The sequence below is a fragment of the Haliotis cracherodii genome, unplaced genomic scaffold, assembly GCF_022045235.1.
Source record: "Haliotis cracherodii isolate W230 unplaced genomic scaffold, xgHalCrac1.p SCAF_6, whole genome shotgun sequence".
Classification (NCBI taxonomy): Eukaryota; Metazoa; Mollusca; class Gastropoda; order Lepetellida; family Haliotidae; genus Haliotis; species Haliotis cracherodii.
In genome coordinates, this window is record NW_027266319.1 from 51204362 (window position 1) to 51348540 (window position 144179).

General features: G+C 40.3%; 3 protein-coding genes and 1 pseudogene across 3 annotated transcripts; 3 read left to right on the top strand and 1 right to left on the bottom strand.

Moving 5' to 3' along the window:
• Window positions 1-8033: 8033 nt before the first annotated feature.
• On the top strand, window positions 8034-17021 carry LOC139444979 (ankyrin repeat and KH domain-containing protein 1-like; annotated as a pseudogene).
• A 19634-nt stretch (window positions 17022-36655) lies between these two features.
• LOC139445790 (zinc finger protein 37-like) lies at window positions 36656-45419 on the top strand. The gene is made up of 5 exons (XM_071227014.1): window positions 36656-36772; window positions 38657-39791; window positions 41951-42155; window positions 43460-43662; window positions 44345-45419. Exons 1-5 carry the CDS (start codon window positions 36719-36721, stop codon window positions 44875-44877), a joined length of 2130 nt encoding a protein of 709 aa, XP_071083115.1. The 5' UTR covers window positions 36656-36718; the 3' UTR covers window positions 44878-45419.
• Window positions 45420-60228: 14809 nt separating this feature from the next.
• LOC139444604 (F-box and leucine-rich repeat protein 13-like) lies at window positions 60229-109258 on the bottom strand. Its single transcript, XM_071225509.1, has 23 exons — window positions 109099-109258; window positions 106876-106979; window positions 104677-104770; window positions 103842-103909; window positions 102428-102548; window positions 101666-101699; window positions 100430-100539; window positions 88118-88222; window positions 86190-86285; window positions 83501-83526; window positions 74575-74737; window positions 73899-73999; window positions 73425-73554; window positions 71740-71838; window positions 70306-70426; window positions 69524-69686; window positions 68413-68532; window positions 66757-66883; window positions 64778-64915; window positions 62957-63037; window positions 62355-62437; window positions 61446-61526; window positions 60229-60581 (listed from the first exon to the last, which is right to left on the bottom strand). The coding sequence occupies exons 1-23, from the start codon at window positions 109174-109176 to the stop codon at window positions 60500-60502; spliced, it is 2325 nt and encodes a 774-aa protein (XP_071081610.1). The 5' UTR covers window positions 109177-109258; the 3' UTR covers window positions 60229-60499.
• Window positions 109259-109405: 147 nt separating this feature from the next.
• Window positions 109406-119408, top strand: LOC139444603 (ADP-ribosylation factor 4-like). Its single transcript, XM_071225508.1, has 6 exons — window positions 109406-109643; window positions 112419-112499; window positions 112694-112803; window positions 114751-114822; window positions 116343-116465; window positions 117052-119408. The coding sequence occupies exons 1-6, from the start codon at window positions 109577-109579 to the stop codon at window positions 117136-117138; spliced, it is 540 nt and encodes a 179-aa protein (XP_071081609.1). The 5' UTR covers window positions 109406-109576; the 3' UTR covers window positions 117139-119408.
• The last annotated feature ends 24771 nt before the right edge of the window (window positions 119409-144179 follow it).

Here is a 144179-nt window from a genome sequence, read left to right on the forward strand (position 1 = left end):
ACTAGAAAACTTCAAGGCCTTAGGCGTAACTAATAAAACGCCCCTTAAAACACAATAACCGTATCACATAAACAAACAAACATCCACCATACCCAGCTCCCTTAGTTCTCCTCCCTAACCCCATCGGCATCTATTCCAAATCTCAAAATTCCCAAATTCTATATAAGCAACCCCTAAACCCCCCTCTTGGGTTGCACAGACCACTTTCGCCCCTTTCGGAAACGCATTAAATGGCCTGGCCGGGCCCGTGTGCGAAATACGCATCAGTCAGAAAGCGCACGTTAAATCTCCAAAGTAAGTAAGTAAGTAAGTACCGAACGTAACGGTTGTCACAAGCATCATGATCAAGTCAAGTATACATAAGCGATGGTCCTGAAGCGATAATTCAAATACGAATGTTCATATGTTGCTCTTTCTAAATAAGCACATTAACATTTATAAGCAAACATAATTTGACACAGTGTCATGATATTGCTGAATGGTTGCTTGGCCACCCATAGCAGGTGTTGGGTGGTCTGCAGGGCGTTATCAGGCGCCCTATTTTTTCTTCTTAGGTGTCAGGCGACCCCCGGCATTCAGCTGCATGATCAGGGTTTCTGTAGCTTTTTGTTCCGTCTATAAATGCGTGTCTGGTCGGACCCCGCTTACTTTTATTAGAATGCCAGCCTTCGACCTGGTTGGTTGTTTGGGATCATGTGGAGCTGAAACCTCTGCTCACCATCTTGAGGCTCGCTCACTTGCCTGTGAGACGGCCCCTATAATCCTCTATTGTTTTACCAATCAACACGCTTCATTGGCTATCGTTTTACAAAAACGCTTTTCGCAATAGAGTGATTTGGTTTTCTTATGACACTGTTTCTGGTAAATATTCCCTGGATAGAGAAGATATTGGCGACATGGGTTCCAAGCATCGTTTGATATTTGTAAACAATTCAATTCATTAATTTGAGCTCGAACATGTGTTTAAGAAAGTAAGAGAGGTTCTGATTACTCGCAAGTGTGTTATCGGATATGTCGACAGATGGATTCAAACTTCAAATGGTATATTTCGAAATTCAAGCGTCTATACTGACTGCACTAACACCCGCCAACAATGTTAGTGAAATATTTAAAATGCTACAGTTTCATAATAAAAGCGACACAATCCTTTCCATATTCAAAAGAAAATCTCTGCTAAGAGCATTCCGACTGTATCGTGAGCATGTGTTTATAAATCACTATCAAATAGTGATGGTATCGGGCGTTCGTGAAACGTTAATTCCATGTTAGTGGAAAATAATACAACACAATCGTCTTGCCTCCTACCATCCCAGATAATATTTCCACCGGGCCCCTTTCAAGGATGTTCTTTTAAACACATACATGCGTATCTAAAGAAAGAAGTCTGTGTATTGCTTTAATAATAAATATTGCATATATTTAAGGCAAAGCATTAAACTGACACTTTTGCTACATACACGTGTCACAAAATGAACCCGTTAGACCACTTCAGGAAGCTCATCGGATGTCGTTATTTGGAAATACCCCTGGTGGTTATAGTTTATAATAAGAAAAGTATCCCTGCAGTGAAAGCATTTTCGGATTTCGGATTGCGTGGGTAAACTACTCCCTAGTTGTCATCCATGTTTTCTGGTATAACCCTAAACTTGTGTATTTGTCGTCATTCAATTGATGCTCAGTTAATTTATTACAGGTATAATTACTGGAGGCACCACTCAGATTACCTGATAAAGGTTCCCATTAGGCATTTCGTGTGTCTGGGGTATTTATTCAATTCAAATCCAGGTTTAAACCGAATCCCGGTTTGAAGTGAGGTGAAATGTATGTCATATAATATGCACGTTTCAGCCCAGTAAGAGGAGTGATCACCATCATTCCGCGCCATCAAAGGATCAGCAGAAATTACGTTGATTGAATAATCAGTTATTTTGCACAGTGGATTTGTCAAAAGTAAGCGTTTACATGTGTATGTTTACTAAAGCAGACGGAATACCCCAATATCTGGGCGTGAAGTGCCGATGTGAAAACAACATACTTTGTTCAAAGCCGATATAACGTTGATTGATTGCTCATTGTTATCTAACTCAATGGATTTTTTTAAAGAACCGTGGACATTATGAAAACAGTTGTCACGTGGGCTTTCTCAGCTGACCTTTGAGACTTGACACCTATGTGAAACAACTGAAACAAACTAAGTGATCAGTTGAGAAACCAAACACGGGTTATAATATCCCGAAACGATAAATATATTTTGAAATATTTGATTGTTTCAGACACGTGACATCCAATAAGTTTCTTTGTACAGCTGCAGATGTGTGGAATATTGTTCCTTTATGTGAATATTTACGGTTGCATTCCTCGAACAAGGCAGCTGACTAAAAATATACATATAACTTTGGTAGGTTGTAATTATGATATTTGCATTTTGTTTTCATTCATTCGCTGTAGCATTGAACAGAATCATTCTTGTTCCTCTACGTCTTGGTTGAGAAGTTCTTCGATGCGCGATAGACGTGGTTTTTCACAAGTCTTTTCCTTTGTATGCGTGTATATGTTACAGTCAATGTGTAAAATATGATTCACTCAGGCAATTTATAGAATGTCTAAATATTTCAGGCGATTGACTGAAAAATCTGTTCATTTATTTAACAGATTGACTAAAAATGACTAAGACTGTCAAAAGGGCTTAAAAACATCACAATAGATTAATTATGCTGGGACTAGAATCCAAACAATATAGAAATGTACTTTTAATATCCTTACATTTTCAGTCACTTGGTGATGATATTAAACATAAAAATGTTTGGATTTCGTCATCATAATAATACAGATGGGCATACTTTTCAGTCAATTTGTGAAATAACTGAATATTTAGGCGTTTAATAAATTTCCTAAGTGAAACGTTTGCACATTTTGACTGTAAAAAAAACAACACCATAAAATAAGCAATGGGCAGGTGAAATATTTTCTTTGTGTTGCAAGTCAAAATAGTGTAAACGAAAATCACACAATTACCAAGCAAGTGACTTATCAAAACACCGTCACCATTTATGATGCTACCCACAAAGATACCTACATTTCCTTATTATTTCCAAAACTGTATTTCATTTTGTTGATAAATGTGACCATACGCCCTTATACTGTCAATAAAGTGACAACTGCGCTTACGAATGGCGCAGCACAGGCCGCGAACTAGTCTGGCGCGATAATTCCGCGTTAGTGCCGCAATAGTGGTCGTCCTAGAGTCACTACTTCCAGACAAGATCAGTTCATGATATGCCAACATCTGCAGAACCGATTCCAAATGGCCACTGAAACAGCTCGGCAAACCATTGGCAACCACCAGCGTGCCATCAGTGATCGTACAGTCCGACGTCGCCTAACTGCCAACAACATCTCGTGCCACCGTCCTGCTCATGTACCCATCCTGAGAGATCGTCACCAACAGGCCCGACTGCAATGGGCCAGGCAGCATCAAAATTGGCATCAACAGCAATGGAGAAGAATCATCTTCACTGATGAAAGTTGCTACTGTGTTTCAACGGTGGATGGCAGAGTCAGGGTTTGGCGAAGGAGGGGTGAACGTTATGCTGAGGCTTGTGTTATGGAACTAGACCCGCGGGGCGGACCAAGCATCATGGTTTGGGGTGGTATCGGACTGAACCAGAGAGTGGGACCTGTGGTCTTTCAGAATATTGGTCCAGGCATGGGTAATGGCATCACAGCTCTCCGCTACATTAACAAAGTCCTCAGACCCCATATCATGCCTTTTTTTGCCTGTCATCAAAACCACACCTTTCAGCAAGACAACTCCCGTCCCCACACTGCCAGAGTCACCAGGGACTTCCTCCAGCAGCACAACATCCAAATCATGCCTTGGCCTGCCCTCAGTCCGGATTTGAATCCCATTGAACAGTTGTGGGATGAGATCCAACGCCGACTCAACGACGTACGCCCAGGCCGACAACTGCAGCAGAACAGCGTGTAGCGTTATTGAGGATATGGGCCCATATCCCAATGGCCTTCATCAACAGGCTAGTCCATTGCATGTACAGGAGATGTGTGGCTGTAGTCAACGCCCGTGGTGGCCACACCAGGTACTGATTTTGAACCCCCCAGCTGTGATGTCTTCTGGTGCCTCACCAAATTCACAATTCGCAAAAACATTCTCCAGACTGTTAATTTCATGTGGGTCAAACACTGACTTTCTCCGATGTCTTTAAAGATATTTATATGATACATCCTCATGACGTTTCTTTTGCCTTTCAGTGTAGTTCAGAAACTCTGGCTGAAGTCGACATAGGTAAGAGGAAATCAGCTTTCTTCGCCTCATGTAGCAGTGTAGTGTTTGCAAGGGACTAGAAAGGTTCTGTTAGAAAGAACCAACAATAAAGAAAAGACTGGATGAGTCTATTCAAAATGGGGTGGTTGCTGAAAGAATATCTGTCCTGTTGAAGTACTGAGTGAAGGGGCGAATCTATAGCCCTCAATTGTCACATGGCGGAACTTATCTTGTCGCAGATGTAGGAGAAAATCAGCAACCATTGGCATCGTAACTTGGGTATCATCTAATTCTAATTGTCTTCCCCACTGGACAAATTTGTCCCATCTGTTGTCGAAAATAAGGGAAGATGAATGTCCCCAAGATCAAGCAACAGTGGAAGAGGCAGATTTAGAGAATCCAGAGGCTTTCATATTCTGCGAGATAATTTCCAGGCAGTTAGATGTAGACTGGTGAGATTGTTGTACAGTATGTCTGACCTGGATTGACATAGATCTCTGTGATGTGGTAAAGGTAGGGGACTTTCCATTAGAAGTGATAGTAGCCTAGGAAACCATGGACGCCCCGGTCAGATTGGTGCCATCAGAATGATCACGTCCTGTGATAGTTCTATTTTCTTGATCATCTTGTCCAGGAGAGCCCAAGGAGGGAATGTATAAGTGAAGAGACCGGTCCAGCTCATGGACGGAGTGTCCAGTTGGAGTGCCAATGGATCCTGTACTGGACTGACATAAGTGGAAAGCGGATGATTGAGACAAGCCGCAAATAAGTCCAGGGCCCACTTGTAAAATTACATTTACAAGTGTACAAAAAGGGCGGCTGATTGTCAGTTCAAGGCGTTGTATAAAGATTCCGAGCATGGTCCTTCCTCCGCAAAGAAACCCAAACGAATCGTGTTATCCCATGTTACTGTGCCTTCATCTTCTTGCAAAGAAGAAGAGTTTACTTCGGCGACAGTTACATTGCTTTCCATTGAGGAGAACTTGCTCTCTCACTTGTTTTTTACTGTCAACTTTCCAGCCTCTGTCCGGACCACGCACCTTGCAGCTCAATGAAACCTACAGTTGTCTCGTTTTCAACTGACCACAAGACCGTAATGTTGTCTGCCGCTTCACCAGATCACCCTACTTAACCATTATCGACAAGTCGCCTTTCTTTGATGGACTACCATGTCCGTCAGATCGTACCTCTGAAGATCGGCAGATCGCCACTTCAACAGATCGATACCTGAGGATTCATCAACATATTGATACATCAACAGATCAACACATCAATACCTTGTCTGATCGAGAACTGGACCGCTCATGCGGCTTTTTATGGTCGACACACAGATTGTCACAAGATTGTCATTCTTCTTCAGATCAATGCTTTTCTCAGGATCAACAGACCTCTCATCGTGCTTTGGATCGTAAAAGTTCTCAACATTTGAGAGATGATGTGCGACGTAGCTCCCAGACTTGTTCTCCCTCTTTTGACTGCAGGGAATCGACTGACCACCATAACCAAAGGGATTTTCTAGAGCTTGTTACAGCCAAGGTTCAGCGGATAGACAGGACACTCTCCGCCATCCACGTTCTTCCCCTTCTAAATATGAATGTCAGGACAATAGAGCGGTAAGCCGCCATGACACCTCGGGTCATCGTTCTTCTCCGGTTCATCCTCGCTCTCCTAGGGAACACCGTCGTCAAGGATCTAGAATCCATTCTACCTGAAGGACTGTCCATTCACCTGTTCCACCTCGACGACCTCAGCACTCTCCAACTAATGATCACATGGATTCTCCCTACGTCTTTGAATCATCACACAGACTCTTCCTCTTTACCTGACTCAAACTTTCAGACACTGGTCCACGCAGTGTCTTGGTTGCTGGATCAACGTGGCTTCCCCTCAGCAAGGACTCCTACACTACCTACTTCCTCACCAACTAGGGCTCCTTTTGGTCTGGATTCTGTCTCAAACCCACTGCACTAAGGGATCCACCGTCATCAGTCTCCACTCCCTGTGATTATGATACCGCCGATCTCTCGGACATGTTTTCCTGGATTGCGGATCAGCTGGGCCTTAGCTTCTGCAAGGACAGGCTCTCTGAGTTTGTGGTCTCCGGTCCCACTTTAAACTTTCTTACCCTGCCACCTAAGAAGGTCTTTACGGATGAGGGCACGAATCTGCATCTGGCTTTTACTTCCTTCCAATGCCATGGGGACAATTTGCGACCATCCTGTTTCAGCTGCTCGGAGAGTGCATGGGGCCCATGGTATGTCCTCCATCTCGTCGGCCCCAGATTTGGATAGTGACTTCCACCTTTACTGAACCCCAGGCCTTGACCTATTCACAACCCACTTCAACAACCAGTTGCCTAAATTCATATCCCACATACCAGATTAGCTAGAGTTGGAGCTGCTGCAACGGAGATGTTTACTTTGATCACACACAGGAAAGAAGCGAGGTTTTCACACCTTTGCCCATAGAAGAGTTAGTCCAAAGTGCTATTACAGGTTCAACTAGTTATGTATACTTGACAGTGAAGAGGACTTCTGTTGAAATTCTGAAAGTTTAGTTTTAGTTTGATAGCAGCTAATATACAGGATTTATGGCAATGATGTGCCTCCTAAGGACGCACCCCAAGGTGGAGTAGGCAAAACCAACTTGGTCAAATGTCATACAAGTGGTGTATCTGCCGAGAGACCCATGTATGACTCTTGGGGGTTATGCATTGGTGTAGGACATGATAGACCCCGCTTTGGCCAAGTAGTATAGGCGCCCATCTCCAGTATAAGGTGAATGACTGATTCCAAGTCCTTGAACTTTGTCATAGGAACACTCATCCTAGTCGAAGTTGATCTGATGAAACTGTAAAAGTCTTTGTTGATGGATGGTAGTTGAGAAAACAGAAATCCATGTGTCATATTGGTGACCGCTCAATGGACAGCAACCGCAACTTATCATCCATTTTGGCATGGAGAAGATTGTCATTTGCATGACAGATGACTTTGGTTGTGCAAGATGGTCACGCGACAACAAAGTATTGAAGATAGGTACTGTTGAGGGGCTGTCAACAAATCCTGTCTGTTCATGTCTGAGTTTAGGTGACTCCATTGGCTCATGAGGGGACCAAAGACTGGGGAGGTGGTAAAGTTCTTCTTAGAGTAGGAAGTCCAAAGCTTGCAACAGTTTTTCTCTGTGCAGTTAACATCTTTGCACTTCCAACAAGAAACACGAGGGTCTACAGACACCATGAAGCGCCACACTTCTCACACGTAGATGGAGAAGCAGACAACACCATAGAGACTCACAACAAACACCAACGTAATACTCACATAATACAAGCACCAATAAACAGCCAAATCAACGATTTCTAATTGTAGTAAATAGTTATAATAAACTACTTAAATAGAATTAGTGTGACTACATAACCATGTGCTAGAGCAGCTAAATAGTAATGTTGATTCCAGCACACATGGGAAAGAAGTGAGGATTTTCCTGCCTTTGCTCACAGAAAAGCTGTTATCTGTTTGTGCTATTACGGAAAAACTAATTATGTATACTTGACTGTAAAGAGGACTTCTGTTAAAATTCTGAAAGTTTAGTTTTAGTGTGAATGCAGCCAAATTACAGGATTTATCACAATGATTTAATAGATGTAGAGGATTCGTAAGAAATACATATCTTCTTTTAATACAAGTGATGCAGTTGCATATTTATGTTACATGGAAATCTGCTTGTTTGTTCAGATGGACATGAAAGTGTCAACTTCATCCCTGCATGACATAGTTGTTTGAAGAACTAAAGCTGAGATGGCCAGTTCACATGATCTCACAAGTGTGTCCTTGATACAGGAGGAGGATGACCTTGAAGAGGAGACGATGGAGCTCATCCCCTCGGAAGGTATTCCGCTGAACGCAGACTCAGGTACGTTTACCCTTTCATCTGACAAAGTACAAGTAACCTAGTTTCGCGACCTAGTTCAGTCAATAACTATAAGTTTATAACATGACCCAAACACCTGAATCCAACAATATAATAAGACAGAATGTCTTGCTCTGTTCCATTCACAATTGATTTATGAATCAAACTACAACCAAAGCCTAGCCACTGTTTGAAAAGTAATCATGTAGTGTTTGTATTTATTTGACAGGAGACAACATTTCATCCATTTTATTCCAAAATGCACGTCACTTTGAAGGACTTAAAAATTGGACAAAAGATTTTCTTAGACTTAGTGATGTTGTGTTGAAAGAAAAACAAAGCATTCAGTAAAATAATGTTACTACAAATTTACATCATCATCATCATAATCTTAGTACTGCTGTGTTTTTAATGTCCATGCTTAACAAGGCTTACAAAGACATAACCACAGGGGCTTACTACCCATAAATCAGCAGCAACAAGCTATACATCAATAATACATGATTAACAATCCACGTTGTTGAGGTACAATGACTAGCTGTCAACCAAGTCCCGAGCTTGACCATTTAATCCATTTTGACCAGCATAGGTTGCTGGGACCAATTCTAACCAGGAATCCCCGCTGGGGTAGTGAAGTTGTGATTTGAACACCATACAAAACATGATAATTGAACACTTGGTATGTTAAGGCAACATCTTTTACACACATAATGTCTCCTGTAGAATGTGTGCTACACAGGTTTTTGCCTTGTTATTATTTGTAGATAATTTGTTAAATATTAATCAGTGTAAAGCTATTGTCATTGAAATGTGGTTGACAGGTGATGTCCCGAGAGCCGTCACTCTCGTCAAGACGCAGAACATATTCACTGGACCGACTGCTGCAGGAACAGTTGGTGAAGGTAAGGCTCAACAGAAAATAGTCTTGTTTCTCAGGCACTGCTGTATATTCACGAAGTCCCCATCACATTTAGTTTTTATTTCCATTTTAAAAAGAAAAAAATCCTTAAATATTCCGCATTTCCAACACACGACCCTGGCAGTGAAATGCTACAATTCTTCAAAACAATGCATTCCAATATAGCGTGCAGTTACTTCCCTTTACATGCGCACTGCTTTACTGTGCATCTCATGTTATGGCCATGGTGGCAATACAAATTCAATGGTATTTGTGAACTGCATGCCGGACAATGTTTTATATGCACAGATTAAGACTACATGTGTATTTGTCTTGTAAAATAACCCCGAAATAGCATTCAGTTACTATATTTACAAAAGCCATTGCCGGAGAACCAATTCTTTTATTTTGTTACGCCTAAGTAACATAAGCCATGTCAACACCTCAGCAGGTTCAAGTGAGTGAGTATGGTTTTATGCCGCTTTTAGCAATATTCCAGCAATATCAGGGTGGGTGACACCAGAAATGGGCTTCACACATTGTACCCATGTTGGAAATCAAACCCGGGTCTTCGGCATGACGAGCCAATGCTTTAACCACTAGGCTACCCGACTGCCCTTCAGCAGGTTTAAAGAAACCACAAGTGCTGGACATGCATATGGCCATTTAGCAAAAGTTTCTGTCAGCCTTGATATAAAAAAAATTCTTCACAGTCAAAATAAATGACTGAGGAACAAAAACTGGTTCTAAAGGTGAACAAAATATGATGTAATCATAAGAAGGAACATACATGCCTAGTTCAGCTTCCTCAGTGTGGCAATTTCCAAAAAGAAATTTACAGAGCAAATACACTGGAAATATGTTTCAAAACATCAGACCTTAAGCATTGTTAACATCATGTCACAAATAAATCATGTAATGATGACTGTTTTTGTTTGTAGCTACCCTTGACCTTCAAATACATAATGCTAAAGAAATCTTTGTTGAAACGGAGAGCTTCAGGACTGTAAAACAAAAACTGAAGGATTTTGGACATGTCACCATCTGTGGTGCTTCAGGAGAAGGCAAAACTACAGCAGCTCTTGTGCTGGGTTCACAGTATAGACAAAGGGGGTACAAGCTTGCATTTGTGGACAGAATTGAAAAGTTTGACTTGGACAGCCTCTTGAGTTCATCACCTAGAGTATTTCTTATCATTGATGATATGTTTGGTACTGTTGGACTATCTACAGATGTTTCACAGCTGAAAACATTCCTCAATAAGCTTGATCAACACTTAAAACACTGCAAAAGGCTACAAAAACAGCAAGTTAGAGGTAGAGGTCCTGACTCAAAACAAAAGCCAACAAAGGATATTCGTGTTGTCTTCACATCCAAGACATACAACTTCCACGATGGACTTGCTAAGTTGCAGTATGAAGGATTCTCCCTGTTCAAGGGACCAACACTGGTGGATTTAACAACTCAAGAGAAACACAGATATTCTCATGCAGAGTAGAAGGCTATATTTGAGCACCACAGGAAAATACATACAGAATATTCTGATGAAGACTGTGAAGATATACCTGACTTTGAACTGTGGGATATAGATCCAAATATGTTTGGATTTCCTCTCATTTGTAAACTTTGTTTTGAATTTTTATTCTTTCATCAAAATACAAAGGACTTTTTCAAGAAACCACTATTTTATCTTAGGCTGGAACTCAAAAACATGCTGGAGTCAAATAGTGATCGCTCCGCCATACTGGTTCTGATGCTACTGTGTGATGGCAAGTTAAATTTGGCCAAATTGGAAGCAGACGGCAGGGACCAGAAACTGGACAACATGGTCAGAACTGTTTTAAAGTTGATGCCATCAGCATCACGTATAGGAATGTACAAAGAAGCAAAGTGTCTTAGAGGAACATTTTTTACACGTGGTGATGCTATCGGATTTGCCCATTCTTCCATATATGATGCTTGTGCTTGTTCGTTGTATGACATCAGTCCAACATTTGTGCTGACTCACTGCAGTGACAACTTCATATATGAGCGAGTCCAACCACAACCAGTAGAGGAAGCCAAAATCGATGATCATCTCCACGTGATATATGTCTCAGACCAGTATTATGATATCCTGACTACCAGACTTGCAGAATCAATAAAGAATGGGCGGTTTTCAAAATCAGTGACACACCCCATCCTCCGACACGAAAAGGTAGCTCTTCAGTTGCTTGAAAAGCTACAGCCTGATGGATCCATGGATGACTGTTGGTTCCACAAGAGAGATGAAGGGACATGCTTTTTGTCTTGGGCTGTTCTGGGACAAAGTCCAAGGTTTGTCCTAGAAATAGAAAACAGAACTGGAGGAGAATTTACTCGAACAGAGATCAGTGAAGCTATGGAAGGTTGTGTGATCAACAACAACCTGACAGTATTGAAATGGCTTCTATCCAGAAGTAAAAATCCAGACTATGATTTAATCAAGAACAGATGGCTTTTGCTGGCTGCTGAAAATGGGAGTTCTGAAACACTTGTTTATCTAATAGAAAATGGTGCTGATGTGTTTACTACTGATGCACACAAAAGAAACATCATACACTTAGCATGCATGACAGGGCAAAAGAAGACACTAAAGGTGTTGACAGAACACAACATCAAACTCTTTGATCATGAAAAGAAGAAAGTTGTAATCAACTCTATTGATGGTGAAGGGAGGACTCCACTCATGATTGCAGCACTCACAGGATCTCATGAGTGCTATCAGCTATTGCAATCAATGTCTAACAAGAAAACCAAAGACAAGAATGAAGATGACTTAATTCACATGGCCTGTTATGGTGGTAACTGGGCCATAGTACAACATCTTGTGTCACCTTCTAATATCAATACAAGGGGATGGAATGGATGTACACCAGTAATAATAGCAGCTGTCAAAGGACATCAAAGTGTGTTTGACCTCCTAGTATCAAAGCAAGCTGACCAGACACTGGTAGCCAACAGCGGAGATAGTTTACTTCATCTTGCCTGTGAGGGTGGTAACAGGGCTATAGTACAACATCTTGTGTCACCTTCTAATATCAATACTAGGGGACTGAATGGATATACACCAATAATGATAACAGCTGTCTTTGGACATCAAAGTGTGTTTGACCTCCTGGTATCAAAGCAAGCTGACCTGACACTGGTGAACAACAATGGTGATAGTTTACTTCATCTTGCCTGTCAGGGTGGTAACAGGGCTATAGTACCACATCTTGTGTCACCTTCTAATATCAATGCTAGGGGACAGAATGGATATACACCAATAATGATGGCAGCTTTCTTTGGACATCAAAGTGTGTTTGACCTCCTGGTATCAAAGCAAGCTGACCTGACACTGGTGAACAACAATGGTGATAGTTTACTTTATGTTGCCTGTCAGGGTGGTAACAGGGCTATAGTACAACATCTTGTGTCAACTTCAAATATCAATGCTAGGGGACAGAATGGATATACACCAATAATGATAACAGCTTTCTTTGGACATCAAAGTGTGTTTGACCTCCTGGTATCAAAGCAAGCTGACATGACACTGGTGGACAACAATGGAAATAGTTTACTTAATGTTGCCTGTCACGGTGGCAACAAGGCTATAGTACAATATCTTGTGTCACCTTCAAATATCAATACTAGGGGACGGAATGGATATACACCATTAATGATGGCAGCTTTAAAAGGACATCAAAGTGTGTTTGACCTCCTAGTATCAAAGCAAGCTGACCTGACACTAGTGAACAACGATGGTGATAGTTTACTTCATGTTGCCTGTCACGGTGGCAACAAGGCTATAGTACAATATCTTGTGTCACCTTCAAATATCAATACTAGGGGACAGAATGGATATACACCAATAATGACAGCAGCTTTAAAAGGACATCAAAGTGTGTTTGACCTCCTAGTATTAAAGCAAGCTGACCTGACACTGGTGGACAACAATGGTGATAGTTTGCTTCATGCTGTCTGTCAGGGTGGTAACAAGGCTATAGTACAACATCTTGTTTCACCTTCAAATATCAATACTAGGGGACGGAATGGATATACACCAATAATGATAGCAGCTCTCTTTGGACATCAATGTGTGTTTGACCTCCTGGTATCAAAGCAAGCTGACCTGACACTGGTGAACAACAATGGTGATAGTTTACTTCATGTTGCCTGTCAGGGTGGTAACAGGGCTATAGTACAACATCTTGTTTCACCTTCAAATATCAATACTAGGGGACGGAATGGATATACACCAATAATGATATCAGCTGTCTTTGGACATCAAAGTGTGTTTGACCTCCTGGTATCAAAGCAAGCTGACCTGACACTGGTGAACAACAATGGGGATAGTTTACTTCATGTTGCCTGTCAGGGTGGTAACAAGGCTATATATAGTACAACATCTTGTGTCACCTTCAAATATCAATACTAGAGGACAGAATGGATGTACACCAATAATGATAGCAGCTGTCCAAGGACATCAAAGTGTGTTTGACCTCCTAGTATCAAAGCAAGCTGACCTGACACTGGTGGACAACAATGGAAATAGTTTACTTCATGTTGCCTGTCAGGGTGGTAACAGGGCTATAGTACAACATCTTGGGTCACCTTCAAATATCAATGCTAGAGGACAGAATGGATGTACACCAATAATGATAGCAGCTGTCCACGGACATCAAAGTGTGTTTGACCTCCTAGTATCAAAGCAAGCTGACCTGACACTGGTGGACAACAATGGAAATAGTTTACTTCATGTTGCCTGTCAGGGTGGTAACAGGGCTATAGTACAACATCTTGGGTCACCTTCAAATATCAATGCTAGAGGACAGAATGGATGTACACCAATAATGATAGCAGCTGTCCAAGGACATCAAAGTGTGTTTGACCTCCTCATATCAAAGCAAGCTGACATGACACTGGTGAAGAACGATGGTGATAGTTTACTTCATGTTGCCTGTCAGGGTGGTAACAGGGCTATAGTACAATATCTTGTGTCACCTTCAAATATCAATACAAGAAGACGGAATGGATGTACACCAATAATGATAGCAGCTGTCTGTGGACATCAAAGTGTGTTTGACCTCCTAGTATCAAAGCAAGCTGACCTGACACTGGTGAACAACAATGGGGATAGTTTACTTCATGTTGCCTGTCAGGGTGGTAACAGGGCTATAGTACAATATCTTGTGTCACCTTCAAATATCAATACAAGAAGACGGAATGGATGTACACCAATAATGATAGCAGCTGTCTGTGGACATCAAAGTGTGTTTGACCTCCTAGTATCAAAGCAAGCTGACCTGACACTGGTGAACAACAATGGGGATAGTTTACTTCATGTTGCCTGTGAGGGTGGTAACAATGCTACAGTACAACATCTTGTTTCACCTTCAAATATCAATACTAGGGGACGGAAAGGATATACACCAATAATGATAGCAGCTGTCTGTGGACATCAAAGTGTGTTTGACCTCCTGGTATCAAAGCAAGCTGACCTGACACTGGTGAACAACAATGGTGATAGTTTACTTCATGCTGCCTGTCAGGATGGTAACAGGGCTATAGTACAACATCTTGTTTCACCTTCAAATATCAATACTAGAGGACAGAATGGATGTACGCCAATAATGATAGCAGCTGTCCAAGGACATCAAAGTGTGTTTGACCTCCTAGTATCAAAGCAAGCTGACATGACACTGGTGGACAACAATGGTTATAGTTTACTTCATCTTGCCTGTCAGGGTGGTAACAGGGCTATAGTACAACATCTTGTGTCACCTTCAAATATCAATACTAGAGGACAGAATGGATATACACCAATAATGATAGCAGCTTTCAAAGGACATCAAAGTGTGTTTGACCTCCTGGTATCAAAGCAAGCTGACCTGACACTGGTGAACAACGATGGAAATAGTTTACTTCATGTTGCCTGTCAGGGTGGTAACAGGGCTATAGTACAACATCTTGTGTCACCTTCAAATATCAATGCTAGAGGACAGAAAGGATTTACACCAATAATGATAGCAGCTATCTCTGGACATCAAAGTGTGTTTGACCTCCTAGTATCAAAGCAAGCTGACATGACACTGGTGAACAACAATGGTGATAGTTTACTTTATGTTGCCTGTCAGGGTGGTAACAGGGCTATAGTACAACATCTTGTTTCACCTTCAAATATCAATACTAGGGGACGGAATGGATATACACCAATAATGATAGCAGCTTTAAAAGGACATCAAAGTGTGTTTGACCTCCTGGTATCAAAGCAAGCTGACCTGACACTGGTGAACAACGATGGTGATAGTTTACTTCATGTTGCCTGTGAGGTTGGTAACAAGGCTATAGTACAACATCTTGTGTCACCTTCAAATATCAATACTAGAGGACAGAATGGATGTACACCAATAATGATAGCAGCTGTCCAAGGACATCAAAGTGTGTTTGACCTCCTCGTATCAAAGCAAGCTGACATGACACTGGTGGACAACAATGGAAATAGTTTACTTCATCTTGCCTGTCAGGGTGGTAACAGGGCTATAGTACAACATCTTGTGTCACCTACTAATATCAATGCTAGAGGACAGAATGGATTTACACCAATAATGATAGCAGCTATCTCTGGACATCAAAGTGTGTTTGACCTCCTGGTATCAAAGCAAGCTGACCTGACACTGGTGAACAACAATGGTGATAGTTTACTTTATGTTGCCTGTCAGGGTGGTAACAGGGCTATAGTACAATATCTTGTGTCACCTTCAAATATCAATACAAGAAGACGGAATGGATGTACACCAATAATGATAGCAGCTTTCAAAGGACATCAAAGTGTGTTTGACCTCCTGGTATCAAAGCAAGCTGACCTGACACTGGTGAACAACGATGGAAATAGTTTACTTCATGTTGCCTGTCAGGGTGGTAACAGGGCTATAGTACAACATCTTGTTTCACCTTCAAATATCAATACTAGAGGACAGAATGGATTGACTCCAGTTGTGATAGCAGCTATCTTTGGACATCAAAGTGTGTTTGACCTCCTCATATCGAGGAATGCTGACCTGACATACTGGATAGCTATCATAATAGTTCACTTCATTTTGCCTGTCATACGGTCACAACAGCAATAGTTTTATAACTGTGTCACCTGCTAACAGAAAGTTCAGCCCACAAAGAAACACAATTGTCATACTGTCAAGTACTTCTTTCCAATTTATCTCTCAATGTTTTGAAAGATAAATTGCTCAACATCTATTTTATTTTTATCAGAGAATTTCATGATGATTTCCCCTCCATTCCTTGGATGAGATCAAATGAATATTTGTAATTTGTCATACTGACCATGACACTTGCTATTGATGTTATCAGAGAGATGTTTGCATCAGTCACAGATACAAATGACCCTTAGTACAGTTTGTTTCACTTATATGAGTTACTTATATAGTCATTAAAACAATTGTTATCATTGTAAACAATTCTGAGAATACTACCTCTGTTAAATCATTTCCAGAATCCAGAAGTCGGATTTTGTCAGAAAAAAATAAATTGTCCCAGAAAATTCTTGAAATTCTTGTATAGTTGTCAGTAAGTCCTAACCCTCTTCTGAAACCATATTTATTAGTAGTTTCAAATCCTATTACGAGATAATTTCCCCTGAAATATCAAGTTCTGACGTCATTTCTGGTCTATACGTTCTTCCGTCTCTGACATCCCTTCCTTATTCTTCAGAATGTGATGTTCCCTCCACTATATTATTTCCTACTTCCTGTTATCTTATCGTCATTATAACTTCACTTCCAGTTTGCTATTACTTCGGGATCTGATGTTGCTTCCGATCAATACTGATCTCAAGGTTTCTGCTTACAGTTTGGTACCAATAGGTGTTCCTAGTCCATCCTACACTCAGTAGCTAAGATGATCAATAGGTCTACTTATATGTTTTGATGCTACTGATGTCAGATTTTCGCCGTTACAATGGGCCCCAGGAATTAAATCCCTTGAAGTCTGGCTGGATATTACACAAGTCAAAGCTGGGGAAAGTGTTTTGTGAAGCCCATTGACAACTAGCAAAGTCCAGTAGGCGAGAATCATTGTGAAAGCCCTTATCTCATGGGCAGAGCAGGATTCAAGGCGAGGAGTGGAATGTTGTGCCTAGAAATAACTTGCTGCAATGGTAGACTTTAGCCAACCTGCGACAGTGGCTTCTATAATGTCCTTGTCTGAATGTGTCTTCAAGAAATGAAAGAGTCTTCTCTGATGTCTTCCGTGCGGATCTGTAGCCGCGAGATGGGACAGAGGAGGATAGTCAACCATTGGAGCCAATGCAGGGATGGTACTGCCCTCTCTCAAAACGTGAGTTATCTGTCTTTGGCGGCCGTTCTAAAAAACACGATGCACATGGGCTGGTCAATGGGTATCTACTTCCTGGACATGTCGTGCCATTGAGAACGTTAAACGTCCAGATGCCATCGAAACAGCGATACTGTAAGAAATCTGCGAATGGCCAGAAGATCACTATGCACAGATTCCCTGCAGATATACGACTGAGAAGGGTTTGGATTCAAAGCTGCAAACTTGTCCGTTCCAACTTTAAATATTCAAGAAATGACAGCACCAGATTATGCTCAGAACACTTTGACGGACAGCGGGGACCGAGTACACTTCATCCTTTGCAAACTGTTTTTCCAAACAAGACGTTCAAATGTTTGATAAGTTTGTTAGATAAAAAAATGAATCTAACATTACACCTTGATGTTATTTCGTTGCTCCAGTCATTTTGGTGCAACCAAAGTGTTATTGTTAAAGGGGCACTGATCTAAAGCAATTCCCTGGGACTGGTTGTTGCCTTTGTTATTGATGCCATTTGTAAGCGCATTAGTCACGTTTATTGATAGTAATAGGGGCGTATGGTCACATTGATCAACAAAATGAAATACAGTTTTCGAGATAATAAGGAAATGTAGGTATCTTTGTAGGTAGCAGCGGTAATGGTGACAAAGTTTTGAAAAATCACTTGCTTGATAATTTTGCAATTTTCGTTTACACTATTTTGACTTGCAACACAAAGTAAATATTTTACCTGAGCATTGCTTTTTTTATAGTGTGTGATTATTTTTTACTGTCAAAATGTGTAAAATTTTCAAATTTATTAAACGCCTTAATATTCAGTTATTTTACAAACCAGGGTTAGAAACTAACAGTTTTTGTCCACTAGTCCTTGTAATGATAACATATAGGAAAACCCTACAAATTGGCCAATTTCTACTAGTCCCTAGGATACCTTTACCATTTACTTTTCCTACATAATAATCTGTTGTGATGATTTTAGGCCCCTTTGATCGTCTTAATCAATGTTAGTCAATCTGGACAGATTTTTCAGTCAAAATGACTGAAATACTCACACATTTTATAAATTGCCTGAAAGAATTACATTTCACAAATTGATGGTACACGCTTACAAAGGAAAAGACTTGTGAAAACAATGTCTATCGTGCATTGATGAATTTCTCAACCAAGATGTAGAGAAACAAGAACGAATCGGTTCAATGCTACAGCAAATGAAGGAAAACCAAATGCAAATACCATAATTACAACCTACCAAATTTATGTGTACAATTTTAGGCAGCTTCCTTGTTCGAGGAATGTATCCGTGAATATCCACACAAAGGAACAATATCCCACTCGTCTGCAGCTGTACAAAGAAACTTATTCAATGTCACATGTCTCTGTAAGAATCAAATATTTTAAAAGATATATATCGTTTCGGGATATTATAACCCGTGTTCGTTTCTCAACTGATCACTTAGATTGTTTCAGGTGTTTCACATAGGTGTCAAGTCTCAAGGTTCGGCTGAGAAAGCCCGACATGACAACTATTTTCATAACGTCCACGTTTCCTAAAAAATCCATGGAGTGATAGATAACAATGAGCAATCAATCAACGTATTATCTGTTAACCCTTTGAAAAAAGTATGTTGTTTTTACATCGGCACTTCACGCCATGATATGAGTGTATTCCCTTTGTTTTAGTAAACCTAGACATGTAAACATTCACTTTTGAGATATCCACTGTGCATGATAACAGTGATTAATCAATCAACATATTTTCTGTTAATCCTTTGATGACTAGGAACGATCCGTTGATTTACAAAAAAAGTAAATCAACTGATCATTCATCTCTTGCTGGGCTGCCACGTGTATATTACTAAACACACATTTCACCTCACTACAAACCTGGATTTAGATTGAATAATTACCCCAGATACAATAAATGCCAAATGGGAACCTTTGTCAGGTAATCTAAGTGGTGCTACCACTAATTGTACCTGTAATAAATTCATTAACTGAGCATCAAGTGAATGACAACAAATACACAAGAGGAGGGTTATACCAGAAAACGTGGATGACAACAAGGGAGTAGTAATCATATTATCGACGCCATCCGAAATTGCTTTCACTGCCTGGATACTTTTTTTTATTATCAAACTAGAACCATCTGGGGTATTTCGAAATGACGACATCCGATGAGCTCTGCCGTTCTTTTTGTCTGTTTGTCTAGGCTGAAGAAAAAATTAACATGCACCCTTTGTCAAAATCTTTATAGATCACAGTTAACCAATCAGTGTTCAAAAATGCGTAAAACAAATATTGCCTTCAAGTTTATTTAGCTGTCCTTGCAGACGGTAGCCCAGTCTCTTGTCACGCTCAGTTGTGTTGTGTATCATCCGGGTACTCACGGGGAAAAAACAATAACAAAGGCAACAACCAGTCCCGGGGAATTGCTATAGATCAGTGCCCCTTTAAAGCAAGTTATTCCATTAGCATGATGAGGCTGCCCTACAACTTTAGGAGCCAACACCCACGTATTGTACATAATTTAATCAAGTACTGAATTTAATGTTTAATATTTCTTATTTTAGTCAGGATATATTTGGCTGTAATAATGTATTTTTTTACTTATCCTGCATTACTCCTTAATGCATATCACTGCTTGTTCTTGACAGAGAAAAGAGCTGTGTGAAGGTTTTTGCTTGAAGAAGTTGTTCCAACTTGCTGAGAGACCAACCCCAACCCTATCACGCAGCTCCCACTTGACCAAAGGAAGTGACGTTACGGATCCTCACATTACTCTTGTCACTTGCTGAGAGAATACCTGTTTTTGATCTGTAGCATAAACTTGTTTAAACCCTTACGTGTTTTGCTTCTTGAGTTAATGTTCATTGTGTTTGTGTTGTGCACCCGTTTAGTATCTTGTGAAACATTGTATGTTTTAACATGTGCATAACTTTTGTACACCTGCTGGTGTTTTCTTAAGAAAGAAAACAATGGTAAACCCAGGTGTCTTGTTGTTTCAAGCAGCCATCTTGAATATTTTACAAGATTGCGTTCTATATTCTTCTGGCTTTGTACCCCACCATTGGCATACCCTCGCAAGTATTTTGTCTTCGTTTTGTATGTTATCTTACGTTTGTCATAATAATTGTTTTATAAACCCACGCAGTGGGATAAACAAACTATGGCATACATAATAGGGAGGGGACACATTGTGATTTTACACTGCTTCATTGCAGATATCATGCCCTCATGCTCAAAGTGCCGGCATAATATGTCGGCGTGGGATCCCCACCCCTTGTGCCTTAATTGTACATCTAAATGTCCCCAGGGTCATAGATGTACAGACTGTCTCCGCTTTCTCCACAGCTTTCAGACGGTACCTCCATAGGTCCAGGAAACGGAGAATGCAACAGGCCAGGAAAACACCGGCGCCAGATGTCTGACTTATCTGAGTATTCGCCCACAACCAGATCGGCTATCTCGGACGATACTCCCCTACCTCCATTACTACCATGATGTCGGACCCCATGGTGTCAGTCTCTGTCCAGAGCTCCCTGACGACCACTACTGCGTCTAACTTTACGGTGCCTGTCCAGTCCACCAGACAGACGCATGGCGCCCAACAGGCACCCCGCCTAAGGCCCAGACGCCTATGATGGACGTCCCACTCCTCCAGTACATCCAGTACTTGTGAGACATGCAACAGACGCCTATTGCCCCAGCGCCTATACAGACGCCTCTGCAGACGCCTCTACTAGCGCCTATACAGATAGCGCCTATCCTTAGACAGCGCTGATACAGACGCCAGCGCCTCTTCCGACACCTATACAGACGCCAAAGCTTCGTCGAACGCCTATACAGACGTTTTGTCAAAAGCACCGTCTACAGCGTCCATAAAGGTGTCTATCCTTGCGTCTCTGGTTACGCCTATCCTTGCGCTACCTGCTCCCATTCTACAGGCCTATGAGATCGTCAGCTCCTCAGGGCCAACTACCTATGGAGACCAGAGCGGTCGCTGGACACTTGATTGGCGTCCATACAACGGCGCTCCAACACAGACATTATTCAGGATGACCACCTCAGGCTGCTGTGATCCCGGATCCAGGCACAGGATGTATTCATCAGCCTAGATATCGAGGACGCCTATCGACATGTCCCTTTAAATCCCGACAACCAGGTCCATTACCAATGGGCGGTTCCCCATTTGGATTTTCTTCGGCACAGTGGCTACTCCCAGAGTGGAAACTTCACCCAGATGCCTTTGCTCTTGTTTGTCGAGAGCACGGTCTCCCCAACATAGACCTATTCGCCACCAGCCAGAACTACCAGACCCCTGACCTACATATCTCCGGTGCCAGATCCACTAGCTTGGGCAGTCGACACTTTCAGTGTCCACTGGGAAGGACTAAAAGTGTATGCTTTTCCGCCACCTGTACTCCTTCCCAAAGTCGTCCAGAAGATCAGATTGACACGCAACCTCGATCTGACTTTGGTCGCGTCCTTGTGGCCAACGAGGGCTTGGTTCGTCGACCTCAGAAAGCTGTCCAACGTCAACCCACTGCCACACCCAGATTGGCCAAATCTGCTGATCCACACTCACAGCAGACAGCCACACCCAGGGTTGTCTTCAGACAGGTTATGTCTTCACGTCTGGTCCATTTACAGAGAGCACTGAACGCCAAAGGCTACTCGGCCAGAGCGGCTAGGGCCATCACGATGGCACATTGCCCAACCACCAGGAGCCTCTATGATGACAAGCGGCAATCCTTCAAGAGCTTTTGCAGGGGCAAGCACCTAGACCCCACATCTGCATCGCCTCAATTCCTGGCCGAGTTCATGCTCCATCTGCGTCACAAGTGTAAGCTCAAAGGCAGTACCATCATGACCTACCTTGTGGCGCTCAACTCCGTCCTGGCAGTTCCGGAAGATCGGTGCATGACGTAAATCCTGGAACTACAGGCTCTGCTCCGCTCATTCAGCCTGGAACACCAAAAGGTGAAATCTTGTACACCAGCTTGGGGCTTGAATGTCATTCACACCTCACTGAGAGACGCGCCCTTTGAGCCACTCGAAGCGACGTCATCCTATAATCTGATGAGAAAATGGTCTTCCTACTGGCGCTCGCCACAGCAGCCCATGTCAGTGAGCTACACGCCTTGGACGTCATGCGCATCCGCTTTGAGCATGGAGCACACGGAGCCGTGCATCTTGGACTGTGCTTGGACTGCCTTGCCCAGAATCAATTCCCATGACAACCAGATAGATCGTTCCTCATCCCTCCCTTATCTTTGATTGTTGACGCAGAAGATGAACTAGAGCTCCGTCTATATCCGGTTAGAGCTCTCCATTGCTATATCAGACGATCCAAGGAACGCCATAGACAACAACGACGCCTCTTCACTCCGGTATAGAGCTGCGGAAGGTTGCCGCAAGACCATTGCCCTCTGGCTACGAGCCTTCATTCTCCAGGCCTACGAGGCCTCGGGATTGGACCCCCAGGAGGATTGGAGGATGTGCTAGTCACGCACAACTTGGTCCGTTTGTAGTCCCCAACAGGCTCCTCTACTACACGTCACTGACCTCCAGAGCCGGCCTTTCAACCTCCCCTGGCATAAGCCCTGGACGATAAGGTTCATGCCCCACTTGCATACGGCTCGGTACTCAAGTCTCAACCTAACCAAGAGTTATTGTCAGGCTGCGCAGTACCAGGACACAACGCATACCTGACTCTTCCCTTTCATGTAATGGTCATCCAGGCCGACCATACAGCCGAAGACGGGCTGAGGGAAACGGAGTTTCCCATACATGGAGTGGACACCTGATGCCAACCACACAGCCGAGGACGGGCTAAGGGAATTGGAGGTTCCCATACATGGAGTGGTCATCCGAAGCCAACCACACAGCCAAGGACTGGCTAGGGAACAGAGTCTGGAAATAAAAGATGAAAGTCCATATCTGAAGGTATGCCCGCCTCCGGTTCCGTTCGATAAAGATGCATTAAGGAGTAATGCAGGATAAGTAAAAAATCTAGTAAAATCCTAGATATTTTTTATATTTGTATACTTATCCTGCATTACTGCGTCTAAAGGGACCCGCCCATCGTAGCTCTACCTCCCCACGATGCCTTCCAATGTCCAGACTCCAGATTAATGTGAGGATCCATAACGTCACTTCCTTTGGTCACATGGGAGCTGCGTGATAGGGTTGGCCTCTCAGCTAGTTGGAACAACTTCTTCAAGCAAAGACGTTCACACAGCACTTTTCTCTGTCAAGAACAGGCAGTGATATGCATTAAGGAGTAATGCAGGATAAGTATACAAATATAAAAATATCTAGGATTTTACTAGAATTCCAAATTAAATTTACACATAATTATACATGACATTTTGGTAAGTAAGAAAATTAGATAACAAGCTTTTTCTTAAATAAGTACATACATTTCTGAAAAACATCCCAGCTGATGTTTGATTATTTTATCTTCTTCTACAGAATCTTCTTTAGAAATTTTGGTCTTTCACACTCTTACAGTGTTCCCGCTGGTTTTTAAAACTCTAAACTTTACCAGTCCCCCTCAATTTGTACCAGTCCCAACTTTGAACAAATGAAAAAAACGGCAAGAGAGTTACCTGGTTTTAATTCCTTCAAAACTTTTGTTTGTCCTATGCAATTTACATGCAGTCACAATTTTCTCTTTTTTTGTGTGGAATATTCCTCTAGCTCGTGCATAGTTCATTTCGTTATCACAAGCATGCATATTCAGGATCATTAGGTTATTCAACCTTCTTTGACTCAGTTTATTACAACTGGCTGTGTGGATTCTGTTTTGAACGCTGAACCCGCACTCTGCAGGTACGCTGCTCACCGGAATGGTGATCGCAATGGTAGCCAGTTGTGCAAAATCGGGGAATATGTCAGCATATTCGTTTATCAGGACCTGGCATGTGCTCGCAAACGTAACAGTGCCCAGGCCAGCTGCAACTCGCTTCAATTGCTGGAAGTATCTCTTGCAACGATCTCGATCAAGTACCGGTAGGTGTGCTGTGACATCATTATCGTCTGGACCAATGACTGGGCTGAAGTGATTCAGAAGTATGTCAAGGGATTCCCCTCCGTGCGCGGTGAAGTCTCGAAGTGCCTGTGGGTATCTTAAGGGATTCAGAAGGATGTCTAGTGACCGCAAGACACTAAGACTTTCAGCAGGAAAACAAGTGCGTAATGTATGAATCAAATCTTCAATAAAACCCACTCGTTTGGCGTGAAAGGAGATGACAGACCTCGGATCTGCGTACGTCAACTTGACACCACGAAACTCGCCATCGACTACCTTCTCATTCAAATGTTTTTCGTATTTTCCAGTTTCATTCAATAAAGTTTGTAGGCATCCAATGGTTGACTCCACCATAGGCTGTATCATAGCTAGGTTCAAGTTGTCCTTTTGAAAGACGGATTACAAGTTTTTCCATGTATGGCAGAACATCAGACAACATGTACGTTGTCACAACAAATGAAAACGTTTTCAATTTTTTGGCGAGATTCACCGCCACTGTGTTGTTATGCTGGGCTGCCTCTTCCTCAATTTCAATGACTAAAACTGACCAATTTAATCTTGTAGAAGTAACAGCTCGAATCAGGGACAACCACCTTACGGTACAGGGCTGTTTGACAGTGGAGAATTCTGTGTCGTCCAAAACTTTAGAAAGTTCTTTTAATCTGTCATACCGTGTCGCAGAATACTGGTACAGTTTATACACATCATTGATTGTTGTACGGTAATCTGATATGCACTTTGATAGTTTAGCTGCATCCTGCTCCAGGGCAACACGATGTGCAATGCAGTGTACGTGCACTAAGCACAGACAATCACTTGTTTTAAGTCTCACACCAACACCACTCCTGATGCCGGTCATGACGCTCGCCCCGTCCGATCCCAAACCAATTATTTTGTTCATTGGCATACCCCATTCCTCCATCACCTCTCTGATCTTTGCAGTTATTATTTCTGCCGTTCCCCCATGAACGGTATAGTTTCCCAGAAATATTGTCTCTGCTTTGCCGCCATTTACCATACGAGCGAAAATGATCAGGTTTTTTTCATATTCATTCAACCAGTCATCGTGAAATTTCCTGATTTTTGTCGTTTTACCTTTTGTAGCAGTTTTGGGCTTTTAAATCCCCCTGTCACAATCAGTACTATCACTGGATGACTTTTCTAATTCATCATTTGTACGTTTGCGGGGATTATTGGGGTTGCCACCCAAAAAATTAAAAGCTTCGTCTGCTTTGATGACGCCATGTTACATAATCTCAGAGCACGTGGTTTGAAATGACATTTCACTTTGGTTCGAGACTAAGTCGCTACAAATAGATATTTAACCTCCAAGCAAAGCGTAATGTTATTTCCTTGCGCTAAAAATAGACAACAGGGAAACAGTGCTGATAACAGACAAGCTGGCTTTGTTCGAAAAATATACGTTATTCAACATCGCCGATCTTTTGTTCAACAACAAAGATTTATAAGGTACTTTTTGCTGGTCTACTGGGACGGGCACGCATATGAATTACCGGTCCTAGCATAAGTTTACCGGTAAAGAAAACAGTAATTACCGGTAAACGGGAACACTGCTCTTACTTATAAAATAAATGAACTTTCCTCCCACATCTCACATGTTCACTTGTAAAATAAAACAAATTTCTAAAGACATTAATATCTGGTTTAATATTCAGATGTCACAACTTAAAGTAGTTCTGCAAGTGATAGTAACCTGTTTGATATGGACTCAGAATGTGTAACCTTGTTGAAAATTTACATACCTAGTAGTTTTTCCCATACTCTGCTACCAGATTTCACCCTTGTATTTGGTAATGTAAACACAAGTGGTTATTATTAAAAGATTATCTAGCTAGTGCGGCGAAACATTATTTCACACACTGTCTCTAATGTCAATAACATTTCATGATTTCTCCTGTCTTCCTCTCAATAGTAAGCAAGAGCCATGTCTATACTCACATTGGTATCTGGTTCTGCCTGTTCATCACGGCTGATACTCCCCCTTCTGATTCTCTGAAACCAGAAAACATCTTAAATATATAACTGCAGCAGTCTGTGACTACTCCGAAGCCAAGGTCTAGTAAAACAAGAGTTTGCCACTAACGTGGCTATACCCCTTGCCCCTGTTGCAGAATTTATGACATAATTAAATCTAAACAAACCCTAACCTTTATTAACCGACGTGGAACTTGTCAAGGAAATTGTAAAAAGAAGAAGAGTTTGGAACCTAAGTCCATCTTGCTGCCATGGAAACGTAAATTTTTTTTTAAAATTTCTAAAATTTCTAAATAGCAAAAGGCACCAGTTCAGCATGTACCTGACAGACCTGCAATGTTTGATGAAAAAATATTGAACGGTTAATGAGTTATGCTCCGAAAATGAACCCTACACTCACAGAACCTAAGTCCATCTTGTTTCCATGGAAACATGAAAAATAAAAATTTCTAAAATTTCTAAATAGCAAAAGGCACCAGTTCAGCATGTACCTGACAGACCTGCAAAGTTTGATGAAAATATATTGAATGGTTTCTGAGTTATGCTCCGGAAACGAAACGTGACGGATGGACGGACAGAGCCCGTTTCTATATCCCCCGCCAACTTCGTTGGGCGGGGGATTCTTAGGTTATGTCTTATAATCTCAGAAAGATTAGTCAAAAAAATAACGCTATCAAAATGATGCTGAGAGCCAAATTCTGGCTGGCAGACTCAACTCAGCAATGTTACACCTTTATGATGGCGGTATGTAAATAAATTGGATCTGGACCAGATAATACAGTAATTGATATCATGAGTAATGATCAAAGCCATTATTGTACAATGAAACACAGTTAACCAAGTCACTGATCCTGACCACCCCATCTATCAAGTCCCCACAGCATGAGAATCCCCACAGGGTGGGATGAATAGAAGGCTTGAAACTGCACTATTCCATCCTAGATTATCAAGTGTGTCAAACATGTATCTCCATCCCATACATGTTTAAAAACAATAATAAAGAAAAATATATGTTATTTTTTAGTGTGCCTTTGTTTTATATAAATAAACATAAAATTACAATAAGATTATAGTTTGTGGTGTTATGTATGGGTTAGAATGCTCCTGAAGGGCAATTTAGACCACTTCAGCCCCTGGTTAATACATGTACCACGTTTGGACTAAAATATCTTTCACGTTTTTCAAGTTATGCTCCGGAAACGAAATACACACGGATGGACAGACGGACAGATAGACGAAGACTATATCCCCCTGCAGAATATGATATGTGCCATATAAAGTGCCGAAATTTGCTGGGCTTTTAGGAATAAGAATATATCAGACAACACTTAGTACTATCTGTTTTTCAAACCAGCTTTATGGCCTATTTGCAGTTAATTTTACACCATGATCATATATGAAATCTAATATTCTACATCTCTGCATAATTTTATAGCTGCAGATAGTCCCAGTGTCGTACGAGCACAATTGTCGCATAACTTTAACTTTTTCAGATGTTCTGAAAATCTGAATTTGTTTTGCCATCAGCTCCCATGAACGGTTTAGCAATATGAACAGTTTCAGTTAGTATAAACTCTCAAATAGAAGTAGGGGACCATGAAGTATAAATGTTATACCCAGTTTCAGAACAAAGATAAGTGTTGATAACAAACATCCTATGCAAGAATGTTAACTTCAGTAAAACTTAACACCAAAACACATTCAATAGTTTGCATGTGTGATTTTGACAAATTCTTGGAAAGTTGATTAATCTGTGGGCCACAATTTATTGCATTTCGAACACTGCTAGCAATGCAGCATCTGCAACACCCAGAGCCTCTATGGGTTACTGGCATGCTGGAAACTGGTAGAAGTTAGTATGCAGCGGTCAATACATTTAATGTTTCACAGTCTGTGAAGCAGACCATGGAACAGGTTCCAACAAACCCCAAATGTTAACTGACCCTGTTCCACGCGTCCCAGGTCAATGACAAGAATACAAGATTGATTGCTTCGAAACCAGGAGCTACGAAATGTAGCTCAACAATTTGCAACCATAGTCTTTGGTCTAATGCAGCTAATCTCCATGGTCGACAGCCTCTTGTTGTACCGCCACTTACAAATCATAACAGTGGCAACAGACGTCAATTACACATCGTCAAAACTGGAGTTATCGTTGCTGGTCCTGTGTGATGTTTTTAGATGAGTTCCGAATCACTGTCAATCCAATGTCAACCTTGAAAACCTCATGAACGTTGGCAGGGAACGTGGGGTGGCCTCACTATGACATAGAAGCTAACACGTCCACTTGTCCTTAAAATGATAACATATAACAAACCCCTTAAATATGCAATGCTCATGTCCAGCAGCACAACACCCATAGAATGCCATGGCCACCAATGAGCTCAGACCTTCCCCTTGATAGGGAGACCTGTGCGTCAACTTCACAAGGTGCCAACCACGTTGGTTGATCTAGGCTCTGCAAGTGGAGTGGGACCGGCTCCCTCGAAACTCCATTCGGAGATTCATTCACATCATGACTCTTCCAGTGAATAAATGTTTAACAAATCTGGGCGGTCAACTTTGATTTTGTTCATTTTACCTCTATCGTCCTTAGCCTTCAAGAACGTGGCGGTCATAACGTCATACTTCACTACCGGATGGCATCATGCAATGTGTTCCCAATGTCGTTCATTAACCGTCAGATATTATCATTATATTTGTCCATTTTCCTGCCAAAAAAATCTTACCAGTGTCCATTGGGTGCTTTTAATTGAAAGAGGAAAGTTCCATAGCATTTTCGTCCTGTGTCCAACCCTTTACCCCTGTTTTTTTGTACGATAACGATATGACGACAGCGTTACAAAAGGGCGCACCTAAAATCCCCTCGCAATGATGACATGCATTTCCCTGTATCTGCGTATAGTCTATAACAAGAGAGAGGAAGAATTCACCTTTTTCCGAATTCATGACGATGAAACCGGATGGAAATGATACTTCAATTGCAGGAATTTTGTCCGTAGGTACCGGAACTTGGCGGAGTATACATTCGGAACGTCTCTGTTTTACGTCGTATTTTGTCGAATATTACGATGCCGATTTATTCTGATTGACATGTCGTGACTAGCACGGAAGGGCGTTGACATACTGACATATCGTATCTAGTACTTTCATTAAAAGTAGACAACGTCCATGGATAAAAAACAATAGTTTGTAAATGGAATATACTCTGATTTCACACATCATGTCAGTTTACAATGTGACAATTAGAAGTTTGGTGCAAGGCGAAATATTTCAAAATTGACAATTCTATAAATTATGACATTATCACTGTGGTTTTGGTCGTTTACAGAATAAATTACTTATTTTTCTTACCAGATGTTAATATATCTTCATGGAATAGTGTGAAGGGGTAAATTCCACGAATCTTTGGCTGCCATTGTAAAACAAGTTAATACCCACCATACCCACCATATTCACCAAGTTACGAGGAACTGGGTGCCGTTGTACAAGGCGATCTTAGTGCTACGACTGAAGCCAATGTTGAAGTATGTGAGTTACGATCATCTTAGCGCTAAGATCGTTTTGTGCAAGTGGGCCCTTAGCTCTAAGGTGGCCGTAACTCCTGTACCTAATATAGACTTACGACAGTCGACCCGTGAAGATCAGGGGTAGAATAGGTCTTCAGCAACCCATGCTTGCCGTAAAAGGCAACTATGCTTGTCGTAAGAGGCGACTAACGGGATCGGCTGATCAGGCTCGCTGACTTGGTTGATGTATGTGATCGATCCCAATTGCGTGGATCGATGCTCATGATGTCAGTCACTGGATTGTCTGGTCCAGACTCGATTATTTACAGACCGCCGCCATATAGCTAGAATATTGCTGAGTGCGGCGTTGAACAACAAACAAACAAAACTTACGACAGTCGTTGCGCTATGGTTGTTTCGTACAACGCCACCCCGAGAGACTCACACATGGCCGTCAATGGAGTTAAAACGTTATGAATAATCTGACACAAACGTTTACACTGATCGCGTATGATACCATCTTCATCACTAAAAGCGACAAAAACATTTCCGTAATAATAAGAAGTCACTTCTAAAGGTGGTGTCCATATAGTACGATTCCGACAATATCATAAACATGGGCACCCGTGAAGATCCGGGTAGAGAATATAGGTCTTCAGCAACCTATGTTTGTCATAAGAGCCGACTAAAGGGATCGGGTGGTCATTCTCGCTGACTTGGTTGATGCATGATGTCAATCACTGGATTGTCTGGTCCAGAATCGATTATTTACAGACCACCGTCATTTAGCTGGAATATTGCTGAGCGCGGTGTTAAACAACAAACAAACAAACAAAACGATCTTAGCCCTAAGGTGATCGAAACTCCCATTAGGTTGTTTTGAACAACGGCACCCGGATCTAAAAGCTATAAAGACCTGCTTATAAAAATCTCCTATCGACATAAAACTGTTTAAAGTCATAAGAAATAAGTTATATGAGAAAGAGAGAAAGAGACAGAAGCGAGAAATGTCAAATGTAGCAGTTTGAGGAAATAACGTATAAACTTTGTTTTTGTATTAATCCTTTTATTTTGTTTTATACATTTGGGTATTATTGTGTATTCAATGTACGGAAAGGAAATTAAATCATTTTTGAACCAATGTTTATAAGCTCCGTCTAACACCATCTTGCAACTAAAATCTCCACTCGGCGAATACTCAAGAACACATACATCAAACAATAGAAGATGTCATATACTAATAGGGGCGGTCGGGTAGCCTAGTGGTTTAAGCGTTCGCAGAAATTGTGTTGCGAATTATATTTATTTAAAGTGAAATGAACTTTCTTGTCAACATTTGCAGAGATTTTCTAATAATTTTACATGATTATCAATCTCATTAAAATCAGATCTGAGTTATCTTGGATAAGAAATCTACGAGAAGATTCTCCTCCAGTAGGCAGCCACTCTCCTCAGTGCCTTCCTCAGAGGATGAACCTCTCGGTCCTCCACGAAGCTGTCGTCGTCCTCGTCCTCATAGACCCAGTAGTCACTGTCGTCGTCACTATGCAATATTATGTGTAAGGGGACATGGGCACATGGACGAAAGAAGCAAGCTATATCTCATATCCACTAACTTCATCTATTATAAATTTATCAACATGTCCGTCATCTTACTAAACAGACAGCTATAATTTCAGCTTCAGAAAAGACATTTAAAAGATGCATATTATTGCAAATGGCTGCCATATAATCACCACTGACACTGTTGTTGAACAACGGCCAATTTCCTTGAATATACAGCCTAGTAAACATTTTAGAAAATCTTCAAACGAAATGTAGAGCGATGGTGAGCAAGAGCGATAGTGAATCTGTTAAAAACAGAGGGGACGTTGGCAACGACAACGGTAACTACGTTACGTAGAACAGGTCAAAACGAGGCGTCATCGTCCATTTCCGGCAACGTCAAACAGCCAGGTGTAGCTGCATGTCAGGGGCCAAACACTTGGCGACTTTTAGGTTTCAAACCGTTGCCTGTACATTTAGACGTCGGATATAAGGTACCACAAAGTAGTGCCTGGTAGTTGTCACTCTCTAAAGCTGTGTTAATATTAGCACCAATAATAAAAATAAAGGATTTATTTTTTAGTCAGAAAGGTCTCAATCTTCGGATTCCTGTTTCTCTTTTTCATGTATCTTTATATCAGAAACAGAAGTAGCAGTCGCCGGTTATAATTGACAGATTTATTTCGGGATTAAAGTTATTTGCAGGCTTGAATATAAGAGGATATGATTTGTGGACGAAGCCATTTGTTGTGGCGTTTCGTGGAGAAAGACGATGAACACTGGAAGAAAGGATTTAACGGTCGGCGCAGATGCAAACGACTAAAGAAAAGGAAGCAGATGATCCTGGTTAGACGGCCGTTGTCATGGTTTCCGTCGGAGATAAAATGAAGGCCAGGTTGTGTTTGTTTTGACCGCGAGTATCAACTGGCTAACTGGGGAACGTATGTAATTGCTGGCAAAGACAATTCATCCGACCTGGGAACGGTCTGCTGGTGTGTAGCTCGTGATGTACGTTCAAGGTTGCCGGTAGCTGCACTAATTGCTGCTGGAAGACAAGCTGCGCAATTCGACTACAGGAAATCCCTCGCTAATAATCTGACCCGTGAAGATCCGGTGTAGAATAGGTCTTCAGCAACCTATGCTTGTCGTAAAAGGCGACTATGCTTGTCGTAAGAGGCAACTAACGGGATCGGGTGGTCGCTGACTTGGTTAATGCATACATGTCATCGACCCCAAATGCGAGGATCTATGCTCATGATGTCAATCACTGGATTGTCTGGTCCAGGCTCTATTATTTACAGACCGCCGTCATGTATCTGCAATATTGCTGAGTGCGGCGATTAACAACAAACAAACACTAATAATCTAATATGTTCATTAGTCGAAAATATGGATGGAGCCTCACATACACAGGGGACAAAAGATAATTAACCTGCTTGTTTGCATGTTTATTATGTAAATGATTCCATTGAGAAATTAACGCCGGCTCTACAGCATATATACTCTTCAAAAAAAAAACGCAAAACGGATGTTTTTGGCCTTAAAAGAAAAAATGAAGAGGTTTAATGTGTTAAATGGTGTCAGTGACAAATTTCTAGATCAAAATGATCACGACAAGGACATGCAAACCGTTAGTTGGGAAACACGTACGATTCGGAAAAACGCACCCAGTGCATTAACAAAAAGGCCCTAGAGCTGTTCGCAGTGCACGTGCAGCAGCACTATGACCGGTATTAAAGTGCAGGTTCCTGATTGCCTGGCATATGCGTCAATCGAGCAGTGACAGTTCAACAACATGCCAAAATGAGCAGAAGTGCAAAGAAACAACGCCATAGGCAGGTAGGGAGGGGAATCCCAATCAGCTGTAGCCAGGGTTTTCAATGTAGCGCCCAGCACCATCACAAGGCTGTAGGATCGGTTTCAGCAGCATGGGTCTACACTTGATCCGCCAAAGTCGGGACGACCAAGAGTAACCCTCGCCCAAGATTGCTGCATCCGACTGCGCCACCTACGTGAAAGGACGACCACAGCCTACTCAAACGCATCCCAAATACCCGGACTCACCAGAATCTCCGACCAGACCGTACGAAACCCTTTAGGAGCAGCCGGTCTACGAGCAAGACGTCCTGTTCGACGCGTCATATTGAGTCGACAACATCGCGAACGACTGCATTGGTGTAGTCAACACATGGTATGGCCTCAACTGCGATGGAGAGATGTCTGGTTGAGCGACGAATCAAGATTTCTCCTCCGTCGATGGGATGGAAGAGCATGGGTCTATAGACGTCGGGGAGAACGTTACCCCGGAAACTGCGAACAGGAAGTGGACAGGTTTGGTGGATGTAGAGTTATGATGTGGGCGGCTATCTCTCATCATGGAAGGACAAGTTTGGTCCGTATCCAGGGCAATCTTACGGCTCAACGATACATCAACGAAATTCTCCTAGCATACGTCCTCCCAATTGCAGCCAATGGCAACGGTGTATTCCAACAGGACAACGCTCGGCCGCATACAGCACGGATCACAAGAGCCTGTCTACACAACAACGATTGAGTACCTGTGGGATGAATGGGATAGACGGCTACGCCGACGTTAACCAAATCCCCAGACGTTGCAGCAGTTGGCTTTTGCTTTGCAGGCCGAGTGGGCTACCGTTCCCCAGGATGTGATTCGCATACTCGTCTCTTCCGTGGGCTGGAGATGTCAGGCCGCTATCGATTCAAACGGGGGACATACCCGTTATTGATGGTAGCTGACCTTCACCTTGGACTTGTCCTATGTACCGATAACTGAGATGACTACAATCACCAAGTGTTCTCTCCACAACATTTTGACTCAATACCTTGTACGGTTCCTCGTATGCATGTATTTACCTAACTCGCACAAATCTGGCTTTGCGTTTCTTTTTAAGAGCATATATCTCGCTATATTCCTGCTATTCCGAAAACCAAGGCAGGGTCCCGGGCGTGTAATTGTTAGGCAGTATTCGTGTCGTCATGACCGGTTGTGATATTCAGCACTGGTTGTCCGTGCATGTATTTGGTCAGCGAACCTGAACTACCACCTAGCCAAGACCTGTTAACTTGAATAAGGCCATGCTTAAAGCAACAGAGATTAAACGCCTCACTTTGATTGTAAATCTTTCTTACTTTTTAAATCAAACGGTTATGTGTTGGCAGTATGTGTATGACAGTAATGCCTGCACATTAGGTTGTTCCGTCCTTTATACAGCTACACGCTGTTGATCTCCCAGGTCCACGTGGAAGTAACGTGTAACCGCTGAATATACTCTATAGATTATACACCAGAATGCGAAATGAATGACACTCTCGTGTACTTGTACACCTGTATGAAGATGAGCTACTGCTATAAACTACTTCCATTAATTTACTCCATCTTCTGTAACAGTAAATACTATCTCTTTCAACATGGTATTTGACATAAGGAGACGGTGAGGTGGCTTGGTGGTTAAAGCATTGGGTGAGATGCGAAGACCCAGGTTCCATTTCCTGAATGAATACCGCGTCAGTCCACGTGTGAAGCCCATGGGTTTTGTACCCCGCCGCGATATGGTCGGACTACTGCTAGAAGTGGCGCAGAAACACACTCACTCACCCATGTTTTGACTTTGAGTCATGGAGATCCATGTGGATTGGGACATTGCGATATTCGTCTCTGAACATTCAAATGAGACTAGGCATGGCCATATTAGCATGTAGGTTTGGTTTAAGTTTCTCAAACATCTCTTTTTTTATGGCTTGTTCAAACTGCATTGGTTGGTTAATTGGTTGTTTGACGTCGCACTCAGCAATATTCCAGCTATATGACGGCGGTCTGTAAATAATCGAGTCTAGACCAGACAATCCAGTGGATTATATCATGAGCATCGATCCACGCAATTGGGATCGATGACATGCATCAACCAAGTCAGCAAGCCTGACCACCCGATCCCGTAGTCGTCTCTTACGACAAGCTTTGTCGCTTTGTACGGCAAGCATGGGTTGCTGAAGACCTATTCTACCCCGGATCTTCACGGGTCAAATTGCATTATCCATGGACGGACGTCTTTGGTATATCCTGCTAAGAATAAAACTCGTCATCCAGAGGGTTAATGAGTACTCTAAGTGACCCAGTATCATAAAAGGCACTAATTACTACTTCTATATGAGCACCTAACGTGAAGCACAACCCCACTTTAAGTGTTCGAATATTTATCTAAAGACTCGGCGATATGAAAACAGCCACAAACAGCGAAAGGAAATTACTCTCGATGCTTCACCTGTTTGTAGCTTATAGTGATAGTAATATATCCAGCGTTGCGACACCAGCTTCGTAGCTATGTTTCCACAAATGTAAAGACTTCAGGTTTCCATCGCGGATACAGCTTATAAACTCTGGGACAGCAAATCAGAAGGATGAGGCAAACCTCCCCTGAATATCTCCATTTGATATGAGCTTACGCTGTGTTACAACTTCACCTGGTTGATGTTAGATGCCAGGCTTGTCGTAAGAGGCGACTAACCTTATCGGGTGGTCAGGCTCGCAGACTGGGTTGATGCATGTCATCCCCATTGTATCCCTATTGCGTGGATCGATGCTCATGATATCAATCATTGGATTGTGTAGTCCAGACTCGATTATGTACAGGCTGCATTCATATAGCTGGAATATTGCTCAGTGCGGCGTTAAACAACAAACACACAATATAAAACAAACAAACGTTATTAGATCCAAGGAAGAAAGGAAAACAAACTCCTGCGTATACCAGTCATCATTATTTATTCATATCAAGACACAGAATGGCGTGTGCCTGAAGAAATTATTTTTCTAAATCGGGGCCCAAAGTGAAGTGCACCTGCTATGAAGAGAAAGAATATAAGAAATGTCCTCCAAAGGGTATGTAAATTATTTTTGACTGGATTGAAAGAGTGAGACCAAACATAAGCCGAAAGGATGCAGCCAAAAAGACCAAAATGGTTTATTAGTCTGGAATCAAACCATAGATACACAAGAATGTTTTGTCGGTTGCTTCTTTACAGTTCATTTACAGTTCGTTTGAAATGTCTATTTTTATTAGCGGTATGCACTAATGGCGCAGAGGAGAGTTGTAGCCCCTGTGGGAGTAAATATGGCCGAATGTTGACAAGTTTTAAAATATGGATTTCTAATAAGCGTATAGCGTACAGTGGATAACAAAGTTATGGGTCCAGACGCCGATCAAGCGAATATTTTGTTGCTGACATTTAAAACAAAGGTAAGCACAACGGCACTCTCTGAGAACTGGAGACTTGGCGGATAGTATCATTGACAAAACTCATCAACTAACCGTGTATGTTACTACCGATACATGTAGCCTTTCGCCTAGTGGTATCAATTAGACCGATCTCATTTTTTGTAGAGTGTGAAGCAGAATTTTATAAGGCATTGCCAACATCCAAAGGCGTTTATCGGATTTTCCTTATTTCTATTGACACTACTTTATCCAGCTGTCTTGAGAACACTGAACAGGTCTACATGTCATCCTATATTCCTGGTTCATCAGATCGTTAAACCACATATCATCTTATAGATCTACTACCTTAATCGAACAATGTTTTTTATTCAGATGTCTTGTTTTGCAAATGACATTTTATACAGGTTATTTATAGCATTTTTCAGCAATTGCCTTAAGTATCATGCCATGTTGAGTGTAATATTTTATCAGTGTTACGGGTTTTTGGACGCTTAAAAAACATTCATAGTTCTCTCACTAATCACAAGAACAACTGTAAAACATCTCATTCCCTTATAAAAGACAACTTTATTTAAAAAACAAGCCAACATCTGGGTATTTACAATGTCTTTGTGACACCACATTCCTGGTTATAGGGCAAATAATCACGATAAATATGGCTGTCCAAAAACGTATGATGTCTGAAAACCTATGATCAAATGATAATTATTGTTGATTAATTAGTGCTGTGTGGCGGATCGATTTCACATTGCCAACGCGAAGCTAGCCAAGGCTAGTTGATTTAATTGGCCAACACTTTAGCCGGCATGTTCACCGGCATGGGAGCTATGACAAATAATAATGATAATTAGTGCTTTTTGTCAAGTGATCAGCATCCTATTTGTTACCTTTATCACAGTAGCCATTGTCTCAGATAAACTAGAAACTTGATAATAGGGATGGGTATTGGATGTTTAAAGTGTATCACAATGTCTTACAATGCACAAGGCCGTATTGCGATGCATATCACATTATATTCTACAATTCAAAATTTTGAATTCAGAAGAAGTTTGAAACATCAACGCAGGAATTGAAGTTCCTAGATGGTGTAAGACAAATGGCTGAAACAGCATAATGTTTACTCATTCAATACATCATGATACATACGCAAGGATACACACTCCGGTACAGTAATGCCTTGGTGTTACACCACTGCAACAGAAGAACTCAATTTTGAAATTACGGAAAATATTTTGAAGGCACATGTATTGGGCAAGTGTATAACATTAAAAACATGATAAAAATTGCTTTTGAATTCACACAATATAACAAGCATTTAAACATGATATTGTGATATGTATCGGGGAAAGAGTAAACCTCCATATACCAATATACCTATAAAACCATGCACCCTTACTTTCCTCAAATGACATTGGATTAATTCTTTATAAACATGATAAAAGATAGCTGACCCATAATTTATTTCTCAACTAACCCTAACTTGGCTAAGTATTGTCAAGAGGTGTTTGATTGGCCAATAGTGCACAAACCTTAGGATTGTGAAGGATCGTTTGATCGGAAAGGGGTACCTAGCCTTAATGATCGTAAAGGGGTGCTTAATCAGAAAGGGGATCCAATAGAGTTTGGGGTAACCTACTCAAACAACCCTAAGGATTGAAGAGGCATGCGAAATCGGCAAAGCAAGAGCTACAGCTGGCAGTGTGGGCCTAATTGAGCACGATATATAAGCATTATTGCCAAAATAAATCAACATGATCAAGCATGTCAAAACCCACAATAGTAGGATGAATAATAATTATTTGATTGCAAAATGGAAATTAACATAATCATGATGATCTACCAAACTAATCTTTTAAGACCTTTTTCATCTTTTGTCCAAAGATATTTTTCATCTCATCCCTACAGATTGAAGAAGCAGTTAGCCTCGTGAATCAGATGCCAGAAAACATGAGACAAGATGTCTGGCAGTTCTGGCAGAAGGTGTCCACAGCTATCAAAGCTGCAACCATTGGAATCAAGAAACGGAAACCTGTTCCAGGTGGAAAGGATCTGGCACCACGACCAAGGAAAAGTAGTAAGACGAAGATGAAAGAAATTGCTGCATTAGCAGACAAAAGTGATGAAGAAGTTGTGGAGGAGTTTGTGTTGGACTCCCAAGCCATCACAAACACAACACTGGCCTCTGATCTGCCCGCAGAACATGCTTACAGTCATGATACATTTGCACAAGATCTGAAGCTGTTGTACAATTCTGTGTATTCTGCCGAGACCTCTGACGCTGTGGCAGCCATGATAGCAATCAATGACCCTAGTTCTGTTAGTAATGTTGAAGGAAACAGAGTCCCAGACAATCCAGGTTTGGAAGGTAGGACAGATATACAATCTCAAGAACCTGGGTCCATTAATATTGTTGTGCAAGATTTTGTTGATGATCAGGTTATCACTTCATTAGTGACAATAGATAATCCCAACACACCCCTCAAAAAACCGCCTCCGAAACCTAGTCCTAAAAAGAAACCTGCTAAAAAGACTGGTGTAAAAAGGAAACCTAAAAAGAAAAAACTGAAGGAGGATAGTTTAGAAATCTCAGAACAGACTGTCTCCGAAGCGACTGATCCAGAAAAGACAAGTCCAAAGAAGACCCCAAGGAAAAAGAAAGTAACAAAAAAGAAATCAGAACCTACTTCTGAAGATGCTATATCCAAATTACTAGCTGAAAACATGGAGCTACCCGAAACTGAAAATGTTGGTGCTCAACCAGAAGCGGAAGGTGTCAGTCCCGAGGTTGGGGAAACTCCACTTGCAGAGAACAAATCGGCTAACAAAAAGTCGGAAAAGAGGCCAAGGCGATCTAGTCGACCGCCCAAACCTAAAAAGCTCCCAAAAGACCAACAGGAGATTGATGGGGCTCTTGAAGGGGAGGGGGATGGGGAGGGGCGGAAGCGCCGTGTGTACAAACCTGGGGAGCCTAAACCTGATCTGGGTCCAGTCAACTGTAAGGTGTGCGGGGTGCAGCTCGCCTATCTGTCCTCCCTAGCAGGTGAGTGCATTGTTCAGTTTCATTTTAAGTTTACAATAAATGAAATATTCGATTTTCATACAATTTACAAAATGTGAGGCAGGAGGTATTCCGATTTATTATAATTAATGTTACAGTTTTTTAAGTGAATGCTCAAGGCATCTGTGTACATTAAACATGATAAATGTTGATGATGTGATTCATCTGAAACATAAAAGGTTTGGTGGGACTGTGTATCAGTATCAGTACATGGGGTACTGGTATATCATCAAGTCAGGAAAGAACACACAGCAATTTTCTTTGTCCATAGGTTTGATAGGTACTCTGAGGACAACTGAATGAGGTATGGCAGGATGTTTTGGGTAATGAGGCACAGGATGAGGATTTAGTAATTTGTAATGACCTAAAGTTCTGTTTTTATCCAATCAACTTCACTATGTAAATTTGAACAGATGGTGTAACCTGTTTAGAACAAATGTATTTCTAAATATTTTGTTAGTTATTTCTTCCTTGATCATGTTGATACAAAAAACAGTGCTCACACTAGTCACAGAGTCTCTTTTTATTGCTTTTGATATCTCGCCGGTGAAGTTATCTCAGCATCCCATACTTGTCTTAAGATCTAATTAAGATGAGGATTGTGCATGTTGACATGAAAATCTAACTGCACCAGACAAAACCAGGTTGAACCCTCGTCCAATAATTTTATCAAAGTTGAAACATATTTTTCTCGATTTCCATGAAATCAATTGGTATTTGTGTCTCATAAGCATGTGGTACCTTTTGCAATTTGCGGATTTGTGGCATTTATCATGTTTATACTTTTCTTGTTTTAAGGGAAACAATTTGGACTTTGACTTGTAGGGGGTTTGATTTTGTTTCCAGAGCACAACTGAAAAAAATGTACAATGTCTTTCAAGAAGATTTGGCAGATATATCAAACAGATCCTGAAGTGGTGCCTTTTGTGATTTGCTGATTTGTTGCATCTTTCTTTTACTTGATTTCCATGGAAACAGTTTGGAATGTCATTTCTGGAGCAGAACTAAAAAAAACTATTCAACAGTTTTCATCCAAACTCGATACATGTATTAATAATCAAGGGCTGAAGTGGTGCCTTTTGTTTTTTTGGAATTTTAACAAAATTAATTTTTTCCTGTTTCATTGGCAACAAGTTTGACTTGGACGGTGTTTATCAATGTTTATCAATGTTTATAGTGGTGTCTTTGTCCGGACCAAGTGTCTAAACATGCTAAAACAAATAGGTATTATTTCATGACACTTTGCACACGCAAAGACCAGGTTGTCAAATTGTGCCTTTTGCTACTTAGGGATTTTTAGAATTTATATTTTTACCGCTTCCATGGCAACAAGTTTGACCTAGACTCTGTTCACAGTTATGTGTTTGTGCGGACCATATTGTATAACTAATAGGTACTCTTTCTTGAAGCTGTGCACACACAAAGACCAGGTTGTCATCTAGTGCCTTATGCTATTTGGGGATTTTTAAAATTTATATTGTTTCTGTTTCCATGGCAACAAGTTTCATTTTGACTCTGTTGATCGTGGTGTGTACCTGACATAGAAATACATAGTTTTGAATCCGAATTCCATGGTCTTGTTCTCATCAACACTTAAAGTAACAGTCAGATGACTGTTCTTTTGAATTTGTGGGGGCCTGGGGAGATTTGTCATCTTCTTATGACTCTTGTTCATTGCAGCAGAGGATGTGTGGTGTGTGATGCCTGTAAATAAAGATGTGTAAAGAACTACAGGTATCAAGGGTGGAGCCAGCATTTTTTTAAAGGGAGGAGTTCAAAATATCAAACTCCTCTCTCAGTCAACTTTACTGCCTACAGCATACTACATTTGGTTTAAAAAGGGAGGGAGAGGAGGGTGTGTGTTCTGGACCCCCTGGACCATGTGGACCCCCTTCTCAATCCACTCAGGAGTATGCAAGTTAAAAGAGATACATTCATGGGTAATTATTCAGAGTCGTGTTATCATGGTTATACGACAGGGTTTTACAATGTCTCATGGGTATTTGTACATGTTGTAGGCAATCGGCTCAAGATTAGTTTGGTAATCAATGGTAATTGTGATTTATTTTGCGTATCTTACGCAAATACGCAGCTCACCTGGAGCTCTTATTATTGTAACATGCTATTTATTTGCTCTCCAGCTCACATGCGGAAGCATACAGGTGATCGGCCATTCAGCTGTGGTGTCTGCAACAAGCCATTCACCACCAAGGCGAACATGTTGCGACATGAGAAGACCCATTCCGGTGAGAAGCCATTCGAGTGTGAGGAGTGCCACAAGTGTTTCACTGAGAAGAAGACCCTCAAGGTTCACATGAGGAGTCACACCGGGGAGAGGCCCTTCAAGTGAGTGGACAGCAGGCTGACTTGGGTTTATCGTGAAATCGCCTTTCATGTCTATGGTGGTCACTCCAACCTAAACGTTCATTTGTTCTATCATGTCATTGCTATAGACTGAACCCTCAAGAGGTAATCCTTTTTTTTTTCAGAATTGTGGGTGTTTTTCAGTATTTGATTGATGCCTGGAAACCTGTGAAGATCCGGGGTAGAATAGGTCCTCAGCTATCCATGCTTGCCGTAAAAGGTGACTATGCTTGTCGTAAGAGGCGAGTAACAGGATCAGGTGGTCAGGCTCCCTGACTTGGTTGATGCATGTCATCAATCCCAATTGCATGGATCGATGCTCATGATGTCAATCACTGGATTGTCTGGTCCAGACTCGATTAATTACATACCGCCGTGGTATGGCGGGAATATTTCTGAGTGAGGCATTAAACAACAAACAAACAAACAAATGATGCCTGGAACTTTATTTGGAACCAAGATCAACAAACATCGTTAGCTGGAGGTTTAAGATTTTACAATTTTCAATAACCCCTGTAAATCTGAAAACACATAATGTTTTTGGACATTGTGAAACACCAAAGTTGTCCATAATTGTCTGTAGCACTCTGTCTATGTGAACGCTCAGTGAGCCTCCCAGTTGTAACACAGACGTGGTGTAAGACAGACATCATGTGAGCTGCTGTCACCCTGGGATGGTGTGATGTGATGATACAATGGATTAGGTCCTATACTGTGACAACTGAACCTGTCAGGTTATCAGAATGTGGAGAAAACAACTTAGTTGAAGTTTTAAGGGATAAGTTTGTTTAAAAATTACTTTGTCACTGTTGATGAAACAGTTAATTCTTGTTACATGTGTTAAGCAGACTATACTATGTCCAGTTTGATTACCAAATTCAACAATTCAACATTTTCAGGACAAAAACAAAATTCCAGTGACATAAACATGATAAGGGATGACAAAGATGGGGATGAGGCTGCCTGTCTCTGTGACTTGTCTCTTGATTTAGATTCAGTTATTATAAGGGCGGTCGGGTAGCCTAGTGGTTAAAGCGTTCGCTCGTCATGCCGAAGACCGTGGTTTGATTCTCGACATGGGTACAATGTGTGAAGCCCATTTCCGCCGTGATATTGCTGGAATATTGCTAAAAGCGGTGTAAAACCATACTCACTCACTCAGTTATTATAATGATTTACAGACACCCATAATATAGTTTGAATATTGTTTGTTGTTGCATAATACAAACACAAAATCTATATTCCAGTTTGGGGGCTATTGTTTATATATTTGCTTCTGTTACCAGATGCCCTGAGTGTAGCATGGCGTTCACGCAGAGCGGCACCCTGAAGACTCACATGCACCGCCACAGCGGCCACAAGGGCAACCTCTGTGACCTGTGCGGTCGGGCATTCCGCCAGAAATCTCAGCTCAGGATTCATCTGAGAAGACACTTTAACCTCAAGTCCTATCAATGTGACAAGTGTGAACAGACGTTCTATTGTAAAGGTAATCACCCTGAAGGGACATCCAGTGAGGGGATGAGGATGGTGATGATGATCAATATTGATCCATACTTTTGGTTTCTAACCAGTAGCATTACCGTATTCACCGTACTAAGTGCCTTAAGTGCCTCTAACTTCTAGATCAGTCTGTAAGTAATATTTATTAAGAATTCTTAACTTACAGTTTATAGTTGTAATAAGCACCCAGCTTTGTCAATTTTCTAACCACCTGGGGCGCTTATTATGGCAAATATGGTAGGTTGAAAATACCTCAGATCCTGAAGAAATGACTTTCAGAAATTGGTGAAAGAGATTTCCTTTTAACATGTTTGAGGCACTTTGGGGTATGAGAAAAATCTGCAAGTCGAAAGTTGCTGTGATCATGTTCTTATTTATCATACTGTGATTATTGGAAGCACACAACTCGGATATCCTCAAATACTACCCATGAGCTTCAGGTGAAGTCTTGCTGAAAGTGAGCTGGAGACAACAAACTCAGTTAAAATGTCAATGTAACTGTACATTTTCATATGAAAGGTTACTTGACCTCATTATGTCCCATCTACAGAGTTACATATTTCGAAAAAAATAAGTTAAATGGCTGAAACATGATGAACAAATCATTAAAACAAATAATTTTGACGTTCTGAGTGTATATTCAACTCTCTCCACTTGCCGTGTTGCAGGTGACCTGACCCGGCATGAACTGCGTCACACGGGGGAGCGTCCGTTCGCTTGTGCACAGTGCCCTAAAACATTCACTCGCCTTCAGTACCTCAAGGAGCACGAGAACCAGCACAACGGCGTGACCCCCTACAGCTGCGACATCTGCTCCATCAAGTTCTCCGACCACTCCTCCTACTACAGACACTTGCAGAAACACAAGAAAACCACGACAGATGCCTCTACCGAGGACCAGGTGCACCTAGTGGTGGACAGTGAAGCCATAGAGAGCGAGACTGTGGACAGTGTGCCTGCCTTGCTGGTGACGGCCGACCACATCCAGCACTTGTTCGGGGTCAACAGCTCCGGCCAAGGCGAGGTGTATCGTATTGCCTTGGTAGATCAGACGATGGACGAGGAGCACCAGGTTCAGGATCCTGGGCAGGCGGATTTCTCCGCCATCAACCTCCTGGCCAATGCTACGACACAACTGTCAATGACACAGGATGCAGACTCGGAGTTGAAGCAGATATCTCTTCCCCAGTTGTTGAACTGATGGTATAAGGTTTAGGCTGTTCACATCACCATTACTTCACAGGCTTGAGTGCACTATGTTTCTCTGTTACCCATAAGGCTGCAGGTTTTAAAGTTTCCTGGGCACATTTTGCTACAAAGTGAGGAGGGCAGTGGGACTTTATCTTTTTTTTCTCATTGAAGACAAAAGTTAAGCGAGAGGAGCCCTTTTTTTTCCAAACAAAATTACCAATAAACAACTGGGCACACATCGTGTGTCAGGTGGAATCTTGCAATACGTCGATACATCAGTGAATTGTGAGGCTTCTGTGTTGTGTATGTCACTTATTTTACAAACAAATCAACAACCACAGTCAGCGTCCAGCGAGAAGGGTGGCAGTGAGTGATTTGATCTCACCAGTGGACATATCAATTGAACACAAAGTTGACAAATAATTGACATTTTAGTAATGATCCTTATACAGTTGTCAAGCAAAGACAACACTTTGCTTGACAACGGTGTAAGGATCTATACCAAAACAGTCGCCTTCACGCTAAATAAGGAAGTTATCCACATATTGTGTCTACTTTGTCATCCATCAACTCTCGTTGCTACATGGCTGAAATAATGCTGATGCGACATTAAATTTTTTTAACTCACTCACTCATCCATCAACTTCTAAGTATTGCCTATCAAACAATTTAAACACAAAGTTGTTGACTTCCATTTTGAACAATAAAGCAGTGAAACAGTGCTTACAAAACAGGACAACTCAAACTGACATTAAGAATCTGAAAAGAAAGATATCTCTTAAAGTATTAGAACCAGAGGGGAATATAATCTTCCTTCTGGTAGCATTGGTAGTGGAAGAATTTTTAGAGTTTGTGCATTTAGAGCTGATTGACTTCTGTTGTACACAGCTTTCTTTAATTAACTGATTAAAACGGGACCCACGCCTCCTCTACTCCACATAGCCTTCCAGTGATGGGTGATGAAGAAGGCTAGTGTATGCAAGCCCCTGAAGGATCAATGAGGAGCTGTTTTTTACCCCAGGTGTTTGAACTGATGGTCAGGGTTTTGAACTGTTCATGACATCAAGGTTTTATAGTCAAACGCTCTCAGATGATTCGAGAGCTGTGTACCTTATCTTTGTCACAGGAGCCAACTAATTTGAAGATCCTGTGGTAACCTGGTTGACTGTGTCATTGCTTTGATTGTTGCTCATGCAATCTGTCACTGGTTTTCCTGGCCTTGACTTACCTGCTGCCTGTGATAGCTGGAATGTCATGTCTGCACCATAAAACAATATTCACTCAATCACACTTAAACCAGGGGCACGCCAGAAACCTATGATTGTGGGTTCGAATCCCGGTTCGCCTCAATTATGTTTCTAGGTTTGTCAGCACCATACCCGTGCTCGTGGGTTTCACCAAAGTGGTAAACGTTTGAGACCTGCATCACTTAGGGCTTTCCTCTCACTTTAAGCTGACATGCCGTGATATAACTGGAATACTGTTAAAAGCGGTGTTAAACACAACTCACTCACTCACTCACTAGAACGAGGATTTGGTGTTCACAATGTGTTCGCTTGTTCATCCTCATCTCACCAGAGGGTGTGGCTCATTGCTGTTGCTTTCACCATCAGGATTGCCTTGTGAGAATTAATTAGTTACAGGCCATCGTCATCACAGTCTTGACTTTTTTCCAGCTTGAATAGTGCTGACTGGTGTGAAACAACATTCACTCACTCACTCGGTGGAGCACCTGTGTAGGTTTACCGTTGTTTGTTAATTAAAAATCTGGGCCTGACATTTCCTTTACATTTATTAGAAGAGCGCCAGATAATTTATTTAACAATTGAGTATTTACCTTGTCTTCTCACATTTAGAATATATTGATATTTTCTTTCTTTTCTTTGGGTCATCAGTACAATTTGACTTCCAGTCCAATCCATTGGGTATTTTTTAACCAAAGAGTAGAAAACAATTCTGCTTAAAATTTTGTTTCAGCTGTCTAGAAAACAGCATATACTGTAAATCTGGAAAGTTTTGTGTGCTGGAAAGTTCTGCGAAAACTGTGGGTGACACACACGCAGCATTGTTTCATGACGCAGTTATGTTTGCAGACCAACAACAAACAAATAGTGTAAGGACAAAAATGTAATGTATATTTCTTTTATTCATTTCCACATTGCCAATCAGCTAGTACATGATTAAATGAATAGCCCTCACATCCTGTTTCCTTAACTATTAAATGTTAAGACTAATTAAGACAGTCCACTTTATACCTGCTATCTCATCAAGTTGCCTACATGACACTGAGTAGTCCTTATTACATTACTGCTAGATAAACACGCTACTCCAACCTTCCTTGTCAACTATAACCACACACATGTGAAATCTTATAATATGTAGTTATTGGAGGTAGTGGATTCCAAAGTTTTAACTTGATGCAGCACTTAGAAATGTCTTTAATTTGAAACTCCACAATTCCCATATGGCATATATCATAGTCATCTGGTTCAACTCTGACCTGGTAACTCATAGCTTCAATGTCTACCATCACAGCTCTTGGCGAAAGCTGAGGAGCACTCCCAGTAAAGTATTGGTTAGATCCGGCCCCTGTAGAAGGTGGTCATTTGGAGACTTTCCTCTGAGGCTTGCTGCACAGTCAAATGCAACTCTCATCTTCCCTGGCTTTTCTGGATGATACACACCATGATGTAATATATATTACACCTTTCCATTCTGACAGTCTTTCTTATTCTCAGATATGCCTGGGCATGGGGCTGCCTGGAGAGCGGAAGGTCTAGGTTTTGATCCCCAGCCGCGTCATACCAAGAGATGTTAAAAGATGGAATTTTTGTTTACCCTGTCTGGCACTGGGCATTAAGGGCTAAAACTATGACTGGTCAGCTCGGAGTCAGTATACCGTATCTGAGCGGGGTATTCATGTTAAACTGTGACATGGTATCTCTGTAGGCTAGCACTATAAAATCAGCATTAGCCTGGACTACTACAAACAGTCAAACACACACACATGCATGTACGTCCCTATATAATTAAGTGCAATAATCTTGGAAGTTAAACCCCATTTCACCTCACCTCTTGGCATAGTCTTTGCATGGAGCTCTTTCATGAAGGTTTTGATGTCATTCTTCATGAACATCTTTGGTGAGATGGCTCTTTGTTCAGCCTCTACATTTTTGTTGGGCAAATCAATTTTGGCATCTTTGAATGGGAGGACATCTAGTAATGTCCTCCTGTCTGTGTCTTTCAGGAGTTCTTGATGTCCAAGAATTGCTTGTCTTTTCTTGACATCTGAGATTGATCAATACTGATGCTGACTTTGGACTTCCTATTGAAGTAGTCTATCAGCTGAAGATCCAGTGTCGCCAACAACATCTGTCCTGTTCACTGAGATCTCATTGGGAGATTCAGATTCTTGCACAAGCCCATTTACAGTCCATCCAAGAATGGTTTTCACTGTATCGTGTGCATGGGGCCCATTACCATTGCTGTTGGTAATCTCATGTGGTTCCCTTTCTCCTGGGATATTGGAATATTGTTGCCAATGTGTAGTCCTATCTCTGCATCTATTGTTGCCAATGTGTAGTCCTATCTCTGCATCTATTGTTGCCAATGTGTAGTCCTATCTCTGCATCTACAGGTGGCAGTGTGATGTCCCATAGATACGGCCATTGATGTATAAAGTCTTCTTTGGGAGCAGTGCTTTTCATCCTGTGTGAAGACTGTAGGCAGTTTGACCCAATTCACTCCATCTACATCTATGTCACCAACTTCTAAATTTTTTAGAATGGAGTTATTTACAAACTTTGTGAGTCATTTTGCTCACAAATACTTATGTCGTCTTCCCTGTGACTTGAAACTCCTCTTGCCAACTTGCTGGTACAAAAGGTTGAACTGCCATTGTCAAGGAAGGCATTTGTTTTGACATATCTGTCACCAGAGCTGACTTTAATCCTAACAGGGACCAAAGGCATGTGGCTAAAATTTTTGTGATCTTCGCTCTCACTCGTAGCCAAACTGTTGTTTGTCTCAACCTTTGGCTTTTCAGTGTATATTGGAAATCGTGGAGATCTCTTAAAGAGGCTACTATTTCTGGTGTATGTCTTCTCTCCCCTTTAAGCGGTTATCATGGATCCTTTTCTTCCAGACACAACAAAGGGCTTTGACCTGTAAGGTATCTTTGAATTTAAGATGCTGGTGTCTTTGACTAGAACAGGCTCACCAACTTTCAGATCACTTGGTTTGACATAGTTCTTGCTATCTGCGTACTCACGCATTTTGTTCTTCATCTGTTCATCTCGAACCCTCATTTCCTCATCTGCAGGTCTCAGGTAACAATGTCTTGACGATACGATTGACCATCACCTTTCCTGGTGCGAGGCCTGTGGATGTGTGAGGGGTAGCTCAATAAGCTAGAAGAAACTTGTACATTTCTTATTTCCAGTTGAGGTTTTGTGCAAAGGCGCGTTTGATGGTTTTCTTGATTGTTCTCATGAAACTTAGTGCTTCAGCATTTGCACGAGGCCACATGGGGGTGATTTTTCTGTGTTTGAATCCCTTCTCCTCTCCTTTGCAAACTAGTAACTGGAGAATGGCAGTCCATTGTCTGTCTCCAAGACATTGGGTATGCCATATTCTGAGAACACTCGGTCGAATCGAGGTACATGTATGACACTTCTCGATGATATTGACGTCAGAATTTCAACTACAACAAACCTTGAATACCCATCTGTTATGACAAGGATGTAGTCACCTGTTGGTACCTGTCCAAAGACTGCGCTTAACTCTGACCATGGATGTTCTGATAACAGTGACACTTGTAGTGGTTCACGTGGTGTTGTCAGTGTTGCAATCTGGCACAAGAAACATCTGTTCACGTGTGTTCAACTGCTGATCACATGCCGTAGAACCATATTAGCACCATTTAGCACTTATGTGAAGAGACAATAATCAGTATCTCGAACAGATAAACATTCATAATGTCTGTTATCATAGTATTATTGAAACCTCTCAATTACTATAAGAATGCATTACTAAGAAAACAGTATTCTTAACAGAAATGTATTTTAACTCTTAATGCTTTCTCATTTAACACTTCAGTATTAATACAAATTATTCAAATTCAAACCAAAATAACATCAACCAAGTATCAATATTCTATAACATTGATTCAAGAAATAAGCTAACATTGTAATCTGTCAGCAAAATTGAGTATAACTATTTATGAAAAAAAATTCTCCTATCACTTTAAATGCAAATACTTTTCACAGTCATTATTCTGAAAATACAGTCTTAAAGCTTATCCAGCTGTGATGTTCTGAGGATGACAGACTTGGGAATTGATTCTAAGGCTTTACTGAATACTTGTGTTCAGATTGTACATGCCGCCATGCGGTGCCTATTTCCCAAGATGCCTTGCGGCAAGGGAGCAGTTATAGAGTTCCTGCTAGGGAGCATTCATTTACAAAGCTTGTACACAGATGGTACGACTACATTACACAATGGTACTCTTCTACCCCTTTAATAGTGAGCGATTAGAAATACTTATCATGCATTATCGCAAAACTTAAATGTCCAGATGACTAGAGTCACTTCAAATTGCACCATACTGCTTGGCAATAGTCACGACTTTAATTAAGCCAATTAAATGAAGTTCTGGTAATTTAACACTGAACTTGAAAATATTATAGAACTGAACTGTCAACTTTTTGGCACTGTGGAATGTCCATTAGGTGGACACAAAGTAATGTCTATAGATCGAGTCTGTTAGGAGCTTTGGATACTCTCGTTGATCTTCGGAGCCGTGGTTCCTGTAGTTGTGAAGTTTCCGGGGCACTCTGTTGTTCTGTGTTCTCATCGGGCGTGATGTTGATTGATGGCGAAGGATCTTTCGCAATTGAGAGGTCCTCTGGTGTTTCAGGTACAACCATGTCATGTGGTGTGACAAGGTTTCAGGTGATCCAGGTGACGGCAAACGGTACGTCCGTCTGGAAGTTGAATGCTGCACTGAGAGCTTGACTTATTCAGTATTTTGCCTGGAATCCAACGATCACCTCTGCCAAAGTTAGCAATATACTCATTATTGCCAATAGCAAATGACTTGGCTCGAGTATGTGAATCATGGTGATCCTTCAGTTTCACTTGCTCTTTGAGAACCTTCTTTGATTCGTCTGGATGCAGGAGGTCGAGATGTGTTGTCAACTTTCTACCCATCAGGAGCTCTGCGGGTGATTTCCTGGTGGTGGAGTGTGGCATCACTCTGTATCTGAACAGGAAATGAGCCACTTTAGATTCAGTGGTTTTCCCTTCGATCTTCTTCATGCTTTCTTTGAAGGTTTGGACGGAGTGTTCAGCAAGTCCATTTGAACCAGGGTGGTAAGTTGGAGTAAGTACATGTTCAACTCCATTGGTTGTTAGGAAGTGCTTGAACTCATGACTTGTAAAAGAACTTCCATTGTTGGAGACAACTGTCACTGGTAAACCGTGTGTGGAAAAGGTCTTCTCTAGCTTTCCTATAGCAAATGAATAGCATAAAAATATCCTGAATATTAAGCATATTGGAATATTGATTGTGTTGTATAGATATTGATGTAATATAGAACAATTTGAAGATATTAATAAAAACTTGTGGTAATTATATGATTACATTGCACGTAAATGTTTGACACAACCTGTTTAATACTGAACTATATTGCATATTTGGCACATACATCATCCGTTGCACAGAAGTGTTTTTTATGAACATGGTATTACCCTTGTGGAGACATTAGTATTGAACAATATTGCATGGTTTGCACTTACTTTTTGAAGCAAGAACAGGTCGTACTTTTAAGAAGAGTTGGTAACATATCCTACTAAAAGCAAAAGTAAATAATAGAAAACATCCTTCCAGGTTGGGTAGAGGTGGGGGAGGGAAAGTGCACGAGTTCTGACAGAGAGACAATGGCGACTTTTTACTTTACACTTCGCATGTGCTGACAACTCTGACTTGCTGGAAAATTTTTAAAACAATAATATTATTTTCTACCCAATATGTTATTGGTAATTTTTTTTACAGCATACCCAAGACATATATTAAAAATGAATCATTATCTTAGAAAATTCTGTAGTATCTGTGGTAAGAATACCTACGACTGCCATGCTTAACCTCCTGTCACTCTGCCGTATACCATACCGTTGCTTTCATAAACACTCTTAATTCTCCTGAATTAAGAATAAGGTTAAATGAAACTGTTTCTCTTGTATTGCAACTTTTGAATCAATTCCCTGAGGTTCATTGGATGCTCTAATTCTCTTAGGTACTCTATATCTGTCATGGTATTTGCGCAGCTGGTCAGGAATATGGAAAAGCTGTTCACTGCTTCGGTGTCAGGTGTGCTTATTTCAAGGCTTTGGCCGTGTAAACTGTTGTTGCAAGCTTGTATTTGTATCCAAATTTCTTATCTAACAGTGATCCGGCTTGTTAATTCCATTTTCAGGCTCCATATGAATACAACTTCTGGTCAGGAATATGGAAAAGTTTCTCAGTGCTTCTCTGTCCTCTGACTTAATAGCCGGCCATGTCAATGCTTTGTCCATGGAAACTGTTGCAAGCTTGTATTTGTTCCCAAATTTCTTATCCAGCAGTGACCTGGCTTGTTCATAGCCACTTTCAGGATTCATGAAAATACAACTTCTTACTAAGTCATTCGGTTCACCGTTGGTGTACTGATCCAAGTAATAGAGCCTATCCTTGGGATTGATGGTTTTGTCTTCTATACCATGCTGGAATGCTCTTATGAAAGACTTACACTGTAGGGGGTCGCCACTGTACACAGCTACCTTCCTAGTGGGTAGTGTGGCCAGCTTCCGCAGGTTTGTATTCTGACTTGGAGTGAATTCTTCAGCTTGTGGCTTCAACTCTTTATTTCGTGTCTTTGCTAGCTTGAAGGACCTTTGAAAATTTTCTGGTTTTTTTTTTAGAACTGTGAAAGCCTACCAAAGACATATATTAAAAATGAATCATTATCTTAGAAAATTCCATGTATCTGTGGTAAGAATACCTACGACTGCCATGCTTGACTTCCTGTCACTCTGCCATATACCATAAGGTTGCTTTCATTAACACTCTTAATTCTCCTGAATTAAGAATAAGGTTAAATGAAACTGTTTCTCTTGTATTGCAACTTTTGAATCAGTTCCTTGAGGTTCATTGGATGCTCTAATTCTCTTAGGTACTCTATATCTGTCATGGTATTTGCGCAGCTGGTCAGGAATATGGAAAAGCTGTTCACTGCTTCTCTGTCCTCTGATTTAATATCCGGCCATTTCAATGCTTTGTCCATGTAAGCTGTTGCAAGCTTGTGTTCCCAAATTTCTTATCCAGCAGTGACCTGGCTTGTTCATAGCCACTTTCAGGATTCATGAAAATACAACTTCTTACTAAGTCATTCGGTTCACCGTTGGTGTACTGATCCAAGTAATAGAGCCTATCCTTGGGATTGATGGTTTTGTCTTCTATACCATGCTGGAATGCTCTTATGAAAGACTTACACTGTAGGGGTCGCCACTGTACACAGGTACCTTCCTAGTGGGTAGTGTGGCCAGCTTCCGCAGGTTAGTATTCTGACTTGGAGTGAATTCTTCAGCTTGTGGCTTCAGCTCTCGATTTTGTGTCTTTGCTAGCTTGAAGGACCTTTGGGAATTTTCTGCAGTTTTTTTAGAACTGTGAAATTCTCAGTCATTCTGGTCAAAATTGCATGCTGGGCATATGCAATTTCCACTTCCGTCTCAAGTTCTAATCTTTCTCGTCTTTGTTTTAATCTCTCCTCTTCTTCTAATTGATGTCTTTGTTCGAACCCTTTCTGTCTGGCAGTAAGTTCGACCTGTTTTGCCAGGATCTCCATTTTGGCAGAGAAGATAACTGAACCCTTTAGTAATCCAACTTGAGAAACTCTTTTCTGGTCTGATCTCCTCTCCAGTATTATAGTGTTTAATCAATGAGGTAACATTTCTCTCAAACTGTGAAAAGGCACCAAACTTTCGCTAGGCGGCTTCCGCGTCTATGGCTGATTGACTGTCAAGTTCATAATGATAAGCTTTAGCTAATTTTTTAAACTTGGCAAATAATTCTTCCAATCTTCAAATTCATTTTTGTCAGCATCTTTTTTAGAAAACTGCTTGTATATGAATTTTCTTTCATCCAGTGCTATGTTCAAAACATACTGGCCCTTTTCAGTAAGTTTTCCTGATTCGGTTATTAATGATTCAGCATTTCTCCTAGGTTCATGAATCAGCTCTTTATCATTTGGAACAGCATCACTCAATGGTCTACTTGCCATGACTTTAATCAATGAAACAGCAGTTCCAATAATCATGAAATAGCTGAAGTAAGTGACAGTTCTTGAATTCTGTAATCCTAAATGATGTAATCCAATTCAGTGTATACACGATTCCGGAGAGGGAATATAACCTCTCCTGTTTCAGACGAATAAACACACACTTCCACACTCAAATAGGTATTTTTTACACCCTTTTATTTAAGCCATAAAAGTAACATTTACTTACCAGTGTCAAACTTCTTGAAGAGAAAATTAAATAGCTTGCTTTAACTTTGAGTCATTAATCCAGCTTGTGTTAATCTGTTTTGAATTTTGCACAATCCTATAGCTGATCCACGAACAATCATCTTATGTCCAAATCTTAGGTTCACATTCAGATTTTCACAAGGTTTTCAACGTTTAATGTGAACTCTTAAAATATCTAGTTTTTAGGGGTCGAGGATTTCAAAGTTTCAACTCAATCCGGCACATAAATTTTTTTAATTTCAAACTCCACCATTTCCATATAACATATATTCATAAATTCTCTAAATATCCAAACTACGATAGAATAATACACCAAGAACAAGTCGAGAACACTCGTAGTGCAATGAACACTTGCAGAACAGGTTGAGAAACAATATGTCCTCTATTCCTTTGAAGCAATCTTTTTACACTCTCTTAGAAACATGTCTTACTTCTTTTGTATCATAAAACTCCCTGCCTTCTTACTCACAGTCATTCGTCCAACTATATATCTGAAATTCTTGGTAGGAAACTTATAGCGATTGAACAGTTCACAACCTCTTATATCCCACACAAGACAATTAACTTATAAGTCTTAGTTACAGTAATAAAAATAGCTGTCACCAACCCCCTGGAAAATAACCTGAGAGATCTGCTGGCAGCAGGGGCTGGTTGATCCTTATGTTTTATCTTATATCTTTACTAAACACATGCACAGAAGCACACACACAAACCCTGCCAAAGTTACAAGTGTAATGTTTGTCTATGGACTGCAGATACCTAAAATGCGGCTCTAACAACATCATCTATAGTTTAGAAAACACTGACAGACACTGAGTTACCAATGATCACACCTCTTCCTCATAATAAATACAATGTATGTGCAGTAGCTTTCATCTTTGGTAATTTCATCAACATGGTTTTGCAAAACTTTCCAGCCAGTTATTTTTAGCCACTTGCAATAATTTCATGGTGCAAACTTTCTAGATTTACAGTATACATTTCTAGGTTACATATAGTTTTTGTGTGTTATTCGTTGCCGTAATGTTCATGTCCGTGATGCCTGCATTTAATCAGTAAATACAAACCAGTAATAGACAATAGTGGGACAAAGACAATTTCAGCAAGACCAGAAGTCAAAAGAGCCCAACTCTGTGCATGAATTTTGTGCAAATCATTGCAGCTTAAGTTTTATTCAACAGCAAGATTTGCACATAATTCATGCACAGCGTTGGGCTCGTTTGACTTTTGTTATTAATACACTGCCATATTTCGTTGCTTGACTTGAAATAAACATGCATAACTACGACACCACAGCTCAATCGTATGTATTCACGAATAATGGAGAGATGTAGTGTGTTCTAACTCGTGAGGTATTGGCGATGCAATGTCTCTGACCTGCATCTCTTGGGCTTCACTCTCCAAGTTCTGGACATGCCATGATATGACTGGAATACTTTTCAAAACATTACCCAAGTCACTCCTACGTGTCTGTTGGTATGATCTGGTGCTCAATGCAGAACTCGAACAGACGTGTATTGAGAGTCCTTTTGCTACATATTTTAGCTCCGTCTGTAGCCAAAATAGACAGGACTCGTACACTAAAAGTCAAATATGCAAACAAAAATTGAAATAATTCAAATTTTATGACAGGTCGCTTGTTGCTTTTGGCAAAATAAAATGAGAGCAGTTCCTCATCATTCTTTAAACTATGCCTTAACTGGATTGTAAACTCATTGCAGGACATCATAGGACTGTTTGAAGTCAGGAAGGGAATATCGCTGCATTTTAGAAAGAGAGGGAAATATGTAAAAACGGTTGTTATTATATTCCATTTGCTCAAACATTTGCAGACTAACATATAGAAATGATTATGTTTTCTTGTAGATGAGTGTTTTATCTATATGTAGTTAAACTATTGTTAAAAGTTAAATACTATTGTGTTTTCATACAAAATTAAGGAAAAAGATTCACCTATATACTGCAGTTGAAAAGTATATACTTCAGAAGTTTATAAGTGTGCCTAATACGTTAGATACTCAGAATATCAACCAGCAGACGTCTTGGAGATCATGACCATTAGCTCAATTTATAAGCAGAATGATGTCCAACGTCGATAAAGTCAACTTATGAAAGGACGCTGGATAAGAGACTAACTGTGCCAACTTCTGTGTACATGGTATACTATATGTTATTATTCTCTTATATGTTATATGTATATATATACTTGTAAATGTATGTAAATATTTGTATGATAGCATGAATATGAATATTAAAATGAAAATATTTTGATGCATGTGTGTGATATTTTATGGCGTTTCATGTTGGAAACAGGGACAACTCAACAACAAACAAGAATTGCTGATGACAAACGGCGATTACGATCAGTATTTGAAAAAAGGTTTAGTATTGAAAGATTTGATACTACATTTATTGGTGAGTTAAAGAAATTCTTGTGTTTTTCATGATTTGTTTGAAAACTGGGTAGTGAGTGAGGATTATGTTGTTTTTAAATCTTTAGTAGGATACAAATCTAAAAGAGTAAACATGATTTTAGTGTATCATGTGACCTCGTTTAGCCATGCTTTGTGTATATACCCAAAAATTAGTAATTTTCAGCTGCACTCTTTTTCTACATGCATGCTATACATGTGGATTGCCATGGCCTCATGATATATTTAATCATGTGGTCTGATGGATAGAGTGTTTGCCCGGAGTGTGGAAGGTTAGTGGTTCGATCCCAGCTGAGTCATTTCAAAATACACTAAAAGATGGTACTTCTTGTTATCCTGCCTGGCACACAGTATTAAGGGGATAAAACAAGGACTGGTCGGCGCAGAGCCAGTCTGATACCCATGTTAAGCTGTGGTATGATGTCTTATAGGTATAGCGAACACACCACTATATTAGTGAACTAATTTTGAACGCAACATTGAACCCCATTCCACCTCACCTCATGTTTCCTTGACAACTGGCGTGCCTTGTCAACAAACTGGATAAAAATCAGCTTTACGTGAAGTTTTCCAGGCTTTGATTCCCATCTTACAATGTATATCAGACTACAGCACAGCCACAGCGTAAAGCCGGTACGGGTAACTTGGGTACTCAGGTCGGGTGGGTACGGGGTAGGACCTGGGTAATCATGTGATATATTGTTTAATGACAAAAATTATCTAGGACTCTATGGTGACTAATGTTCGCATTCCTTCTTACTTTATATGTTTGATTAAAGTTAAAACTTCAGTCAACTTCAGTTTATGCATGACCAGATTGTTTTTATTTGTGTATCTAAATACATTTTGCCAGGGCTACAGTCAAACAATGACCAGTCAGACATTTGGACCTATTCTTTTGAGACCTACAGCGGATACCCGGGTAGGGTCGGGTAATAGGGGTTTGGGTACCCGGGTAGTAAATTTGGACTCGTCCCAGCCCTACCACAGTGTCATGTGACCTCTTTTAGTCATTACCCCTGCAAACTGGCCAGCAAGATCACAAATTGAATGTGAAAATATGAGATAGAACAGGTCTTCAACAAACCATGCTTGCCATAGAAGGCGACTATAATTGTCATAAGAGGCGACTAACAGGATGTCATCATATCCCAATTGCGTGGATCGATGCTTATGATGTATCTCATTATATTCAGATCTTACTTCAAGCTTACAACACGTAATTGGATGTTTTCAGATCTTTGCTTACCAGTACAGAGAACTAAGGTCTCATAAAATAAGACTTGACTCATTTTTTGTTTGATACAATATAACTGATTTCATTTGACTCAGGTCTTGGCTGCATGACGTCATCTTGGTGATAAGCACTCCCAATACATTCCTGTTAATACATGCTCAGTGAACACAATCATATAAGCAGGCCTCCTTTAAGGATAATCACCAGTGACCTGGCTGAAGATGTGTCATCGTGCCCCAGCTGCTCATTCCTTCAACCACGGGTTTGCCTGACCTTGATTCATTTATCTATAGGTCACCATTACATGTATCCAGCTGTACTACTGTTGACTGGTGTAACATTCAACCTGTGAACATCTGGGGTAGAATAGACCTCCAGCAACCCATGCTTGCCATAAAAGGTGACTATAATGGGATGGGGTCGTCAGGCTTGCCGACTTGGTTGATGCATGTCATCGTATCCCAATTGCATGGATTGATGCTCATGATGTCATTTACTGGATTGTCTGGTCCAGGCTAGATTACTTGCAGACCGCCATCATATAGCTGGAATATTGCTGAGTGTGGCATTAAATAAACAAACAAACAAAACAAAAACATTCATCCACTCACTCATAAACAGAAGTTGGTTGGTTGGTTGGTTGTTTAACGCCGCACTCAGCAATATTCCAGCTATATGACGGCGGTCTGTAAATAATTGAGTCTGGACCAGACAATCCAGTGATTAATATCATGAGCATCGATCCCAAATTGGGATTGATGACATGCTTCAACCAAGTCAGCGACCATGACCACCCAATCTCGTTAGTCGCCTTTTACGACAAGCATAGTCACCTTTTACGGCAAACATGGGTTGCTGAAGACCTATTCTACCCCAGAATCTTCACGGGTCGTAATAACTCAACACAAGTCTACAAAAAAATGTTTATCTACACATTTAACCATGTCAGTAACATGTCATAATCATAACAAACTAACATGATAACTGACAGGACAAAATGATCCTTGATGATAGCTTACAAAACTGCTATACATTTATACATTTGAAGGGAAGTATTATAATGCACAGATAATAATCACTTTTTTCTTTGGTATCCAACATAGGCACATTTGAAACTATTGTTTTTAAAAACATGGTTCTTAAATTTCAGAGGTGTTTTAATGCTGCATTCAATAATCATATAACACTAAACAATAAAGCATCTACCTCATCACTGGGCTGGGTATCAGTCACCTCTGCAACAATCTCATTTAAATCAGATCTAAGTTTCTTTCTGAGGGTCTGACATTGTCGGAGGACATTCACGCTTGAACGACCTTCCGCGAAATTTGACAGACCACTGAAATGACTAACAAGAAGTCGACATCAGCCAATGAGAAAGCAGCTTTCTTGAGCTTTACGGCACTCGTTTCAACCTGGCGACTTCCATTTCAGACTACGCTTGTAAAATATGTAGACACAGTTCTCCATTAAAATTTTGAAAACTGAACAATGCTTTGACCACTACCCGACCACCCTCATAAACTAGAACCTCGTTGAATCACTCATTGTACATGGAATCCTACAATCATATCAGTAGCTGCAAACATTTAATTGATCCCTTATTGTTTCTCTTACTTACTGAGAAACATTTTTTAAAAGTATTTCCATAAAAACGTTTAACCAATAACAAGGGAAAAAAGGTCAATGCTGGATTGGTGATGATGATGATGTTCATGATGCTTAATGCCACTGCAGCAATGCCCTCATTGAGAGGGGGATGACTTCAAGGTATATACATGGATTTACAACGTAAGGACAGACACACAAGAACATTCATTTTGGCATCTGTATAATGCTTAAAATGCATCTATTCTTATCACAGATTACAGGTTTTTATCCAAGTACGATAAATAGTTGTACTCAGACATCTGACATCTGACATCGACTTCAATCATCACATCAGGCATCTGATAACAGAAATCTAACACCAGACATCAGACATCTGACATCTGACATTGACTTCAATCATCACATCAGGCATCTGCTAACAGAAATCTAACACCAGACATCAGACATCTGACAACAGACATCTGACACAGACTTCAATCATCACATCAGACATCTGATAACAGAAATCTAACACCAGACATCAGACATCTGACAACAGACATCTGATAAAATATCCATTAGACATCAGATACCATATACTATGGAGCAGAAGAAAGTTCTTGGCCACTCTCATCACTGAGATCTAGAGGAAGAACAAGACGAAGCACACTTCTTGCAGGTTAAAGGGCTGTACTGATACTCCTCGCTGCTTCAACTCAACCTGGTTTAGGTCAGTTCTAGGCCAGATCATCTCATGCCTCCATGGTAGAGCGGATCTTACTCCGGTGAAGCCCTGCTCCAGCCTGCAGCTCAGTAGCCAAAGAACGCTGGCACCTCGTCTGAGCTGTACAGCACCTTGTCTATGTGCTTCATCATCTTCTGAGCTGCATGTCTGAAACAGCCATTGCCTCATGTCAGCAAGTCAGCGCTACATTCACAAACTAGGAGCTTCACATTTTCACCCATTGCTTCAAGACACCAAGAATATCCAGCTCAAAAAGCCTTTTGGGGACAGCTGGGGCATAATTATGAGTGAGTTTGGAAACAAGCTAATTTCTTTTGATTAAAATACCAGGCCCTCCTCCCCAGACCATGAAATGGTTGGTCCCAAAGTGATGGGCAAATACATGGATTGTAAATTTATTCAAATTATTCAAAGATTTAAAGAGTATTTTTTAACACACCTTGAAGTCCTGAATTATATTACACATTTCACTACAATAATGTGAGGGAGACTGGCTGCACATGATTCACGGACCAGTGCTAGGATCAGGGCATGCAGGACCCTGTGATGCCATACATGACCTGGCGCGGCTTGCATAGTGATGTCAGCTTGGCGTCTCGTACACAACGCTTGATTTGCAACAGTTTTGTTCTTGGCATATTGTACAATATTTCTGCATTTGGAATGCAATGATTGTCTATTTCAACATGCAACTTTAATTTGGCGCTGTGTATTGTATCTCAATCTCAAATTGTTCCATGTTTTGTTTGTTGTTTAACGCTGCACTTAGCAATATTCCAGCTATATGACGGCGGTCTGTAAATAATCGGGTCTGGACCTGACAATCCAGTGATTATCATTATGAGCAGCGATTTACGCAACTGGGATACGATGACATGCATCAACCAATTCAGCGAGTCTGACCACCCGATCCCATTAGTCGCCTCTTACAACAAGCACTTTGTTCCATGGACTCTCCAAGCTTGGCATGAGCACACTTCCCACCAGTGGTGTTTCCACCAGTACACTTACTTGGAGATTCCCTTGCAGTACAGCATCCTGAGAACCTGCAGCCTCTTGCACCCCTTCCTCAGATACTTGATGGCCTTGTCGCTGAAACACATGCATCAGTGAGTGAGTGAGTGAGTGAGTGAGTGAGTGAGTGGGTGGGTGGGTGGGAGGGAGGGAGGGAGGGAGAGAGAGAGAGAGAGAGAGAGAGAGAGAGAGATTTACACTGGGGGACTCCAGAAATAACCTGATGGAGCCCTGCAAACTTTGAATAGAAGCTGTCCTATTTTGTGAAATAAACAATAACTTGAATAAGTATAGCAAATACTTAATAATATTTGAGCAAATGTCTCAAAAATTCTTTTGAATCCTGTTAAAAATAAGAAACAATTCTGGCATTTTCCCTTTATTTGATTGTTTATGCAATGTCCGACATTACAATGCAATGGCCACTGTCAATGGCAGTCTTAACAATAGGACAAGGTAGGATAAGGGCTATCTTGGGGCAACAGGATCTGCATATTGTAAGAATTACAAAGCAAAACTAATAGAAATGGTTAAGAAAGTTATCAGATATGTTCACATGAATGAGACCTAAACTTTGGCTAAACTAAAGGCTGGTTTTATGAAGTGTTTTTCTAATATTTGAATATAGTCTGATTTTCATTGGAGATGTACATAAAAACATAAGGGAAGCAGATTTTCATTACTGGGTAGTCTTTGAACCTATTGCAACACTTCGTCTTGCAGCTAAACCTGTGAATGCAAAAACATTTGCAGTGAACACACAAGGTTTTTTTTCACGGAGCAAACAATATTTCATGCTTTTCAAATCTCATTTTCTTTCTTGTTATCATTTTCTAAGGTCAACTGAATCCATGAATAAGTTTTATTAGTTGCGCCTAAGACTTGTTTCTCTACCAGAACATGTACCTGATGAGGAAACAGCCGCTGATGTCCAGCTCCGCCAGATAGTGACACACACCAGACAGATACTGCAGACTCAGGTCCGTCACCTGCAGACAAGGGGAGATAATTCAGACTGTACATGCATATTATATGCTTTGATACACATCACTGGAAGTTGGAGCTAACTGCTGGGTTGTTTTATTACCCAAAGACCAGACAACCAATACTTGCCATTCATTCTGTGAATGAATCACCAAAAATGATTTTTTCAATCAAGTTCATTAAAATTGTACCGTGAGTGATGCCTCTCTCCATCAAGACCTTACAAACCCTCCACAGGTGGTCGCATCAGGTGTCAGCTTAAAAACAATTTAGCTTCATTCTTTACAACATCTTTTCGAAATTTCTTTCCTAATAAAAACAAAACCATCCAGACACCATGGTGCTCAGAACAGGCTGTATCAAATCTCAAAACACATATCTGCGGCCTTTAATATTTGCATTCAGAACTGCCATTTATATTCATTTTCGAGATACACAAAAATGAGATATGCTGCTATGGATGCCTAGCTTCCATGTACTGATGTTTTTGAAGCCTCAGCAGCATGTGAACTTGTAAAACCCACCAGTTTGCATCCAGCCAGGTTGAGCACTGTCAACATGCGACAACAGAAGGCAAGGTTCTTGATGGCTCCATCTGTTATTTGCTGAAATCATGAGTAACAAAACATTTATCAGTGGTGATATTTTAGTGAATAACCTCCATGAGTTCTGGTGAATATGAATTATCTGTCCCAAGTGAATTGTCTAAATCCCAAGCCAAATGCTGAGGGAGACCAGTCATTTATTGTAGGGGTGGGTGGGTCAGAGGTTTTTGATGCACTATGCACTGAAAATAATAATCCTCCCTAAAGCTTGTCATATTTTTGGATGACCCTCATTGTACAATGTTTTCAGGACCCTCCTTGAAAAGACAAAATCCAAAAGCACTTTTATATTTTATTAGAAAATGTCAATTTTCTAAGGACCCTCCCAAATATGTGATTATTTCTAAAACCCTCCCCTAGCGATTGTCATATGTTTGGGTGCCCCTCCCCTGATTCCCTCTGACCCACCCAGCCCGATAATAAATGACCGGTCCCTTAGCCTTGTAGTGCTATAGGAGATGTTGAAAATGTAAAATCAAACAACAGATGAACGGACGATGACAGCCAAACAACAGCCAAGACACAACATTTGATGCAAGTTCACTTGACTCGCAGTCAGATTACTTTTACTAGAGGTGTTGATGATCAGTATATTGTCACATTATTGTTTGTGTGTCAACGTCAACTATGCTCTACACATGGTTACATACAACCACTTAGGACCGGGATCGGGTCCAACACTCAACCACTGTTCTACCATTCAATTCTATGACTGGGGCAGGCAGATCTTGTGTCAGGATTGTACTTTCAAATCTGTATCGGTGCTTATGGCCTGTAGTAAATTCACGTATCATAGTACTTGTCATAATAACCTGCAGTTTTTTAAATGAGGGCCTGAAGACTTAGTCAGGGCCTGCAGCTTCTAAAGTCTCTGGGTCCTGATGGCAGCCTGGTATTTGTTTCGTATTTCAAACCAAGAGTTGCATCCCTTAGATCTACCAGAATCTGACGATCGAGGTCTTAAAAGCCTGGTTTGCCCTGGTTATGATTCTAGGTTTGTCAGCACCATACCCCTGCTTGTGGTTTCTCCAAAAGTCTATCACTTTCAGCTTTCCTCCAACACAAAGCTGACACACCATGATATAACTGCAATACTGCTCATGATGGCAATCACTGGATTGTCTGGTCCAGACTTGATTATTTACAGGCTTTCGTCAAATAGCTTGCATATTGTTGAGAGCGACATTTAACAACAAACAGCAATCTCATTAAAATCAGATCTTTGTTCTCGTTACCGCTAAACAAAGATCTGAGTACATCCTTTTACGGGTCACATCAGACCGACCTTGCGCCAACCTTGACCGACCAATGGAATGACCAATCAGAAGGCAGCTTTCTCGTGCTTTACGGCACTAATTTCAAATTGGTGTCTATGCTTCGAAACATATTTTGACAAATTCTCGATTACAAATTTGAATCCTGAACGAATGAACATTCTGGAATGGCTAATAGATGTCTAGATTGTATGGATTCAGTCATTTAACTCATAACTATCGTTTGGAATACCCCGTGTTAACGTTTTCGAGGTTGCATGATTAGAAAGTGCATTCCGACTGTCACTTTCATAATCTGGTAAGCAATGCTCTGATTGGTCGGATGAAAGGTCGTTCTGACGTGACCCCTAATGGGATATATTCAGGTCTTTGTTTAGTGGTAGCGAGAACTAAGGTCTGATTTTAATGAGATTGCTCACTCACTCACTCACTCACGTACTCACTCACTCACTCATCCATCACTTACCATACAGTGAGACAGGTCAAGTCTCTGCACCTCCTTACACTGCTGGGCAAACTTCTGCAGTCCCAGGTCAGTGATGCCCATACACTCGGACAGCGTGACGTCCTGGAGCCGGGTGTTGTTCCCCAGAGCCGACAAGCCCTGCAACCATCATCACTGTACACTCACGAGCCAAATGTTTGTCAACTTTCCATGAAACTCATGACTTTCTATGTTATTTCGGTGCAGCAAAAATAATTTATTTATAATAGTACCAAAATAGACAAGAATTGGCATGGACATTCAGTAAACATTGAGCAAATGCATTTTCTTTCACCCTACCAACACTATATACATGTACTAAATTACAAAATCACAAAAAAAGTCTAATAATATTCCTATTATAATTTCAATTGGTGTTGAAAAGAAAATGTGCCTATGGACACCTACCTCATTTACATTTGCAATTGTGAGTGGTTTTATACCTCTTTTAGCAATATTCTGGCAATATCACGGCGGGGAACACCAGAAATGGGCTTCACACATTATACGCATGTCGGGAAGTAAACCCGGGTCTTCAGCGAATGATTGCAATTATAACGATAATGAGTAGATGGTTTAATCACCTTTGTTTCAACCATATATATGATGTCAAAAGACTCAAAACGTCAAAACTGCAGATGTGAAAATTATTCATGTTACACTGAAATAACATAGAAATCTGTGGGATTTCATGGCTGTGTAGTCCTACACTTAGAGACTAACTCAGAGATAAACCTACTGTGTTTTCAACGTTTACCAGGTCTCAGACGTTTACCATTTCGGTGAAACCCACGGGCACGGGTGTGGTGCTGACAAACCTACAAACATAATTGGGTCGAACAGGGATTTGAACCCACGATCATAGGTTTCCGGCATGCCCAAGAGCCACAACTCTGCACAGCTAATTGCGGTGCCTTAGACGACTGGGCCACCCGTGTCCCCACGTTTCATATGTAGATTTCATACAAATAAATGTCATTCAAAACCGAAGACATTAGCTATTTGAATTTTTACATGAGAAAGCAGATGGATTGAATAATAATAATTTTTACAAATACAATTAAGCAACATTAATATTGGAGCACCAAACATTCACAACACTGAGATGCATTGGCTGACATTTGTGTGGACACATTTCCAACAACTTGGTCCAAGGGAGGCTACTCTCATTTGCAACACTAAGTTCAAGCCTGCAATTCCTGCAGCAGTGACAGCTGCTATGACAATGCGACATAATGTTTTGTTCATTATTGATGTTCTGAACCCTAATAATGCCATGATGCATTACTTCAATACAAGACTGAAATTCTGTCCACCATCAAGGCTTCAATAGTTTGTTCTATGCTAGATCAAAGGCTACTGCACAAAATCAGTGGACAGATATGAAAATATATCAATAACTTTATGAGTTTTGAGATGCAAGTTCCCTGTGTGGGAAGTGAATGGGGTGCCTGGTAGGATGAGATGGTAATGTGGCTGTTAAGTATTCGCACATCACAGGCAGCTTGGGTTTTATACTCCCCAGGGAGTTGTGAATGAACTTCGAGTATACACTGATCCATTGACTAGGGTAATAATGTAGCACTTTTTTTTAGCATGCTTTAGGATGGGGTTTTGGTGCATTATAAATATGCACGTTATTATTGTTGTTGTTGTTGTTGTTATTGTGATTATTATTATTATTGTTATTATTGATGGGGATTTAGTGCATTATGAATATGCCAATTACTACTACTACTACTACTACTACTACTACTATTATTATTATTATTATTATTATTATTATTATTATTATTATCATTATTATTAAAACTGTAATTCATGTTGAAGAAATAATGAGGTACACAAAAACAATTCAGCTATATTTTGACCTACCGAAGGTAACTGAATAACAAAAAGTCATAAAAACCACAACCATTACATAAACCTGTTGTGAATGATGTTATACACCATGACGTTACCTGGTCAGCACAGTTGCAGCCGGAGAGGTCGAGTGAGATGAGGCTGTGTGTCTGTCCCAGCAACTCGATGCCAGCCTCGCTGATGTGCTCGCAGAAACACACACTCAGGTATGTCATGCTGTGACACCTGCAGCATGAGTAATTCAAGGAGTGTAAAGGACAGCATGTATGTGAACACGTTTTTGGAATAATTATTTTTTTCCAACATTTCAAAAAATAAACCATGATTTATCAAAAATAACCCCAGGAGTGAGATCTCACTGAGTGGGTGTCCAATGATAGATCTGATCTAGTGACCTAACTGACTGTAATAATAACATATGATTCAGGAAGCCTGCTGCTGGGAATTTTACTCTAAAGTTAAAGAAAAACTACATTTCAAAAGAAAACAATATTTGAAAGCAAATAAGGGTAAGATTTATCGCAATCAAGCGAGGTTGGAAGAAGGCAGGATTACTGTGAGGTAACAGTGACACTAATTGGTCTGTTTACACTGTCATTTGTGATGTATTGCGTGACTATTCTGCATTCATTTGTGTTTTTAACTTATTGAGTAACTTGTGGTTCTGGTTGATGATTTCAACATTTGATGACATGTTGCAATGAATAAAGTATGTATGTATTAGTTATACTTATTTTTGCGTTTTTAATTTTTGCGACTGAGTCTCCATCGCAAAACTCGCAATAATAAAACAGTCGCAAAAAATTCCCTGTTTACAGTATGTAAGCCTTATGGACTTCAGTATTTATTTAAGAATTTACTTATGTAGTCACCCACATTGGGTATTGGTATATTGTATATGTTTATTGGTACTTCTAGACCAGAGAGACCTTATAAAAAATAATCTGCCTAAAATCTGGTGAAAGTCAGAAGACTTCTAATTTGCATGTGTTCCTATGCTGTCCCAAGTCTGTCACATGTTCCATAAGTTCACATCAGTGATATATGGCTCAGTTACAACACGCACTTTGACGCTATAGTGCATAATACTCTGCAGCAGAGTTCTTTTATTACTCACAGAATTAGAAATAGCCGAGTTCATAAAAAGTTGCACTGGTGCAAATATCACTTCTCTCACACCAGTGTATTGTTTCCGTCATCCGGACATAATTGTTGAAGTCTTTCGAAATCTAATTGTGACGTTAGGTCGCAATGATGTCACACTAGAAATAACATCATAGCTGAAGATTTTGACATTATTCAAGAAACAAATTGTGGTTTTCTAGGACAGCGGTGGTGATTGGAGTTCAAAGGGGAGTTCAAAAGGACTAAGAAATAATGGGTCATGAAGATATTATTTCACTCTCATGTGTGCCATACTGATTGTATGAAACTTGCGAAAATTTGTGTATTACCCTCGCTCTCACTTGGGAAATACAAGAATTCTTACACGTTTTGTAAAATCAGTATGACACACATGCTCGTATAATAGTCACTATGTATGCCTGTATTCAATCAGTAAATAACAATATGCAAAGAAACACAGAGTTGTCATACTACTTTTTTCAAATTTTCATGTATGTTTGTATGCAAGCAACACAAAAGGTATTAGGTAATGGTGATTTTATTTTGCATATTTATGGAAAAACACAGTTTTCTGGAGATCAGTAATTTTTTCCAGCTTAGCTTTCTGTGCTGTGAACATGGTCTCTCACCTCTTATGTAGGTTGACCATGGCCATGTCGCCCACCCTGATGCAGTTGGTGAGGTTCAGCTCCCGCAGCTTGGGGGCACACGACCCCTCCACTAGATGCCTCACCCCCGTGTCAGTGATCCTGGAGGGAGCGTAAAATGTCATGGTGTTTTTAACTGATAAACCTGCTCAAAGTCTTGAAAGGTGCAAAAAGTATGTGCATAGGTGAGAATGTATTGGGTCAAAATGCATCCTAAGTCTGATGTTCCTCGCAGGGTCTAAACAGGAAACAAAATATTGCATCATATACATCATGTACTCATAAACTTGTGGGAAATGCCAATAACATGTAAAAGTGTATGGCTGAATCAAACAAACGTAATTGTCCTTGTTGCCAGTTTCAGATCAGTTGATGTCCTGGGACATCCTGAAAAAGACCTACCGTATTCGACGTAATAAGCACCCAGGGCGCTCTCAAAATTAGAAATAGGGGGCTCTTATTAGAATATTATTTTAGTGAAAAAAAAACAGAGTCAAAAGGTAAATTTTGTGGTTTATGCTGACAGCCTGAAATGTTTATGTATGACAGATATATTTTTCCAGAATTTAATTGCCCATAATTAAGTGTGCATATAACAGATGAGTGCGTATTCTAAGCGAATATATAGGTCTTGTGTACATTGATCAATCGGAAGGGATGCTATTTAGGATTGTTCACTGGCCAATTTATTAGCGAATATCGCTGTGGGCGCTTATTAGAGCGGGGCGCTTATTAGGTCGAATAAGGTAATGCCATTTGTCTCCAGCAAAGTCACTGATTGTTGCAGCATGTACGTTAAAATAAACTGACATTTAAAGTTTGATAAGAAATACAACCAAACTTCAGAGTGTCCATCTTCAGTATATCACAAGTTTCATTATGAAGGCTGAAGAGCATGAGCAGAGATGTCATCAAACATTCCAGGAAGGAACCTGTGCCATATGTGGAGTCTGTAGACATCAAGGCGATCACAGAGGTCCCACAATCTCCATGCCTTACACCTATAAATTATAACTAACAGTCCCCAGGACGTAAACATAAATAGACCCCGGTCATCCTCATCTCTGACTCTAGTTTCTGCTACAGCGAGTACCTGACACAGTCGGCGATGTTGACAACAGTGAGGTTCCTGCAGTTCTGTAGTGCCTTCATGGAGACGTCGGTGATGCGCTGGCAGTCAGTCATGTAGAGGTGCTCCAGGCCGACACAGTTCTTCCCGATGGCCTTCAGACTGACGTCCGAGATGCGGTTGTTGCCTAGAAAGTGAAATACATCTAGAGTTGTTCATTCATTCACATAAATAATATTTATAACAACATATGATAAGTGTAGGTGTATTAATGAGGACCATACACTAAACATACAATACATACATATAAAATATATATACAAGACATCAAACTGGAAGTGAGGAATAAATAGAGGATATTCACTGCATCTTGATAATTATTTAGATTATCCCTTCCAGTGAATAAGAAAAGTTTATTTTTCATCAGTGATCGACATCTTCGCATCTGTTCCAGTGGATCTTCTGTCCCTATTATCTCTGCCAAGATTTCGTGGGTGCAACTTTTCGGTATCTTCAATTTCATCATTACTAAAATGTGACACTTCATTGTAAATAACCATAATTGTTATCATTCACTGGTCAGCACTGATGGAGAACATGGCATCGTGGAGTGAACTAACCTGTGATTTGTACAATTATGCAAATATCTTATCAGCTTTAAATAGTTCAAATGTCCCCAAATTGGTAGATATGGGGTCTGCCAATATCCTAAACCAACTTTAGACATTTACTAGTGAACATGTTATAGTCTGCAGGTTGACTGAATAATACGATGTGTTCACATATCTGAAAGAATGCACTCTTACCTTCAACCTTTATCATCTTGAGCCTCTTGGACTGAGCCAGTTTCTTGAATGCTTCATCAGTGAGCAGTGGGGAGCCGAGGAAGGACACTGTGTGGATCTTGGTACATTTCTCAGCAAGTGCCTGAAGTGTTGCATTACAGGTAGTTAGTTTATAATGAGTACAGGCGGATCAAGATTTTGAAGAAGGGGGTGAAGACTTATAACACAGCCAAACACAGAGATAAGGCTTAATTAGTCACATTTGTTAACTAAAGTTTTTTAAAGCATTTTTTCAATGATTTTCTTCGGAATGGTGGGCAGAGCCAGCTAAATTACTAGTAAAAGTAATCTGTTTGAGTCACTTTAAAATAATATAGATATACTAAATGACTAACATACACATAAGTGTAGATCATCTTCCTGAGGCATGGGTGTAAACTGACAACAAAAGTCCAGTTTCAACCCTTGCTGAACAACACTGGAATTTCCTGGTTCGATCGTAGCGACACCAGTGGCCATTATGAGTAACGTCCCTTCTATTTCCCTCCTATTGACCAATCAGATTCATCCTCTCATAACACTTGCATTAGCTTCAAACAAAAAGGATGGTGCCCAGTCAAGGCGATCTGATCGATAATCAAGATCTATGTTGTAATAAAATGGGTCTTACCTCACGAAATGCAACAAATCATTTGAGCACCTTGATTAAAAACATTAAAAATCTGCATGTTGAAATCCATGTTATTTATGAACCGGATGTCTAGTTTGATGGACGATTGATTGGACTATACATAGACTCGTTAGTCCAGCCAAAACTCTGGATTTACAGCCTAGTTCAGCAAAGGTTGTAACTGGACTTTTACAGTCAGTCATTTCCCTTGCCTCAGGAAGATGAAATGTAGAAAATGCTTCTGTTCTTATTTCCTTTTATATAAGAGTTATTTCCTAACAGGCAACATAATGTGGTCAATCTCATTAAAATCAGATCTAAGTTCTCACTATCGCTAAACAAAGATCTGAGGACATACCATTACGGGTCACGTCATAATGACCTTTTATCCAACCAATCAAAGCTTCGGTTACCAGATCATGAAAGTGACAGTCGGAATGTGTTTTCTAATCATGTAACCTCGACAACGATAACAGGGGTATTCTGAACAACAGTTACGGCCTGTATGACTGATTCCGTCAAAATTATCATCTATCTCTCGTTCCATGGGCTAAAAGTTTGAACGGAGGAGGCATTGCACAGTACATGGGAAGCACTGCCATACAATCTCAACCATATATTAGACATTTCAGAATGTTTGTTTGTTCAGTTTTCAAAATTTTAATAATTGTCATAATTCTTAAAATACTTTTCATATGGATCCCTGACTTTTATGAATTCTGGCACTGTTGCACAAGTGTTAATGCAACACTGTCCAAGCTGTACTGTACCCTTAGCCAACTTACAATGACACATTCATCATTGAGTGTAGGGAACTCATTGAGAACTATCGTCTGGAGGTTGTTGCAGCCGTTGGACAGGTTATTGAAGCCTTGGGGTGTTATCTGTTGACATGAAGAGGACTTAGCTTCAACAGATGTTAGTAGCTTGGTTTCAACATACATTCCATCACCAACATGGCTGTCATGTTCCAAGTAAGATGTGATGAAGTATCTGTGTACTGGGACACAGTTTTCAATGATTTGCAGATAATATTGATATTGTATGAAGCTGGATAGGCAATTCAAACATCAATAAAGTGCCTCACAATTGACAAAACAATAATGATATTTTAGGTTTAAAAAATAAAAACTTGGTTCTCAGGCAATGACTTTTGAAAATATAGTGCAGCGGGCATACTAGGTTGTAACCAAATAAAAAGTTGTGCACCATCAACCTGGGAAAGGGCCTCCCTACATAAACAAGCATACAAACTCCTATTGGCGCCATGATCATAGCACCATATGTGCAGTAAAGCAGTGCACATGTGAAGAGAAGTAACTCTGTGCCATATTGGATCACATTGTTTTTAAGTATGAGGACTTTTTAGGTTTTTTTAAAAATGGAAATAAAAACGAAACATGCGGAGACTTTATGGTGGTGTGGGCGGTGCGTGAGAACCAAAACTATTATATTTTTTTTAGCCTTAAAAGACCTGGTGAAATTCTTTGTACTTCTTGATCAGGCACAAAAACATTTATCAGACAAACAATTATCCCACTTTGGATGTAGTAGTATGTGAACAGATTTCAGTTACATCACAGCATGTTGGCTAAATGAGGGAAAACAGTGTATCTCTTTGGTGAAATGCACAAGCACGGTGTGGTGCTTACAAACACAGTTACATAATCATGTTGGATCTGTGCTTCTAAGCAATGATAAGCAGATCCTGCCACATACAAGGGGAGAAATTCAGCACAGCTGTTTGCAGTGCCTCACAGAGCTAGCCGAGCCCCCTGTGATGAAAGCAAGATGAAATTGGACATGCATGTCCCATTAGGGTTACTATCCAGTATCGGGTGGTAAGGCCCGCTGACATGGTCGTTGCATGTCTTATCCCAATTGCGTGGATCAATGCTTGTGACGTCAATCACTGGCTTGTCTTGTCCAGACTGGGTTATTTACAAACTGACATCATATAGCTGGAATATTGCAGAGTGTGGCATTAAACAACCAACCAACAAACAAACAAATATTGACAGTCTGACATGTCTGCCTAGTCAAAGATTCAGCAAGCTGCTTAGGAAGGTGTCATGAAGCAAGGGAGGTAACTCTTATTATTGTCTGATATTAATTTATGTACATTTTCAAAATGTTTTCCCAGATGAAAATTTTTCCTTCTCATTTTACCTTTATTGAAACTATCGACAGTGTAGGGCAGCATCAGTGTGAAGTATGGACAAGTCAACATGGAGTGTTCATGCTCCTGGCGTCTTTCAAGTGTGCTCCAATGCCAGCAGTCTAGGGAACCCCTAAATCTTTAACTTTTAACATTTGGGGTATAACTAGGACACCTTGACTTTCATGCTTACTTTCGACCAATGACATGCCATCAATGTATAGTCATCAGGCCATGGGCAACTGCAATGCACAGATAGTTTGAGCAACCATAAAGCCTGACGATACTGCGGAGATCACACTGAACTCTGACCTGCAGACATCCAGAGAGGTCAAGGTACTCCAATTTCTTGCTGCACTTCCCGGAGGCCAGGTACAGCAGCCCTCGGTCGGAGAACTTCACACAGAAGGCCAGGCTGAGGTACTGGAGGTAGTTGCAGTTCCTGTGGACACGCAGCACCGGATCACAATCTCATTATTGACCAGGTCATTCATCATGGGTAAACAATGTGGTCATTTTACTGTATACATTCTGCACTGTTGGGAAGTGAAATGTGTCTAGTAATAGTTTCTTTTCAGCCACCATCATAACAGCTGAAAGAAGTTTGATCAAAAATTGCCGCGATATTTATTTTTGTGGTTTATTGTTGTCACTGGGGTATATCATCACAAATGACACGGACAATTTGAGAAATATTTTAGAATATTTCTTGTATCCTGGGTACTAAGCCACCATAGTGAACCACCAAAAAGGGCTGATAGTAGCATGAGTGTAGAAGTCACATACTTGGCTATTGCCCGCAGTGAGGCATCTGTCAGGTTGGTGTGGGAGATGTTCAGATACAGCAGGATGCGGCAGCCCTTGGTTACCAACTTGAGAGTCTCATCCTGCAAGATAGATCATGCTAGTGAAGATGTTATCCCCTCAGCCATCATATGCTACATGTCAATAGTCTGTACATTCAGTCTATAAAGGGAAATTCTCAAGGTACAATATCCAGCTAGAGAAAAGTCCTTTTTTGCCAAAAAACAAATGATATACACTTACATCTGTACCCAAACAAACCGTTCCCCATCACATCATAATACAATTGATTATATTTAAACGTACAAATTCAAAATGTAAGGAAAGAAATGATTATTAATACACCTCTCATAAAAGCCAGAACTAATATCTCAAAGAACATTAATAGTATGGAAGGGAGATAACCCAGTAGTCATACAAAAAGGCAGACCACTAGAAAACTTTACATTTGCACTTTGCTTGAGACTGATTTAGTGATAACAGCCTATGATAAGCCACAGTCCGCAGTATGTCTGTTATATCACAATACAAAACCAAATCTGGGTCAGGACACCAATGGTTGATTGCTAGATGAACTATCAACGCCACTGATCACCCATTGTAACATTCGGTCCCTCATCTTACAGAGTACTGTGCTGAGGACTAAGCAAGGTCTTACGTCTAGTCCATTACACTCCGACAGATTGAGGTCCTGTATGTTGCGACACTCGCTGACGGTGATGAAGGTGGGTTTGGTGAGATGCTGGCACCCCCGTAGGTTCAGATGGATCAGGTAGGGGCGGGACTTGAACAGGAGGCGTGTTGACACTTTGTCTGTTACACTGTTAACAGATGGTTACATGTAGGCTGGTTCTATGCTATATTATCTAATCAAGAACATTCCATATATTATTCGAGATCATAAACTGTTTCTTCTAATTTGTTTGGTAGTGGTGTGATACAAACATTCTAATTTTTGGCGTAAATCAATTACTTATCTATATTTCATGTATTTACTCTTTACAAAGTAACAAAAATTACTTAAAATAAAAATAAACAATATACATTATATTGAAAGACATCTTCTTTCAGCTTTATCAAGATAAGAATTAACACATCCTTTCTGCAAGGATTTTCATCTTCTGTACATAAAAATAAAATAGAAAGAAATTGTGTACATGTCTTGATTGACAGGAATATGACACAAATGTTCAGAAAACAATACGAAAAGCAATTTCTGCATTATTGTGACAAGCAATGCAATACTTTATCTAATGTCTCATTAAGATGACACTGTTTACTCTGATATGATACCTCTCTGCATGGAGATCTGACAAACCCTCTAGTGAGGTGAACCCTCAGCAAATCTTTACCACCAACTCTACATGAAGGAGGTATGTGTTCTTGAGCTAATCAAATATCAACTGTCTGAAACGATTTACCTTGAAACAGAATTTTTTATTTTAAAAGAAAACCTAAACAAAACAAATATACCTTCCCTGACATGGCATTCAGAAACAACAGGGTGTATTAACTATCCATAACAATGATGTGGCCTTTATTATTTACATTCAGAACTGGATGTTTTAGTTCGTCTTCAGAAATCAAATATGCGGCCAGCCCACTAGTTACGAAAATGTAGAAGCCTCAACACTGATTGGCTGATTAGAAAGTTAACTTGACACGACCACCATGCAGGGTTTGTCATATGTTCATGCTGAAAGGTATTATATCCGAATAAAATATCTGATTTTAATGAGGTTGTGTTTCAAGTGCACATTTCCATTCCTATGGCTTCAAGATGAGGTGGAAATGGTATGTCCACATCATAATGCACTGGATATACATGTTGGATATATATGCAGATGCTAGGTTAGGCTGACTGCTAGGATATACATGTATAAAGGGAGCTTAAGCATCGTCATAAATAAATAAAGTAACTAAAATGCAAATATTGGTTATTATAAATTAATGGAAGCAAAGATTTTGTTTGTTTGTTTTTTGTTTGTTTAACGCTGCACTCAGCAATATTCCAGCTATATGACGGCGGTCTGTAAATAATCGAGTCTGGACCAGACAATCCAGTGATTAATATCATGAGCATCAACCCACGCAATTGGGATTGATGACCGTGCATCAACCAAGTCAGCGCGCCTGACCACCTGATCCCGTTAGTCGCCTCTTACTGGAAGCATAGAACTGGGAAAGAACAGAGGATATCTATAACAATGCAATAAAATGTGTTTTACTTTGAAAAACATTCATGTGACATCACAAATCAATATTTGATTAGATTTCATTGTGTTGTGAAAGAAAATAAAAGTGTGTCACAGCAGGCTGGGTTGTAACAAATGTGTGTCACGGCAGGCTAGATTGTAACAAATGTGTGTCACGGCAGGCTAGGTTGTAACAAATGTGTGTCACGGCAGGCTAGGTTGTAACAAATGTGTGTCACGGCAGGCTAGGTTGTAACAAATGTGTGTCACGGAAGGCTAGGTTGTAACAAATGTGTGTCTCAGGAGGCTAGGTTGTAACAAATGTGTGTCACGGCAGGCTAGGTTGTAACAAATGTGTGTCACGGCAGGCTAGGTTGTAACTAATGTGTGTCACGGCAGGCTAGGTTGTAACAAATGTGTGTCACGGCAGGCTAGGTTGTAACAAATGTGTGTCACGGCAGGCTAGGTTGTAACAAATGTGTGTCACGGAAGGCTGGGTTGTAACAAATGTGTGTCACGGAAGGCTGGGTTGTAACAAATGTGTGTCACGGGAGGCTAGGTTGTAACAAATGTGCGTCACGGCAGGCTAGGTTGTAACAAATGTGTGTCACGGCAGGCTAGGTTGTAACAAATGTGTCACAGCAGACTAGGTTGTAACAAATGTGTGTCACGGAAGGCTGGGTTGTAACAAATGTGTGTCACAGGAGGCTAGGTTGTAACAAATGTGCATCACGGCAGGCTAGGTTGTAACAAATGTGTGTCACGGCAGGCTGGGTTGTAACTAATGTGTGTCACGGCAGGCTGGGTTGTAACAAATGTGTGTCACAGCAGGCTAGGTTGTAACTAATGTGTGTCACGGCAGGCTAGGTTGTAACTAATGTGTGTCACGGCAGGCTAGGTTGTAACAAATGTGTGTCACGGCAGGCTAGGTTGTAACAAATGTGCATCACGGCAGGCTAGGTTGTAACAAATGTGCATCACGGCAGGCTAGGTTTTAACTAATGTGTGTCACGGCAGGCTAGGTTTTAACTAATGTGTGTCACGGCAGGCTGGGTTGTAACAAATGTGTGTCACGGCAGGCTAGGTTGTAACTAATGTGTGTCACGGCAGGCTAGGTTGTAACAAATGTGTGTCACGGAAGGCTAGGTTGTAACAAATGTGTGTCACGGCAGGCTAGGTTGTAACTAATGTGTGTCACGGCAGGCTAGGTTGTAACAAATGTGTGTCACGGCAGGCTAGGTTGTAACAAATGTGTGTCACGGCAGGCTAGGTTGTAACAAATGTGTGTCACGGAAGGCTGGGTTGTAACAAATGTGTGTCACGGAAGGCTGGGTTGTAACAAATGTGTGTCACGGGAGGCTAGGTTGTAACAAATGTGCGTCACGGCAGGCTAAGTTGTAACAAATGTGTGTCACGGCAGGCTAGGTTGTAACTAATGTGTGTCACGGCAGGCTAGGTTGTAACAAATGTGCATAACGGCAGGCTGGGTTGTAACAAATGTGTGTCACGGCAGGCTAGGTTGTAACTAATGTGTGACACGGCAGGCTAGGTTGTAACAAATGTGTGTCACGGCAGGCTAGGTTGTAACTAATGTGTGTCACGGCAGGCTAGGTTGTAACAAATGTGTGTCATGGAAGGCTGGGTTGTAACAAATGTGCATCACGGCAGGCTGGGTTGTAACAAATGTGTGTCACGGCAGGCTAGGTTGTAACAAATGTGTGTCACGGCAGGCTGGGTTGTAACAAATGTGTGTCACGGCAGGCTAGGTTGTAACTAATGTGTGTCACGGCAGGCTAGGTTGTAACAAATGTGTGTCACGGAAGGCTGGGTTGTAACTAATGTGTGTCACGGCAGGCTAGGTTGTAACAAATGTGTGTCACGGCAGGCTAAGTTGTAACAAATGTGTGTCACGGCAGGCTAAGTTGTAACAAATGTGTGTCACGGCAGGCTAGGTTGTAACAAATGTGTGTCACGGCAGGCTAGGTTGTAACTAATGTGTGTCACGGCAGGCTTGGTTGTAACAAATATGAATTGCGGTGTATTGTTGACTGAGACATTAATGTAACAGGTACTGAAGCTCACCTTTCGTGAAAGAAATCAATAATATAGGTGACAATTTGGCTTTATAATGACTGCCTTTAGTGCCAAAAGCAAACAAAAAACAACATTTCTTTCTTATCTATCCATTTTACAAGAGTTAGTGAGTGAGTATGGTTTTACACCTCTTTTAGCAACATTCCAGCAATATCACGGCGGGGAACACCAGGGGATCCACCTGGTGGTTAAAGGGTCTTCTTCAAGACGAGTGAACACTTTAACCACTTGGCTACCCCACCGCCCCAAGCCACCCACATCCCCTGTAGCAACATTAGCATGATAAACATCCAATCTAAGCACTAGGATTACATTATATCTCTTAAAAGTACCTTGCTCGAATTTATGATTTGTATAACAAAAATTATATACCAAATTTGGGAGAAATTGAAGAAATCTATGTCACATCACTTCTCAAGAAAGGATTTTGTCCCAGGAAAACTAAATCGAGAAGTATTTAGTTTCAATCCCTGACTAATTTAGATGGCCAACACATAAGCTTTGACATTAGCGTATTTGATGTAATAAGCGTCCAGGGCGCTCTCAAAATCAGAAACTGTGGACTCTTATTAAAATATTATTTTGGTGAAAAATGGAAAATAAATTTATGCTGACAGCCTGAAATGTTTATATACGACGGATATATTTTTCCAGAATTTAATTGCCCATAATTAAGGGTGCATATAACACACGAGTGCATATTATATTCATATAAATAGGTCTTGTGTACATTGATTAATTGGAAGGGGTGCTAATTGGGATTGTTCACTAGCCTATATATTAGCAAATATCGCCATAGGTCCTTTTTAGAGCGAGGCTCTTATTACATCGAATACGGTATTTAATTTCTTAAATTTCCTCCCAGGAGAGGTCAGCTGAATGCTCATGACTCTATAAGCTCCACAGAGCTCCTTTCGCAAAGCGATCCTATTGTTACGACTGTCATAAGTCTCATACTTTAACAGACTGCAATAAATATATACCATAAATACTCTTAGTGCTTGGACCACTTTGTGGGTTTCCATCAAGCAAAAATGAAATGCATCAAAGCTGATCTTTAATTAATTGAAAAAAAAGAGAGAAAAAAGAAGGCAATTCCCCCCTTCATTGCATGTGGGGATTAGACATAGACATGGTGTAAAATTAAAAAATTAATTGAAAAAAAAAGAAAGAAAAAAGACATCCCCTTGATTGTGAGTGGGGGTGAGATATAGACATGGAGTAAAGTCCATATAGAACCAGTGCAGTGTTAAACTGGGCAAGGTGTTAGTGTGTGAATGTGAACGATACCTGTCATTCCTTTGATGGTGAGCGAAAAAGAAGAAAAGATTGGTGAGTGGATATCTATCAACTATGTCATGGAGCACAGGAATAAGAGGCTTGGAGAGTGAGTTGACATATAATAGCCCCACTGACGTATACCTACCTACCTATATACTAGACATACATCCATGGCGTTACATATGCTAGTGTGTTTGTTGACTGGGGCAGCTACAGTCCAGGTTTAGGACTGCAGCCAGACAATAATCAAGTCTTGACCAGACTGCCAGTGGATGACATTGCGTTTGTTTGTTGTTGAACGCCGCACTCAGCAATATTCCAGCTCTATGACGGCGGTCTGTAAATAATCGAGTCTGGACCAGACAATCCTGTGATTGATATCATCAATATCGACCCATTGGGATACGATGACATGCATCAACCAAGTCAGCCAGCCTGACTACCCGATCCTGTTTGTTGCCTCTTAGGACAAGCATAGTCGCCTTTTACGGCAAGCATGGGTTGTTAAATTCTCACCCAGATCGTCACGGGAGGATGACATGAGCAATGTTCCATGACACTGGGGTACAATGAGACAATCAACTAAGACCATGGTCTAATTTAGTTGCCTGTAATGACAAGCAATACTGTGCTGTTGACCTTTTCTAAGAAAACACCAGTAAAAATCTTTCACTCAACAATCAAAACTCCCTCATTTATTCCCTGTAAGTAATGTTTTCACAAATGTCTGTCTTCAAACAGTAACATAAAACATTTATTTGTATGAATATATTAGACAAACACAGTGTATGTTTTTTTCAAGGATAGTAGCCGTTTTGACCCCTGGAACGGGTAGCGAGTCCAAAAACCTTTCCTAAGGTCAAGGTCACCAAGGTTATGGTGCCAAGGTCATTTAAGTAGTTTGTCACTCTCAATATACATTTTTGTACATCATAACTAAAGACTATATAGTCCAATGGGCATTTGTCATTTGAATCAAGTTTAGTCCATTTATATCAACTGTTGTGAGAAGAATAGAACTCGGCTTTGTCTTGTCCCCTGTTCCTACAACTGTACCTTAGTAATATTTAAGAAATAAACAATGAGTGGGAGTTGTAAATTTGGTCTTTCCCGCATATTTACCACAATTTTCACGTTGATTATCCATACCTTTTCTCCCAATACCAATGTCATATCTTTCCTACTTTTGGAGGCGATCATTCAGCCACTGCGTTTATCTACGTTGCCCAGTTACATCTATCGGGGACAACTAATTAGACATTTCCCTCTCAAAAATCGTCCAACTTCCATCATTGAGTTGTGAGTGCATCTTTGAACCTCCAGAATAGACGTCATGAGAGAACAATGCTATGAACACACAACAATGAACAATGCTTATCGCGAAATAAACCACGCTTCTGCATTGTTCTTTGAGATTTATCGCAGAGCTATCCTATATATCCCGATAAAGTATTGTCCCTTGTCCTATTACTAAGGATGTAACAGGACAGCTGTAGAGCTATCATATCTCAACACACACTCGAAACTTAAACCATGTGTCTTGCTTTAATCTACATCAACTGCTAAACACACACTTTTACTTAATTACTAACTAACTCACTTTCTGTGACTAATGACTACAAGAGTACATGTACTTCAGATCAGAATGTATAGCTGAGAAATTCTGTCTTTCTGAATAATTGAGTGAGTGAGTTGGGTTTAACGCCGCTGTTAACAGTATTCCAGTTTTATCGTGGCATGTCAGCTTAATGTGTCAGGAAAGCCTGAAGTGATGCAGGTCTTAGATGTTTACCACTTCGGTGAAACCTATGAGCACGGGTATGGTGCTGACAAACCTAGAAACATAATTGGGCAAATCGGGATTCGAACCCACAATCATAGGTTTCTGGCGTGCCCAAGGGACGCAACTCTGAATATTTGAGGAATCTACCATAATTAGCACCCAGTATTAACAAAGTCAGTCATAGAGTACCTTGATGGGTAGTGGGATTACCAACACATGTCTTGCATGTTTATTTTCAAGCCACTTCTTATACATCATTAATAGCTATATCAAATGCAAAGTTTGTCCATAAACAAGTAATATGTTTCTGTATGAGAGCTACAGTACCTACACATGAAGGCTGAACCATTATACCTGTATCTACTGTATATTTTGATACCAATAATTCTTCAAAAATACATCAAACCTAAAGTGAGTTTTTAGCTTCTTTTTCTAAGTGTACCGGTAGGTGGGAACTGAGTTGAGGGGGAAGTCAACAACTTTAAAATTTCCTAATATAGAGATAAAAGCAGTTCAATAATGTAAACTATGCATTAAAGCCTCTTCTTGACTGGCCCTGTTATCTGTGAATACGAGTCACATTTACAAAATCATATCATTAGTTAGTACTATATTGATTGTTTGTTGTTTAACACCACACTCAGCAATATTCCAGCTATATGACGGCGATCTGTAAATAATCGAGTCTGGAGCAGACAATCCAGTGATTGACATAATGAGCAACGATCCACACAATTGGGATACAATGACATGCATCCCAAGTCAGCGAGCCTGACCACCCGATCCTGTTAGTTGCCTCTTATGACAAGCATAGTCGCCTTTTACGGCAAGCATGGGTTGCTGAAGACCTATTCTACCCCAGGTCTTCACGGGCCTTGTACTATATTGACATGAAGTGGAAATTTTTAAATTCCAAATTTCTACTGACATTTGATGCAGATTTGGGGCCAAATTTAGGCCTCTAAACAGGTCTAGATAAATCCCTGAATTACGCAGATTACAGTAATTAAAGCTTTTGTTTTAGCTTCTCTATTATGGGGAGTGCTTATTGGAGTGGGGCACTTATTATGACGACAATTGTATATTAGATCTACACTTTCACATGAAGTAAAGGCTACAGGTTTTAGATGTTTACCACGCTGGTGAAACCCATGAAAGTATGAATGGTGCTGACAAACCAAGAAACATTATCAGGACAAATTTCAAATATCATCTCCACGATCATAGGTTTCTGGCATACGTAAGAGAACCCGCCTTGCACAGTGATTAGCAGTGCCTTAGGAGACTTGGCCACTGGTGCCACTGGTGCCCCTACAAACTATAACTGAATGGACAACTACAACACACGCTATGACATCTGACAAGAGCACATTTTAGTATGTGGACTATAATTTTCAAAAAAACACTGTTACTCATTAACAAAGTGACTATGGAAGGGTCATCATGGTCAGTGACTGGTCATCATGAGACTGTAGCTACCACACACAGAGGATGGGCTGGACAAGCAGACACATCTAGGACTAGTCTATCTATGGGCAACATTGGGAGGGAAGGTAACTAAATGACTTTACCCATTCTTCAGTCTTTCAATATTCAGGTCAGCAAACAATTACACGGAAAGCAAAAAACCACACAAAACATTCAGCATCTTAAAGGGCTTTTCAACCAACATTATAATTCAATAAAATATTCACATTGATAATTTTATTTAATATTTACTTTAATATTTACTTCAGTTGTTTATTGTATACTACATAGTTTTACCCAAATATTACTTCATAAATAAGAGATGAATGTATGCATTACAGGAAGGAATGTTAAATAATACAAAATAATCATGCACTGCAACATAATATATTGGCTGTGATTAATTCTAGAACAACAAAGATATGCTTAGCACTATTTTCTTCTCTTTAGAAAAACAGTAAAACCATGCACTGCATGCAAAACACACTGCCATAACCATTATAATGGAATAGTTTTCTTTTAGGGACCGTGTCAAAAGTTTAAACATCATTTCTAGAAAGAATCACTGTTCATATTTTTTATCATCTTTATTATCTCAGCTGTAGAATATACTCTGCAGAGCATATAAACTACAGCTTGTTGAAGACAAAAGGATATATTTGTAAGATTCAAAACTGAATTAAACTTGTAAACTTTTGACAGAAGCCCCAAGACAAAACATTATCCATACATAAAAAATCTGCGGAGTTGACATTTGTTCTTACCTTTTCCTTACTCTGTAGAAATCAAGCTGGAAAGAAATGTAAAGATTATAAATACTGGGAGAGACTTTTGTGTCCATATGAACAAGAATTTTCAATTTTAAAGGGACTCAATTTTTTTTTACACAGTGCTGTGTGTAAACTCTATCAGTGAGTAGTGAGTGAGTATGGTTTTATGCGGCCTTTGGCAATATTCCAGCAATATCACGGCGGGGGACACCAGAAATGGGCTTCACACATTGTACCCTTGGCGGGAATCGAACCCGGTCTTCGGCGTGATGAGCGAACGCTTCAACCACTAGGCTACCAAACCGCCCAGTAAACTCTATCAACAAAATCGTCATTCCCAAACCAATATTGAGTTAATTGTGTACAAATATGCATGAACATTTTAAACATATCACTGTGGTTAATCACCCAATGTAGCCTCTTCAGGTTTTGTACTGGTATTTCTTTACTGGGCCCCGTACTACAAAGGTAACTTAGCCCTAAGGCGATTGTAACTCCGATACTTTAAACATAGACTTACAATTATCATAAGTTAAGATCTCTTTGTGGAAAGGGGCCCAGATCTTTAAAGGTGATAAATCTACGTTTTCAGTTTATAAGTTTCAAACATAGAATGAAATTCATCAAACAAATCAGGAGTTTAAAACTCTAAAGGGAAGATACAGTTTGTTAAATTTATCCCCGTGACAAAATGACAAACTAAATGCAAATTCTTATAGCAGTGAGTGATAGTGATGAGTGATGTGACATTGGTTGAGTTGAAAGGTCGAATTCCAGGGATCAGTGAAGATCGGTTTTAATCCGTTATATGTTCATTTTCAAACATCCAAGCCATAATTTCTAGCATTATTCAAACTATCAAAAATGATGCAATGTTTTTAAAGTACACATCACAATTATGACACCCTACAAAAATCAAGCTGTGTTGATGTTCATGAATTTGACAATGCCGTCTAAGTTATTCTTTGTCAAGTCTTCTGCTTAAAATATATGCCACACATGAGTTAAATAACCTTGAAACCACATGTTTTTATTACAATGCTTTAGAAATAAAATCAGCTTACTAATTTCAATTAGCCTATTAGCAGATTTGCGAAAGAAGTGGTTCAAAATATATATTTTGATTTCATGTGATGCAGTGATCAGTTAAATTATGAACTAACATGGCTCCGATACCGTTGACGAACTAGTCAGAAAGCAGGATTATAATATGTCATGGTACAATTAAAGATCAAATGCAGGCAATCATATACATGAACACACTGCAGTTAACATTAATGACACTCTGTAAGCCATGATGTCTCCATTACTAAACGTTGAATCGGTATACTCTCTTGGTTTTAAATATTTATTTGCAAGTGAAGGGCTTGATCAAATCGTACATGTCAATATTTTCGAGAGTCCTGTGACCCATATTGTGCCGATGCTTCTTCAAAGCAAAAGATGTCGTTTCTTCAAAGCGAGAAATTTTATCACAAGTCAGCCTGGGAGCAAAAATGATAATAAAAGTAGATATGTCAAGTTGCTCTGTGCTGCGTATGACCTAACAGCTGATGACCTAACATAGCCTCGTTATTACACAATGATATCACAGCTGTAGCTTAATCAAAAGTGATATCTTCAACAGCGGGTAACACAAACATTTATCAGACGTATAGATCCGGCTATCTCACTGGCACTTACATAATGATTATACCTACAGAGGCATATTTCAAACAGTCACTTGCCCAGGGGGACACCCCATATAACCTGTGTTTCAGTGCGGAAACTCTCGGGAGCAAGGTCACTCATCTACCTACTCTCTGTAACCATGGTAGGCGAGGTCTGGTCAGAGTGCTGAAGAGGTTTGGTCCGAGGGTTTTTGTTTTCGCATATTTACCTCCTCAAGAATAATCATTCGTTTTGTTACACCGAAATTCACTTTAAATTTTATGAAGTCTTTAAACCATCCTCTGTTTCATTACAGTAACTTAGCTGTGAACTCTAAAACTTTTGTCCCAGACGCCATCTTGTTTTCTAGCAGAAGAGTCAATATTTATCACATGACAGTCATGTGAAATAAACTCCGGTTAGACTGGTGACATCACTAATCAATACGGGACGACACATTATTCATTCTTTTTCTTAGAATAGGCTGGCTGGAATAGGCTTATGTTAATAAAATTGTGTGAATTTTCGTTATGCATTGAGTTATATTCACAATATATATTTGAGTAAACTTCCCTTGCCCTAACGCTTGACCACATGCCACAACATAATAATAGATCAAATAACCACGTTCATAGAAGTTATATGTTCAGTACTGCAAATATCACTTCAGTACACCAGTGTATTGTTACGTCATTCGAATCTTATTGTGCCGTAAGGTCTGAGTGATGTAACACCATAGCTGAAGGTTCTTGATACCATTTCACAATCCAGGTTTTCGAAGAAACGTGACCAGTGCAATTTTCAAAAGGGGAGCTCAAAACAATTAAGAAATAATGGGTATGTGTGTCATACTTACTTACTCATGTAAGAATTTGTGCATTACCCTTGTTCTCACTCGGGAAATACAAGAATTCTGAAACTCTATTTGTAAAATTCGTGACACACTTAACCAACATAAACCAACATAATAATCTCTATTTATCCTGACAAAGTGTACCGCTATTCATTACAAGCCTGGCACTGTCACACCTACCCTACTCCAGAGGGCGCTGGCTTGAGTTAGGACCTTCCAGGACCGACACACACAGGCACAGTTGGCGATGTCGGCAACATCCAGGTATCCAAATATCTGAAAGAAATCATCACCAGTGATTTTCATGGAGACAAACATCATCAGGACATTTACATGGTTTTAGCAAATTCTGGAAGGACATTTTCCTATACCAACACCGACATTAATAAACATCTTGAGGACATTTTGATAACAATCAGTCAATGTCCTGGATGGTTTGGTTGTTTTTTGGTGGTTTTTTTTGTCTAAAGCCGCCCTCAGGAATATTCCAGATTTATGATGTGGTCTGTAAATAATCAAGTATGGACCAGACAATCCATTGATTGACATCATGAGCATCCATCTACACAATTGGGATACAATAACCTGCATCAACAAAAACTGCAAGCGAGACCACTCGATCCCGTCAGTCGCCTCATACGACAAGCATAGTCGCCTTTTATGGCAAGCATGGGTTGCTGAAGACCTATTCAGACCTGGATCTTTACTGGTATCAGTGCCCTAGAAAGGAAACCGATCTGAAATCCTGCATGACAAATAAATAGCTGTAAACTAAATGGTAGTATTGTGTTGCGTAACGGGTAACTCGGGTACTCGGGTCGGGTGGGTACAGAGTAGGACCCAGGTACCCACAGGACTACCCGGACCCGTGGTTAGTCACGTGATATATTATTTAATGACAAAAATTATCTAGAACTCCATGGTTACAGTACAAGTCACTAATGTTCGCATTTCCTTCTGACTATGCACCCATTCCTTTTGATTTTTCATATGGTTGAATAAAGATATACCTTGATTCAGTGTATGAACGACCAGATTGTTTAATACGAGTATCTAAATACGCTTGCCCGGACTTTGCAAAGACTCGGACATTTTGAGACGTCTCCTGAGACCTACAGTGGGTACCCGGGTAGAGTCGGGTAATAGGGGGAAGGGTACCCGTGTAGTAAATTTAGACTCGTCCCAGCCCTAGTTGCAATCTTATTCATTGGAGTGAGTGAGTGAGTGAGTATTTTTTTACGCCGCTTTAACAATATTCAAGCAATATCACGGCGGGGGACACCAGAAATGGGCTTCACTCATTGTACCCATGTCGGGAATCGAACCCAGGTCTTCGGCATGACGAGCGAATGCTTTAACCACTAGGCTACCCGACCGCCCCTAATTCATTGGAAGGATATCTGCTGCATAATGGTTTTGTGTTCACTACAAAACTCCAACTGTCGCGAAGCAGGAGTGCTTTATGTTATATTCTAAATCAATCTATTGCTGACATGAAGCAGTGTCGCCAGGAATCATAGACTAAAAGTATAATTGTCATAGAAATGTCACTATATCTCAAACAAAAAGGGAATTAATTCCCATTTTATATGTCACATATTGTTTATGGCAAAGCCAAATGGGAATTATGAGTGCCAACACATTTATTAATCTATGATGTCACTGCATTGAAACCTTGTTGCCTGACATCATCAATGGAACGTTGTTGCACGTTAGAAATTGAGGAAAATATGAAAAAGCACATATTTCTATCAATTCACCAAAAAAATAGCACATTAACATGTATAAAGCATGATATTTTCCATTAGATAAACTTCATATCCATATATGGTTAAATTATTTTAAAAAGTTAAATCTATTAATTGTTCTTGCATGTGACACTGTAATGATTTCCCTCCATGCCCAAATAGTAACGTGTGAATTTGGCGCGGTTGTAAACAAGTGCATTTAGCACAAACAAAAGCACATTATTAACCCTTTCTCTTTTAGTTAGACTAAATAACAATGCTTTCAGAAATATCTATTTAAAGAGAGAGATAAACACTCGTATGACAGACCAGCGGACATCTTCAAGTGATTATATCACAACACATTATCATGGCCAGCACCTTGACCGCCACTTTGCGCGGCAGTGTAGAGATGCTGTCCCTCGCCTCCCCTGTACCCTGGCCGAAGAGGTCATCGTCATCCATGTTTTCCCCTCGCTCCAGCCGCTGAAACAGTCAGTACACAACAGGAGCTGAATAGGGTGACATTGGTATTATTTCACAACCTTGACTTACTCCTAACTAAAATATATTGTGAATGGGATTACTGAATAAAATTTAGTAACAGAAATTAATAACAATATTTAATAATGCCCTTTACATATGTCAACAACAAGAAATTAAGCTGAAAAGTATATCATAGCTTAAGATATGAAAAATTAACATATGAATGAAGCAGGTATGAAATATATTAAATTAAAATATTATAGTTAAAGGAGAAAGTTATGATGATATTAAACAAATTGGTTATTTTACAGTAGGAGCTCACACTGAATATATTTAGCAGTACACATAGAATATAACTCTTCATATTTTAATCAAGAGTATTTCTATAAAACTCTGCAATCATTATCGCGATATCAATTATACCAATTAGTTTCATCCTTCCCCAAAATCATAAAACAAAAAAGTGAAAACAAATCAAATAAACGCATAAGCCATTCCCATCACTAACACCACATATATACTAGCTGACAAACTCACAATAGACTTCTACAGACTTATTTAGTCATTAAACATTGAATTATCCAAAAGATACCAAACTTACAACAAAAGACTTAAAGAAAATGAAGTTATACAAAACTATTCTACTTTTCAAAACATACCACCATGAGAACACAATAACCAATAATAGAGCTTTACACTACATGTAGTCTGAAAGATTTAACGATATCACTGCAGTTCTTTAAGATGTCAAGCCCATCCTGAAATATCTACGGTGTCATACCCTGTATCTCTACACTTGACACATACCTTGAACCCATTCTCCATCACATCACCAGCTTCAACTCTGTTATCACAAACTTAACAGAGAATTTCTCTTGCTCATCAGCTTAATTCAATGACCAATCAAAATGCCTCTTCTGAAAGTTAGTTTGGCAAAAATTAAAAATTTCAGCCTTGTCTCGGTGAGAGAGCCTTCAATATGTTTAACTGAATCAGAAGACTGTTATACTCGTTTTGCTAGAAAAGATTTTTTCATGAGTACTAAGACAGGAGAGGGTAGTCCTTTTGCTTTGATACTATCTTTGAAGTCAATCTCATTAAAATCAGATCTTAGTTCTCGCTATCACTAAACAAAGATATGAGGACATCCCATTACGGGTAACGTCTGAACGACCTTTCATCCGACCAATCAAAGTGTTGAATACCAGATCATGAAAGCGACAGTCAGAATGTGTTTTCTAATCTTGCAACCTCAAAAACGTTAACATGGGGTATTCCGAACGACAGTTATGGCCCGTACGACAGATTCCGTTGATTCCGTTAATTGTCTATCACTCGCTTCTGTGGGATAAATATTTGAACGCAGGAGGTGTTGCACAGTATGTGGGAATCACTGCCATACAATCGCAACCATATGTATGACATTCCGGAAAGTTCGTTTGTTCAGTTTTCAAAATTTTAATTGAGAACTGTGTCAACATATTTTTCAAGCGTAGTCTGAAATTGAAGTCGCCAGGTTGAAACGAGTGCCGTAAAGCTTGAGAAAGCTGCTTTTTAATTGGCTGATGTCGACTTCTTATTAGTCGTTTCAGTGGTCGGTCAAAGTTCGCGAAAGGTCGTTCTGACGTGACCTTCAATGGGATGTCCTCAGATCTTTGTTTAGCGGGAGCGAGAACTTAGATCTTAATTTAATGAGAAGTCGAGTCAACTGATGATTGCCACTTGTTTCATTCATAAAAGAAAATGTAATTTAATTTGACAGCTATTTTAAGCATTGTGTCCTTCAAACTGGAATCAATGCAAAGCTATGGTGGTGAATGAGTCCGGGATATGTATCACATTGGAATGAAAATATTTAACACTGGATAATCGAGGATGAATCAAGCCTGGGCCAGACAAACCAGTGGTCAATAGCGTGAGCATCGCTCCAAGCTGTCGAGGTATGATGACACACAAGCAGGCAGATCACAACCAAGAAAAATACTTCCCCCTGATCACCTTCTATATCCCAATATAATCAACTCACTATCCACATTCAGTAGACATTGTGACCACCCAATTCCCATGAGGCCCCTCAGTTGATAGGCATGAAATAAACATGGGCTCATGTTTATATGGTTTTAAAAAAATGGGTATGCACCTGTCTTTTTCAGACACCTTACCTGTAAACCCGTCATTTATTTTTGGTAATTTCGTGGGTTGAGAATCCCACCTTCGTAAAATCCTAAATCCAGCTCTGAATTACTGACTAAAACTGGTCCTGAACATACTGCAGTGATACGATCTAAACATACTACAGCATAAAACCCACAAGCCATGAACAGCTAGATTCATTTCTGCTGATGCAGCACTAAACAAACTTCAGTAAGTCACTGGTCATTCACATCACTAGGTTATGTTAGTAGTGAAAGCCACAGAGCCAGATATACATGGAAGAGCACCAGTGATAAAGCCCTGGTCGGTATGTTACTCAGGTCATGAGGCTGCAAGCACCTGTAGCATTTAACGTTCTATGAGTAAGAGTAAGAGTCTCCTCTACATTCCCAGGGCTAGTATTTCGGTAAACCTACACTAACCCCGGTATCCATTCCCGTGGTTCTCGCAATCTCAAATTATCTGCCCTTGATGTCCTTCAGTCAACTTAATTGGCTCGCTACTAAGTACGAATCAGAATGTGACTGCCTCCCCATTAGGTTGGCAATATCAACAGTACAGTGGCCAGTCCCATTGGTTACAGTTAAAAAAATGACTGACACGCTAAAGGAAGTCATAAAAAATCTTTTCGAGGGAAAGAATGTCTTCATGGTTTCTAGGCAATACGAATTACCTCCCTTACCATTTTTCCTTGTTTGATTGGTCAGTAAAATGTTAATGAAAATGAAGGGCAAGTAATATAAGATCACAAAACTCGCGAATGGATCCAAGGGTCGGTGTAGGTTTACCGAAATATATGCCCTGGAGATACAGAGGATGGAGTAAGAGTAGACGCGGTGACTTAGCCTGCATGTGCAGCACTGATATGCATGTGCATACTCTGAAGTGCAGTGTTTGAAATTAAGCATCAATATAAGGAAGGAGTTCAAAGTTTGATGTCGGCTAAGATCCTATTCCTTAAGTTTGGAGGTGGGAGGTGCAAGGGTCTCCATCTGTAAATTTTCCTGTTTTTACTGTTAAAGTCAATAGATTGCAGCTCTATTTGTCCTGTTTTCACAATGAACACATTTCTCACATGCAAGGATGATCTACATTTGCAAGGCGGGTGATACAATAAGCTCTGCATGTAGCAAATTATCATCTCTAGCAAACTCAACTGCAATACTCTATGACAATCAAGGCAATTCACTTAATTGTACACATGAATAGCAAATTTCTGATAAGTATACTGTAATGCTGTGTGCGATTAAGATCTTTCTAGTCCTTTAAGAATGAAATACAAAAGGTTGTTATAAAAAAATTATTAGATTTTCCCCTACTGTCTATGTCTGATGAAGCATACCTCATATGTACAGCCCTACATAGTTAGTAGGAATACAATAACACCATAGCCAATTCATTTATTTATATACCTTCAACAAAAATAGTACATCACCTAGAGCAAACTGATTCACAAATTATTTGCAGAGTTCGAGATAACTTTTTGAGCAGTTGAGTTTTTACTCAAGGGTTACTATCTTAATTGGGTTATTACATTTTTCATTGGGTAACCAATATTTTTTCACTCATCTATTCATCACTCTATCAGGTTTTTCTCCAAATGAGTAAGCATTTTGAGATTTAAAAAAAATTGAAATAATGTTTTAGATGTATATTATACGGTTCTAAATATAGGCTTGACTCGGAAAGTAAATTAGCTCGTAATTGTGTTTCAGAAATTAGCTCCGTTGTATTCATGCTGAAAAAACTTTGTTGGGTATTTACGCGTGCTGTTTTCAAACAATTGAGATTTTCATTTAATGCATGTGTTTCTGTATGCAAGGTAATTGAAAGTAATTGGGTTTTGAATAGTTTTGGGGGGAATTTTACGCTGCTTATCTGTAGCTCTGTATTTGTATTCATCTAGAACGTATATGTTAGCTTATAGTGACAAAATGCACCCCTCCTTTCCATAAGATAGTGCATGGCACTGTAGCTCACCTGGAGATGTCGTCAACAGTTTAAAATGTTAACAAAAGCAACCCTTGTTGCTGTCAACATTGCTATTCAAATATTTTTTGCTTAAATACTGAGCCCAAAAATGAAAGAAAACTTTCCACAATGTTTCCAAATCTGGAAATATGAATGAACTACTTTAGTACATTGTTGCAATGTACAACAGTATAACATTTACTTTACCCAAAGTTTCAACTCTGAGCCTTATATGTCTCCTAAATATGTCTAGGGAGAATATGGCATTTTCTAATACCATACAATTCTTCCAGTTGTGGCACAGTAAAGTCCCAAAGACATGAACAAAATGTGATGTCATCATAAGGAGAACCATACATGCCCAAGTCCAGCTTGCAGCCTGTCAATTTTACAGAAGATATTTACAGAGCCAAAAATGACAGAATGTAAGAGCATAACAGTATAATTTAGGCAGAAATGGCTGACTCGTGGCCATAAATGGGTTTCAATGTAGCTGCCATATTGAAAATACGATTCGAACCTCTAAAACAAATTCAGAAGTCATCATCAGTGGGGACAAGTACGTGAAGTTTCCACTTCATTGATCCGGCCCCTAGGAATCCGGGGTAGAATAGGTCTTCAGCAACCCATGCTTGTCGAAAAAGGCGACAAACAGGATCGGATGGTCAGGCTTGCTGACTTGGTTGATGCATGTCATCGATCCCAATTGCGTGGATCGATGCTCATGATGTTAATCACTGGATTGTCTGGTCCAGACTTGATTATTTACAGACCGCCATCATATAGCTGGAATATTGCTGAGTGCGGCGTTAAACAACAAACCAAACCAAACAAACTTCATTGATCCAGTGGGTCCTGACGTGGAGATGTTACGATGGATGCAAGATAACGCATGACTCAGACACCAGACACCAGACACCAGACAAAAAGGCTATGACATAAGTTCACTTGACTTTCAGTCATGTGAGCTGAAAAAGTGTATCGTGCTTGTGAAAGGAAGTTGTTTACAGGACAGTAGGAGTGGATAGTGATGACAAATGTTACAGGTAGTAATGAACCAGGATAGTCTTCCATAGCATGTGGCTAGTCCTTCTCACTATCCTTAGGTTCAGCTAGCATGAGTATCATACTACAGTTATTGTCCCCATTTCACGAAACAATTCTAGAGCGGTGACTATCGTAACAATCAAACTTAAACATAAATTTACAGAAGTCGTACAGCTATGATCACTTTGGGAAATGGGGCCATGGACATTAGGGACCAAGACCCTTGTCCACAAGTGACCTAGAGCAACGACGTACTCTAACAGACTTACGATAATCATAGCACCATCCTCAATTATCCAGGACTAAATATCCATTCTGCTAGGATACCCTGGACCCATTCACCACCATCAGAAGTGACGTCCCCAGCTCCATCTCTCTAATCACAAAACTCTTTCTCTGAATTCTTCTTGTTCATGAGCTTGAAATCAAGGAACTATTAACCTGCCTCTTCTGAACACGAGTTCTGCATAGATACATATCTAGCTATCTCATGGTTGCGTCCCTCGGACATGCCAGAAACCTATGATCTTGGGTTCGAATCCTGGTTCCCCCGATTATGTTTCTAGGTTTGTCAGCACCATACCCATGCTTGTGAGTTTCACCGAAGTGGTAAACGTCTGATACCTGCATCACTTCGGGCTTTCCTCCCACATTAAACTGACCAGTCGTGATATAACTGGAATGCTCTTCAAAACGGCGTTAAATCCAACTCACTCACTCAGTCACCAGTGTCTGTTATGATTTTTAACATGAAAAGAGATTTTCCTCAGTATTAAAACAGAGGATGGGACATTCTGGTCCTGTCTGTTATGGCACACAAAATTTGAGTTGAGTCCTGGTGACATCAACACTTGTTTAATCATGAAAACACAGCATAATTTGACTCGACATCTGTTTTAAAAGTTGTGTCATTCAAACCAGACTCAAAACAAAAGTATGGTGGCAGAAGAGTACAAGGTATTTATCATTACAGAGTGGAGACTTAACACACTGGATAATGAAGGACATCATAGCGCTAACATCACTTTGTGGAATGGGTAAGGGATCACATTCTAAACTACTTGATATTATAAGAGAAGTTATTATCTACCATCTTCATTAGTTCATCAAGGACAACTTGCTTTATAAAAGTATGTTTTAATAGACACATCATGAATAACCTACCAAACTACACCCTGCCTGCGATATCTGATATCAAAATCTATTACTTCTTTCCAAATCCTTGCCAAATGTGTTTCTTATTATAAGACAGGAAGAATATAAGCTCTTATCAATATCATAACCCTCAGAAATGGTTCCACTACATATATGACAACAATCTAATTTACAAGCCAAAGATGATATATATGACCTTAGCACAATACACATACATATCTACAGAGCATCTATGCACTATGGACAATACACATTGCATATATTACATGGTGTGTTTGTATATTTACCCTTAGGTTTATCTGTAATGTTAGTAGTTCAAAAAGAAAACAAACAAAACCGTTAGCATCATTCCTCACATTCCAGCCATTCCACAACAGATTTCCATATAAGGCAAGACCAATTTTATTCATGGATTATCCTACCGTGATTGTTGAAAAATAAAAAAGTGACTTCATGCTTCAAGTCTTACCTTTAAAAAAACCCAAACTCTTACACACAAACACTCAGCAGCTATTTCCGTGATAATATCCTCAGTTCTTGAATACCCACTACAATCCTCAGTTACTGTTTTCTTAATGGAAATATCTTAAATTTTAATTTCATTTTAATGTACCAAGGGACAAAATCTTTATTCATTTACCACCTGCAACTTGGTTTAGAAATGATTAAAACAAGAAATAAAGTTGGTCTCGCCTTAGGTGTTTCCATCATATTGTAAATTGTGATTTAGTTCACAGCAGTGGCGGATGTTTATGCCCCTCATGATTGTTTACCGATAATAATCTGATAATATTAACATATACAAACATAACTAAATAATGTAACAAGTCTACATTGATTTGTTACTGCAAGTCTGCAAGTTCCTTGAGATATTCTACTAAACCATATACAGGTACTGCACTCTTCATGTAGACTGGTAAGAGTACATGCAATGGCTAAGCCTGCCTGTTCAGTACTCGTGCATGTGTATACTCTGAGCTGCAGTGCAGTGTTCGATTTTAAGCATCGATAAAGGGGAGAAGAATAAAACTTTGATGTCGGCTAAAAGTCATAATTCCTTGAATCATCTAACAAAATCAACTTTTCTTGATTTGTTAACAGATAAAGTCAACAAATAGAAGGTCTAATCTAAAAATATATCATAAATATACATGAGACGATAAACTGGTTTTGAAGACAAAATAATTAATAAAGAAATTGTTCTTTCAGAATGTCAGAGTAATGAAAGCATATTGATATTATCAGAACATTTATCGATCTACGACAAGCATGGCATAAAAGTTCCGTTTTCTGATGAGTCATTATCATCAATTCTTATATCAATGCAATTTTGACACAAATGCCCCTGGAAATGTTTTGGCCAAAAGAGAAATGAGTGTGGTGATGCCAGTCTTATAACATCAGATCTCTTACTCTCTAAGACACCTCTCTACATGAAGATCTGATGGCACCTCCAAAGGAGATGATGTCTGGTGTAATGCTCGGTATGAGTGAGCAAAGCATTCAGACCTGCATGTCTGACTTCTATATCTTGAAAACGAAATTAACCTGGACAGTTCCGAATGTAAATAATTAAGGATGTGACATTATATATAGTCCAGAAGGAACTACCATAGAAGGAATATTTCTGATCTATTCGGTTTTTCTTGTGTTAAAGTCGAAATGTCTGAATCAAGGAGCTAATGAAATGAAGCTGAATTGTTTTAGAAAGCTGACATCTGTTTGGTTTAAGAACCCACACATCCTTCTTTTAGAACGGGCAATCAAACTTTGATCTGCGTTCACCTGCTGTGACCTTCTATGGAGGTGTCCTTAGATTCCCATGCAGGGAGATATCGTATGGGTGTAAAAGATAGGATTTTATTGAAATTGTGTTGCAACACTGCAAAAGCTGCAACACATTGTGGTACATCAAATTGCAGCTGTCAATTATTTATTCAGCTGTGGTCAGATTTTGAATTGGATGGATCAATACTGGGAAGTTAGATCATGTAAAGTAATTTCTACAATGTCCAGTGAGCTGTGTATTGAAAACTCCAACAAGGCAAGTTGTGCAGATTTTCTGCAAAATCAAACGTCCATTGGCCATCAGTATTTCCACAAAATAACCCATATTAGTTTCTTAGGTATATCAATGTAACAAAAATAATTTTCACATTAAATATTTGAAAGCACTATCATTGACTTGAGGTGGTGGAGAGGTGAAATGGGGCTTAATGTTTCACTCATGGCAACAATACACACACATGTGTATGGCAAGTAACCAAGGAAACGAGTCTGACCACCTCATCCATTAAGGTGTCTCCAGCACTGGTTGCCAGGTAACACACAGGGTGATGATAAAGGAGCAGACGACACCCAATGTTATTTACTTTTGAATACTGTTTTGCACTTCATCATCTGTTTTTGTGAAAAATAATGTAGATTACAACATTTGTTTGGATAGTTTCTCCATCTCCTTGTCAATTTTCATCAATTTTTTAGCATAAATAAACATAAATGTTTTTTTACAAAATTCCACACTTGAATTATATAGAAAACTATTGGTTGTAGCGTTGTATGGAAATACTTCTAGCTCAGGACTAGAAATTCACAATCATGAGCCAATTTGGCAATTTTCTTGATCACCTGATCGCAAAATTTGCCAGGGACTTCCAGGCAGTGCCAGTGCAAAGTGTTATCCGTTAATTCTTGATACAAGTTTCTCAAACATGATTAGTACCATGATCAAAAATACATGCGGCACAACAATTTTGACTTTAATAATCATGATAATCCAGGAGTAAAAATTGCAACCAAAATGAACATTTGAAATCTGAGATAATTTATACATGAGAACTCTACATTGCGATTTTTGCTTTCTCACATGTATTTTTGATGGAAATACGTACCAAACAGACACCAAAACTATCTAATTTTTCACCAGATTTACACACTAACTCATCTCCTATCTAACTTTCATACAAATCCAATGCAGTATTACAATCATAATATCCTATAACCAGTATCATATACTTGAATAATGTGACAGATATAGTGGGAAACACAAGGTTAGGTTTTTATGCTACTATCATTCCAACAAATATTCAATATCAGCAGCCTTTAGTATTCAAAATTTTCAAACATAAATTAATCTTCTGAAAATCATTAATAGCCTTGGAAAATTTCATAAAAATCTGACATGTTGGTTAACACAACTTCATTTCTTCATACATATAGCTCAATAACATTACAGGCAGGGCTCTTCTCTTGATTAATTCATCGAGTTTGTCAGACACTATTGTCATACGATCTAGACTTAAAAAAAAGGTTGCCACCATGCCCATCCTCAACACTTTACAGTTCTGTATACACGTGCATGTGCCCCCATCACCCATGCATGCACAGCTGTTTGCAGCGTAGTTGACACCACCCAATGAGTCAAGCAAGGCCTGGTTCCAGTGTTTGGTACAGCGAAACCATCCATGTGAAAGAGTGAGTGAGTGAGTTTGGTTTAACGCCGCTTTTAACAGTATTCCAGTCATATCACGGCGTGTCAGCTTAATGTGGGAGGAAAGCCCGAAGTTATGCAGGTCTCAGACGTTTACCACTTCGGTGAAACCCATGAGCACGGGTATTGTGCTGAGAAACCTAGAAACATAATCGGGGCGAACCGGGATTCGAACCCACAACCATAGGTTTCTGTCTTGCCTAAGGGACGCAACTCTGCACAGCAAATTGCGGCGCCTTAGACGACTGGGCCACCTGTGCCCCTTCTGACCACTGAGCCCTCAGCTTACAAACGGCTATGTTTGATGTTTGACATGTTCAACATGTGTCATATCCTTGTTATATCTACCCTTCACATTGCCTTGATAGCAAGTAAACGAAGGATTTGCACAATTCATGCAGGGCAGGGTTTACTACCCGGGATTAACCAGGAGTTATAAAAGCCCCACTTCATTAACCAACTGAAAGGAAATGCATGTCTAACCACACTAGACAGCGGTAGTATGTACTGACGGGCGATGGTGGAGTGTAGTGTTACGAACTAGTGAAGTAGTTTCAATGACCATTCCCCAGCTGGAGCTATATATTGTCTTTAGATAGATGGTAATTATGTTAAAATTCACATTTTCCAAATAAATGAAGTACAGTTCACATAAAAAAAATTCTCAAAATAATTTCCAAACACTACCCCTTATAATTTATAATTTTAGAATGAGTAATTTGACATAATATAAGGTTTTCAATTTTGAAAGCTATATATGTATCACCATCACAATATAGATATAGTGTTAACTTTACAAACTGTCCATTTTGGAGAAGCAGAATTAATAAAAAAAAGTTATGATCAGTATTGAATCACATGATTTTGTTGGAACCAAACTTTTTTCCTGGATTTTTTTAATTTTAATTCTTCAAATAAACACATGTATTTCTGTCATGGAACTCTGTCACAGTATTCAAAGAAAGCAAATATTAGTCCATAAAATATTTCCTCATCCTTTGCAGAAAAGATTGATACAGAACATATATATTGACAAGACACTCGTGCCAACAAACCAGTGTCAGCTGCAGGAGACATAATGTTTACATTTTAACATTATTCATAAAACATAGGGAAAACAGACAGTATATGGACAAAAAGTTATGCAAAATGTCACAATATTTTCAATAGGATCAATATTACCGGTATTACCAAATCAACATAACAATACACATTATTCATTAAACTCAACACTGAAGAAAATATGTAATAATTCAAAACACTCATAAAACATTTCCAATATCATTATAACTTTACCATATTCAACATATTCAAGCACTCTCTTGAAGCAGATCTATGAGAATGTTCACATTTTAAATTCATAACAGCCACTGCACTATATTCTAAAGAAAATATATTCTTTACCACCGAATCTTTATCTGTTCGTCCAGTTTACATTGATCTCTTTATATACTTAACACTGTCAAGGTGTTTCGTTTGATAGGAGCTCTAAAGGAATGTTAACTGTGTCACAATGATGTTAACCGTGTCTTCTGCACTTTAACAAGCAATGTTATACCCTCATATCAATCATCTTCCCGAGGCAAGAGGTCCAGTTCCCACCCTTGCCGAACTAGGCTGGAATTCCTGGGCTCGATTGTAGCCCCACTAGTGGTTATAATGAGTAATGTCCCTTCTAAGCCTCTCCTATGGACCAGTCAGATTCCACCTCTCGTATCACTTGCATTTGCTTCAAACAAAATGGCGGAGGGCAGTCAAGACGATCTGATCAAAACTCAAGATCTATATTGTGATAAAACGGGTCTTACATTGCGAAGTGCATCAAATCACCTGAGCACCTTGATTAAAAACATAAAAGGATTTGTAAAATATCTGTTGACAACGAGTTGGCGGTACATATGCTTTGCAAATCCTGCAATCGACTGAAATCTTCACGACAGTTTATGAACCGAATTTCGATTTCGTTGCGCGATTTTGATTGGACTAAGCATAGACTCGTTAGTCCAGCCAAAATGTAACTCCATAATACCTGCCTAGTTCTTGCCTCGGGCAGATGAATATGAATCTACTTTATGTGTAAAATACCCCAGGTATACGACCGCATATGAAGCATGGGCTGCTACTTTAGATTTGCTGACTTGGTTGTAACACAGAGGCTAGATAAGTACCTAAAATAAATTTAAGTGCTTTCTGCATATGCATGTTTTGTATAGATTGGAAGAACTAAGAATAAAGATATCATAGACAGTATATAATAATGTCATATACTGACTAAATTGTATCAAAATGCACATTCCCAAAGTGCTAATACATTGAATATGGTAAAATCGTCAAATGCATGCAGGAAGATGCCTATTTAATACATGAGTGAGTACAATGGCTGTGGTTACCTCGAAGTACTCTCTCTGTTTCTTAGCATCCAGGGTGTGGTGATGCCAGGCCTGGAAGATGACCCGTCCGACCGCCACGTGGCTGACATGCTGCAACTTCTGGTAGGACACTGGATGTGCAGATGGATGTTACAATGAGGTACTGGATGTGCAGATGGATGTTACAACTAGGTACTGGACATGCAGATGGATGTTACAACTAGGTACTAGTTGTGCAGATGGATGTTACAACTAGGTACTGGGTGTGCAGATGGATGTTACAACTAGGTACTGGGTGTGCAGATGGATGTTACAACTAGGTACTAGTTGTGCAGATGGATGTTACAACTAGGTACTGGGTGTGCAGATGGATGTTACAACTAGGTACTGGGTGTGCAGATGGATGCTACAACTAGGTACTGGGTGTGCAGATGGATGTTACAACTAGGTACTAGTTGCGCAGATGGATGTTACAACTAGGTACTGGGTGTGCAGATGGATGTTACAACTAGGTACTGGGTGTGCAGATGGATGTTACAACTAGGTACTGGATGTGCAGATGGATGTTACAACTAGGTACTGGATGTGCAGATGGATGTTACAACTAGGTACTGGGTGTGCAGATGGATGTTACAACTAGGTACTGGGTGTGCAGATGGATGTTACAACGAGGTACTGGATGTGCAGATGGATGTTACAACGAGGTACTAGTTGTGCAGATGGATGTTACAACTAGGTACTGGGTGTGCAGATGGATGTTACAACGAGGTACTGGATGTGCAGATGGATGTTACAACTAGGTACTGGATGTGTAGATGGATGTTACAACTAGGTACTGGGTGTGCAGATGGATGTTACAACTAGGTACTGGATGTGCAGATGGATGTTACAACTAGGTACTGGGTGTGCAGATGGATGTTACAACTAGGTACTGGGTGTGCAGATGGATGTTACAACTAGGTACTGGATGTGTAGATGGATGCTACAACGAGGTACTGGATGTGCAGATGGATGTTACACACAGCTTTCTAGCCCACTGTGTTTCATCAATATCATTTATTTAGAAGACCTTATGACTTTACCCATTAGTGCAAAGCAGAAGTCTATCAAAATTTCTTTAGGCCTAGTTTATGACAGCTCATATCCTCTGTTATCCAGTAAATTATATTTCTATAATATTTTGAAAAATATTGTATTCACACAAAACATTCCAAACATTCAATAAATAACACATGTACACAAATGACCAGTACTTACTGGCCTGGCGTCCCTTTCTGTACTTGATCCATTCCTGAAACAGTACAACAACCTATCAGTGTTGTAATCTGTATGAGTGAGTTTTAGCCAGTTTTAGCAATATTCCAGCAATAACATGGAGGGGGACACCAGAAATGGGCTTCACATGTTCGTCGGGAATCGAACCCGGGGCGTGACGAGCAAACGTTTTAACCACTAGGCTACCTCACCACCTGAAATCTGTATGAAAAACAGGTGTGACTTCGGCCTCCTTTGGTCATCTTCCCGAGGCAAGGAGTTAACTGACTATAAAGGTCCAGTTTCCATACTTGCCCATATATGCTGGAATAGTGTGGCTCGATCAAGATTAGCAGTGCGTGTGGCCGAGGTAGGCCAATGGAATGTAAGATAAATGTTATAGCACTGTATGGTCACACTTTGATGCACCTAAAGTGGAAACAAAATGCCATTTATGGGGCATACTGCTCAGGTACACAGAAAGTTCAACCAGCTCTATACGTAAACGTTCTTGGTATAAACACATATTGATCTCGAGTTCTCCTGGTCAATATCAATGACTTTGGTACAGTAAATGGAAAACACTGGACTGGAAATCTATTGAGCTTTAAACTGACAAAAATACAAATGATGAATGTGGTATCAGTTTACTAAACATCCCAAAAAATTCAATCCTGAAGTCTGAGTTGGATAATGAACAACTGCCCATTTTGTCTCCCCAGCAGAGCCCTAGAATAAAGACAGGGACTCAACCACATCACCTACCCGCCATATGTTGAGGTGTACACGCAACATGCGATGGGAATGATGTCGAGCTGCCATATTCAACTTCTTCATTATTTTCTCCTTCTTTTTTTGTTCACGTAGATGATACTGCATCCAGCCACTGAAACAGAGAGGACATAATACAGAGGGGACATAAGTTCATGGCCCATAATACATTATCACTTATCCTCAGTGTATCAAACGGCACTATGGTATATTTCTGGCCATATTTTCTAGTGGTCTATACATTATGCCATTACAGAGTTATCTCCCTTAACATTCCAAACACTATCACTTCCAGTTTCTTTTGACGTTCAAGGGCTGTTGGTAACCCTTGGCATTCGTGACATGCAATGTTGTGTATGCATATAGATCCTTGGCGATTGTGATGTAATCGTGCAGAGTTTTGGGGCAGTTAGTTTTGGGTAACGGTTGGCAGAGAGATGGCGTGTTACAGAGGGCTGTGCATACTGTGTCTCTGTGTGTATGTTATTGTCAGTTGGGTCCGTTGATTGCACTGCAGACTTAGTTATATAAGTTATATAAACGTACAGATTATTTCATCTGTGTTTCTGTTTCTGTTTCTGATACATAATAAATACCCTAGACCCAGGGGACAGCACCATTTCCGTGTCTCTTATCACTAATCACCTTGAACTACACAACTAATCCCAATGCCACTTGCGTGTTTGGGATAAATCAGCATTCAAAATCGACGTAATAAGCGCCCAGGGCGCTCTCAAAATTAGAAATAGGGGGCTCTTATTAGAATATTACTTTGGTGGAAAAAAGAGAGTTGAAAGATAAATTTTGTGGTTTATGCTGACAGTCTGAACTGTTTTTATACGACAGATACATTTTTCCAGAATTTAATTGCCCATAATTAAGGGTAAATATAATACACGAGTGCGTATTATACACGAATAAATAAGTCTTGTGTACATTGATAATTCGGAAGGGGGGCTAATTCGGATTGTTCACTTGCCAGTATAATAGCAAATGTTGCCGTGGGTGCTTATTAGAGCGGGGCGCTTATTACGTCGAATATGGTAATCAGAGTTGAGGCTTCTGAGAACTTGGTACAAGTGAGTGAAGCATTCAGATCAGCATATTTAGATTTCCGTAGCTCAAAAACATACCTAGTGTACATAATGAAGACCATGCCATTATATTGTGGATATTCTATGCACGCATTGTTTTCTGAGCTCCACTGTGTCTCCACACAAAAGTAAAAAATAAAATACTAAATGAGCTCCTGTGTAATACCAATTTATGAAACAAGTGAATAGCTCTGGTATCTGACGAGTGAAAGCAAGTATTCTATATACGTTATGTCATGAGAGCAATTCATGACAGATGTGCAGTGATTACAAAACCATACCAGCAGAAAACTTTAAACCTAGTGAAAGGTTACCTGTAGCACATCCTCTTGAGGTGTGTGTTGTAGTGGCCATAGGCTACAGCATACATCTCTGGACTTGGCTGTATAAAAAGCAGGAATAGCATGAGTTAATACAGTCAGCTCCAGGTAAACCAGGTTGGATATACACAATGACAATGTGGATGAAACAAACATCTGTTAATAAAATAGATTTTTACCTGTGCTTGTGGGTTTCACCAAAGTGCTAAACGTCCGAGACCTGCGTCACTTCAGGCTTTCCTCCCACATTAAGCTGACATGCCGTGATATAACTGGAATACTGTTAAAAGCGGAGTCAGCCAACACACTCACTCACTCACTATAAGGTTAAGAGTAAAAATCCACCTCTTTATAAGGAAAGATAATCACAAAACCCAACAATGAGTGAGTTAAACTTAACGCTGATTTCAACAGTACTTCCTATATATCACAGTATGTCAACTGATTTAATTCTTCATCTCCACAATGGAATTGTGCAAAGATCAAAAAAGTTTTCCCAAATAATAACAAAGGTTCCAAAAAGATTGTATTAAAAACCTTGGTAGCAAATTTCAGATTTCACGAATCAAAGGATTACCACCAGCGGAAGGATTACCACCAGCTGAAGTGTATTTTGAGACATAAGTGAGACAATTTTGTGTGCATTTCAGTGTTTTGTGTATGAAAATGACCGTCCGGTTCCGGAAACTGAATTTCCATATATACGGGTAAATTTATATAGTAATTATTTCGTTTTGAATGAAAATCGTCCGGGAACCGAGATTGCGGGATATCTGAAGTCTGTATAAATGAGGCAGGACTGTATAATCCTTCTTTGTCACACACTCACCAACAGGGACTCATCAAAGTTGAATAAGAAGTCCAGGTTGCTTTCAGAGAAAAACCTCATCTTTGGTTTCTCATCTTCCTCAACAAACATATCCCTGAAGCAGAATGTGGTCATATTAGACAACAGACCAAAAACATTAGTTTTCTGAACAAATTCATCATATGTAATGCTATGCTGTGGCACTGACACTCAAAGTGAATCCATGGTAACATTTGAAAATACTTCATTAGTCTGAGACTTTGCCACTAGTCCAAAGCCCGAAACCTGTGATGATCTGGGGTAGAATAGGTCTTCAGCAACCCATGCTAGTCATTAAAGGTGACTCTGCTTGTCATAACAGGCGTCTAACGGGATCGGGTGGACAGGCTTGCTGACTTGGTTGATGCATGGCATCGTATCCTAATTGTGTGAATCGATGCTCATGATGATCATGTCAATCGCTGGATTGTCTGGTCCAGATTCGATTATTTACAGACCGCGGTCATATAGCTGGAATATAGCTGGAAACTGGACTTTTATAGTCAGTTAACACCCTTGCCTCAGGAAGATGACTGAAAACATGTTTTTCTCATATCATATCAATGGCATTATGAATCTTGTCATGACCTCACTTCTAAGATATGTATCATGACATTTGGCATCAATAAAGCCTGAACAGAAAATCCAGTCACACAGAGAAAATTAGGAATTTGCACTTGGCAGTACAAATGCTTTTGGGGATAAGAAGGCTGCCAATTTTGCCTTTTGTGATTGCTATATTGTTACAGCTAATTTGTCAAATGCATATTGATTATTGACTATACTGATGAACAGAGCCAAAACCTTCACAGTGTTATTGACATGCAGTCATGCTTGAAACAGACTGCTGAAACCAAACAAAACTATTGATTAGGGAAATTATTTAGTTTAGTATTCAGTGACAGAGCTGTTATGTGATGTAGTTCCTTATCATGTTATTTGATGCTGCTGTTAACAATATTCTAACTGTATCATGGCAGCATGTAAATAACTGAGACTGGACCAGATGACACACAGTCAGTCATGTCACAGAGTCTGACCACCCAATCCTCTTTAGTCAGAACCCCATGGGGATCTGGGGTAAAATGCATCCCCAGCATCTCATTGCTAGTCATAAGATTGGTTGTTTTGTTGTTTAACACCGCAATCAGCAATATTCCAGCTATATGACGGCGGTCTGTAAATAATCGAGTCTGGACCAGACAATCCAGTGATTAATATCATGAGCATCGATCCACGCAATTGGGATCGATGACATGCATCAACCAAGTCAGCGAGCCTGACCACCTGATCCCATTAGTCGCCTTTTACGGCAAGCATTGGTTGCTGAAGACCTATTGTCTCTTCACGTAGTCATAAAAGGCAACTATACAGGGATCCTGTAGAGATTCTGGGTTAGAATTTGTCCTTAGGAATCTCTGTAGGTCGTAAGAGGCAACTATAAGGATTGGCTGGTCAGGCTCAGTGACTAGGTTGATTGTGCATCATCATCCTACCCCAGTGGGGTGGATAATTGCTCATAATATCAATCACTGGATTGTCTGGTCCAACCTCAATTATTTACAAATAGCTGTGGAGTACAACATTAAACATCAATGATTTCACACACCATTTTAACCTCAGATATATGTGACTTATTCAGTGTTAAACGTGTTAAACAGGTTGATTTCAGAATTTTGACCAGCTTTCATACATTAGCATGTATGTTTACTTTCATTCTTTTAAAATGAGAAAATACAAGTTTCTAACTTTTTTCATAAATTTGGCAGCAAAACTTAATGAAAGAAAACAAGGTTCTTGGGAATCTGAAGAATTCAATTCATCATGAAGGTAAAAAATAATGGTTTGTTCGAGAAAACGATCTTAGCGCTAGGACCACCACAACTCCCATAGTTTAATAGACACACTTTAGCGTGAAGACACAATGTGGAACAAGGCCATGGCTATATTGTCATAAGCTATATTGTTGCTTTGTTATCCAGATATTCTGGGGGCAGTCGGGTAGCCTAGTGGTTAAAGTGTTCGCTCGTCACACCCCAAGACCCAGATTCGATTCCTAACATGAGTACAATATGTGAAGCCCATTTCTGGTGTCCCCCTCCGTGATATTGCTGGAATATTGCTAAAAGCAGCATAAAACCATACTCACTCAGATATTCTGACAATTAAATAAAAACATACCACTGCAGGTTTTCTAGTCCGACTTCATTGATGAGTCGGAGCTTGTCCAGAATAAACTGTAGGGGATCCTCTGGACACATCACTGCTAAGCCCGTCAGGAGTGCCTGCCATGGACAAATTACATCCTATGCATTAATGCCATTAAAACAAGTTTTCTTTTGTTTCCAACACAATAGGAAGGGTGGTCAAAATAGAAACAAGATTAACTCAGCAATGCAAAAACTTCAAAGCAAGTTACTTTTTGCGACGATACTTTATAAATATAGCAATATATTTGGCAAATAAAACACAATTCAGACTGTATTTATTATATTTTTCCCATGATAGCATGATACATCCTATAATACTGACATCATACTAGGGCTGGGACGATACATGCACCAACCGTGCAATCTGTAACGGATCACAATACCTTGCTCACGATCCGAAATGTATCACGATACTTGCATGAACTCTTATCTGTGGCGCTTAAGTCCTTTTTTTCATGGACATGATGGCAAAAAACCTGGCACACTGACTTTTTACAGTTGTCAGTGTCAAATATGGTGTAAAGGATGAACTTATTTACGCTTTCATGACAAAGTTTCACTACTAATTAGTATTTGGCAGCATTAGAAATTGTCACTAGTCCTGTAGTCCTTACCAAACAGTTGAGGTATCATATTAGGATTAGTTGAAATTTGCTGTTTGTAAGAGTTTTGCAATATGCTATTACCGTAATCGTCGTAATAAGCGCCCAGGGTGCTCTTACAATTAGAAATAGGGGGCTCTTATTAGAATATTAGTTTGGTGAAAAAAAAAGAGTTGAAAGATGCATTTCATGGTTTATGCTGACAGCCTGAAATGTTTATGTATGACAGATATATATTTCTAGAATTTAACTGCCCATATTTAAGGTGTAACAGTTATTAAAGAAAACATTTAAGCAACCAATCGATATTTTTTACTTTGTGTGTGACAGTGATCGATACTTGTATCGAGCAGTGAAAAATGGCATGAGTGTATCATCCCACTACTACTTCATACAGCAACAGCTTGAGGTGTGCAGTGAGCACAAAAACAGAACAGCAGTTGGCAACACATCTGATACTGAGTGAGTGAAGAAAACTTTTCAACGACTTTTATCCACCAAAAAAATAACAGTCAGATCATTTCAGACAACACAAACTGTAGCAATGTTTGATAGGCCTCCCGGATTACATGTTGTGAAAGACCTGTGAAGATATGGGGTAGAATAGTTGCTGTAAAAGGCGACTTTGCTTGTTGTAAGAGGTGACTAACGGGATCGGGTGGTCAGGCTCGCTGACTTGGTTGATGTGTGTCATAGATCCCAATTGCGTGTATCGATGCTCATGATATCGGTCATTGGATTGCCTGGTCCAGACTTGATTATTTACACAGACCGCCACCATATAGCTGGAATTTATTGGCTGTTAGTGTGGTAAATGAATATTGATTTACAATTCCCCATGAAATAATAATTAACATCAAGGTGACGTAAACTCCAATGAACCTAGAGGACCCAAGTCCTCCCCTAAACTTCTGACACTGTAAGTGCAGATCTCAACATAAGCTGCATAAAATATTAACTAAATGCTTTCATAAGTAAATATAATGTCTAATTACCAAAGTTAATACAAAATACTACATGTTTGAAAATGTGGCCATAATGGATGTCACTCATGAGGTTTCCACTCGCCAATGTGGGACTTCTATTTTCGAGTATGTTTCAATTGTTGACATCCAATTTGTTTGTTTATGGATTACTTTTGATATTTAATTTTGAGGTTTATCATATTACTGTTTATTTTGAAACTCTGCTGAGTTATGCGATGTGTGACACATTTTAAGCAACACATGAACATGCAAATTTGAGGTCACCTGAAACAGCATTTAGTAAAATTATCTTTTTTAAATGCTGTTAGCCGTTAGTTGTAATACCCATCAGACTGGAACCCTAAAAGGAGTACAATTATACAGATATTCAAAGACAAAAATATTAATACCCAATGTTGAATGGATATGTGTGAGTAGAAATACAATGGCTCAAGCAATGGAAATGCATATATTAGAATATTTTACGATTATATGCATGAATTATGCATGATCATAATAAATCATATCCAAAATTGAAAAACAAATTACACTTGCTAGTGAACGTTATATCCTCAAATTGCTAAAAATGCGAACACACTGGAGACTTCATATTGTCATATAAATTACCTCATATATATCTGGTAGCTTATTGATCCTCAAATACTTTCTTAGATCTGGGTCTAATCCTTTCAATGATGCTGCCATTTTGAAAGATATTAGAAAAAACAGTAAATATTCCAATAATATTATGGAACTTCGAAAACTAACACTGCTACGCCATATTTGTTTCAGGTAGCAACGGGGGAGTGACGGATTATCTCCCTTTGGTTTTCGGACATGATCGTTTCTCTCCGGAACCGGTTTCATAAAATCGTTTCGTTTCGTGTTTATTCTTTACATTCCACATTTTGATTTTCGGGCATGCTGGGACAGCTACCGCCATTATCGCTGACGTCACTGGTAGTGGTTGGCTAAATTGACGTGGCATGCATGTTACTTGTTCTCACATGTGAAGCGGTTGAACATTTACGAAGAAAGGTTGATCATACCTATTCCTCAGGTCCCGTTTATATTTATTTTGCTGAACTAAGTACATTTTACCAGTATGGGTCTAACATTGTCGAGCGTCTTTGACAGACTCTTCGGGAAAAAACAGATGAGGATTTTGATGGGTGAGTTTATTTCCTGTACTATAGATTCGTGAGTGTGACAGGTTTTCTTTCAAGTTTCATATATGTCTACGTTCTGTCTTTTGATTGTATGATACGTGTGAAGTGTGTCGGTTGTATAATCACGGTAATGTTTGTTAGCTGGATAGATCAACCAAGTAAACACAAGAACTGAGAAAACCCGAGTGTACCGTTAGACCTACCTTAATTTTATTTCAAAGCTACAGGTCGAGGAATTTTATACTTTCTAAAGTTTATTATTCCCTAACGCTATGTCTTATACAAAAGCAGGAAATGAAATAGGTATAAGGTAAATAGCCCATAACTTTGGTGTGATTATTATATGTCTAGAGGATTATCGTTATGGAGACCTGCTTCACTTCTGCATTTCCTCCCACATTGGTTTAGCAGACACTCATATAATAGCAATGCTCAGTCAAATTTAGAATTTTGCATATTGTGTTAACAAATCACTGATTAAGCTTCAGAAATACATATCATAGGATGGTATTTCTCCCACTTGTCTGATTAACTTTCAGAAAAGCTCTTTTTGACACTACCGTGGAGAGCCAGAAATTTCATTTTGGTCTAAAAAATGGCGTCAAATGAAAAGGGGTAACATTTTAAGAATATGTTTATTTGAATTAAACCATAATATTATTATAGCATAACATCAGTAATCCATGTCCAAGTTTGGTGCATATTCATCTAAATTGAATTTTGGGAATAGAGAAATGACTTTGACACATCTCAGCTTCAAGGCACAGTTTTTAGTACAGTATCAATTGTGCCTGTTATTATGGGAATGCAGACGATTTCCCTAAGCATGAGATGTTTTACCTACAACAAAAAGATATGAAAAAAAAAATAAGGAGTCTGTATTAAACTTGGAGAAAACAGTGTTTCATGATTAATCGGTTTCTTTTGTCTTTGTTCACAGTACTCCAAAGTCATTCTTCATGCTTTTCTCTTTTTGTGCTGCCTCTTCCAATGTGCTAATAGAATCTTCCAAAGCTTCAGTTGACTTTGCTACATATTCCTTTGAAGATTTCAGCTCTTGTTGGGTGTATTCAAATTCCTTCCCAATTTTCTTGACTTTTGAAGCATTTTTGGCCAGACTGGTTTTAGTTTGAGCATGAGCATTCTTTTCTTTGAAATATTTTCCTCTCATATTTGGCTTAAGGGTTTCCAATTTCTGTCTCTTTACAGCAAATTCATTAGTGACTCTTTTTAATTTTCTTTTCAAATTGTAATTTTCCCTTTCTAGAATATCATTTTTTCTTTCTTAATTTGCATTTGTGGGTTTAACTTGCTTACTTTATCCTTCAGACTATTAACTTCCTGTCCAAGGCCTTGCAATGCCATAACCTGACCTTGTTCTCTCGTAGGTACCGGAGTTTGTACTGGCACAAGGAAATGCTCAGCTCTATATTTCTTCCTTATTTGTCCTTTCTTTCTTTTTATCTTCTTGCTGTATTCAGTGAAACTTACTCATTAAGGCATTAAAATTAAGCAGATGAAAGGGAACATAAAAAACCTGTCCAACCCTCGTAGCAAAACTTTGACAGATGTGTCTCTAAGAGTAGTCAAAATCTGTATAATAATTAATTTTCTAAATGTTGACAGCCAGAGATAAATAGAGCTAAAACTAGACTTGTCGCCTATCATCCTCGATTATTTGATATATTTTTCTATTCTGTTATTATATATACCAATTCACTTACTCATTAGTTTGAACTCAACAACCAATAAAAATGTCTCCTCTGAAAGCGATATCGGTAAATATTAAAGATATCACAGCCTCAAATGAGTGAGTTCTTGGTATATTTAGTCGAATCAGAAGACCATTATTTATGTACTTTTAGCTGTAAAATATGTTACCTTGAATGAAAGACCGGGCAAGATGTCTTTATGCTACAAGACATTTCCAGTAATGAAATGGTACGCAGTAAGGCAAGTTGAGAATGTTGAGTACTGGGATCTCAATCTCATTAAAATCAGACCTTACTTCTCGCTACCACTAAACAAAGATCTGAAGACATCCCATTACGGGTCATGTCAGAATGACCTTTCATCCGACTAATAAGAACGCCACTTTCCGGATTATGAAAGTGACAGTTAGAATGTGATTTCTAATCATGCAACCTCGAAAACTTAAACACGAACAGTGGTTACGAGTGTAAAGACTGAATCCATACAATCTAGACATCTATTAGCCATTCCAGAATGTTCATTTGTTTAGATTTCAAATTTGTAATTAAGAATTTGACAAAATGTGTTTCGAAGCGTAGTCGCCAATTTGAAAATAGTGCCGTAAAGCACAAGAAAGCTTCCTTCAGATTGGTCATTCCATTGGTTGGTCAAAGTTCATGCAAGGTCGGTCTGATGTGGCCCATAATGGGATGTCCTCAGATCTTTGTTAAGGGGTAGCGAGAAGTAAGATCCGATTTTAAGGAGATTGGGAAGAAATGTGTGATACGATTGGACTGCTAATTTTAGCATTGTGTCATTCAATGCCTACAGGCTGTCCAATCAAGAATGACTTGGTTGACAATTTACTGCTGATGCCACATGCTCTAAAGAATGATAAATGGGGGTTCAACCCCGTGTTCACTTCATACCATAACACGTTACGAGATGGTACTTGTTGTTACCCTGCCCAGTGCTCGGCAAAAATATTGTGTTAATGCCTAGTCTCAGATTGTGTTGTTAGTTTCCAGTTGTAAATTGTGCATACAAATGATACACATTGATTATAGCACATGCTTAAATTTTCAGTTGGTCTTGATGCTGCTGGAAAAACAACAATTCTCTATAAACTGAAACTGGGCGAGATCGTCACAACCATCCCAACAATTGGTAAGTTGTTTTACCTATCATTCAAATTTTAGTAAGAAATGCTTTTCCTATTTTGTTCTTATTCAAACATTTCATAGTAAAAGGTCATTGAAATCTCTTATCAAATTTGCATCAAACACGTGTTTGTGCAGATGTCATAGTTGTGAGCAATGTTTGACGAAAGCAACTTCTGTATTTTTGGTGAACTGTTTCAGGCTTTAATGTGGAGACTGTAGAATACAAGAACATCAGCTTCACTGTGTGGGATGTGGGTGGCCAGGACAAGATTCGACCATTGTGGAGGCATTACTTCCAGAACACTCAGGTGACCACATGTTCCTCTGAATAAATACCATGTTAGCTTGGTTTGTGATGGTCCTTTATGTTGTCGAAAGTTAGGGTGTCCTGTAGGTATGGTATGGTACATCATTTGAATTTTTTGCGCTCTCCCCCCAACCATGAAACACATGCTAAATCTTTACTATAATGGTAGTGTGCATTGTTTTTTCCAGGGGACTTAAGGCATTTTCATGATTTTATCAGTTTTTGATAGGAAATTCTTATGTCATGTCTATCACATTTATAAACATCTTTGGGACATTTTGGATGACAATAAATCACTGTCCTACAATCCTGACAATGATTACAAAAGGAACTGATGGGCACTAAAATTGACATTTGTTGCAAAATTGGAAAATCGTGTCAGCAACCATGTTTCAGCACATCGTCAGAATATTTTTGGGATCAGCTGATTGAAAAAAGTAGGTTTTTCGCAAATAGTAGTCATGGAGACCAAACTTGACTTTGAACAGAAATTGTTCGAGCTACAGCAGGAAAGACTTTGACACGGATGGCCCAGACACAGTTTCACAATCCTACACCTTGAATATAGAAGAAAATATTGAAACAAGTACAAGTAGGCCCAAACTGCCCACAAATGGCAGACCAGAATTATTGCCAATTTGACAAGTGTGTCGGCTAGTGAGTTACCCCTTGGTTGGTCATAGCCAAAATGGTCATTACAGATCTTCAAAGATCTATCGCTAAACAAAGATCTGAGGACACCCCATTACGGGTCACGTCAGAACAACCTTTTTAAAAGTGACAGTCGGAATGTGTTTTCTAATCATTTAACCTCGAGAACATTAACACAGGGTATTCCGAACTACCATTACGGTCAAAACTGTCATCTATCTCTCGCTTCTGTGGGGTAAACATTTGAAGGGAGGAGGCGTTGCACGGTATGTGGGAAGCACTGCCATACAATCACAACTATATATTAGACATTCCGGAATGTTCGTTTGTTCAGTTTTCAAAATTTTAATAAAGAACTGTCAACATATTTTTTAAGCATAGTCTGAAATGGAAGTCGCCAAGGTTGAAACAAGCGCCCTAAAGCTCGAGAGAGCTGCTTGCTAATTGGCTGCGACTTCTTGTTAGTCGTTTCAGTGGTCGGTCAAAGTTCGTGAACGTTTGTTGACATGCGTAATGGGATGTCCTCAGATCTTTGTTTAGCGGCAGCGAGAACTAAGATCTGATTTTAATGAAATTGCACTCAGAGAGGTTGGAAATATTTTTTGGCACAATTTATTCATTAACTCACTGAACATGCTGAAGATGTTTGTATAAAAATAAGTTTGAAGTGTCATAAGCATGATAACAGCCTTGCTTCATAAGTCACAGTGAGCTTTGGAGCCTTGTGGTTCTGTTTTTATATATCACTGCTTACGTGGTCTAGTGGTAGAGCATCCGCCCTGAGAGTGGAAGATCAGGGGTTAGATCCCTGGCCGCGTCATACCATAAAACAATAAAGATGATACTTGTTGTTACCCTGTCTGGTCCTCGGCATTAAGGGAATACGACAAGGACTGGTCGGCTTGGAGCTATTTATGTTAAACTGAGGGCTAGCACTATAAAATCAGCATTAGTCCGGACTGGTACAAGCAGTCACACATACGCATGTTAAACCCATGTTCTTGTTGATTAACCATTGGCGTCAACTGTCTCACAATACGCCCCCACTAGAGTCCTCAGCACCCTTTAATTTTTCCTACTGCTTGTTATAAGAGGCAATTAAATTGGATTGTATGGTCATTCAAGGTGACTGATATATATAGAGCATGGCAAGTGTTGGGAAAAGGTTAGTTGATTTAAAACGTTTCTTAACATGCTCAAGAAATGGTAGTTAGCACCTGTTTATCAAAATCATGTAGCATGTTGCTGGTGTATTGGAAGAACCATCATTGGCTAAAACATTGTCTTTTGTTTTCAGGGTTTGATCTTTGTAGTAGACAGCAATGATAGTGAACGTTTAGCAGAAGCTAAGGAAGAACTCGCAAAAATGGTAAGTGTGTAAAATTTGTTTTGCTGTTACCATAGGAACTATTTATAGTCATGATCATACACGTGATAAAAGTGGTGCTACTTTCCTTAAAATGTGGCAAGGTGAAACATGTCAAAAGGGCTTATTTATGAAAAGGCAAAACTTTGTATCCACAACCGCCAACACTATATAATTAAAAGTGATTAAAAGATTGATGTTTTTTCTTGCTGAACATGCTGAATGCAAACAAAAGCATTGACAAAAACATGTACGTACCATAACATGCTATTCATTAACAGCGATTATCTGCAAAACTCTGGTGGCCACCCATGGTTGTCATACATGAATGTGATCAAATGATTATACTCGCTGGCGTTGATACATGTCACCGTATTCCAACTCCGTAGGTCGATGCTAATGATGTCAATCATGGGATAGTCTTTCCCAGACTTAATTCTTTTTACACACACTGTCACCATGTAACCTGCAATATTGCTGCGTGCTGCATTAAAGAACAAACAAATGATGAGTCTGATGATGATCATAGCACATTCAGAGATATGTTCAGAAAACTGTTGTCATTGTTATGAAAACCATCTGAAATGTTGTATCTTATTTATTTCCCAACCTTACATTCCAAACTCTAACAGAATATTTCTCAACATGTTCAGTACAATTTGTAACCCAAGATATTAAAAGTCTAGCATAGTGATTCTGACCTGATGAAGGCCATGTGATGCACTAAATCATTGACTGATGTGGCGAATGTTGGAATGTTAACATGCATATTGGTTTGATAATATCATAAGTAGTGGTTGACAGACATTGTGGGATGTGTTAACATAGTAGTGTACATATAGGTGTAAGAATATCATATGTAGTGGTTGACAGTCAGTGTTGGATGTGTTAACATAGTAGTGTACATATAGGTGTAATGATATCATATGTAGTGGTTGACAGTCAGTGTTGGATGTGTTAACATAGTAGTGTACATATAGGTGTAATAATATCATATGTAGTGGTTGACAGTCAGTGTTGGATGTGTTAACATAGTAGCGTACATATAGGTGTAATAATATCATATGTAGTGGTTGACAGTCAGTGTTGGATGTGTTAACATAGTAGTGTACATATAGGTGTAAGAATATCAAATGTAGTGGTTGACAGTCAGTGTTGATGTGTGTAGCCTACATAAAGGTGTAATATTTTTTTTTAGTACTAAGAGGTTGACATTTTAACAGAGATGTATGATTATGTTTCTAGGTTTGTCAGCACCATACCTATAGTTGTGTGTTTCACCAAAGTGATGAAAGTAAAAGAACACATCACTTCTGACACACTGTGGTATAACTGAAATACTGTTTAGAGTATTCACTCACTATAGTTACTAATATTGATAATATCACCGGGTAAACCAGTACTGTATCATGTGTCTAGAATGGTATAGTGATTGAATGTTGGGGTATATATGTATCTATGCAATGTTTGGGAATGATTCTTCTTGATGTCATGATCATGATCGGCTTCTTGTATTTTTTCAGTTACAAGAAGATGAACTGAGGGAGTCTGTTGTTCTTGTATTTGCCAACAAACAAGATTTGCCCAATGCCAAGACCTCTGCTGAGCTGACAGAGGCTCTAGGACTAAATTCATTGCGGAGAGATGTAAGCAGTTGTCATGTATATCATTCACTACTTGATCTGTGAGACTTTCAATGCTTTATACAAATGTTATGAGTTTTAGTCGATTTTATCATCCCCTAGAACATGCTAGAAGTGAACTTGTATGCCGTGAAAACCCAATGGCTTGACCCTGTACATTGGGAAACCTCACCCTCTGGAAAATTACCAATAGGATATGATTAAGCCAAAGAGACATAGGGACCAATAAATATAATCTTGTGGTTTTGATTGATAGGGTAGGTAGATAGGCATCTTTTTCTTTTTTCCGTCACCCACACACAGTGACTTTGACTCAGTAATTCTGCAACTGTGTTGAGCAAATACTGAAAAGCTTGAATAGCAGTGGGGTCAGCATCTTATAGCTGGTCGGGTTATCAGCACCACCTGACATACCCGTGATCCATTAATCCCTGGTAACTGCACCACCCTGATAAATCAGTTTCATTGTAATTGCATAATATTCATGTGCAATTCCTTGAATCCAGCCAGTCAATGATGAAATCAATTAACTGGATCAACAAAGTACGTTTTGATGATGATGCCTGTAATGTATTGTTATCTTTTTCAGTGGTATATGCAAGCTACATGTGCTACACAAGGTACAGGCCTGTACGAGGGCCTCGACTGGCTATCGAACAAGTTGACTGGCAAGTGATTGTGACGAGGTAGCATGAACAGTCTTCATTTGTCATCTGGCTTCAGTATGTGCTGCAGCTGTAGCAACAAGGACTTCAACAAAGACCACACACCATCCAAAGCATCAAGAAGCTTGTGTATCAGATCCTCATTATATTGCTGGTCAATGCCAGTCATTAGGAGCTGGTAGTCTGCAGCACATACTGAATTCTTTGTGGGAGTTGTGAATGAATGTGGTCTGGATCTTTTGGCAGTTCGCCTGGTAACCATGAAACACTGGACCAGACACACAAGCTTTGGCGGGGTGGAGATATATATTTTTCTTGTACATTGTCATTCCTATATAGGCTCACCCTGTATTATTTATGTTTAAGTGTATTCTTCATCATTCACGATTATTGTCCCTCTGATTTTATTGTTTGTGGGCGCTGGCCTCATCACCTGTCCATCTTCAGAAAAGCATGGTAGCTGTTGTCAATACTTCATGGGTTTGTGTAAACTAGATCCTCCATCACCCATAAATACATACATCAGATGTGGGTCGTAGTATATATATACAGTACTCATAGGACGAGTGTATACCATTGCCTGCCATTAAAGCAGTTTAGAGAGCAACAGGGCTACGACATATGGACGTGACCATTGTCAAGCAGGAAGCATTGCAGTTTGTGTGATGTAATCTGAGCACTCGCTAGCTTCCCTCTTACTGGAACCAGGCCTTTGCTGGATTTGGTTAAAAATAGAGACAACACTACAAGAGAAAATTGTATGTCTTCACAGGTGATGGAGGAACAAAGTGTAATGTATACAAACCTGTTATGTATTGACGATGCATGGTACCGTCATTTGTGTTTCTTTAGAGTTTATGCACACAAGTGTTATTAGAATGGCATGATCACACCTGAGTATTTATGCAGTTCTATATGGTGATGGGGTGAACACTTTCCGCCCTTGCTCGTTGTAAATAACACTTGCTCGTGAGAGTGACTGTGTTTACCTAACAGGTAATCATGTTGATATGCATGCATGTCTTTGTGTAAATGTCATTTGGTTGGAATCAAAGGACTTGGTATACAAACAGAAAAGCTATGTCTATTCAGAAGGAAAATTTATGGGTTATGATTCTGGTTGTTTTTAAATTATGGTAAAAGGACATTATGACACAGAACACAGACTTTTATGGTGACCATTTCTCAATTTGTTTTATTTCTTACACTGTTCATTGTATTAATTTAGAACAACAGTGGAAGTATGGATATCAATTGTGAAAATAGAAATTCATTTCTGCATCCTTATGGCTTCAAAGATGTAAAAGTGGGAATAGCAAAAAGAAAATGAGTGATCTTTGTTCTTTTTTATTTTAATTGAACAAAGGTAGTCCATCTCAAATAATCTTTTACAAGGTAACCTGTCTGGGGCAAGTATCTTGCATTGATTTGTTTCAGATGGTTGACCAAAAGTTTGTTACTGGTTCAGATGAAATTAGGAAGGCACGGAACATGTGGAAAATCCATTGTTGACTTTGTTACATGAATTGTATATACTGGTATTATGGATTTTAGTGGTATGTGTAGTTACAACTGTGTATAGGTTGCACTTTGCCCTCTGTGTAGCGCTTATTTGTACAATTGTATGTCACTGGCAGGTCATTTCTGAAAGATTGTCCCATCAAAAATATGTGTATCATGGTAAAGGTGTATATTACATAACCAAGTTATACAATTTTGACACACATCGAAAACTTAAATTATGAGGATTTTCATTTTGGTGTTCATTTCATTAAAGGTGGAAAATGAATAGTTATTTACTTCTGAAGTTTGGAAACCTGGAATGTGAGTTATGTTGTTGAAATATGAGTGAACAACCGTCAATCTTCTTGTGGAGCTGAGGTATACAGGAGATGCACGTGTTGAGACAATGTGTTTCAGTGTGACGATAGCTAGTACTCTGCTTGTACATAACATCATCACTCTGTAAGCATACTCACATCAAACCTGGTCATGTGAGAGGGTGGATATGAATGATAATAAAAACTGTGAAATATACATAAGACATTGTTATTTGTAATGGATGGAGTATCATGTCTGATTCTTACAGAAACATGGCCAGTGGCACATATTCCTGCGTACATCACAAAGATCGCAGATGAGGCAATGGTGGTTGAGTTGGTGGATGGACGACTGCAACACTGCTAATTGTTAGGCAATTTAACCGACTTTGTCAGAAATATGGCTCTGTCCTATTGCTTCAACGAGTAGCCTACTTGAGTATTCGGGGCCAGGTCGGATTTAGCAAAACTGGAGTTTGTTACTCACCGACATACTCGCTTAAGGGAGGTTACTCTAATTCACATACTTTGCTAATTTCAAAATACATGTGTATATATATATATATAGCAGTTGGAGCTGTATAGAATAGCATTGATAGTTATTTTCTGTATTTTCATTGGATGATTGCTATGGCATTTATCCAATGACATGAGCTTATGTTAACATGCACATTCTCATATGACTGCTACAAATAGGGCTTCCACGAGTCCAAATTTTTGGACTCGAGTACCCGAAAATAGGACGTCCTTTAAGAATATTAGTTCATTAGATCAAAATTGTCATCTAAAAGTACTAACACATGTTATAAGTATAATTGAACTGCACTGGAATGTAAATAGAAAGCGTCCACGGAATTTGTTTTTCTGTCAAAGTGTATGGAAGTGTTCAGTGTTAATGTTTGCTTGTAACTGCACTAATCTTAATCACGACCTTCAAAAACATTACGTCACGTCTACAAATATACTACTCAAAATTTGATAAGGATCACTAGGTGATATGTGTGTAAGTTACCACAAACATAACAAAAGACATGACTGACTCAGAAACGTGTTTAATCATGTTATGAATAAAATTCATGAACGGCATGAACTTGTATCAATATGGAATGTTTGAAATCTGCAAACACCAAAAGGCATTTCATTGAAAAATGTTAACAGCAAACAAGAGAAAGAATTACACAGTTATGAGGGATAGTCCATCATTACACTTAGTCGATGAAGTGTCAATATCGAGTATGACCTCCCCTTGCATCAATGACGGCCTGACAACGTCGATATATGCTGTCAATAAGCACCCGGATGTTCCCAATGGGAAGGTTGTTCCACTCTTCCACGAGGGCATGTCCGAGCTCTGCCAAAGTCGTGGGTTGTGCTCTACGGCGTGAAAGGGCAACCTGCAGCATGTTCCAGACATGCTCAATCGGGTTCAAGTCCGGCGAGCGCGCTGGCCAATCCATGCGGACAATTGTCTCCTGCTCAAGGTACTGCTCAACCACCCTGGCGCGATGAGGACGGGCGTTATCATCCATCAGGATGAACTCAGGGCCAACAGCACCAGCGTAGGGTCTGACGTACACATCGAGGATCTCATCCCGGTACCTCACCCCCGTCATTGTTCCTCTCTCCAGGACATGAAGATCTGTCCTTCCATCTCTGTTGATTCCACCCCAGACCATGATGGAACCACCACCATAACGGTCATGTTCACTGATGTTGGCATCATGGAAACGTTCACGTTGTCGTCGCCACACCCGCTGCCTCCTGTCTGTAAAGTCCAAACAATACCTGGACTCATCGGTGAACAGAACTGGAACCCAATCGTTCCGTGTCCAAGTGACATGATCTTCAGCCCATTCCAATCGCTCCCGCCGGTGTCGAACAGTCAGGGGGATTCGGACACATGCCCTTCTCGAGTAGAGACCTGCATTGTGAAGACGATTCCGTATCGTCTGAGTGGACACATTCACCCCCGAGGCGTTCAGGAGGTCGTTACGTAGGCTGGTTGCTGTCCAGAAGGGATGACGTCGTGCCTGAAGAGCCACAAAATGATCTTGGCGTTGGGTTGTCGACCTCTGACGACCACCCCCATGTCGGTGTGCTGCTGTACCAAAATTTTGCTGTCGGGACCAGGCCCTGCTTACAACGCTCTGGCTGACGTTTAGTGCATTGGCAACGTCACGTTGTGAATAGCCAGCATCAAGCATTCCAATACATCTGCCCAGTTGTTCTGTCGTCAGGCGATGCCTTACACGTTGAGGGGGCATTGCGTAGATAAACGTAGTGTAAACACTCAATTGAGTTTACAGTTTCAGAATGAATCAGACACCTTTGCCTGATTGGAAATCGTGCAATGGTAGCAAAAGCATGAACTGTGATGTGAAACGCATTTCCCATGGCATGAAATGCACGTGCACGTGTGTTGGAGACGTTTTTGATTTCACTTGAACACAATATTGCCAGTTACGCAGTTATTTTGTTTTTTTATTAAGAACAATATCTACGATCCTTATCAAATTTTGAGTAGTATACTACAATACATATTGAACACAAACCAAGTTTTTTTCTGACGATCAGCGTTTCATTCGACACCTGCCAACAAGCACGAACAATAATTCGCGGGAAGAAAATCGATAATGTGCATCACTTGACATACACGTATACAGTACTATACACAGCTGCTGGGCTGCAAGACTAAGGCCGCTAAATATGGAAATGTAGTACTAAGTTCATTCATTCATGAGTTGGTCACGTTTTCAAACTGTACCAAACTGTCGACCTGTCGCTTGATTAATAAGCACTGAAATAACACATATATACCAGCTAATCAGTTGTTAATCTGTGTAAGGGAATACACTTGGCATTTGAGTTGGAGCAAAGTAGCAATAATCGCCTAGATACATTCAATTTCTTAAAGTCGGGAAAAAAACCCAATAATTACGTCTATTTTATGTGACATTCTCAATTGTTCTAATGTACATCTACTTTCTACAAAGAATACATTATTCAATTTTTTTAAAGCTTGAATCAATATATTGATGAACAATGTGAACATTGAAACAGAGTGATCTCCCCTTATCGAGTCCTTGATACGGACTCGAGTCCCACAAAAACCGACCCGGCCCCGAGTACTCGAGTACTCGTTGAAGCCTTAGCTGCAAATACTTTTCAACTGATTAATATTTTAAAAGAAAATGTCATTTTAATGTACACCAGTGCCATTGCCTTGTACGACATATATATTACAATATGTCCCAGAAAGGGGGGCAATTGCAAAAAGTAGGTTTGAGACTGGGAAAAGTACCGTCAAATTTTATCGTCATCACCAAAACGTCCCTCTGTTCGTTCTTTAAGCCGCAGTCACTCTCCAAAGCTGTGGTAATATTTGTTTCAATAAAAAAGTTTAAACGGCCATTTTCAGTCAGGAATGCTGAAGTTTATACATAGCATCCTTTTCGCTGTTTCATAACTTTTGGTCAGAAAAAAAGTGGCAATCTGGAAGCTACCTACGGGATATGATTACATGCATCAACCAATTTACATGTCATCATATCCCAATTGCTTAGATCGATGCCCATGATGTCAATCGCTGGATCGTCTTATCCAGACTCGATTATTTACAGATCCCCGTCATATAGCTGGTATAAAGCTTAGTGCGACAAACAAATAAAGGCTCTGTGACACAAAAACGACACAAAAATGCGAATAGACATCACTCTCGATCCTCCACGCATGTATGTAACTTTTAGTAAGTGAAGTAATCGTAAAATATCCAGTGCTCCGTCACCAGCTTTGTTGCAATGATTAACCATGTGTATAGACTTCGGGGTTTCCATCTCAGATTCAGTCTGCAGACAATGGGCTAAAAGACAGCAACACAGCGGAATACGGCAAATATCCTCTGTATATCTTCATTGGATAATTGGTTTACTCTGTTAACAACTTCAAGATAAGAATGGGATCAGCTACTTATCCTGCTGTATTGCTGTCACCTAGTCATTATCAAATCCAAGGAAGGAAGGAAAACAAACTCATGTGTATACCATTCATCAATATTTATTAATATATGATTAAGAAATAGAATGGCATGTGCCTAAAGATAGGATTCTCTAAATCAGGGCCAAAAGATGAGCACAAAAAATGTCCTCTAATAAGAAGAGAAATAAACTTCGAAAGATCAGCCAAAGTGTATGCCAAAACATTGAAAACTAGATCAAGAAAAGCGTCAAAAGGGTGAAGCCAAAAAAGACCAAAATGGAGAAATGTTGTCTTAGATAAACGGACACCAATCCATACTCTCTCTCTCTCTCTCTCTCTCTCTCTCTCTCTCTCTCTCTCTCTCTCTCTCTCTCTCTCTCTCTCTCTCTCTCTCTCTCTCTCTCTCTCTCTCATACACACACACACACCGATACGCGGACACACTTGCAAAACAAATCTTCACATACACCCACTCCAAAGTAGAAGGAAAATCATCTCACACACAGACACACTCTTGCACCCAACTCACGTGCAAAACACACCCTCTCACACATAGTTACACCTTTTCACACATGCAAGACACATCATCTCACACAAAGACACTCACTTACACCCAGTCACACGTGCGAAACACACCCTCTCACCCAGTCACTCATGCAAATCACATCTTCTCACATGCTAACCCAATCACACATGCAAAACACATCCTGTCACACATACAACCAACCACACATGAAACACAAAAAACACAACCTCTCACACATCCACACATACACCCAATCAAACATGCAAAACACATCATCTCTGACAAAGACACACACTTACACCCAGTCACACGTGCGGAACACACCCTCTCACACATTCACACATTCACTCATGCTAATCACATCTTCTCACATGCTAACCCAATCACACATGCAAAACACAGCCTGTCACACATACAACCAACCAAACATGAAACGTGAAAACCACATCCTCTCACACGTTCACACATACACCCAATCAAACATGCAAAACACAACCTCTCACACATACAAACATACTCTCAAACATACATACAAAACGCACACACATACTTTAACAAACACGCATACACACACACACACACTGGATGAGAAATCTACGAGAAGATTCTCCTCCAGAAGGCAGCCATTCTCCCCAGTGCCTTCCTCAGAGGATGAACCTCTCGGTCCTCCACGAAGCTGTCGTCGTCCTCGTCCTCATACACCCAGTAGGCACTGTCGTCGTCACTAGGGGCAAGATAGCAATCGACGTAGGTGATGGTGACTGGGGCGGGGAGCGTCTCGCCGTGGTCAGGGCGGGCCCAGAACGGTGTGAAAACACTCAGGGGGTCGGGAGAGGGGATTGAGGACGCAGCCTGGGGACGCTACATCAGTGATGGGGGAGGGAGGGATAAAGGAGGGTCAGTAGGCGAGGTTTATGGGAGGTGTTCAAGTGAAAAAGGGCAAAAGAAACTCAGAGTGATAGCCACACATTACACTTGAATTGAGGCGGTATGCCACAACAAACATGCTGGTCGAAACAAAAATGTAAATGTGAAATTGGGAGAGGGGCGTTATGGCGCTATTTTCAAGACAATAATGGATAGTGAGAAAAGTCACGTGCATTGTTACGTTCAACAGGACATCGACACATGGGCAACAGAAGCAAACTATTCCGCCGAATACTAGATGAAATACATACACAGTCGGATTCCACATCCAGCGACGGCCATAAACTCGCAGCAGGAGTGACATGATACCGGATCATGTCTTCCCGTGCTGAAAATAACTCAAACAACGCATTTAAATACACAATAGACCACAATAGATCGGGTACAATCAAACCTCGTTAACTCAAACTTATAGGGGTCTTCCAAAAGATAGAGAAATATGCGTGCTTCCAGACAAGCGGTTTGCCGATATTAGACCATAGGGCCGATAGGAACTCTTCAGAGACTAGTAAGTTACCTAGTATCGAGCGATATTTCGAGTGTACGCGAGTTTACATGATTTTACTGTACTACCTTGCCAAAAAAAGACAAGGGGCCTCTAGTCTACAAATATAGATAAAATACACGCCGCACACCTCTACAGAACGTTGTACAGCTCTTATTTAATGCTTTGTATTTAAATGGGGGAACAGATGGACGGACACACGCTCAGAGGTGTATAGGGCAACGAGAAGGCGTTAGAAAAATTAAAACGGGCATTTAATTGATGTGTTGTATGCCGTACGTTTGAAAGAGCAGTTTACCGATCAATAAATACCAAAACTACATCTCATATACATAAATCACATCTATAATGATTTAACAACATCATCCTTCATGCCAATAAATGGACAACAGTCATTTCAGCAGCAGAATAGACATTAAAAAGATGCATATTTCTGAACTTTGAAAATTGCAAATGGCGGCCATGTCACCACCACCAATACTGCTGTCAAACTACTGGCAATTTCAGTACTAATCTACGTATTAAAGGGGAAGTGTACACGCAAAAATCACTTTCTTTCTTTTTCTAAACAAAACGCAATTTTAGAATTAGTTAGTATCTGTGTTTGAAAATATACACTCATTTTTTTTCACAGTGAAAGTAGGAAGCTCACAATAGTGTGAAAGTGATATGTCGTTATGAGGCCTTCGTTTTACGAGCGAAATAGGCCTGAGTTATCCCCCTTAGATTATGACGTAATTGGTGCCAATTCAACTGGGTCCCTGTCTATTCTCAACGCAAAAGATATCAAGGACCAGTTTGCGGTAAAACAACATGGTCTACGACACACTCCGGCGGAGTGGTGACTCAGCATAACACAATTCTGGCTGGCATCTGAGATGCTAGAATCACAAAACTATACCTACACCACGTGAAGTGGCTCTACCAAAGCATGATGACGTCATAATGTTTATCAATTGGCACCAATGACGTCATATTGCAAGGGACATAAGCCATGGTGTTTTTGTTATGGAAATAGAACACTTGGTAAATGTGAAAAATATAAATCGTTTTAATGCAAAAAATATGTTAATTAAATATGATGTTTTTATATTTTTGTCTATGACACTTCTATGTTAACACTTTTTATGTGGAAAAAGTACAAGAAAAAAAGGTTCATTTCCGTGTGAACTTGCCCTTTAAACACTTTAAAATACAATAACCGCCTTCTTAAATACCTTGAATATGCAGCCTAGTAAACATCTTGTCAGTAGAAGATCTCGAAAGGATGCTGTAGTCAACGAAATGCAGAGCGATAGTGAGCAAGAGCGATGGTGAATCTGTTAGAAACAGAGGGGACGTTGGCCACAACAACGGTAACTACGTTACGGAGAACATGTCAAAACGAGGCGTCATCGTCCATTTCCGGCAAGGCCAAACGGCCAGCTTTAGCTGCACGTCATGAGGCTAAACACTCCGGATTTTGATGTTTCAAAGCGCTGCCTACATATCCAAACGCCAGAAATGTAATTGTTCACCACCAAAACGTCTCTTTTCGTTGTCAAGCCCCAAATAGTCACTCTCCAAATCCGTGCTAATATTAGTACCAATAAGTAAGATTAAGCATTCATTCTCAGCCAAGAATCTTTATCGCTATTTCATAACTTTATCACAGAAACGGAAGTGGCAATCTATAAGCTAGGGTCTGGGGTATGACTGACAGTTCAATGTCGGGTTTATATGCAACTTGCATGATGGCGAAATACTTGCGGACGGGGCCATTTGTTGCGACATTCAGTGGAGAAATTGCATGGACACTGGAGAAATTAAAAGACTAAACTTTCGGCGCAATAGCAAACGACTAAACTAAACGAAGCAGATGCTGGTGTGGCGGCCGTTGTCATGGTTTCCGTGGTTGATAAAAAGAAGTGCAGTTTGTGTGTTTTGAGCCCGAGTATGAACTGGCTAACTGCATGAACGTATTTAATTGCTAGCATGTCCCGTTCGTGTTCAACGGGAAGTGTTGTCTGGTGTGTAGCACGTGATGTACGTTTACGATTACCGGGACTACTGCACTCATTGTTGCGGAAGGACAGACAGCGAAATTCTCTAGGAAACTGAAATCTCCACTGATACACCGGCGAAAATAGTGTGAAAAGAGTGGTCTCCCTTCGTTCATTGGTCTAGAAAATGTTGTCCAAGGGGCCGGTCCATCCATTCCCACCACATGCACGGGCAATAAAAGCTTATTGAGCGGCTTGTTGAGTCAGTTTGTTTGCTTGTTTTCATTTGTACATGTTGTGTTTACGAAATTAGCGCCGGGTCTACAGCATATTCCCAGCTATATCCCCGGCTCACCCAAGTCAGGATACCCGGCGTTTAATTGTAGGGCAATGTACTTGGTAATCTGGTCGTAATGACCTGTTGTGACATTCAGCATTGTTGGATCGAGAGTGATCTTGTTCAACGCCGCACTCAGCAATATTCCAGCTATATACAACACATGCTTGTCGTCAGGGGCTACGAACGGTACCGGGTGGTCAGAGTTGGTCACTTAACAATTGGTTGATGCATGTCATCATATCCCAAGTGCGTAGGTCGATGCCCATGATGTCAGTCACTGGATTGTCTGGTCCAGACTTGATTATTTACAGCCCACCGTCATATAGCTGGAATATTGGTGAGTCTGGCGTTAAACAACAAACAAACATATAAATAAAGACTCGGTGACACAAAAACAAACAGCGAAGGGAGATCGCTCTCGATCCTCCCCGCATCTATGTAACTTGTAGTAAGTGAAGTAATCGTAAAATATCCAGTGCTCCGTCACCAGCTTTGTTGCAATGATTAACCATGTGTATAGACTTCGAGGTTTCCGTCTCAGATTCAGCCTGCAAACACTGGGCTAGAAGACAGCAACACAGCGGAATACGGCAAATATCCCCTGTACATCTTCATTGGATAATTGGTTTACTCTGTTAACAACTTGAAGATAAGAATGGGATCAGCTGCTTATCCTGCTGTATTGCTGTCACCTAGTCATTATCAAATCCAAGGAAGGAAGGAAGGAAGGAAAACAAACTCATGTGTATACCATTCATCGATATTTATTAATATATTATTAAGAAATAGAATGGCATGTGCCTAAAGATAGGATTCTCTAAATCAGGGCCAAAAGATGAGCACAAAAAATGTCCTCTAATAAGAAGAGAAATAAACTTCGAAAGATCAGCCAAAGTGTATGCCAAAACATTGAAAACTAGATCAAGAAAAGCGTCAAAAGGGTGAAGCCAAAAAAGACCAAAATGGAGAAATGTTTTCTTAGATAAACGGACACCAATCCATACTCTCTCTCTCTCTCTCTCTCTCTCTCTCTCTCTCTCTCTCTCTCTCTCTCTCTCTCTCTCTCTCTGTGTCTTTCTCTCTGTGGCTCTCTGTCTCTCTCTGTGTCTCTCTCTGTGTCTCTCTCTCTCTCTCTCTCATACACACATACACCGATACGCGGACACACTTGCAAAACTAATCATCACACATACACCCACTCCAGAGTACAAGAAGATCATCTCACACTCAGACACACCCTTGCACCCAACTCACGTGCAAAACACACCCTCTCACACATAGTTACACCTTTTCACACATGCAAGACACATCATCTCACACAAAGACACTCACTTACACCCAGTCACACGTGCGAAACACACCCTCTCACCCAGTCACTCATGCAAATCACATCTTCTCACATGCTAACCCAATCACACATGCAAAACACATCCTGTCACACATACAACCAACCAAACATGAAACATAAAAACCACAACCTCTCACACATTCACACATAAACCCAATCAAACATGCAAAACACAACCTCTCACACATACAAACATACTCTCAAACATACATACAAAACGCACACACATACTTTAACAAACACGCATACACACACACACACACTGGATGAGAAATCTACGAGAAGATCCTCTTCCAGAAGGCAGCCACTCTCCCCAGTGCCTTCCTCAGAGGATGAACCTCTCGGTCCTCCACGAAGCTGTCGTCGTCCTCGTCCTCATACACCCAGTAGTCACTGTCGTCGTCACTAGGGGCAAGATAGCAATCGACGTAGGTGATGGTGACTGGGGCGGGGAGCGTCTCGCCGTGGTCAGGGCGGGCCCAGAACGGTGTGAAAACACTCAGGGGGTCGGGAGAGGGGATTGAGGACGCAGCCTGGGGACGCTAGATCAGTGATGGGGGAGGGAGGGATAAAGGAGGGTCAGTAGGCGAGGTTTATGGGAGGTGTTCAAGTGAAAAAGGGCAAAAGAAACTCAGAGTGATAGCCACACATTACACTTGAATTGAGGCGGTATGCCACAACAAACATGCTGGTCGAAAAAAAATGTAAATGTGAAATTGGGAGAGGGGCGTTATGGCGCTATTTTCAAGACAATAATGGATAGTGAGAAAAGTCACGTGCATTGTTACGTTCAACAGGACATCGACACATGGGCAACAGAAGCAAACTATTCCGCCGAATACTAGATGAAATACATACACAGTCGGATTCCTCATCCAACGACGGCCATAAACTCGCAGCAGGAGTGACATGATACCGGATCATGTCTTCCCGTGCTGAAAATAACCCAAACAACGCATTTAAATACACAATAGACCACAATAGATCGGGTACAATCAAACCTCGTTAACTCAAACTTATAGGGGTCTTCCAAAAGATAGAGAAATATGCGTACTTCCAGACAAGCGGTTTGCCGATATTAGACCATAGGGCCGATAGGAACTCTTCAGAGACTAGTAAGTTACCTAGTATCGAGCGATATTTCGAGTGTACGCGAGTTTACATGATTTTACTGTACTACCTTGCCAAAAAAAGACAAGGGGCCTCTAGTCTACAAATATAGATAAAATACACGCTGCACACCTCTACAGAACGTTGTACAGCTCTTATTTAATGCTTTGTATTTAAATGGGGGAACAGACGGACGGACACACGCTCAGAGGTGTATGGGGCAACGAGAAGGCGTTAGAAAAATTAAAACGGGCATTTAATTGATGTGTTGTATGCCGTACGTTTGAAAGAGCAGTTTACCGATCAATAAATACCAAAACTACATCTCATATACATAAATCACATCTATAATGATTTAACAACATCATCCTTCATGCCAATAAATAGACAACAGTCATTTCAGCAGCAGAATAGACATTAAAAAGATGCATATTTCTGAACTTTGAAAATTGCAAATGGCGGCCATGTCACCACCACCAATACTGCTGTCAAACTACTGGCAATTTCAGTACTAATCTACGTATTAAACACTTTAAAATACAATAACCGCCTTCTTAAATACCTTGAATATGCAGCCTAGTAAACATCTTGTCAGTAGAAGATCTCGAAAGGATGCTGTAGTCAACGAAATGCAGAGCGATAGTGAGCAAGAGCGATAGTGAATCTGTTAGAAACAGAGGGGACGTTGGCCACAACAACGGTAACTACGTTACGGAGAACATGTCAAAACGAGGCGTCATCGTCCATTTCCGGCAAGACCAAACGGCCAGCTTTAGCTGCACGTCATGAGGCTAAACACTCCGGATTTGGATGTTTCAAAGCGCTGCCTACATATCCAAACGCCGGATATGTAATTGTTCACCACCAAAACGTCTCTTTTCGTTGTCAAGCCCCAAATAGTCACTCTCCAAATCAGTGCTAATATTAGTACCAATAAGTAAGATTAAGCATTCATTCTCAGCCAAGAATCTTTATCGCTATTTCATAACTTTATCACAGAAACGGAAGTGGCAATCTATAAGCTAGGGTCCTGGGTATGACTGACAGTTCAATGTCGGGTTTATATGCAACTTGCATGATGGCGAAATACTTGTGGACGGGGCCATTTGTTGCGACATTCAGTGGAGAAATTGCATGGACACTGGAGAAATTAAAAGACTAAACTTTCGGCGCAAAAGCAAACGACTAAACTAAACGAAGCAGATGCTGGTGTGGCGGCCGTTGTCATGGTTTCCGTGGTTGATAAAAAGAAGTGCAGTTTGTTTGTTTTGAGCCCGAGTATGAACTGGCTAACTGCATGAACGTATTTAATTGCTAGCATGTCCCGTTCGTGTTCAACGGGAAGTGTTGTCTGGTGTGTAGCACGTGATGTACGTTTACGATTACCGGGACTACTGCACTCATTGTTGCGGAAGGACAGACAGCGAAATTCTCTAGGAAACTGAAATCTCCACTGATACACCGGCGAAAATAGTGTGAAAAGAGTGGTCTCCCTTCGTTCATTGGTCTAGAAAATGTTGTCCAAGGGGCCGGTCCATCCATTCCCACCACGGGCAATAAAAGCTTATTGAGCGGCTTGTTGAGTCAGTTTGTTTGCTTGTTTTCATTTGTACATGTTGTGTTTACGAAATTAGCGCCGGGTCTACAGCATATTCACAGCTATATCCCCGGCTCACCCAAGTCAGGATACCCGGCGTTTAATTGTAGGGTAATGTACTTGGTAATCTGGTCGTAATGACCTGTTGTGACATTCAGCATTGTTGGATCGAGAGTGATCTTGTTCAACGCCGCACTCAGCAATATTCCAGCTATATACAACACATGCTTGTCGTCAGGGGCTACGAACGGGACCGGGTGGTCAGAGTTGGTCACTTAACAATTGGTTGATGCATGTCATCATATCCCAATTGAGTAGGTCGATGCCCATGATGTCAGTCACTGGATTGTCTGGTCCAGACTTGATTATTTACAGCCCACCGTCATATAGCTGGAATATTGGTGAGTCTGGCGTTAGACAACAAACAAACATATAAATAAAGACTCGGTGACACAAAAACAAACAGCAAAGGGAGATCACTCTTGATCCCCCCACGCATCTATGTAACTTGTAGTAAGTGAAGTAATCGTAAAATATCCAGTGCTCCGTCACCAGCTTTGTTGCAATGATTAACCATGTGTATAGACTTCGGGGTTTCCATCTCAGATTCAGTCTGCAGACAATGGGCTAGAAGACAGCAACACAGCGGAATACGGCAAATATCCCCTGTATATCTTCATTGGATGATTGGTTTACTCTGTTATCAACTTGAAGATAAGAATGGGATCAGCTGCTTATCCTGCTGTATTGCTGTCACCTAGTCATTATCAAATCCAAGGAAGGAAGGAAAACAAACTCATGTGTATACCATTCATCAATATTTATTAATATATTATAAAGAAATAGAATGGCATGTGCCTAAAGATAGGATTCTCGAAATCAGGGCCAAAAGATGAGCACAAAAAATGTCCTCTAATAAGAAGAGAAATAAACTTCGAAAGATCAGCCAAAGTGTATGCCAAAACATTGAAAATTAGAACAAGAACATGTGTCCAGAAAAGGGTGAAGCCAAAAAAGACCAAAAAGGAGAAATGTTTTCTTAGATAGACGGACACCAATCCATACTCTCTCTCTCTCCCCCCTCTCTCTCTCCTCTCTCACTCCCCCCTCTCTCTCTCTCCCCCCTCTCTCTCTCTCTCGCCTCTCTCTCTCTCTCCCCTCTCTCTCTCTCTCTCTCTCTCTCTCTCTCTCTCTCTCTGTCTCTCTCTCTCATACACACACACCGATATGCGGACACACTTGCAAAACTGATCTTCACATACACCCACTCCAAAGTACAAGGAAAATCATCTCACACACAGACACACTCTTGCACCCAACTCACGTGCAAAACACACCCTCTCACACATAGTTACACCTTTTCACACATGCAAGACACATCATCTCACACAAAGACACTCACTTACACCCAGTCACACGTGCGAAACACACCCTCTCACCCATTCACTCATGCTAATCACATCTTCTCACATGCTAACCCAATCACACATGCAAAACACATCCTGTCACACATACAACCAACCAAACATGAAACATAAAAACCACAACCTCTCACACATTCACACATACACCCAATCAAACATGCAAAACACAACCTCTCACACATACAAACATACTCTCAAATATACATACAAAACGCACACACATACTTTAACAAACACGCATACACACACACACACACTGGATGAGAAATCTACGAGAAGATCCTCCTCCAGAAGGCAGCCACTCTCCAAAAACCACAACCTCTCACACATTCACACATACACCCAATCAAACATGCAAAACACAACCTCTCACACATACAAACATACTCTCAAATATACATACAAAACGCACACACATACTTTAACAAACACGCATACACACACACTGGATGAGAAATCTACGAGAAGATCCTCCTCCAGAAGGCAGCCACTCTCCCCAGTGCCTTCCTCAGAGGATGAACCTCTCGGTCCTCCACGAAGCTGTCGTCGTCCTCGTCCTCATACACCCAGTAGTCACTGTCGTCGTCACTAGGGGCAAGATAGTAATCGACGTAGGTGATGGTGACTGGGGCGGGGAGCGTCTCGCCGTGGTCAGGGCGGGCCCAGAACGGGGTGAAAACACTCAGGGGATCGGGAGAGGGGGTTGAGGACGCAGCCTGGGGACGCTACATCAGTGATGGGGGAGGGAGGGATAAAGGAGGGTCAGTAGGCGAGGTTTATGGGAGGTGTTCAAGTGAAAAAGGGCAAAAGAAACTCAGAGTGATAGCCACACATTACACTTGAATTGAGGCGGTATGCCACAACAAACATGCTGGTCGAAAAAAAATGTAAATGTGAAATTGGGAGAGGGGCGTTATGGCGCTATTTTCAAGACAATAAGGGATAGTGAGAAAAGTCACGTGCATTGTTACGTGCAACAGGACATCGACACATGGGCAACAAAAGCAAACTATTCCGCCGAATGCTAGATGAAATACATACACAGTCGGATTCCTCATCCAGCGATGGCCATAAACTCGCAGCAGGAGTGACATGATACCGGATCATGTCTTCCCGTGCTGAAAATAACCCAAACAACGCATTTAAATACACAATAGACCGCAATAGATATATGTTAACTCAAACTTATAGGGGTCTTCCAAAAGATAGAGAAATATGCGTACTTCCAGATAAGCGGTTTGCCGATATCAGACCATAGACCATAAAGATAGGAACTCTTCAGAGACTAGTAAGTTACCTAGTATCGAGCGATATTTCGAGTGTACGCGAGTTTACGCGATTTTACTGTACTACCTTGCCAACAAAAGACAAGGAGCCTCTAGTCTACAAATATAAATAAAATACACGCCGCACACCTCTACAGAACGTTGTACAGCTCTTATTTAATGCTTTGTATTTAAATGGGGGAACAGACGGACGGACACACGCTCAGAGGTGTATAGGGCAACGAGAAGGCGTTAGAAAAATTAAAACGGGCATTTAATTGATGTGTTGTATGCCGTACGTTTGAAAGAGCAGTTTACCGATCAATAAATACCAAAACTACATCTCATGTACATAAATCACATCTATAATGATTTAACAACATCATCCTTCATGCCAATAAATGGACAACAGTCATTTCAGCAGCAGAAAAGACATTAAAAAGATGCATATTTCTGAACTTTGAAAATTGCAAATGGCGGCCATGTCACCACCACCAATACTGCTGTCAAACTACTGGCAATTTCAGTACTAATCTACGTATTAAACACTTTAAAATACAATAACCGCCTTCTTAAATACCTTGAATATGCAGCCTAGTAAACATCTTGTCAATAGAAGATCTCGAAACGATGCTGTAGTCAACGAAATGCAGAGCGATAGTGAGCAAGAGCGATAGTGAATCTGTTAGAAACAGAGGGGACGTTGGCCACAACAACGGTAACTACGTTACGGAGAACATGTCAAAACGAGGCGTCATCGTCCATTTCCGGCAAGGCCAAACGGCCCGCTTTAGCTGCACGTCATGAGGCTAAACACTCCGGATTTAGATGTTTCAAAGCGCTGCCTACATATCCAAACGCCGGATATGTAATTGTTCACCACCAAAACGTCTCTTTTCGTTGTCAAGCCCCAAATAGTCACTCTCCAAATCCGTGCTAATATTAGTACCAATAAGTAAGATTAAGCATTCATTCTCAGCCCAGAATCTTTATCGCTATTTCATAACTGTATCACAGAAACGGAAGTGGCAGTCAAGTCAAGTCAAAGAAGTTTATTGTACAAAAGGCCACCGGCCCATATACAAGAAAGAGTTACGCATATAGATACAATTACATTTGTTACACCTTGGGATATACACGTTGTTTGATTAATTCATTTCTTTTGGCTAATGCATGCTTAATATAAAGAGAAAGATTTAATATATTTGATTCGTTCTTTGTCGTCAGCATAACTACAAAGGCGTTTATCGGTGACATTGCTATTAAATAATCTTTTATATATTTCTTTCGGAGATCAGTCTATAAGCTAGGGTCTGGGGTATGACTGACAGTTCAATGTCGGGTTTATATGCAACTTGCATGATGGCGAAATACTTGTGGACTGGGCCATTTGTTGCGACATTCAGTGGAGAAATTGCATGGACACTGGAGAAATTAAAAGACTAAACTTTCGGCGCAATAGCAAACGACTAAACTAAACGAAGCAGTTGCTGGTGTGGCGGTCGTTGTCATGGTTTCCGTGGTTGATAAAAAGAAGTGCAGTTTTTGTGTTTTGAGCCCGAGAATGAACTCCGTATTCAATTGCTAGCATGTCCCGTTCGTGTTCAACGGGAAGTGTTGTCTGGTGTGTAGCACGTGATGTACGTTTACGATTACCGGGACTACTGCACTCATTGTTGCGGAAGGACAGACAGCGAAATTCTCTAGGAAACTGAAATCTCCACTGATACACCGGCGAAAATAGTGTGAAAAGAGTGGTCTCCCTTCGTTCATTGGTCTAGAAAATGTTGTCCAAGGGGCCGGTCCATCCATTCCCACCACATGCACGGGCAATAAAAGCTTATTGAGCGGCTTGTAGAGTCAGTTTGTTTGCTTGTTTTCATTTGTACATGTTGTGTTTACGAAATTAGCGCCGGGTCTACAGCATATTCCCAGCTATATCCCCGGCTCACCCAAGTCAGGATACCCGGCGTTTAATTGTAGGGCAATGTACTTGGTAATCTGGTCGTAATGACCTGTTGTGACATTCAGCATTGTTGGATCGAGAGTGATCTTGTTCAACGCCGCACTCAGCAATATTCCAGCTATATACAACACATGCTTGTCGTCAGGGGCTACGAACGGGACCGGGTGGTCAGAGTTGGTCACTTAACAATTGGTTGATGCATGTCATCATATCCCAAATGCGTAGGTCGATGCCCATGATGTCAGTCACTGGATTGTCTGGTCCAGACTTGATTATTTACAGCCCACCGTCATATAGCTGGAATATTGGTGAGTCTGGCGTTAAACAACAAACAAACATATAAATAAAGACTCGGTGACACAAAAACAAACAGCGAAGGGAGATCACTCTCGATCCTCCACGCATCTATGTAACTTGTAGTAAGTGAAGTAATCGTAAAATATCCAGTGCTCCGTCACCAGCTTTGTTGCAATGATTAACCATGTGTATAGACTTCGGGGTTTCCGTCTCAGATTCACCCTGCAAATACTGGGCTAGAAGACAGCAACACAGCGGAATACGGCAAATATCCCCTGTACATCTTCATTGGATAATTGGTTTACTCTGTTAACAACTTGAAGATAAGAATGGGATCAGCTGCTTATCCTGCTGTATTGCTGTCACCTAGTCATTATCAAATCCAAGGAAGGAAGGAAAACAAACTCATGTGTATACCATTCATCAATATTTATTAATATATTATTAAGAAATAGAATGGCATGTGCCTAAAGATAGGATTCTATAAATCAGGGCCAAAAGATGAGCACAAAAAATGTCCTCTAATAAGAAGAGAAATAAACTTCGAAAGATCAGCCAAAGAGTATGCCAAAACATTGAAAACTAGATCAAGAAAAGCGTCAAAAGGGTGAAGCCAAAAAAGACCAAAATGGAGAAATGTTTTCTTAGATAAACGGACACCAATCCATACTCTCTCTCTCTCTCTCTCTGTCTCTCTCTCTCTGTCTCTCTCTCTCTCTCTCTCTCTCTCATACACACATACACCGATACGCGGACACACTTGCAAAACTAATCATCACACATACACCCACTCCCAAGTACAAGAAGATCATCTCACACTCAGACACACCCTTGCACCCAACTCACGTGCAAAACACACCCTCTCACACATAGTTACACCTTTTCACACATGCAAGACACATCATCTCACACAAAGACACTCACTTACACCCAGTCACACGTGCGAAACACACCCTCTCACCCAGTCACTCATGCAAATCACATCTTCTCACATGCTAACCCAATCACACATGCAAAACACATCCTGTCACACATACAACCAACCAAACATGAAACATAAAAACCACAACCTCTCACACATTCACACATACACCCAATCAAACATGCAAAACACAACCTCTCACACATACAAACATACTCTCAAACATACATACAAAACGCACATACATACTTTAACAAACACGCATACACACACACACACACTGGATGAGAAATCTACGAGAAGATCCTCCTCCAGAAGGCAGCCACTCTCCCCAGTGCCTTCCTCAGAGGATGAACCTCTCGGTCCTCCACGAAGCTGTCGTCGTCCTCGTCCTCATACACCCAGTGGTCACTGTCGTCGTCACTAGGGGCAGGATAGTAATCGACGTAGGTGATGGTGACTGGGGCGGGGAGCGTCTCGCCGTGGTCAGGGCGGGCCCAGAACGGTGTGAAAACACTCAGGGGGTCGGGAGAGGGGGTTGAGGACGCAGCCTGGGGACGCTACATCAGTGATGGGGGAGGGAGGGATAAAGGAGGGTCAGTAGGCGAGGTTTATGGGAGGTGTTCAAGTGAAAAAGGGCAAAAGAAACTCAGAGTGATAGCCACACATTACACTTGAATTGAGGCGGTATGCCACAACAAACATGCTGGTCGAAAAAAAAATGTAAATGTGAAATTGGGAGAGGGGCGTTATGGCGCTATTTTCAAGACAATAATGGATAGTGAGAAAAGTCACGTGCATTGTTACGTGCAACAGGACATCGACACATGGGCAACAGAAGCAAACTATTCCGCCGAATGCTAGATGAAATACATACACAGTCGGATTCCTCAACCAGCGACGGCCATAAACTCGCAGCAGGACTGACATGATACCGGATCATGTCTTCCCGTGCTGAAAATAACCCAAACAACGCATTTAAATACACAATAGACCACAATAGATCGGGTACAATCAAACCTCGTTAACTCAAACTTATAGGGGTCTTCCAAAAGATAGAGAAATATGCGTACTTCCAGACAAGCGGTTTGCCGATATTAGACCATAGGGCCGATAGGAACTCTTCAGAGACTAGTAAGTTACCTAGTATCGAGCGATATTTCGAGTGTACGCGAGTTTACATGATTTTACTGTACTACCTTGCCAAAAAAAGACAAGGGGCCTCTAGTCTACAAATATAGATAAAATATACGCCGCACACCTCTACAGAACGTTGTACAGCTCTTATTTAATGCTTTGTATTTAAATGGGGGAACAGACGGACGGACACACGCTCAGAGGTGTATAGGGCAACGAGAAGGCGTTAGAAAAATTAAAACGGGCATTTAATTGATGTGTTGTATGCCGTACGTTTGAAAGAGCAGTTTACCGATCAATAAATACCAAAACTACATCTAATATACATAAATCACATCTATAATGATTTAACAACATCATCCTTCATGCCAATAAATGGACAACAGTCATTTCAGCAGCAGAATAGACATTAAAAAGATGCATATTTCTGAACTTTGAAAATTGCAAATGGCGGCCATGTCACCACCACCAATACTGCTGTCAAACTACTGGCAATTTCAGTACTAATCTACGTATTAAACACTTTAAAATACAATAACCGCCTTCTTAAATACCTTGAATATGCAGCCTAGTAAACATCTTTTCAGTAGAAGATCTCGAAAGGATGCTGTAGTCAACGAAATGCAGAGCGATAGTGAATCTGTTAGAAACAGAGGGGACGTTGGCCACAACAACGGTAACTACGTTACGGAGAACATGTCAAAACGAGGCGTCATCGTCCATTTCCGGCAAGACCAAACGGCCAGCTTTAGCTGCACGTCATGAGGCTAAACACTCCGGATTTGGATGTTTCAAAGCGCTGCCTACATATCCAAACGCCGGATATGTAATTGTTCACCACCAAAACGTCTCTTTTCGTTGTCAAGCCCCAAATAGTCACTCTCCAAATCCGTGCTAATATTAGTACCAATAAGTAAGATTAAGCATTCATTCTCAGCCAAGAATCTTTATCGCTATTTCATAACTTTATCACAGAAACGGAAGTGGCAATCTATAAGCTAGGGTCTGGGGTATGACTGACAGTTCAATGTCGGGTTTATATGCAACTTGCATGATGGCGAAATACTTGTGGACGGGGCCATTTGTTGCAACATTCAGTGGAGAAATTGCATGGACACTGGAGAAATTAAAAGACTAAACCTTCGGCGCAATAGCAAACGACTAAACTAAACGAAGCAGATGCTGGTGTGGCGGCCGTTGTCATGGTTTCCGTGGTTGATAAAAAGAAGTGCAGTTTGTTTGTTTTGAGCCCGAGTATGAACTGGCTAACTGCATGAACGTATTTAATTGCTAGCATGTCCCGTTCGTGTTCAACGGGAAGTGTTGTCTGGTGTGTAGCACGTGATGTACGTTTACGATTACCGGGACTACTGCACTCATTGTTGCGGAAGGACAGACAGCGAAATTCTCTAGGAAACTGAAATCTCCACTGATACACCGGCGAAAATAGTGTGAAAAGAGTGGTCTCCCTTCGTTCATTGGTCTAGAAAATGTTGTCCAAGGGGCCGGTCCATCCATTCCCACCACGGGCAATAAAAGCTTATTGAGCGGCTTGTTGAGTCAGTTTGTTTGCTTGTTTTCATTTGTACATGTTGTGTTTACGAAATTAGCGCCGGGTCTACAGCATATTCACAGCTATATCCCCGGCTCACCCAAGTCAGGATACCCGGCGTTTAATTGTAGGGTAATGTACTTGGTAATCTGGTCGTAATGACCTGTTGTGACATTCAGCATTGTTGGATCGAGAGTGATCTTGTTCAACGCCGCACTCAGCAATATTCCAGCTATATACAACACATGCTTGTCGTCAGGGGCTACGAACGGGACCGGGTGGTCAGAGTTGGTCACTTAACAATTTGTTGATGCATGTCATCATATCCCAATTGAGTAGGTCGATGCCCATGATGTCAGTCACTGGATTGTCTGGTCCAGACTTGATTATTTACAGCCCACCGTCATATAGCTGGAATATTGGTGAGTCTGGCGTTAGACAACAAACAAACATATAAATAAAGACTCGGTGACACAAAAACAAACAGCGAAGGGAGATCACTCTCGATCCTCCACGCATGTATGTAACTTGTAGTAAGAAAAGTAATCGTAAAATATCCAGTGCTCCGTCACCAGCTTTGTTGCAATGATTAACCATGTGTATAGACTTCGGGGTTTCCGTCTCAGATTCAGCCTGCAAACACTGGGCTAGAAGACAGCAACACAGCGGAATACGGCAAATATCCCCTGTACATCTTCATTGGATAATTGGTTTACTCTGTTATCAACTTGAAGATAAGAATGGGATCAGCTGCTTATCCTGCTGTATTGCTGTCACCTAGTCATTATCAAATCCAAGGAAGGAAGGAAAACAAACTCATGTGTATACCATTCATCAGTATTTATTAATATATTATTAAGAAATAGAATGGCATGTGCCTAAAGATAGGATTCTCTAAATCAGGGCCAAAAGATGAGCACAAAAAATGTCCTCTAATAAGAAGAGAAACAAACTTCGAAAGATCAGCCAAAGAGTATGCCAAAACATTGAAAACTAGATCAAGAAAAGCGTCAAAAGGGTGAAGCCAAAAAAGACCAAAATGGAGAAATGTTTTCTTAGATAAACGGACACCAATCCATACTCTCTCTCTCTCTCTCTCTCTCTCTCTCTCTCTCTCTCTCTCTCTCTATGTGTGTGTGTGTGTCTCTCTCTCTCTCTCTCTCTCTCTCTCATACACACATACACCGATACGCAGACACACTTGCAAAACTAATCATCACACATACACCCACTCCCAAGTACAAGAAGATCATCTCACACTCAGACACACCCTTGCACCCAACTCACGTGCAAAACACACCCTCTCACACATAGTTACACCTTTTCACACATGCAAGACACATCATCTCACACAAAGACACTCACTTACACCCAGTCACACGTGCGAAACACACCCTCTCACCCAGTCACTCATGCAAATCACATCTTCTCACATGCTAACCCAATCACACATGCAAAACACATCCTGTCACACATACAACCAACCAAACATGAAACATAAAAACCACAACCTCTCACACATTCACACATACACCCAATCAAACATGCAAAACACAACCTCTCACACATACAAACATACTCTCAAACATACATACAAAACGCACACACATACTTTAACAAACACGCATACACACACACACACACTGGATGAGAAATCTACGAGAAGATTCTCCTCCAGAAGGCAGCCATTCTCCCCAGTGCCTTCCTCAGAGGATGAACCTCTCGGTCCTCCACGAAGCTGTCGTCGTCCTCGTCCTCATACACCCAGTAGGCACTGTCGTCGTCACTAGGGGCAAGATAGCAATCGACGTAGGTGATGGTGACTGGGGCGGGGAGCGTCTCGCCGTGGTCAGGGCGGGCCCAGAACGGTGTGAAAACACTCAGGGGGTCGGGAGAGGGGATTGAGGACGCAGCCTGGGGACGCTAGATCAGTGATGGGGGAGGGAGGGATAAAGGAGGGTCAGTAGGCGAGGTTTATGGGAGGTGTTCAAGTGAAAAAGGGCAAAAGAAACTCAGAGTGATAGCCACACATTACACTTGAATTGAGGCGGTATGCCACAACAAACATGCTGGTCGAAACAAAAATGTAAATGTGAAATTGGGAGAGGGGCGTTATGGCGCTATTTTCAAGACAATAATGGATAGTGAGAAAAGTCACGTGCATTGTTACGTTCAACAGGACATCGACACATGGGCAACAGAAGCAAACTATTCCGCCGAATACTAGATGAAATACATACACAGTCGGATTCCTCATCCAGCGACGGCCATAAACTCGCAGCAGGAGTGACATGATACCGGATCATGTCTTCCCGTGCTGAAAATAACCCAAACAACGCATTTAAATACACAATAGACCACAATAGATCGGGTACAATCAAACCTCGTTAACTCAAACTTATAGGGGTCTTCCAAAAGATAGAGAAATATGCGTACTTCCAGACAAGCGGTTTGCCGATATTAGACCATAGGGCCGATAGGAACTCTTCAGAGACTAGTAAGTTACCTAGTATCGAGCGATATTTCGAGTGTACGCGAGTTTACATGATTTTACTGTACTACCTTGCCAAAACAAGACAAGGGGCCTCAAGTCTACAAATATAGATAAAATACACGCCGCACACCTCTACAGAACGTTGTACAGCTCTTATTTAATGCTTTGTATTTAAATGGGGGAACAGACGGACGGACACACGCTCAGAGGTGTATGGGGCAACGAGAAGGCGTTAGAAAAATTAAAACGGGCATTTAATTGATGTGTTGTATGCCGTACGTTTGAAAGAGCAGTTTACCGATCAATAAATACCAAAAATACATCTCATATACATAAATCACATCTATAATGATTTAACAACATCATCCTTCATGCCAATAAATAGACAACAGTCATTTCAGCAGCAGAATAGACATTAAAAAGATGCATATTTCTGAACTTTGAAAATTGCAAATGGCGGCCATGTCACCACCACCAATACTGCTGTCAAACTACTGGCAATTTCAGTACTAATCTACGTATTAAACACTTTAAAATACAATAACTGCCTTCTTAAATACCTTGAATATGCAGCCTAGTAAACATCTTGTCAGTAGAAGATCTCGAAAGGATGCTGTAGTCAACGAAATGCAGAGCGATAGTGAGCAAGAGCGATAGTGAATCTGTTAGAAACAGAGGGGACGTTGGCCACAACAACGGTAACTACGTTACGGAGAACATGTCAAAACGAGGCGTCATCGTCCATTTCCGGCAAGACCAAACGGCCAGCTTTAGCTGCACGTCATGAGGCTAAACACTCCGGATTTGGATGTTTCAAAGCGCTGCCTACATATCCAAACGCCGGATATGTAATTGTTCACCACCAAAACGTCTCTTTTCGTTGTCAAGCCCCAAATAGTCACTCTCCAAATCCGTGCTAATATTAGTACCAATAAGTAAGATTAAGCATTCATTCTCAGCCAAGAATCTTTATCGCTATTTCATAACTTTATCACAGAAACGGAAGTGGCAATCTATAAGCTAGGGTCCTGGGTATGACTGACAGTTCAATGTCGGGTTTATATGCAACTTGCATGATGGCGAAATACTTGTGGACGGGGCCATTTGTTGCGACATTCAGTGGAGAAATTGCATGGACACTGGAGAAATTAAAAGACTAAACTTTCGGCGCAAAAGCAAACGACTAAACTAAACGAAGCAGATGCTGGTGTGGCGGCCGTTGTCATGGTTTCCGTGGTTGATAAAAAGAAGTGCAGTTTGTTTGTTTTGAGCCCGAGTATGAACTGGCTAACTGCATGAACGTATTTAATTGCTAGCATGTCCCGTTCGTGTTCAACGGGAAGTGTTGTCTGGTGTGTAGCACGTGATGTACGTTTACGATTACCGGGACTACTGCACTCATTGTTGCGGAAGGACAGACAGCAAAATTCTCTAGGAAACTGAAATCTCCACTGATACACCGGCGAAAATAGTGTGAAAAGAGTGGTCTCCCTTCGTTCATTGGTCTAGAAAATGTTGTCCAAGGGGCCGGTCCATCCATTCCCACCACATGCACGGGCAATAAAAGCTTAATGACCGGCTGGTTGAGTCAGTTTGTTTGCTTGTTTTCATTTGTACATGTTGTGTTTACGAAATTAGCGCCGGGTCTACAGCATATTCCCAGCTATATCCCCGGCTCACCCAAGTCAGGATACCCGGCGTTTAATTGTAGGGTAATGTACTTGGTAATCTGGTCGTAATGACCTGTTGTGACATTCAGCATTGTTGGACCGAGAGTGATCTTGTTCAACGCCACACTCAGCAATATTCCAGCTATATACAACACATGCTTGTCGTCAGGGGCTACGAACGGGACCGGGTGGTCA

Coding starts and splice junctions, on each gene's coding strand:
- LOC139444603 (XM_071225508.1), top strand. CDS start 109,577: ATGGGTCTAACATTGTCGAGCGTCTTTGACAGACTCTTCGGGAAAAAA. Junction 109,644..112,418: donor ACAGATGAGGATTTTGATGG/GTGAGTTTATTT, acceptor TTAAATTTTCAG/TTGGTCTTGATGCTGCTGGA. Junction 112,804..114,750: donor ATTACTTCCAGAACACTCAG/GTGACCACATGT, acceptor TTTTGTTTTCAG/GGTTTGATCTTTGTAGTAGA.
- LOC139445790 (XM_071227014.1), top strand. CDS start 36,719: ATGGGTCCAGACGCCGATCAAGCGAATATTTTGTTGCTGACATTTAAA. Junction 36,773..38,656: donor TGCTGACATTTAAAACAAAG/GTAAGCACAACG, acceptor TCATCCCTACAG/ATTGAAGAAGCAGTTAGCCT. Junction 43,663..44,344: donor ACAGACGTTCTATTGTAAAG/GTAATCACCCTG, acceptor GCCGTGTTGCAG/GTGACCTGACCCGGCATGAA.
- LOC139444604 (XM_071225509.1), bottom strand. CDS start 109,176: ATGGCAGCATCATTGAAAGGATTAGACCCAGATCTAAGAAAGTATTTG. Junction 83,527..86,189: donor CCAGCGCCCTCTGGAGTAGG/GTAGGTGTGACA, acceptor ATTTCTTTCCAG/CTTGATTTCTACAGAGTAAG. Junction 68,533..69,523: donor AACATCGCCGACTGTGTCAG/GTACTCGCTGTA, acceptor CGCTCCCTCCAG/GATCACTGACACGGGGGTGA.